Raw genomic sequence first — 144,179 nt, 5'->3', positions numbered from 1 at the left:
TCAGATCACCAGAATTAGAAATGAAAAGGAAGAAGTAACAACTAACACTGCAGAAATACAAAGAATCATGAGAGACTACTACAAGCAACTATATGCCAATAATATGGACAACCTGGAAGAAATGGACAAATTCTTAGAAAAGTACAAACTTCAAAGACTGACCAGAAAGAAATAGAAAATATGAACAAACCAATCACAAGCACTGAAATTGAAACTGTGATTAAAAATCTTCCGGCAAACAAAAGTCCAGGACCAGATGGCTTCACAGGTGAATTCTGTCAAACATTTAGAGAAGAGCTAACACCTATCCTTCTCAAGCTCTTCCAAAATATAGCAGAGGGAGGAACACTCCCAAACACATTCTACGGGGCCACCATCACGCTGATACCAAAAGCAGACAAAGATGTCACAAAAAAAGAAAACTGCAGACCAATATCACTGATGAACATAGATGCAAAAATCCTCAACAAAATACTAACAAACAGAGTCCAACAGCATATGAAAAGGATCATACATCATGATCAAGTGGGGTTTATCCCAGGAATGCAAGGATTCTTCAATATATGCAAATCAATCAATGTGATAACCCATATTAACAAACTGAAGGAGAAAATCCATATGATAAACTCAATAGATGCAGAAAAAGCTTTGAAAAAATTCAACACCCATTTAGGATAAAAATGCTCCAGAAAGTGGGCATAGAGGGAACATACCTCATCATCATAAAGGCCATATATGACAAACCCACAGCCAACCTCATTCTCAGTGGTGAAAAACTGAAAGCATTTCCACTAAGATCAGGAACAAGACAAGGTTGCCCACTTTCACCACTATTATTCAACAGAGTTTTGGAAGTTTTAGCCACAGCAGTCAGAGAAGAAAAAGAAATAAAAGGAATCCAGATCAGAAAGAAGAAGTAAAACTGTCACTGTTTGCAGATGACATGATACTATACATAGGGAATCCTAAAGATGCCACCAGAAAACTACTAGAGCTAATCGATGAATTTGGTAGAGTAGCAGGATACAAAATTAATGCACAGAAATCTCTTGCATTCTTATACATTAACGATGAAAAATCAGAAAGAGAAATTAAGGAAACACTCCTATTTACCATTGCAACAAAGAGAATAAAATAGCTAGGAATAACCCTTCATAAGGAGAAAAAAAGACCTGTATGCAGAAAACTATATGACACTGATGAAAGACATTAAAGACTATACAAACAGATGGAGAGATATACCATATTCTTGGAATGGAAGAATCAACATTATGAAAATGAGTATACTACCCAAAGCAGTCTACAGATTCAATGCAATCCCTATCAAATTACCAATGGCATTTTTCACAGAACTAGAACAAAAAATTTTACAATTTGTATGGAAACAAAAGAGACCTGGAATAGCGAAAGCAATATTGAGAAAGAATAATGGAGCTCAAGGAATAAGGCTCACTGATTTCAGACTATATTACAAGGCCACAGTAATAAAGGTAGTATGCTATTGGCATAAAAACAGAAATATAGATTAATGGAACAGGATAGAAAGGCCAGAGATAAACCCATGCACATATGGTCACCTTATCTTTGACAAAGGAGGCAAGAATATACAATGGAGAAAAGACAGCCTCTTCCAGAAGTAGTGTTGGGAAAACTGGACAGCTACCTGTAAAAGAATGAAATCAGAACACTTCCTAACACAATACACAAAAATAAACTCAAAATGGATTAAAGACCTAAATGTAAGGCCAGGCACTATAAAACTCTTAGAGGAAATCATATCAGAACAATATATGACATAAATAACAGCAAGATCCTTTTTGATCCACCTCCTAGAGAAATGGAAACAAAAACAAAAATAAACAAATGGGACCTAATGAAACTTAAAAGCTTTTCCACTGCAAAGGAAACCATAAACAAGATGACAAGACAACCCTCAGAATGGGAGACAGTATTTGCAAATGAAGCACGTGACAAAGCATTAATCTCCAAAATACACAATTAGCTCATGCAGCTCAATATCAAAAAAAACAAACAACCCAATCCAAAACTGGGCAGAAGACCTACATAGACATTTCTCCAAAGAAGACATACAGATTGCCAACAAACACATGAAAGGATGCTCCACATCACTAATCGTTAGAGAAATGCAAATCAAAGCCACAACGAGTTATCACCTCACACCAGTCAGAATGCCCATCATCAAAAAATCTACAAACAATAAATGCTGGAGAGGGTGTGGAGAAAAGGGACTCTCCTGCACTGTTGGTGGGAATGTAATTTGATACAGCCACTATGGAGAACGGTATAGAGGTTCTTTAAAAAACTGAAAATAGAACTACCATATGACCCAGCAATCCCACTACTGGGCATATACACTGAGAAAACCGTAATTCAAAAAGAGACATGTACCACAGTGTTCTTTGCAGCACTATTTACAATAGCCAGGACATGGAAGCAACCTAAGTGTACATCAACAGATGAAGGGATAAAGAAGATATGGCACATATATACAGTGGAATATTATTCGGCCATAAAAAGAAACGAAATTGAGTTATTTGTAGTGAGGTGGATGGATCTAGAATCTGTCATACAGAGTAAAGTAAGTCAGAAAGAGAAAGACAAATACCATTTGCTAACATATATGTATGGAATCTAAAAAAAAAAAGGCTTGACAAACCTAGGGGCAAGACAGGAATAAAGATGCAGATGTAGAGAATGGACTTGAGGACACGGGGATGGGGAAGGGTAAGCTGGGACAAAGTGAGAGAGTATCATTGACATATATACACTACTAAAAGTAAAATAGATAGCTAGTGGGCAGCAGCTGCATCGCACAGGGAGATAAGTTCAGTGCTTTGTGACCACCTAGAGGGGTGGGATAGGGATGGTGGGAGGGAAACGAAGAGGGCAGGGTTATGGGGATATATGTATACATATAACTGATTCACTTTGTTATATGGCAGATACTAACACACCACTGTAAAGCAATTACACTCCAATAAAGATGTTAAAAAAAAAAAAGTAGTATACAGGATAAGGTTTTATTTTTGTCACTACTCTTGCAATAATAATGGACTTTTGAAACAAAGAATAAAATGCATACCTTATGAAGTCCCATATAAATGTGTATATATATATATATTTTTTTAACACCTTAAAAAACTAAAAATAGAACTACCGTATGACCCAGCAATCCCACTACTGGGCATATACCCTGAGAAAACCATAATTCAAAAAGAGTCATGTACCACAATGTTCACTGCAGCACTATTTACAATAGACAAGACATGGAAGCACCTCTCTATATATTTTTAACACCTCTATACTGTTCTCCATAGTGGCTGTATCAATTTACATTCCCAGCAACAGTGCAAGACGGTTCCCTTTTCTCCACACCGTCTCCAGCATTTATTGTTTGTAGATTTTTTGATGATAGCCATTCTGACCGGTGTGAGGTGATACCTCACTGTAATTTTCATTTGCATTTCTCTAATGATTTGTGATGTTGAATATCCTTTCATGTTTTGTTGGCAATCTGTATATCTTTTTGGAGAAATGTCTACTTAGGTCTTCTGCCCATTTTTGGATTTTTTTTGGTTTGTTTTTTTGATATTGAGCTGCATGAACTAATTGTGTATTTTGGAGATTAATCCTTTGTCAGCTGCTTTGTTTGCAAATATTTTCTCCCATTCTGAGGGTTGTCTTTTTGTCTTGCTTATGGTTTCCTTTGCTGTGCAAAAGCTTTTAAGTTTTGTTAGGGCCCATTTGTTTATTTTTGTTTTTATTTCCATTTCTCTAGGAGGTGTGTCAAAAAGGATCTTGCTGTGATTTATGTCATAGAGTGTTCTGCCTATGTTTTTCTCAAGAGTTTTATAGTTCCTGGCCTTACATTTAGGTCTTTAATCCATTTTGAGGTTATTTTTGTGTATGGTGTTAGGGAGTGTTCTAATTTCATTCTTTTACATGTAGCTGTCCAGTTTTCCCAACACCACTTATTGAAGAAGCTGTCTTTTCTCCATTGTATATTCTTGCCTCCTTTATCAAAGATAAGGTGACCATATGTGCATAGGTTTATCTCTGGGCTTTCTATCCAGTTCCAAATATATATATATTTTTAGTTTCTGTTCTTTGGGTTCTTTAAATTTTGTTTAATATAAATAATATTACTAATTTTATCACTCTTCTTTCTTATATTGCATTCTCAATATTAGGAGCTTTGTTTCATAGTTTAGAATCATTCCTGGATATTATTAGATCAAAAATTGAGTGTCTGCTCTGTAGACTGGGCTATCCTAAGAAGAATGCTGCATTCAATTATTGATTTTATTATTGTTTATTGAGCACAAACTGCTAATTGACAGTATGCAGGTTCTTTTCACATATAGTATTAATGTTTTTTACAGTAATTATACAAGGCTCCAATACCATTATTATTATTATTATTAGTTTACAGATAAAATGATATTGTGTATAGAGAATTTAAGTGACTAGCCCAATATCATTTAGGAACTAGACATATCTTCCAATTATGTCAGACTCTATCCAATACATAGCTTGTGCCTACATGGACCATAGGATGTAGCAAGACAGAAAAATGCAGATGTAACTGTTACAATAATTTAAGAGATAGTGATCAATACCATAAAAGCAAAACACGAAAAATACAAAGAGATATAGGCAATGATAGAGATTACCTCTACTTATAGGGATCGTGAAAGAGCTAATATTTGGGAAGGATCCCAAAAGGAGTTTGGAAGGTAAAAATAAAGAAATAGAGGTGAGGCAGGAGATAGACGGGCTCCAGGCTAGGCATTTACAACTGGCCTCCTGTTCACACATCCTGGGGTGAGAAGAAGATGAGCTCCAGGCCGGACATTCATTACCAGCCCCTGTTTACATTTCCTGAAGCAAGAGACAAACGGGCTCCAGGACTACATATTTATGACCGGACTTCTGTCTATATTTCAAGATCTGTACCTCGATAAAAAATCCATCAACCGGAATAGGGTAAATAAGTGGACATTGGGCATTTTTATGGCAGAGACAGAGGCAAGGGAGACACTACGCATGCGCGAAAGCCTTCATGGGGTCAAAATGGCAGGGAATGCCAGACCATAGTAAGCCCTGCTATCTTCCTCCCAGAGGCCTTTGCAGTGGGATCCATCTTAACAGAGGGGTGCGTGCGCACCCAGGGGAGGGTCCAGAGGCAAATTAACCATGGGGTCAAAACAATATGATTGGCCAAAAAGAAGACAAAGACCCGGAAAACTGCCCCCTCATAAAGGATTTAAACTTCCAAAATGTTCAACTCTCTCTCTGAGTTCGCCTGTGCTTCTTTCTGCATGTACTTTGCTTTTCCAATAAACCTTTTACTTTTCAATTTACATTCTGCCTCCTCGCCTGAATTCATTCCTAACAAGACAGGCAAGAACTAGGGACCCAGGCCCTAGCTACTGGCCCCTGTTGTCCAGTGGTTAGGACTCTCCGTCTGGGAACTAAGATCTTGCTTCCAGCTCCTGCTTGCTGCTGCTTCTTGCAAGCAGCCGCTTACAGCTGCCTGTGTCCGCAATCAGAGGGAAATCCATTTTAACTAGGAGAACCTCAATGATAAATCTATGGAAGATAGAATTAAGGTGTATTTGGGAAATTCTGAATGTTCATTTTTCTTTTATCTTTTTAAGCACGTGACCTTGCCTCTGGCTTTCCCGGGGTTTCAGATACATGGAGCGATAGTGAGACTGGTTACCATGAAATAAAAAGTGGAGAACTGAGGCAAGTTTTAACTTTGAATGTGCAACAAAAGGATTTTGCAGCAAAGGCAGTGTTTTTTGAAAACAAAAGGAATTCCCAAATTCATTTATCATCCATTGAATACCTCAAGAACTAAAAAGGGCTTACATCATCAAGTTTTTTCCATAAGGTAGTGAAGATGCTTTCTTCCAGAGTAGCCAAACTATAAGACTTACTTCTATTGGGGAAGGAACATTTGCTATGGAGGAAGAAAAATAAAATCTTTCTTGCTGACTCAGTGGGTATCTGGTAGAAGAAAGAGAAAGGGGAAGGCAGAGATGTTTTAGTAAGTACAATTGCACTGAATGGGGTTGGGTGGGGCTTTTGCCAATGGTTCTCAGTGAGATCTCGAGAAAGAGCGCTGCTTGCAGACCATCCCGTACTAACCTGCTGCATAGCCAGCTTTGGTGCCCTGGGTTCTCGAATGACATAGACCAAACAAGATATGTTTCCAGAGGGAATATCATAGCAGGGACAAAGTGACTCTCTTGTAAGTTTTGCGCACCAGGAAGCCACATCCATGTGAGTCACCGTGAGACCTCAGAGGGGTTGAAAGTACTAGGAGGGTCTGAGATGAGGCTTAATTAGCCAGAGTGTACCACTGAGCTCTACCAGTTCAAAGTCAGATTATGAGCTATATCAGTTTTGGATGCCATCAGGTGGTTGCAAACTGTGACCCTAGAGACCAGGGAAGCCTAAGGATCCTAAATCAATCCTCTAACACGAGGTTGCTTAAGCCACATCTCTCCTTCCATATACCCAGAAGCCACCATGAAAAGGACCTGAGAAGGGGGATGGAAGACTGAGGCATCTGAGAGATGCCTAGTACATTTTCCTAAGAGTCTGAGTTTAATCCAAAGGAAAACTTTAACAATTACTCCTCTTCCACATGACAGTAAATTCAGGTTTAAAAGAAAGACTACATTATTGGTAGACAAAAAAAAAAAAGTTGTGTTTTCTTTATGAATCTGAGTTGTATGAGTTCAATTTGTAATCCTGCTACACTAAAATGTGAAAGAGATATTCTCATTTTTAGATAAGGAAAAAAGATTTGGAGTGCCTTTAATTTGACCAAGGTAACAAAACAGGAAGAGGATGAGGCAGGACTTTAGTTGAATATTCTGACTCCATAAGTCATGCTTTTATCACAATTCCATGCAATATTAGAGAATATCAAATAATTTTGTTTGGATGGACTACAAGAAGCATAGCTAGGAATTGAAAGTGTAATGTCCTGTCTTGGCCAAACTATGAGGTAGCTTTCTTAGGAATTATGAGAACCAAGAAGGAGGTTTGAAGCCCAAACCTAACTTAGGTCTGGGTAAAAACCTTAGGAAAAGAGTGCCGGGTTTGTACACCTATTATACAATATTATATACCTATTATATCATGGTGTACGTTCCATAATGAAAACAATATTAAACTGTAAAATAAGTAATATTCAACTTATTACTAATATTTCTCATGATGACTACTAGAGTAGTCAACCTTTGATGACTTGAATCATCGAATCTTTTAAAATATTTTTTTCCGATGTCCATTTGTTTCTGGTGCTATAAGCATTTGTCGTAATATTACATATTCCAAAGGCTGTTAAGATACAGGATGTCAGTTCCTGTAGTAGGAATGGAGTACAGATGCAGCTAGGGTAAGATATCAGAATAGTTTATCTAAACTTATCATTAATGTTTCATTTTTTAAAAAGTATTTTCTTAAGAATTTCAGTAGATCAGTCCTAAAAATGTTACAATTTTACTGGTTTTATTCATAACATAAATAAATTAAAACTACAAGGTTATTTTCCTGTGTTTCAAATTTATATCTGAGACATTTTGATTAATTTTCATAAATAGTGTATTCATTTTAGATATGGAAAAGGGGAAATAGACCTATCACATTTTAAAATAACATTATTTGTTGGTAAAAAGGGCTCAGTTTTGGATTTTTACCACAGTTCCTCCATCTTTATGTTCTTCACCCTCAGTTTACCCTCGGTTTACTCATGTAAACTTTTGAATTGGGATACTGAGAAACATATTTTCAGTATATCTTTTCAAGTTCAATGAAGGCACCAATTGATAAGGTATGACAATTTTAATAGCTATTGCATATAAAAAGAAATGCAGAGTTGCAAGATCTTAGGACATGAGTTTTATTTTATTTGCATACAAATAGAAGTTTTGCATTTGAAAGAACATATAGAAAAGGGGAATCCCTAAAGCTGGAAAAGCGCAGAAAAAGGAAAAGAGAATATCCCAGAAGATTTCGGCCTTGCTGAAGAAATAAAGGGTACAGTATGCCATTGGTGATGGCTAACATTTTAATAAGTTTATTTAAAGACAATCTATTGGGCCTTTATTTTTTGTCTTACCATATCTATAATTTCATAGTAGGAAACAAGGAAGGAAAAATATTCATAGTAAATACTTGACATTTACTAGAACTACATCAACAAAATTTTAATTACTATTATTGTGAACTTATTATTCATGTAGCATAAATTATTTGAGACCTAGAACAAAGCCCGGAAAATAGAAAAGTTATAATGAATATTTATTTAATTACTGACTATTTTATAAGAGCTACTGCATTTGAAATGATGGGTAGAGATTGGCAATGTAGCGTAGGTTGAGTCAGACTCAATCTCTAAGTGACTTGATATTCAAATTCATGTCTCAGTAAATTTACAAATTACCACGTTAGAATCCCTAAGGGGCTCTGAAGTATACTTGGAACTATGAAGATTAGGCTGTTCATAAATCCATCACTATGATACTTTAAAAAGATGTGTGGGTAAAGCGGAATAGTTTTTTTGATTTTTGTTCTGTTTTGTTTTTAAGGCTATGTGTCTTGGAATCTCAGAGATCTGAATTTGAATGCCAGCTTACTACTCTCTTGTGTGACTTAGATATATTACTTAACGTGTTTAAATATCCAATTTATCATCTCTAAAGAAGAAATAATAATATATCCTTCAAAAATGGTTATGATAATTAAATGAAATAATAATATATAGTCAGAACTCAATAGATGTCAATTCTGCTCTATCATTTGCTAATTAAATCTGCTATATCATAAAGCTGTGAATGTTTGCATTTCTATACATGTATACATCCAAGTAAATCACCACTCAGATCAAAGTAAGTGTTTCCAACACCCAGTATGTTCCCTCATGCTTCCTCTCAGTTGGTATACACTCAAGGATAACTGCTATTTTAATCTCTAACGTCATAGATTTGCTTTGCCTACCTTGAACTTCATGTTAATTAAACATAGTATATATGCTTGCTTCTGGCGTCTTTGGTTCAATCTTATGGGTGTGAGATGTATCCATATTTTTGTCTGCAGCAATAGTTCTTTTTTTTTTTTTTTGCCATTGCTGTTGACAATTTTCATTCGTTCATTCTACAGTTGTTGGGTATTTGGATTGTTTCCAGCTTTTGATTTTTGTAAATAACACTGCTATGAACATTCTTAATAGTCTTATACAGGTCTTTTCCTTGTCAAAGCACCCATTTCTTCTTGAGATATATTTAAATTTGCAGCTATAGGTTGTATGTTTGTGTGTGTGATTATAACAGATACTGTCAAACTGTTTTCCAAAGTGTATGTAGCAACTTACAACCCATAAGAAATGTATGAGTGCTCCACTTGTTCCATAACCTCATTGACACTTGATATTGGTCAGTATTGGTATTGTGAATAAAATAAAAAGTATGTATCTATGTATAATTTTAACCATTCCTGTGGGGATGTAATGTCTCATTGTTATTTCAATTTACATTTCTGTGAGGACTAATGATGCTGAATATTTTTTCATATGCTTATTTTTCATTTTCATTTCATTTTTGGTGATGTTCCCTTTCAAGTTTCGTTCACTTAAAAAATTAGATTGTAGGATTCTGAGTTCGAGTCCTTTGCTGTACCTAAATATCGGGAATATCTTTTCTCTGTAGCTTGCCATTTCATTCTCTTATTGTATTTTTGATGACAGAATGTTTTAATTCAACATTTTTTCTTTTATAGTTAGTGGTTTTGTGTCCTGTTTAAGAAATTATGCCTATCTAAGGTTAAAAAGATATTCCCTTATGTTTTCTTCTAGAAGTTTTTGTTTTATTTTTCACACTTAGGATTATGATCTATCTCAAATTATTTTTGTATATGGTGTGAGGTAAGGGTCAATTTTATTTTTTTCCTTTATGGATATCTAATGGACAAGCACAATTTATTGAAAAGACTGACCTTTCAGTCTGAATTACAGTGGTACTTTGTTTTAAATCAGGTGACCATATATGTGTGAGTCTATTTCTGGATTTTATAATCTCTTCCATTAGTTTCTTTGTGAACACATTTTTATTATACTTTTGTTCATATTTGATATCAATTGCAGTGTTTGATTTTGCATTCTTCAATAAAGTAAGACAAACATTCATAATTTTGGAACCATTGGATGGTAAAATTATTCTTTCTCTGAAATAAATGAGTTGTTTGCTGTCAAACCCTACTTAATTTTCTATAAACAATCACAAATTCAGAATCAAAAGGGACTTTTCTGCATTGGTTTCAAGTATTGATTTATCAATATTCTTCTTTATAGGGTTTGAATTTCAAGTTCAGTCCATAATGTGTTATTTGTTTATCTATTCATACATTCACTGTTTGAGGACATGCTACCTTGTTCTCAGCACTAATGCCAGCATCACTCATATATCAATTCTGATACTGGCACATGACATGTATCTGCACATGCTATTAAACCATATAGGTAAAGGTAGGAATGGATTAGATTGAGGAATGGGGAATGGATTTTGGGGATAGGATCTATGGTTCACAATAGAAACTAAAATTTGCATTTTGAGTCATTCCTGGCCATAGAAATGCTAAACAAATAATAGCTATGGATTTTTGATTCTTGGGAATTTTTTTTCTAAGAAAGATCCCTTGATACAGAGTGACTGACTTTAATTCTCCCATGTTATTCCACTTAAATTCAATTATTAACTACCTATTATTTAGAGAGAAGAATTTTCCTTTAGAGCATGTCTGAATCTGATGTATTCCCACAGAAAAAAATAGTAAAGCTACTCAAAATACTATTAAAAATGTATTGCAAGTAAGAGCTCTGTTTTCTTTTCCCATTTTTTAAAAAAGAAAATACAAGTTATTTGATGATGGATTCAGTTGGCTTTGAGTAGTCTTTTATCACAGGTTTCAAAGGGAGATTTCTTTGAAGCACATCTTTGCTGAGACATAAAAAACACAAGTTGGCTAAAGCTGACAAGTTTGCTATAGTGACAGTCTGGAATATAGGAAGAAATAGGAGGCTTTCTCAATTGCAATGAACAGCTACAAAAACCTGCCTCCTACTTTTTACTGTAGGGTGTGTTGAACATTACACATATTTCTCCTGAGATAGGATTAAAATCGATCATTTTCTTATTAAATTCAAAGAGTGTGTTTCAACAGTATTCCGTTTAGCCTCCAAAGAGCAAAACTGGGAGGTTAAATGTGAATCATAAAACTCTGTTTATCAATAAAAAGATTGGGTAGGTGGAAAAGGCAATGGACAATAAGAGTTGATATGTGGTGGTCATTGATTCTCTTTAATATTCTGAAGCTTTCTTTTTCACTTTTTTCTGTCCAAAAAAAGAAATAAAACCAGGCAGGATTTCAGTTAGTTTTTTGAATAAGTTGTGTAGGTTCTTAAAGAACAAAATTGAACAGAATGGTTCAGGCTTCATAAAATAGATCATCATTGTTCTAAAGCAGCATAGTCATAAAAAACAATAACAGCAAAAATATATCAGTTGGCCAAGTAACTGATACCTTTTATCATGGTTTAAAAAGTCTAATAGGCTTTTAAGGATACAAATGAGAAGATTCCTTGTTATTTATTTCAATATACTACATTTTATTGCTTTTGTAATTATGTTACTTTCACCAATTCATCCTACTTTAGCATATTGCAGATAGATTTTTAATGCAATTAGTTTGGTATAAATATAGCAACTTTCCAAATATTTAGTATCTTGGTTATAGAACATAATACTGAGAATATCACTACCCTTAAAGCATCTGTTCTCAGGGAATATATCTTCTCCTTCAGAACCTTTTAGCTTTGCTATCAACACTGCTGGTCAAACAAACATATTTCACAGTAGTGTCTGGTGGAAACTTAATTTAAAAAAAAAAAGATAATTTCTATTCCTGGACAAGTACGTTTTAATCTGTATTAGGAAATCACAAAAGACATTTATCAACCATAAATTTAGTCAGGGTGCTAGTAGAAAACAGAAGGCACACTCAAAATGTTAACTGATACGAGTTAAAACAAGGGGCTAATTATGAGGAGGTCAGCAGAATTAAGAGAAGCAAAAAGGGATGGTGAAGCATTCAGGGGCCCACAACAATGGAAAGCCATGACTGCTCCAAATCCTGCTGGGGTAAGGATAGAGAGTGACACCCATCAGAACCCAGTGATAGCTGAGGCTGTGGGAAATGGACTGCCCAATAGTAGTGGACACACATAGGGGAGCACAGCCACTGTCAAAATCATGGGTTGGGAGGGAGGGAGCTTAGGTGTGGCAGAAATCAGTACCTGATAACTTTTTCCTCTTACTTCTTTTCTCCTGGTAGTGCCTCCTATTGGTTGAAACCAAGATGCCAGAGGGCAAGAGATACCAAGTAATGTAGTTCTGGGACAAAGATCAGGGCAAAGAATGGATCCAGAAGGGTAAAAATAAATGCAAATATCTAGCGTAGTCAATCCCCTTTTTCCAATTAGCATTCATTCCCATTCTTCATCTAGATATACAGATCTGAAGTACAAGGGAAAAGAATCCTCAAACATAGAGGAAACATAAAATTTTATTACTTACGTTATCACCTTGGGGAGATGTCATTGTAGCTAGAATTTCATCAGAAATTTTAATTGTAATGTTATTGAGTATTAGTGCCCTTCATAGAAAATATCAATATCAGGGATGGATAGAAAGGAGAAAAAAGATTAATATAAAACATAGCCGATCATAGTGTCCACTTCTATAGCTGATTATAATGCTTAGGTTACAAGGCTTGTTGAAATTACAGCTTCATTCTTTGGTTACCAATTTCATGTTCCCTTAATTCCCTGCCAACATCAGTTGGTGAGGTTTTTTTTTTTTTTTTCTTGATGGGGTGACCCAAATCTTCACTCCTATAGAACCCAAGTCTCTAGTGGCCCTGACTAGATTATGTTGTCCCAATTTCCCATTGGCAATTAATAAAAGAATGGCTGTGCTAACAGGTGCCACTGTGAGTTGCCTGGTTTTCAAAATTCTCTTTGTCCCACTGGTTGGAAGCAATCAAATTTCTCCTTGGAAATTGAATTAATTATTCAAACCAGTACTCTGACCTCATTCTTTGCGTTGGTTCTTCAAAACGAGAAGCCCAAGATAGCCTGAAGTCAGTCTCAGTTGCTATTTCAATGGAATCATGACTGTGTTCCCCCCTAGTGTTTGGAAGCATCAGCTTTCCAGTCACACTGAGGTCACTTCTAGTGCACTACTAGGTGTAATAGTAAGAAGGGCTATTTCCCACATCTACTCCTTGTTCCTTAGACTCATGCATTCTGTCTACAGAGGAGATGGCTCTATTTATTGTCCACTGGCTTAAAGCATATTCTGCGTCCTGTAAACAGCACTACAGACTCACAGGGGGTCTTTACTTACCAAGTGCCATTCTTGCACGTTTGTTGGCTAATCCACCACTTTATCAACCAACTGCTCTCTGGGGAATGTGATTAGACCAGAGAACACATTGAGAGGGGCACTTTGCTATATTTCTTTCACTGTAAAATGTGTCCCATCAGCAAAAGTGATTTTTTTTGATACTAAGGTGAGGGATGAGGCATTTTGATAGTCCCTGCATAGCAATACTGGTAGAGTTTTGCAGAAAATCTGTCTTTGGAATATGACTATATTCCTATGAGAACGGACTTTGTGAAAAAAAGGCTCCAGAGTAATCAACTTTTACCTGGTGAATAGATAGCTCCCCAGGAAATTGGGAGCCTAGCATTTACTTCTGCTGTTGACATGTTGGATACTCAGCAACAGATGTGACCAGATTAATCTTAGTGAAGGGAAGTCTATGTTGTCCATGTTACTGAGCCTGTGCACAGCCTCCATCCCTGCCACTATGGCCACTTTGTAAATGGGCCCATTAAACAAGAAATTTAGCGGCCAAGGATAGAAGCTGACTTATATACACACAACAGGTAACTTTTTTCACTTGATTGGTGACGTCTTCACTTCACTGGAGAGACCTTATGTGGCCCATGAATATTTTCACACTCTGTGCTCATTCTGAAATGTTTATCCACAGTCCTCTATTTTAGATTCCTTTGTCACCTATTTTCCAATCTTGTTTTTTTCCAAAACATGCCCAACAACTAACCTTTTGTCTACTGACTATGAACTAATGTAGATTTTACATCAGGTCATCCATCTCACCTTCCCGTTTTCCGTAGTAAGTGGGCAAGCAGACACACTGACCAAAAATCCCCACCCCGATTTTCAAAGTTTTACTTCTTTCTAACTGGTGTCTTTAAAGTTAGCAGAGAGATCTGAAGTATTTGTACATTTAACTGCCACTGAATCTCTGTAGCACTTACGATCAAGCTTTGTATCTGATCCACAGTCATGTTTGCACTCCAGCTACGTGAGAGAAGCTTCATAGCAGCTTTCTGTACTTTGAAAAGGAATTCCAGCCTTTGAGTTAATTTGTGTGTGTGTTTGTGTGTCCTTTAGAAGCAACAAATATGTCTTAAATTTTTACAGCAACAATGTCAATATAGCAACTAAATGCTGCAGAAAATTGATCTCCCAAAGCCTCTTTGCACTGAACTCCATCTCATGCCACTTGTGACAATCTGAGTAACCATGGTGCCACTGCAACCATGAAGTACCAGTGTCCTTTTGCCCCCTAGCAAAGAGATAATCTGTCTGCTCATGAAATATGTGATACATGAATCCTGAAATTCAAATTTTAGAGTTTATTTCCTGGGGGTATTCCTGGAAAAATTCTTGTATCAGCCATGGTTCTGGCAAAAAATTGTTGACATACTCAAGGACGTCATTAAGAGAGTATAAAGATGATATTATTTACAAAGTGAGGGTAGGGTTAAGGGTAACAATAAAAAAGGATAAAACCTCTAGGAATTAGCAACAATTAGTATGGAACAGTTACCAAGGACTAGCTATTACCAAGCCTAGCTTTAAGGGGAAAAATGGGGAGTAATGTTTTTGGAACTCATTGAGGGGAGACACTTGGCTGACTGATGACCAGCTGGAGAGGATTCTAGGCATTGTTAACACTGCAGGCCAATAGTAAGAAGCTAATAGGCTCTCTCCTGATCCCTGCTCTCATTCCGTCCCTCACATTGGTTGAAAGCACCCGGAAGCCAGAGGGAAAGGGATCCTGACTGGTGCAGTCTGTAAAGTTCAGCAACCGAGGCACAGAGAAGGGTGGGGCATTCATTCATCTGGAAGATTAAGTGGGGAAAATCCAGGACAAAGCACAGATGAATTATGTTTCTGACTAATAAATAGATTCTTTTGGATTGGCATATTTTTGTTTTACTCTTTTATCACAAATCTATAATTTTGTTGATTAGAAAAAATATCTACAGCTTCCTTTGTGGTTGAGACATAGAAAACACTGACACTGGAATATAGGCACCATGAGGATGGAGGATTCCCTGCTCCAATCCTGCATTAGTTTGCTAGGGCTACTGTAGCAAAGTACCACAAACTGGGTGGCTTAAATAACAGAAACGTATCACAGTTCTGGAGACCACAAGTCCAAGATCAAGGTGTTAACAGGGTTGGTTCCTTCTGAGGGCTGTGAGGAAGAATCTGTTCCATGCCCTTCCTCTTCCATGGTGGTTAGCTGGAGCTCTTACGTGGTGGTTAGCTGGAACTCTTCCATGGTGGTTAGCTGGTGTTTCTTGGCTTGCAGAAGTGTCACCCCAGTCTCTGCCTTTATTTTCACAAAGTCTTCTCCATTTGTGTGTGTGTCCATGTGTTTTTGTTTCTGTGTCCAAATTTCTCCTCTTTATAAGGATACCAGTTATATTAGATTAGGGGCCTACCCTACTCTAGAATGACTTCGTCATAATTAATTACATCTATAATAACTATTTCCAAATAAAGTCACATTCCGAGGTACTGGGGGTTAGGACTTCAACATATGAATATTTGGGGGGACACAATTCAACCCATAATCCTAATACCTAATACAATGGATGGCCCAGAGTAGATACCCAATAAATATATTTGAATAAATGTATGAGTAGAAGAAGAACAGATGAGAACCCATTTATCTATTTTTAAAATTTTGGGGGTGTTAAATCTTATGCCCTATCCATTAATCTACATCTGATTCTCCTGAAAACTATTAATTTAAGAAAGTTGAGCTTGTATCAGGATTTTCTATTTGCCCCTAATCATTAATTAGTGACATAAGAACTGTGTACTGTATTAGGTAATAAATCCTTCTACTCAAGTTTTACCTCTGGTAGTGTCCATTTAGCCAGTTTCAGAGACAGAAATCTCTCACACCCATAAATGTCATTCTGACCTCTGAATTATCAGTTTACCCCCTGCATCATGAGATTTGATTAAAAAATTATTGCTTGAGCTAGTTACCTGCAAGTACTTTTGAAGCTCATAAAATAATCCAATCACTTTTAAATCTAATTTCAATATTTATCCCAGTGATAACCTGTGCATAAGAACAATTAAGATAATTTTTGCCAACCCCCTCTGAGTCATTTATCCAAGTTAATTTCATTTGCTCTCCTGCTGCCTGTCCTGCTACCTCCTACATTTAAATCCATCTTTACTTTCTAAAATTCACAGGCAGCTTTTTCTTTTCCAGCATCTAAAATTCACAGGGAGCTTTTCCTTTTCCAATAAACACTCTCCAAGATTTTTGAACATGGAAACAAAAGATTCTGATATTTTTAGTTTCCCCATCGAATTTTCTCCTCTGCCAAATCCTAAATAGCGATAATGTGTTTATAAAGCTTTTCTGCAGGAGCCCATCCATAGTGCCTTACAATGCTGTGCTGTGTAACAGACCCCTGGAGTTGGAACCCAATTCTTGAATTAAGAATTGAGTTAGGAATTTAGGTATTAAATAAGATAAGGTTACATATCACTATGTTAAGCAAGAATCAGTTTTTTTTTTACAGTTACTTAGCTATTATTTGGTCCTTTCATCTTCACTACAACTCTATTATGAACTTCATTTCACACATGAGGCAATTTTTAGAGATTAATTCACCTGCTCAAAGACATGGTGGCAGAGACTTTGCCTGCTTGGTAGTGGTAGTAGAGTTACATTTAGAACCACAGCTGTTTGCCTTCAGAGCCCACCATCACTTACATCATCACCTACTATTTAAGAGCCAATTCAACAAAGTAGCAGGCTGGACCATTCTCTAACCACATCTGCTTTTTTTTTTTTTTTTTTTTTTTTTGCCTTGAACTCTCTTTGCCCAGATAACTAGATAACTCTTTCTCATCTTTTGGGTTTCTGCATTGACATCAACTGTGCAGTGATACCTTCCCTGCTCACACTTGTCATTTCTAATTGGTGGAATTTATTTCACTCAGAGTTTCTTATTTAATGTCTATCTTCCCCATGAGTTGGTTAGGGAAGGGATGTCTCTGACTTGCTTACCACCATGTCTATAGCACAAAGTACAGTTCTTGACTGTGCTCCATACATGTTCCTAGATACACAGATGAATAACAACACACATGTCACTACGTTTTTCTTACATAGGGCCTAAAATGCAAAGAACCGTCTTGCAAGTATTATGCTCAATAAGTGCCAAGAAAAATTCAGACAGAACAGTTAGGATTTGTAAAGGAATTACCTCTTTCTTCTCAAATATTCTGAAAATTTATACAGGAGGTAATAGCACAATGCCTGTTTTAGAGGCCTTTAGATTCCCCGAAATGCTACAAAAACATGTACACATTTATAACACAATACCCTTTTCTACAAAGCTATAAAAATTGATGCATTTGATTAAAATAAGAATTAGTGCCCCAAAAAACACTAGCTTGGAGTAATATTTTCAATTTTAATTGGAATTCTTACTATTCACAGCACATGTTCTCATAAACACTGAACCTATGCTTTGCATCTCCCATTTTAGAGACCATAGTTTACTTATTACCTATGCTTTGCATCTCCCATTTTAGAGACCATAGTTTACTTATTAGATTAGATCTATTTAAAATTCACCTTAATAAGATTTTAATGCAAGCATGAATCACAAATAAGAAATTAAATGGTTTTTATTTAAGCGTATCAAATTATTTGTTCATAGTAAGGTGATTAAACATAAAATAATATTTAAACACTTGATGCCTATTACTATGGAAAACCCATAGGTATTAGCTCTTCAAATTTATGTCTGATAACTTCTAGTCAAGTGGTTCTGAACATCAGAAACATTTAGGGGAGCATTATAAGGTAACACAAATGGTTGTATCTAATTCCTGGGTATTCTTAGTATGTTTGGGTTAGAGCCATGAAATCTGTACTTTTGAGGAATTTTCCAGTGATTTAAATTTTCACATGGGTTTGGGGATAACCAAACTCTTCAGTAACAAGATAGCATATTTGATTTTGCTTCATATATAAACCACTCCTTAATGATGCATTAGTAACTTGGGGAGTTGAATTATTTCATATAGCAGTCACTCGAACTTTCATCATTTTTTTCCAACCAAAATATAGGGGCCAGGAATTTTCATTTGTCCTTTATTTAAATAAAATGGGATATAAGGATAGGCAGTAATCTTGGTGCTGAAATTAATATAATGGCACTTGGGTGCAATTATTTTATGCATTGAATTTTGCACTAGACACTATATTTCAAAGTGTAGTAGGAGGCCACATAAAACTCAATTCTTCTCATATTTATCTCTCTTCAACATGCGCTTTTCTTTTAAAAGCAGAATAAAGATTCATAACCAGAAAATTGTAACTAAAAATGTATATGAGGAGTATGTAATTTTCAAATCTTAATTTTGCTTTCTTAACCTAAATCCCAAATTACTTTCAAAAGCTTCCATTATGCCTGTATTATATAATGCTTCATTTAAGAAGCCAAGTTTTGGAAGAAAGTGTAGGAGAACTTTACTTAGACCCGTTATGCAAGAATACCAGGACTGTCTTAGCCAAGCTTCACAGAACTGATGCACAAAGAGATGGAGGTGGGAAGGGAAAGAGCTTTTATTTCTTATGAATGCCTTTTCCCCTTTGAAATGCTATGTTTAACTGTGAAACCATTTTCTAGGTCCCAACAGTATTAGTGTGAGCTAGAATCTCAAAAAATGTTTTTCTATGGCAATCTTCAAAGTGTCTGATAGAAGTGTTAACAATGACAGATGAGGCAGCTTAGAGTGGTGTTTACCATGATAGAGTGGCATTGCCATCATAGTCAATCTGGATGAAGCTACATGCAGGTCACATATTATAGTTGGCTTGAGGACAGATGATTCTTCTTTGTTGAACAAGAATCACAGAATCTGATGGCTCATCTTTGTGTGTCAAATTGGGTTAATTTCTAAAAATGTTCATGTCTCAATTTTCTTTCCTAAAAATCTCAAGTCAGTAGGTTAGTTTGGAAGTTGGAGAAGACGCATTTTCAGATTTGTTACTTAAAGTTTTTCAAGTTTTATACTGTACAGTCCTAGGAAATAATTCATGATGGTCTTGGAAACCAGGAAAGAAGGTAAAATAGAGATTTTCCTCTTCCCTAATATTTTCCAATTCTCATTTTAATTGGAAAAAGTTTACTTCTTAGTTCATAAATATTGTTCCAGCAGTTTGATTTGTCACATAATTATAGCACAAAGCACATACATTATAGACGCTTGAATCATTATTTCAAATAGTACTTTGCCATTTGTGGATTTAACATTTGAGGTTTCAGCAATTATCCCATAACCATCAATATTTGTGTCCTGCAAAATTTATTATTTGGAAAAAGCACAAACTTGAACTCTGTGTGCTGATATGCCGGAGCCTGTCACTGATACAGGCACTTAACCAACTGGGTCTCAGGTCATCTTTGGGCTTCAACTCATTGTCACCCGTGAAATAAGTGGCTTCAGGTCCCAAGCACTTTATAGTTCATGAAAAAGTAGCTAAAAAACACATTTTGTACAAGTTGAAAAGGTAGTGAAGTTGAAATGGATATATGGAAAAATATAATTTTGCTTGGAAGTACAGTTTGAACAAAAGCTCGGAGGCTGTAGTTACATTTCCACATTTGTGAAGGTATCAAGATTTATCATCTCTCGAATGTCAAACGTCTCAGGTAGGAGTCTACTTTGATATGATGAAATTTACTATTTCTTTTCATGAAAGCTGTCAATGAACTTTGTCATACTTTCAATTCAAATTTAAAGGTGGGGAATAATTTAACTTGCATTATCCTCAATTTTTCTACATGTGCCATTATTAGAATGGTAAATTTTAATAATATGCTTCATAGGATTGAATTCCTCAGGCAATCCTCTCTTCAACTCTCAATGATTACAAACTTAGGCATAAAGAGGTTTTATTTGAAGCTATGGCTATTAAACATGCACAGACACACAGACACACAGGTTATAACATTTTAAAGAATTTATGAGGTTTGTGTGGATAACTTTGAAGGAGGAGAAACTATGTATTGAAATATGCATCTATGTTCTAGCTGGAAGGAATGGAAGATAAGAATTTGTGTCTATGCCAAAATCACAAAAAGTAAAAAATAAGTTGATATGAAAAGGAACAATCCATAGGAGTAACTTACATGGTTCAGAGAAGAAAACTGAGTTTTGAATCTGCATTCTAGATAAAGTGTTACCGAGTCTAAGCTCGTACTGCTCACCACATGACAGGCCAATAAATCGAGAGATGAGTTGTTGGGGTAAGGAATAGTGACTTTATTTGGAAAGCCAGCAGACTGAGGAGATGGTGGACTAGTGTCGCAAAGAACCATCTTACTCAAGTTAGAATTCAGACTTTTTGTACTAAAAAAGGGAGGAGGTGTGGTTGGTTGTTGCAAACTTCTTAGTGTTGCAATCCTTTGTTCTTGCAGCTGTCTACATAGATCAGGTAGGTTACAGTGTTCCTAGAAACCTCCAACAAGATACATGTTATTCTCTGTTCTGCAACTTTTTATCTCTATATTAATGGAAAAGCATTATACCTTTAAAGGTCAGAGCCTTGAGAATAGGCTATCCCATATATTTCAGGCTATTGGCAACATCTTTTTAAAAAATTATTTTATTTATTTTATTTTTATTTTTGGCTGCATTGGGTCTTAGTTGCTGCGCGCGGGCTTCCTCTAGTTGCAGCGAGCAGGGGCTACTCTTAGTTGTGGTGTGCAGGCTTCTCATTGCAGTGGCTTCTCTTGTTGCAGAGCTCGGGCTCTAGGTGCACGGGCTTTAGTAGCTGTGGCACACGGGCTCAGTAGTTGTGGCTCACGGGCTGTAGAGCACAGGCTCAGTAGTTGTGGCGCATGGGCTTAGTTGCTCTGTGGCATATGGGATCTTCCTGGACCAGGGCTCGAACCTGTGTCCCCTGCATTGGCAGGCGGATTCTTAACCACTGCACCACTAGGGAGGTCCCCTAGGCAACATTCTTAACTTGAAGCAAAAGCAGTAGAATACAAAGGTTAATGTAAATGAAAAAGATCCAATATGGAGTCAGATTTGTTCTTCCCTATTACAGAAGTAGAACAATTACATTTATAAGAATGAGTGACAAGCAAGTATCAGTCTTAATGAAGGGATCTGACTGGGAAGCATGTGCATTTGGAAGTAATCTTGAAATAAAAAGTACATATATGAGTTAGAAATGATTAATTCAGGTGAAAATCTCAATGGGGTTAAGATTAGCTTCTCAAACTTTTGAAAATGTTTTCTCCTTCCCCTAGCATTCTGTTCTACTTAAGATCCCTGTTTGGCATATCTTTAAAGTTAATTAATATAAAGTTTTATTATCCTTAACATAATCAGGCTTTCAAAACACCAAAATGAGCATTTTGGTAAGTTAATAGCAAATAGAAAGAAAGGGAATTGAGAAAAGAATGTTAGAATATTCAAATTCATTTGAAAAGAGTGGCAAAGATCAGTAATAATAATAATAATAATAATAATAATAATAATAATTATAGTAATAATACAGAAAATCAGTCAGAGAATAAGATTAGGGAAGAACAAAATGACAGAAATTTAGTAGAAGTTCATGATTGTCTGAAATAGATTTTTGTGCAACTTACAGAAGATATTATTAAATAGTTAAGGAAATTTGCCATGCATAATTTCAATTACTGAGCTGAGAAGCTAAAAGAATGGGGAATGAACAGAGAATAGATGAAAGGATTCAAAGTAGACTGAAGAGATGGTAAAACAATGTAAAGTGATTAGCAAATAAAGTTGTTAAGTATTGAAAAAGAGAACATTGGAAAGTGGCAAGTGGCTTCATATTATAAAATATGATTGAACAAAAGTTACACTTCTCCTAGGAGCATATAATCAGGATATTTATAGATTCAAAGCAAATTCAAACAATGCCAAGAGATACAGAAAAGCCTGCAGAAATGTGAATGGGAGATGCAGGTAGGTGACATGAGTTTGTGCAATGAAGGCTAATAAATAGCAATGATGAAACAAGGAGAGAAGTAATTGAGCACATTTCAGACATGAAATACATAGGATGATCCTGAATCTGAAACAATTCTGACCAGTGAGGCAACTTGAAAAGGACAAATTCGAGTGAATATCTCATCCTTTCAGACTTCAATGTGTGGAGTCAATTATCTAGTTATTCTACAGGACTCAGTAAACTGTTAAATGTTGTGCAAGTTAATTTGGACTTTTTGTTTTGTCTGTGGCCTGAATGCTTAGTTCAGATGAGGTTTAGGTGGGAATGAAAAAACGGACAGCAAGAGCCTCTGAGTTACTCACTTCCCACGATTTTCTTCATCTATGATCAGCCTCCTGGTTTTTCTAGGGTTCTGTGTCAGTTCTTAGATATAAATGGTATCTTTCTCATCTTTATTTGTGCAGGGTGGGGGGTGGATTAGAGACAAACAGAGAAAAATAAATTGGACACATCCAAACTCTAACAAACACATCATTTTTAAGGCTTTGATCAAATAACCTACTTAGTTCTTGAAACATTCATTGGATAGTTGGCCTACATGAATCAAATTCTTCCTTTTCTACCCTCTAGCATAGCTAAGCTATGACAAGGTTATAATCCTTGAAAATATAGCATTAAGTGATATGAAAATGTAAGATGCTATGCAATTATAGTCCTGGCATAACGACTAATTTAAATAAATTTCCTTATGTGTGAGCACATACAAGTTTAACTTGGGTGTAATTACACTGGGGCTGTCAAAATGCCTACCCAGCAGAATTTCATACTTTCTATGGAACAGTGACAGCAGATTTTATTGGAGTCTTCTTTTCCTGCTCCACCACTGAGAGTTTTAGAGGTGGGGAGAAGATAACATGTTAGTTTGGTTCCTAGGTTGCTGGAACATGGGGAGATGCATCTGAACCTGATGACAGAAAATGTGCATCATCTGCAGTTTCTGGACATTCAACTGAATCCATGAATGAATAAGACTTTGGGAAAGGGTGAATGAGTTCTATGTGTGAGAATAAGAGTAATATTTATAAAAGAATATTTATTTGATATTTATATGAGAATAAGAGGATAGAGAGTAATAGCAAGTTTGTGTTATCAAAACAAACTCCTCCTGGATACACAGCTAGACTAAGTTCTTCAGTCTTCCTTGCAGTTAGCTGTGACCGTATGACTAAATTCTGGTTCATAGAATGGGGCCCAAGTGATGTAAGCTATTTCCTGGAATAGAAATCTCCCGTGGAAATCCCATAGAAATCTCCTGCATAAATCTTCATGCCTTTCTTTCCCAATCTGCTGGTTTCATTATTAGAATTGTTGGAGAATTCTAAGGGATACATAAGAGAAGGGCCTGAGTCAATTGACTGACCACATGGAATATTCTCTAACTATAAACCTTTACAGGAGTTAGATGTGAAAAAAACAAACAAACAAAAAAACCACTATCATTTTAAGCCACAGAGAATTTGGAGGTATTTCTATTATAGCAACTAGAGTTACACTAAGAAATACATAGTCATTATAGGAAGTGGGGAGGGACAGCAGCTTTTAACTGAACCAGTGAACCTACAGAAAAGGGAAATTTAAGACTTTAGATTGTCAACTCATGGCACAGTTAGAGAACCAGAAAGTCTTCATGAATACCCTAAAATAATTTCTTATCTTTTATAACCATAGGGTCAATGGCGCCTATAATCTGACTCAAACTTATCCTGTGGTAAGCAGAATTACAACACAATTAAATTCACCTGGCTAAGGACATGGACACAACCTAAGTGTCCATCGATAGATGAATGGATAAAGAAGATGTGGCACATATATGCAATGGAATATTACTTAGCCATAAAAAGAAACGAAATTGAGTTATTTATAGTGAGGTGGATGGACCTAGAGTCTGTCATACAGAGTGAAGTAAGTCAGAAAGAGAAAAACAAACACCATATGCTAACACATATATATGGAATCTAAAAAAAAAAAAAAAAAAGGTCATGAAGAATGTAGGGGCAAGACGGGAATAAAGACGCAGACCTACTAGAGAATGGGCTTGAGGACACGGGGAGGGGGAAGGGTAAGCTGGGACAAAGTGAGAGAGTGGTAGTGTATATATGGATATATATATACACTACCAAATGTTAAATAGATAGCTAGTGGGAAGCAGTCGCATAGCACAGGGAGATCAGTTCTGTGCTTTGTGACCAGCTAGAAGGGTGGGATAGGGAGGGTGGAGGGAGGGAGACGCAAGAGGGAAGAGATATGGGGATATATGTATATGTATAACTGATTCACTTTGTTATAAAGCAGAAACTAATACACCATTGTAAAGCAATTATACTCCAATAAAAATGTTAAGAAAAAAATATAAAAAAAATAAATTACCAAAACCCCCCCCACCCCCCCACCCCCACACACAAATTCACCTGGCTAGCCAAGTCTCATATGTTAGGGAATTGGTTGAAAAAGGGTGGGGCCCTTAAGTATTAAAATAGGAATGTATGTATATATTCAGATATCCTTGACTGCTCAAATTTCATTGAACCTCTCTTGTCACCAGAAATAGCCTGTAATAATTTTACCTTAGGCAAGCAACTTTCAAGAGGAAGTTAATACTCCTTAAGACACTCCACCAAGCCTCTTGATTCCAAATCTATAACAAAGAGTCTGATCACACCTAGTGAGGGACTAGCAGAATGAATGATCTGGGGGAAGATAATTCTCAAACCTAAATAAGTACAAAATTTTGTTCATTTATATCAGTGAATTCCAAGAGTATATGTAGAGGAAGGATAGTACAGATATTTGACCAAAGAGGAAAGAGCATAACATTGGATTGGGCTGAGCTTACTTACATGGGTTCACTTTTCATAGACTTAAAAAAAAATTATTTGGCAGTTTTGAGCATCATAGGACTTTGTTTAAAGGTTTTAAGTGAAGGAACTAGTAATGAATCATATTGTTTTCTTGGTTGGTTGAATGAAACCTGTAAGGAAAGATAACCTACATTATCAGAACTTTCTTGGTCAGTATCCCACTCAGATAGCCAACCCAATACTTGGGGATGGGAAGAATGGAAATACTTCTAATGGGCTGAATATCTGTATGTTCAGTTTATGTTGAAGGAACAATGACCAGAGGTGTGGATTTATATCTATTTTTGGGCAAGGGCTAATTTGGCTGACTGGCCAGGGACCTAAAAAGTCATGATTAGAGAATTTTTGCCAAAACAAGTATGGATGGACCTCTCAGAGTGTAAAGATATTGTATTGCTGCTGCATACAAATGCCCTCCAGAGGATATCCACTCAGTAGAGGCTCTCAGTGTTCAGGTAGACAAGATGACCCATTCTGGAAATGTCAAGCAGCCTCTTTCCTCAGCCATCCTTGTGCTTGTTCAATGGGTTCATTAACAAAATTTCCATGATGACAGGAAGTGGGGTTAGCTATAGGTAAATAAAATGCACATCAACTCACCAAGTCTGCTATAACCACTAATAAATGACCAGTTTTCCAATGGTGGAAGCTAATGCTGAGCTCCTGATATGACACCATTTCCTGAGGAGACCAGCCAGTCCCAGATGGCAAATCGATTATATTTGACCTCTTCTATTTTGAAAGAGGCAAAGATTTGTCCTCTTTGGAATAATACTTAGTCTGAAAATGGATTTGCCTTATCCACATGCTAGTTTCTACTAGCACCACCACATGTAGACTCTCCAAATGCTATGTTTACTGCTGTGTTTGACTAAGTAACATTTTTATAGCAAAAGTAGTGATAAATGGGCTTAACACAGAGGATTTACAAGTTTTATCATGTACCAATTCAGCCATTGTAATGGAAGAAAGGTTTAATGGAAGAATAACCTATTAAAGACACCAGTAACAGTCTTAGCTGGGTGATAACAAATTGCAGTGTTGGGGTACAGTCGAAAAGAAGCACCATATGCTCAGAACCAGTGACTGGTGTGGTGTGGGAGTAGGGGCACCTCCCGTCATTAACAGCCCACTCACAGACTTTTTTGTGTTCAGTTCCCAAGACTTTGGGCTCTGCTGCCTTAAATAGGAAGAGGAATGATTTCACTAAAAGACATAACCATGGTCCCATTGAAAGAGAAGTTGTGATTGCCATGTGGACACTTCTGTCTTCTCATGTCATTGATTGAACAGTCAAACAAAGGAGTTAAACTAATGTCTAGGATGATTAAATCTGATTATAAAGATAAAATATGCTTATTGGGGTTAGGAGTGCTAGATAAAAATATAGCGTATCCAATTAAGTTTGAATTTCAGGCAAACAGTAAAGGCAATATTAGGGACATACTTACATTCAATAATTATTTGCTATTTATCTGAAGTTCAAATTTGACTGGGTTTCCTACGTTGTTATTTTCTAAATCTGACAACTCTAATTGGGTGTAAGGTGGTATATTTCTGGAAACCAAGGGATTCGCAGGTACTGTTGATCTTACTTTTCTTTCCCTTTCTAACCATTTTAGTTCACATCCTCATCACCATACAAACTATTGCTATAGCCATGACAGGCCTGCTTACTTTGGTGTTTCCTCTAGAGTCAATCCTGTATACCAAGAACAGAAAAGTCAACCTAAAACTGCTAACATACTATATCATGCTCCTGCTCAAAAAGTATCAAGGAGTCTTCTTTGCTACAGAGACAAAAGTTCAAACCCCGGAGCATCAAACTCAAAGCCTTTCATGCTTCATGCTCTTTTCCCACAACATCCTTAAGTGAACTCCTTAATCCAGCTAGACATGTTTTCTTCACTGATGCATGTTTTCTCACATAAACTTATCTAAGTCTGAGATTTAAAGTTTCCCATCTTCTGTTCAAGTTTCTCTTACAATTCCAACAATAAAAGGTAACACCCCCTGAAATAATACAATGAGAAATCATAGATTTGTACTTATAACTCTGCATGTATTTCCCCAAATTGACAGTAATCTCTTTCTTTGGGTTCATATTGAACTTCTAAAATATTTTAAATTACACAAGTTATAAGAATTAACATTACTATGTATTAGAGCTGGTTCTAAACTCCATATATATGTGTGTGTGTGTGTGTGTGTGTGTGTGTGTGTGTGTGTATATATGCTATAACCACTAATAAATAACCAATTTACAGCATTTGGAAAGTCTACACGTGGTGGTGCTGGTAGAAACTTGCATGTGGATAAGGCAAATCCATTTTCAGACTAAGTGTTATTCCAAAGAGGACAAATCATTGCCTCTTTCAAAATAGAAGGGGTCAAATATAACATATATATATATATATATATATATATATATATATATATATAATCTCCACACACACATACATATATATCCACATATATATACATAACATTTTAACTCAATCATCAGATATATCCAAAATAATGTATAAGTAATTTCAATTGTTATATTCATCTTACAAATAAAAAAGCAGAGGAACAAAGAAGTTAAGTAACTTGCCCAAGTTCACATGTGTAAATGGCAGAGTTGGAATTTAAAAGCAGGCAGTCTGGCTCCAGAGTCTGTACATCTAACTACTCTTGTACTGTGTCTGTGAGGAATGCATTTTCCTGATTTAAAAAATTGAAACAGTAAAACATGATTAAATTCTCTTTTGATTTACCAATTTTCATAGTTACTCACCCAGAGATTATTATTATAATCAATTTGGTTTGTATTTTTTCATATGTTTTTTGTGTATTTCTATGTCTATGCATATGTACCCATAGAGCGCATATACTATTGTTTGAATATGTTTTAATGTATGTAACATATAGTCTATATAAAAATAATAACAGTATAGGGAACATCAGTGTACATGCCTCTTTGGGAATATATTCTGTAGGGCAGGTACAGAACAAGTGAATTTTTACTTTTAAAGTGCTTATATCTAGTCACATTCCCAATAGTAGTGCTTGATAGTATCTATTTCATTTCACCCTTATTAATACAATTAAGTATATAATTGTATAATTATAAAACTTTTTGTTTTAATTTGACGAACGAAATTTTCAAACTCATTGCTTCTGTTTTCCCAAATGCTGGTAAAGCTGGACCTGTTTCCATATGTAATTGACCATATTTGTATTTTATCTGTGAATTGCCCATTTCTATTTCTTACTTATTTCCACTAGATTGTTCATCTTATATGCATTGATTTTATGACTTTCATATATATCAGTATACCAACTCTGTGTATTATATACACTGTCAATATTTTCACCCTGTCTTCTGCTTAAATTTTAACTTTGTTTACCATGTCTTCTTTTCGTTATTTATAGTATCTTTTGTTTTACAAGTTTTTTTCTATATTTAAATTTTTATTACCCTACCCCTTGCAACCTATTCAATACCTACCACCTGGACTGATCTTTTAAAAATAGAAATAAGATCATTTCACTTTCCTTCTTGAAACGCATGGGTGACTTCCCATTGCAGACAGCTTACTCTGTCTGTATTGCCCTACGTGCTCTCCCTTGGGCAATCTCACACTATGCTGCTCTTATAATCTCTCTTCTTCAGTCACATGAGAGCATGTTTGCTGGTCTTTAAATAATGCTTTCTTTCCAAACTCAGGAGATTTGTACTTGCCGTTCTCTCTGCATGGAATGCTCTGTCCCACATCGCCATTTGACTGGTGTTATGGATTGAATAGTGTCTTCCAAAAAAGATATATTGAAATCCTAGCCCCCAGTTATTGTGTGTGGTAGATGGAAATCAGCATTCAGATCAATAGATTAGCTAATACTGACACCAATACTGACATCAGTGAGAAGGCCCCAGAGGCAGAGTCAACCAGTACAATTACTTCGTAACCAAGAGTTACAGATTACCAGAACTTTTTAAGGCAGATGACTGAGATAGAGGATTTCCTTTCAGGATGACGGGGCAAAAAAACCATTTACTAAAGAGGAAAAATGTTTTTGAAAGGTTGAGTTTTGTTTTTTTCTTAACAGAGCATTTGGCAATTTGGCTACAGAATTTATAGAAAAGAATTGCTGAAGCAGAAATAGAAAAAAAATTATTTAATTGTAAGAAATTAATATATTTTGGCTTTATTTTTCATACATTTATGGTGCAAAAGAGTTATTTCTACCATTTCAGGAATATTAATGTTGCATTAATTTTTAAAACATAATTTGAGGCAGAAATCAGAAGTTGTACCTGGTTGCATTCTTATTTGCTAAGGCAATACATCAGGTAGGATTCAGTCACAGGGTCAGAACCACTATGAGTGAAATGACAAAAAGGATTTATTGCATCATTAAGATTTCTACGAACTGGTGAAGAGTCTCTGGAAGGCTGTTGTCTCTGTTCTTGGAGGTGGGCCTTAGGTTACTGTTAGGTCAGCAGGGCTGAGTGTGAAGTGGGGAGAACCCACATCTGGCTCCCACTGCTTCTAGCCTTAAGTGACCTTCAGAAGAAGCTGAAGCTCTTTACCAGAGAGGACTGCTCACCTTACTGAAGTAGGACCAGAGAAGGTGGAGGAGGAGGTCCAGCAGGAGTGGAGGGAGAGCCAGATAAAACCAAATCCAGGTTTAGTAAGCAGACACTTTATTTGGAAGTGACCAAATTGGCCTTAAATTTCCCCTGAGCTTGACCGAACTTTAGGCAGGTTTCTTCCTAACTGTAGATCTCTGACCTCCTCTTTCTTAGATCATTTTACCTTAGGAAACTTGGAATTGTAAACTCTTTCTCTGCTCCTTAGAAACATCCCAACCTCTTGTCAGTTTCACCACCCTGGAAGTGACTTTCTTAAAAACCTGGGGACCATCTGACATGCAAACATTGAAGCAGATAGCACCTCTATCTCCCAGATTTTTTGGGAAGGTAGGAGCCTGACTTTCATGGGCACCAATTAGCAGACAGATGGCTTAGTCACAGAGAAAAATATTTGCAAGCTCAGGAATAACTCAATATGCTGTCCACATCCCATTGATCAATCTCCCCCACAGCAGCCTCCAGTACTTTTCCACTAGCTCAGCCTGGCCCCTAAACACTCTCCCACATTGTGTTTCAGTAGACTTGAGTTCAGTCTGCTCTCCTATTGCAATATTCTTGAATGAATTCTTCTGTGCCTGTTTAACTTTGTCTGGTGCGAGGTGTGGGAGCTACAGTGACCCCTGGCACCTTACACTGACCTTCAGAGGACAGTGCCTGTTGCTTCCTTTCCACATTCTAAGTCTCATGCAAATTTCACTTGTGGCCAACCACACAGGGAAAAGAATTCTGGAAAATACTGTTTCAGCTTGGGTATATTGATATAGTACAAAATGAACCCAGTGAATAATTGAAAAAAAAATTGAAGCAGTAGGATTCTGAACGACTCAAGCCATGAGGATAAATATATCCTGGTATGTAAGTCTCAGCTATATCTGGATTAGAAAGAGTCACAGTAGATAGTGTAGATGTGGATAAACATTGCCATTTATTTCAGCCGCATCTTTCGCCTAGTTAGTGCAATGTCCTTGATGTGTATGTAGTACTTATACCTAATCTCATTAACACTTACCACATTTTATTGTAATTACTTTTTGGTGTGTGGGTCCTCCAAACTAGATTGGGACTCCCAAGGTCAGAAAATGTTTACAGTTTTTTGACACTAGCACTTACGTTTGTGCTCTACCCATAGAAGGAGCTCATTGTAGGTTTGCTGAAAGAATGGTTGAATGAGGTAGTGACTTCTTCTGAAAGAGCAACACTGAATTCAGGACTCTAACAAAAATATCATGACAAAGGAAATAAGTTATGTAAAAAACAAATACTACCTTACTTTTTGGCAGGACTCAGCATTCAGACAAAAAGATAAACTTATACTGGCACTTTGAGTACATCAGTGAGAAGATCCCAGAGGCAGAGTCGACTAGCACAATCATTTTGTAACCCAGGGTTACAGATTATCAGAACGCTTAAGGCAGATCACTGAAGTAAAGGATTTCTTTTCAGGATGAAATTATTTTCAACATTTATTCTTTTGGTGCCTTTTATTTCATTTGTTTAAAAAATGCTATGCACAGAGAAAAGCGGTTCATACATATACACACCTCCCTTTTCCGGGCACTACAATAATGCTGGACATCTATAATATTACACAACATTAGAAACACTGCCTTTTTCTTTTTCTTATCCTGAGCCTAACACTGCCTCTGGGTTATTCAAAATGTTATCCAATAGGCTTCCAGGTTCCTGAGGGAACCCAGGCTAACTTCATCCTCCCTTTCACCTTATCCTAACAACTTTATCCCACTTATCTGATTTGTTAATGCCACTTTTTCCTGTTTCCACCCCCAGCATCCTCCCCTCCCATGTTCCCTCAGTCACGTACCTCTAAATCTTCTCCGAAGCATCCTGGTTTCTTACCATTTCTTGTAAGAGTACAGGCTGTTCCTCACTCTTAAATGCACTGATAATAACCAGAAAGACCAGAAAGCCTCCAGTCCTATGTAAGGTGTTTTCATCCCTAGTCCCTAACATTGTCCTGCCCCAAATCTTTCCTTTTCACCCCCCCCCCATTTCTGTCATTGTTTCCACTTAATTCAATATCATTGTCTCCATGTCAGTGTAATATTTCTGATAATAAATTGCATTACTATTTAATTTACTTGCCAAACAGCAGTAGTAATCACTGTGCTATAGACATTTGCAAAAGTGATTTTCCAGGATGAATCATGTAAAGCTAGTACAAACTGTATGCGGATGCTCTTATTATCCCCACTTTACAGATGAGAAAACTGAATCCCAGAAAGTTTAGGTTATTTACTTGTTATAGCTAATAAGTGGCAAAGCCAGTATTGAGACCTGAGAAGTCTGGCTCCAGAGACCAAACTCTTAACCTCTGCACTATGCTGTCCCCCAAGACAGCAGAATGAAAAAGAGAAAATAGAAAGAAAAGAATCTTCTATAAGAAATGATAAAAAGTGAAAGACAGGTTAAGAAAAAGAACTGCAGAGATGAACAATGACACAGAATGACAGTAATCAGAGAAGAAAATGAGGAAGATAGGAATGGAGAATGATAGACAGAAATCCATACACTCAGAGAGGCAGAAACAGAGAAAAAAATTGTCAAAAAGACAGCAGCACGGAGGCCAAGACGTTCAGGTTTTAAAAAAAAGTATATTAAATATCCTGACTATTTGTGAGGTGTGTTATTTTTTTTCTGAACTGCAAATCCTCAGGAGTAAAAGTTGAAGTATTTTAAATACATTAAAATGGACATATATACACTACCAAATGTAAAATAGCTAGCTAGTGGGAAGCAGCCTCACAGCACAGGGAGATCAGCTCAGTGCTTTGTGTCCAACTAGAGGGGTGGGATAGGGAGGGTGGGAAGGAGATGCAAGAGGGAGGAGATATGGGGATATATGTATATGTATAGCTGATTCACTTTGTCATACAGCAGAAACTAACACACCATTGTAAAACAATTATACTCCAATAAAGATGTTAAAAAACAACAACACCTAACTAAAACAACTGTTAGGTGAAAACAACTAAACACAGATAAAGGAGTTTATATTTAAACAAATAGGATCTATGAATAAGAGTGATGAGGAATAATTTAAAACAAAATGTGGAGAAAAAATGTTAAAATGAGTAGCTTAGCAACAGTAGATCAGTGACACATTTAAGAAATAATGACAATATTGGTTGTTTGTTGGGAGACCCTAGTTTTTTTTTTTTTTTTTAAGTTACTTGGTGTTGTATATGCTAACTAAACTTGGAAAGAGACATGATTTAGAACTGGGTGAGCTGTAGTCTTTAAATTGTCTGCACAAAAGTCCTTATAGTGACACCCTCAGTGTGCTAATTTAAACCAGAAAAATGCACAGACTTCTTTCAGGTCACAGTGGCTGTTAGAAGCTTGGGAATCAGTAGACCTGTAAAAAACCTTTAAGGAGAAAATGTTCTGGTTCCTTTTTCACAGCAGGGGAACTCCTGTTTAAACTGTGTTGGAGGATGGTCTGAGACCGTCTCCATTTTTTCCACGTGCTTTGTTCCTGAAGCATGGATGTGACTACAGCAAAGTATCAACATCACGAAGCTGGCAGTGTGTGCTACAAACAGTTGTCAGGTGTTACTGGTTTTGTTCTGCAGATGGCACAGAAGGAATGGGCAGAGATGACTGCCTATTTCCCAAGAGTCTCAGACTAGTTGTACACCTGCATAACTGAAGACTTTGTTCTGCACAGTTACTTAAGTTCCCTCATTCATTCATTTGAACATGCACCAACGATCTTCTTCACACATTTTTGAAGTATAATTGAAGTACAGCAAACTACACACAGTTGATTCTAATTTGCACATCTCGTATTTGTGAATTCGCCTACGTGCTTAAATTTATTTATAACCCCAAAATCAATACTCACGATGCTTTTTCAGTCCTTCAGACGTGTGCAGAACAGCAAAACATTAAAAATTTGCCTTGCCTTCACGTTTCAATTCTCAGATTGTAAACAAGTGCTTTTTTTTTGGCGATGCATACAGTAGCATTTTGTTCACATTTTTTGTGCTTTTTGTCGGTGATTTTGCTGTTTAAAATCGTCTCCCAAGCCTAGTGCTGAAGCGCTATCTGGTGATCCTAAGTGTAAGAAGGCTGTGATGTGCCTAATGAAGAAAAGATGTTGTTTAGATAAACTTCCTTCAGGCGCTGAGTTCAGTGTTAATGAATCAACAATATGGTACCTCCAGAAAAGGAAGAGGAAACTTGCCCATCTGTATGTGAGGCTGCTTTGGAAAGTGCTAAAGTAACATTTATAGGTGAAGCTGTGGAAAATATGGAAAAGTGGCTAAATTTGTGGATTCATGAGATGATGACTGATTTAAAAAAAAAAAAACATAGAGGACAGAATTATGCTGAGGCAGAAAGCCAAAGAAATGTACATTTATATTACCTAAGGTCAGGAAAATGTTAAATCCTTCTTGACTAGTGTTGGCTGGCTTGCATGTTTCAAAAGGTGATATCATGTGTTAAAATGATTAAAGAAAACAATTTAGGTGATACAAACAAACTTTAACACTTCATGAAGCAGCAGTTTCCTCTCTGAAGAGTTCAGAGAACTGCAAAGTAAGGGGAAAGGGCTGCAAGCTTTTATAGAAAGGCAAGTGTTATAGACCAACGGGCTCACTGGGACTACGTGCATAGGAGCCAGCACTATGGCGCTGGCTTTTGAGAAAAGACCTTTTTCTTGAGAGGTTGGCTAGCAAGGAGACAGGAATCATGGTTCATATCTCGCTCCCTGATCTGGGGTTTGGTCAAGCTTTTAGGAGTTAGGGGAGGAGCCCTGATGTGCGGACAGGCTGGCGGGGCAGGTTTCCATTGGAGGGTTTTGGCACTTGGCCATCTAGGGGTGGTAAAGGGGCATCAGCACCTGACCTTCCTGGACGCTGGACCCTTCGCTTTGCGAAGGGGTTACGGTGTTTAGGCTCCAGTCACGTCCTGGTCCGATGGCTCGGGGCTGGGAGAAACTTTGGTTTCCGGTGTTAGAGGTCAAAATTTTCTCCTCCGCGCATGCTTGGGCTGCATGACTTGCGGTTTTGTTCTGTTGTCTTGTTAGAAACAGGATGGAACCAGATTTGGAGTGGTTCTGCGGTTACACAAGCGGGAAAGAAGGAAGTACCCGGCTTCAGTTAATTGATTGGGGTTTCATATCCGACCTTATTTGCATAGACCAAGGAACAGGAAAGTAAGTATAAAGCCTAAAGTTGGCTTGGAGTTTGGGGAGTGGTTACGCTGAGTTTCTAGCCTAGCCGAGGAGCTTTAAGAGCGAAATGAAAATTACGTAAGTTTCGGTTTGCTGATGTGGTACCGCGGGAAGGAGCGGCTCCATCTTGGGGCTAGAAATTTAACACAAGTGAAAAATGTTAAATTTGTGTGTGAGGTAGGTTTTGTAGATCAGGAGACTGCAGAAGAATTTTTAAAATACCTTCTAAGTTTTACACAAGAAGGTTATGTGAGAGAACAGGTTTTCAGTGCTGTTTTACAAGGATTTTGGCAAATGAACGTGTATTACGCAAATGACATATTGGTTGATGAAAATGTTGTTGACCGGAGAGGCTTACAGGAACCTAACTCTATTTCCCCAGGAGCAATAGTTGTATTCTCTAATTCAGTATTTACAGCAACTGTATAGAACATAACTACCATGTATAACAAGGACTGACTGTATATTTAAAGTATACAAATTGATCCATTTATATACATACACATATCATAGCTACAAGATGATGAGCGTTTTCATCACAATCTAAAGTTTACTTGTGTCCCTTTGCAATCCATTCTGTCCTCCACCACGTGCTCCAGAAAATCACTGAATTGTTTTTTGAATCTTTAAATTAGTTTTAGACTTTTATATAAATGTAATACACTCTTTAAAAAAGTTTGACTCATTTTACTCAGCATAATGGTTTTGAGATTTTTCCGTGTTATTTTTCCATTGCTGAGTAGTGTTCCATAGAATGCATATACCATTCCTCTGTTCATGGACATGCATACTGATTTCAGTTTTTTAGCTGTTACAGCTAAAGCTGCTATAAACACTTCGTGCAAGTGTTGTGTGGACATATGTGTTTGTATCTTTTGGTTAAATAGCTAGGACTGTAATGTCTGGGTCAGGTGGAAGAGTAGATTTGAATTTTTTTTTTTTTTAAGTTTATTTATTTATTTATTTATTTATGGCTGTGTTGGGTCTTCGTTTCTGTGCGAGGGCTTTCTCTAGTTGTGGCAGGCGGGGGCCACTCTTCATCGCGGTGCGCAGGCCTCTCACTGTCGCGGCCTCTCTTGTTGCGGAGCACAGGCTCCAGACACGCAGGCTCAGTAATTGTGGCTCACGGGCCCAGTTGATCCGCGGCATGTGGGATCCTCCCAGACCAGGGCTCGAACCCGTGTCCCCTGCACTGCCAGGCAGATTCTCAACCACTGCGCCACCAGGGAAGCCCAGATTTAATTTTTAAGAATTAATTTTAACCACTAGTATCTCACTGTGGTTTTAATTTGCGTTTCCCTGATAACCAATAATGTTGAACATCTTTTCATGTACTTTTGCTCATATATACACTTTTCTAAAGTGACTTCACATGTTTGTTTTTCTAAATGCATTGTTTGTCTTTTTATTATTAAAGTTTAAGAGCTCTTTGTATATTCCAGTTACAATTCCTTTGTCTGATTACATGTGTTGTGACTGTTTTCTCTCAGTTTGTGTCTCGTCTTTTTGTTTTCCAAAAGTTTTAAATTTTGATAGAATCTAATTTATCTATTTTTTTATGTTTTGAATTTTTAAGTTCTCTCTAAGAAATCTTCACCTACTCCAAGATGGCAAAGATTTTTTTTCCTACAACTTTTTCTAGAATTTTATAGTTTAAGTTTTACATTTAGGTCCATAATCCATTTTGAGTTACATTTCATGATTGGTATGAGGCAAGGATCAATGTTCACCTTTTTCCATATAGATATCTGGTTGATCCAACATTATTTGTTGAAAAGACTTTCCTTTCCCCACTGAATTGCCCTCTTTGTAAAAAAAAACATCAGTTGGCTGTATATGTATGTGTCTGTTTCTAGACAATATCTCTTCTCTTCTATTCATTTATTTGGTTATCTTGTTTTCAATACCATACTGTCTTGATTATTATAACTTTGAAGAAAGTCTTGATTTCAGTTAAGTCCTGAAATGTTGTTATTTATTTACTCTTTTATTTTTGGCCATTCTAGATCCTTTGTATTTTTCTATAAGTTTTAGAATCTCCTTGTTGATTTCTACAAAAATAGAAAGTACGCTGGATTTTTTTTTTAAACATCTTTATTGGAGTATAATTGCTTTACAATGGTGTGTTAGTTTCTGCTTTATAACAAAGTGAATCAGCTATACAGATACATACATCCCCATATCTCCTCCCTCTTGCATCTCCCTCCTACCCTCCCTATCCCACCCCTCTAGGTGGTCACAAAGCACTGAGCTGATCTCCCTGTGCTATGCGACTGCTTCCCACTAGCTATCTATTTTACATTTGGTAGCATATATAAGTCCATGCCAGTCTCTCACTTCATCCCAGCTTACCCTTCCCCCTCCCAAATACCGTATGCTAACACATATATATAGAATCTAAAAAAAAAAAAAAAAAAAAATGCTTTTGAAGAACCTAGGGGCAAGACAGGAATAAAAACGTTGGATTTTTTTATTGGAAATATGTTGAATGTATAGAGCAAATGTCTATTTGTTTGCTAGGGCTACCATAACAAGGTACCACAGACCAGGTGGCTTAAATAAATTGATTTATTTTCTCACAATTCTGGAGGCTAGATTTTGAGATCAGGGTGTCTGCAGGGTTTGCTTCTTCTGAGGCCACTCTTCTTGGCTTGTAGATGGCCATCTTCTCTCTGTGTCTTCACATGGTCCTTCTCTATACGTGACTATGTCCAAATTTCCTCTTCCTTTAAGGATACCAGTCATGTTGGATTCAGACCTGCCTTAATGACCTTATTTTGTCCTAACAACCTTTTTAAAGACCCTATGTCCAAATACAGTCACATTCTGAGGTTTTGGGCGTTGGGACTTAAATATATGAATTTTAGGAGGACACAATTCTCTCTATAACAAAATGTATCATATTTTCTGGCTGTTTAAAAATTTTTTTCAGTTATCTTTTAGTTTAGCAGTTTGGTTATAAAGTGTCTATGTGTAGTTTTTTTGCATTTAATTCTGTTTAGTGTTCACTTAGCTTTATTTATATCTTTCATCACATTTGAGAAATTTTTGGTTTTGATTTCTTCAAATATTTTTTTCTGCCCAATCTCTTTCTCCTCTCCTAATACTTCAATTTTCCTCGGTTAGGCTTTTTGATATTTTTCTCACAGGTCTTTGAGGCTCTGTTAATTTTTATTTCCAGTATTTTTTCCCTGTCCTTAAGATTGAATAATTTCTATTGACTGCCTTCAAGTTCACTGATTTCTTTCTTATCCATTCTATTCAGCTCATCCAGTAAGGTTGGTTTTGGTGTTTGCTTTTTGTGTGTTTTGTTGTTTGTAGTTGTTGTTTTACTTTAGATACTGCATTTTTAACTTACATTACCAGTTGGGTTTTTGTTATAAGATCTATTTATCTGCTGAGAATTCTTTTCATTGAATTCAGTGCCTTTTATTTATTTTGAGAGCATAGTAACAATCACTGCTTTAAAATCTGTGTCAGGCATTGTTCTATCTGAGTGATCTCAGGGCTGGCATTTGCTGATAATCTTTTCCCTTGAGAATTTTCCACATTTTCCTGATTTTTTTATACATTGAGTAATTTTGAATGGTGTCCTAAACACTGTGAATATTAAGTTCTATAGACTCTGGGTCTTGTTATAATCCTCTAGAGAATGTTGATGTGTTTGTTTTAGGAGCAGTCAATACAGTTAGGTTCAGACCTTAAGTTCTCTTTGTTTCTGTGGGTGGTGGTTCAAATCTCAGTCCAGTTCTCAAAGCCTTTGCTACACTGGTTTGGTTCTGTCCCACACAGGCATAGCTCAAGGGTGAATCTGAGGCTTGTGACACTTCAGGCTCACAATTAGTGGATTCTCTTCTCCAGTTCTCTTTTCTTCATGATTCCCCCTCCCCTCCAACCTACAGAGGCTACTCTGCTGGTTTTGGAAAGATGGGGTTTCTATAGAGTTTTAGTTACTTGCTTAGGTTACTTTTCAAACTTTTAGCTTTCCTTCATAATCTGCCCATTTTCCTTTACTTTTCTGGATTCTTCAGGTAATTATTTTGCCTTTCATCTATAGCTTTCAGTTGTAATCAGTGTGAAGGATGAGTTATAGTGTGCTTAAGCCACCCTGCCATAACAGGAACTCCAGCTCAACAGCTTTGAGAAAATATTAAAGCACTAAGCCTTCTAGCATTCTAGATCACCCTTTATTTAATATCCAAGTAAGATAATTAGAGATTCCATCAGTCCTATGTATTGTAGAATATTTTCATAACATTTCTGTAGATTTCTAGGTGTCTTACATCCTCCTAGAGTCTGCACTGTGGCCTACTTTACCCAGTCATCAGATACCAGCTGTTATTCTTGATGCATGTGTCTATTGTCTGCACACTGGCTATGTTCCCTTCTTTTTGGCTCGAAACTACCACTCCCTCTTCGCATCCCTCTACTTTGCCCAGATTTCTCACTTCTCTGTTCTGTTTACCAGTACTCAACACCTCATACTATTTTTACATTCTTAGTATTCTTATACATAGCAATATGTCTCTACCTGTGCTTCTGAAACACACATCCAGATACTCATTAGTATGTTCTACTCTGCAAGGAGCCATCCATTTTTGGTCTCTACCTCTGACAAAGAACCAGGGAATGAGTTTTAAAATTATGTATTTTTTCTTTCACCTATTTGAGATCAACCCTAAAGCAAGGGTCTTAAAACAACCAGAGAAAATTCTATGAAGTGATACTGTGTGGTGATTTCCCATTGTTCTATATTATAGGCACTAGGGCAGGCACTGGGTCTAGGTTTGGGGAGGGGGAAAAGAAAGGATGCATATGACCAAACTCATATTTGTTTTCTTCCTCTTCCTTCCTCAATCAAATTGTTTTCCCAGTGAGATAGTTGCACATTATCAATTGTGATATGACATGTTAAATCTTATAATAGAACTATAGAAAAAGTGCTATGAGTTGAAAATTTGTGACACTTTGAGGGACTTGGGAAACTTTCACAAAGGAGCATGTTGATGGATGTAAAGCCTTCTGGAGAATTTTGAGGATGTAAAACAGTTTACCAGATGGATAGGGAAGAAAAATAAGTATAATACAAGGCAAGTAGTCTGGAGGTGACTGGAGTGTAAGGAGTGGAATGAGATGAAGATGGGAAGAGAGGGTAAGTTCAAATTGCTCATAGCTTTGAATGCATGCTATGGAATTTCCACTTTATTATGTAGGCAAAAGTGTTCATATTTGAGTTACCCTTTCAAGTCTATTGCTCGTAGGAATCTCTAAACAACATCACATAAAACAAAGACCATGCTCTCTAACTATTCTGATTTTCAGTATTGCATGTATAGTTATATCAGAAATGTCTTTAGCACAGAGTGTCAGACTTAAATGATTAGGTGGAAATCTGGCACTATTTCTTCACTAATTAGTCTAGGAAACTGGCAACATGAAATTGATCGCAATGAATCTGAAAGATGATATATAAAACTGGAAGGATAAATGATGATATATTTTGGGCTTTAGAATCTTAGTAAGAAAAAAACTTTAACCAAAAATGAAGATCTTAGAGATCATCCAGGATAATGCCCCCAATTTTCTGTTGTGACAGCTAATGTCTAACAGGAAGTTGTACCTTCTGACCACCTTCATCTGTCTTCTTCTTGTTCTCCAACAAATGTAATTTTGATCTGGCATTTACGTGCTCAAGTTCAATACCAAGTCTTTCTCTCTTGAGACATTGTGGTGATTTTCTTTGAAATTTCAAAGACTGCAGCCTGCTTTGTATCAAGCAATACCTCTTTTCTGTTGGGAGCTATATGACACCCCCTCAGCTTTCCCCTCCAATAGTATACCTCCAGTGCCTCTTAGCTGAGGAGTCTCTTTGACAGAGTCTCTTTGAAATGGTGACCCTAAAGGCAGCGTCCACTTACATGATCACATCTGGACCATGGAAAACCCTCCTCCACTCTATCTAATCAGTGGAAATACAACTCGTTTCCACTGTGGTCATCTCTTGACAGTTTTAGCTATATTAATCAGGGTTCTGCAGAGAAACAGAACCAACAGGATGTCTATATATTTCTTATAATAAATGTATTATATAGATAGGTATATAAAGAGATAAAGATTTAGATATGTAGATATAAACCTATATATATCTGTAGATATATAGGTTTATTATAAGGAATTGTCTCATATCTTTATGGAGGCTGAGAAGTCCCGAGATCTGTAGTCAGCAAGCTGCAGACCCAGGAGAGCTGATGGTGAAAGTTCCAGTCTGAAAGCCAGCAGCCTCAAGACCCATGAAGAGCCAAAGTTTCAGTTTGAGTCTGAAGGCAGGAAAAAAAAAATAAAACAATGTCCTTGTTCAAGACATCAGGCAGGGGGAGGTCTCTCTTACTCACAGGAAGCTCAGCCATTTTTTTGGTTTTGTTTTGTTTTGTTGTGTTTTGTTCAGCCTTCAAGTGATTGGATGAAGGCCACCCATATTAGAGAGGGCAATCTGCTTTACTCATTCTACCTGTTCAAATGGTAATTTTATTTCAAAACACCCTCACAAATACACTTAGAATAATGTTTGACCAAATATCTGGGTAGCCTGTGGCTCAGTCAAGGTGACACATAAAATTAACCTTCACATTAGCTATCTCTCTTTTACATTACATTTCTCAGGCATAGGGCAAAAACTGGTCTTCTGCGTTTCATGAAACTTCGTGAAATATATGTAAGCTGTATAAATAGTTCTTTTAAAGCCCTTTTCACTTGACATGGAGTGAGGGTGAAGTATCTATCTTTCCTCCTGCATGAGGTGGATAGGGAAAATGCCACAGAACCCCAGTCATTTTCTCTGATAAAAGCTTCTCTTTTGGCTCATCAGGCTCAATTGTTTTATATCATTGAAGTTCTGTTGAGCTTCAGGTGGCAAGCTTTTGATTATTTCTTTTCATGGGCTGAATTGTATCCTCCCCAAATTCATATGTTGAAGTTCTAAACCCTGCCCCCCCAGTACCTTAGACTGTGACTGTATTTGGATATAGGGTCTTTAAAGATGTAAAATGAGGTCATTAGGGTGGACCCTAACCCAACAAGACTGATGTCCTTGTAAGAAGAAGAAATTTGGACACAGACATGTACAGAGGGAAGACAGTGTGAAGATAAGGTAGAAGATGGCAATCTGCAAGTTGAGGAGAATGGCCTCAGAAGAAACCAATCCTGCTGAAACCTTGATCTTGGAAACTAGCCTCCAGAATTGTGAGAGAATAAGTTTCTATTTATTGTTTAAGCCACCCAGTCAGTGGTACTTTGTTATGGTGGCCCAAGCAAACTAGTATATCTCCTCTTCAAGTCTTGCTTAGATGATCTAGCAAATCTAGTTTGAACTACTGTCTCCTATTATTTCGTACTTGGCCTTTGCAGTCTTTAGCAGAATCCAAGCAAGGAAGAATCTCATTTTAAGATTATTACTGTATGTTTCATATCCTTCTGAGTTTGCTATGTCCATATCCCATTTTTTTAAATCTCTGAACTTGTTTCAACTAACCTAGTCTTGTAAAATTTCAGATTTATGATCATATGTTCTAAGAAGCCCAAACCATTTGGAGAACAACATCACTTTGAATGTTGCTTTCTATTCAGAAAACATTAAATTTTGATAGAATGTCAATGGAGGAAAGATTTTTTAAATGGCCTCTTAAAGTACAAATGTGATCCTGTTTCACTCTCCAAAAGGGAATAAAATGAATGAGTCAATGCTTCTGATGATTGCCATTCGAAATGGAACTCATATTTTCTTCCATGTCCTAAGTGGAACTTGCTTGGATAAATAAATTTAATGATGATAAGGCAGACATAGCACAATCCAGAAGACATTTCTGTTACTGCTTACATCTAAAGGGTAATGTATCAGGACATCAGATGTCTCTGTAAGTATATAAGTCTGGGAGTTAAAGGCCTAAGCAAAACAAATAATACAAGAGAGAATACTGAATGAAATATTTTTGTGGTGTAACATTAAATCAACACTCTATCAGAACTTTGTTAGCACATAATTCATTTATCCTCAGTTGTAAAACATAACAATGCTTCTAAAAATATACAGCTGTGTGACACCTCTCATTTGGTCTCATAATGCCATACATTGAGGTATGGTCAGTAAGTAGTTATAACAAAGAAATTTAAGTTTATCTCTACAATAAAGTAAATAAATTCATTGATAATACATACTTTGGTTGACACCTTATATAGTTCTTAATTAAATTGGAAACAAACAGTATCTAAGATTAACATTTGCAGCCAGAATAATTCTTCATCAGTATTCCTAAATTGTGTACCTTTTCATATTCTTGCTTTATTCAGAAAGCTTAATGAAATCCAGTGTGTAGAACATGTTCAGAGGGTCTGCAATTTGTCAGATACGCTCATATTTTTCTCCTCACAGTGCACAGGCTTCTGTAAACATGTAGTCTTCACAGATTCTTTTTGTCAAGAGCTTATTGGAAACAGAAATCTGTTCTGTCTACTAAATGTGAGGAACTGAGATTCAAGTTCTGGCACAGCTAAGCTGTCAACAAAATGTAATGATTGGGCTAATGTCCAATTTTCTAATATTGACCTGGTTCTTTGGAATCCTAATAAAGTAGCAATGACAACTATAGCAAAAGGCATGCTTTGGACACCTTTATGTTTTGTGGGCACCCATATCAGTTTTCTGTGGCAACATGTAATATTTACTTTATTACCTGTGATATGTTAGCACCAGGTTCCTGACAACTAACAGGCTCTGAAACCTGAGGCATTGCATTGCCTTGGAAATCAGGCACTCAGGCTCTAGGCTTCAGAGCTCACATTTCCCACTTTTATGAAAAGTTTAAATGCTGTGGGACCTGTGAAAATATTTCAAATGATATTCGTAAGAAAACCTTTCTGATTCAAGTTGGAAGCAGCTGAATTTTCTCCTAGAAGCTTGGGGTTAGGAAAGGATAGCAAGTGGTTTCTAGTTAACTCTTGTCTCTCTCGGGAAGACTGACTTTAAAGAAAACATTGACATTTCAAACTATATCTTCATGGTTTCTTTTAAACTTTACATCCCCTCTGTTTAAAAGGTAATTCTTCAGTTTTTTTGTAAACTGGATGTCAGCTGAATCCACTCAGTTGGTTGAGGTTTAAGCAAAAACCAGGAATGCCCATGCTGCGTACAATGCAGACTGTCTCTAAATTTCTGTGGGTTTCCAGGGGATTACAGCCTTGTGGTTCCTTCTGACTTTGAGTTCCTACTTGTACTGACCTCTTATTATCACTTCTGTTCCCTTGTTTACATCACACTGAACTATCCCCATACCTAATCTGTTTTCCTTAATTTCCCACAAACCACCCGATAAATCATTCCTACATGCAGTAGGCTTTACTGCGATTATAGGGCAATGGAAGGAATTTTATGTTGCATCTCTGCAAATTATCTTATCCTAAAAAATCCTTTGTCCATTTGCTACTGGGAATTTTTCACTGGCTGTGTTTTACCGGTAGATCATTTACAGTACCCCTTCACCATGGTGCTTTCCCCACTGTTCCCCCTTTTGCCCCCTTCTAGCTTTTGGTGTTTACCTTTTGCAAAATTGCTCAAAACCAGGTTTCTTCCCTTCAGCCTAGTTTACCTCACCCTATTTAGCTCAATTCCCCTAACTTTTCTTTGGGACTCTGTTTTCATATCCAAAGACCTATTAATGTTTCTGGTAAAAGGAAGTGTCACCACTCTCTGTCTTGCCCTTTAGCAGACCCAAATGTTGGATGGTCTTTTCTTCCTCATTCCACTATAGTCATGTTAAGTTAGCAGAAACTAAGACAATATTTTTGGACATTATTTAAGATGTATATTTAGACAATATTTCAGAAGTATATTTTAGAAATATAGACAACATATATCCCCAAAGATGGGCACGGCTGTGTTCAGTCAGCTTTGGTTTAAAATTATCAAAATCATGGTACATTTGAAACTTAATTTGAATTTTCTCTTCCGGTAAAGAATAAATATTTGCTACCATGTTTTTTAGACTGGATTTCACCAATGTGGGCATTTAATTTTTAGGCAAGACTTCTGGAAAAGGGAAGATTAGAAATAGTTCTAAATCTTTTCTAACTGATTATGTATTAGATATACTAGTCTTTTAAGTTTGAGTAAGAGCATAGTTAAATACTATTGAATTATTTTCCAATTGCTGGCCCAAAGAATTGCCAGTGCAAGAATAGTTCCAGTGAATATTTCAAAACAAGCTAAAACATGTGCTTCTAGTCATCTTTTGAGATGTTCTGAGAACTCTTTTTAACTATGATTATTTCCAAGCCAAAGGTAGAAATGCACTGCTACATATGAAGGTATTGCACGGATTCAGGCCTCCAGGTTCTCAATAAATTTTCAATGGCTCTGAAAGGGAAGGCATGAAGCTTCTCCACTTTGCTTCATGGTTGGTTATCTCAGTTGGTGATTTTTTTTCTTGTTTATTCATTTATTATTTGTTTCCCTTCTTTTTCCTAAAAATATTATATTGCAAGATGACATAAATTAGACAGGAGAAAGAAGAGGCAAAGAACAAAGAAATAAAGGGCAAGGAACAAAGAAAATAGAGGCAGGGAACAAAAGAGCACATACAATGAAATAGGGATAAGGCTTGAACAAAATGACAAAATATCATACTACAAAGTCTTAAAGGTATGTATACCAAGAAGTTGGTAAGAAATGGTAATTCGAGATAGTTCATTTGGCTTTGTTCACGTAGGGGTAGGGCCATAGTTTACAGATTTAATCCCAACTAGGTGCTCACAAATTCGTTCTGATTGTTATGTCAGGGTTACCCTTGTGTTAGTTTAGAGAGACTCTTTTGATAATGGCATATGCAGAAGCTTAGAGGGAAGAATGCAAAGAAAAACTCCAAATATGTTATCTTTCTGGAATGTCTTCATGGTGTTCACATTTATTGGAAAGAGTACTAGTGATGCTTTCTTTAGGAAAGCACAAGACATCACATGATAAAACTGTGAGTGGTAAAAAGTCTTTGCAAACTCTTAAATTCAGTAACTTCCAGGTAGGAATATACTTTGAGTCATATAAAAAGAAAGTTACTTTGCTTTTTTGAGTGAGTCTGTCGATATCTTTGAAGTGATTTTGTGATTTTTTTTCTGTGAGTCCCACTAACATTGGCTTTCTAGAGCTTTGGAGCCAAAGAGAAGTTGTTGCTCAAATTAAGGGGGTAAAAGATTTGAAAGAAAAAAGGAATTAAATGTTTTTGACATGTGCACTTGGCTGATTGCTATAGTAGTCAAAATTAAAAATACGTTAAATTAACTATTGATAATATAAAATGGAAAAACAGGATATGTATGTGATTGTGTGTGTATGTGTGAGTCTGTATTTGATGAATTAAATGCTAACTGTTTATATACTATGGGATGGATATGTATATGATAAATTACCATTTTATCAGATCATTTTATGATCATTTATCAATCATTTTATTATTATTAAAATGATTATTTTCATAGGGAACCACTCCAGAAGAATTTAGTATAACTTAAAATTTAACACACATATTTTCAAATATAATTGGGCTCTGATTTTTAGATAAAAGTGTATCAGATACAAAGTATGACCAAGTCTTTTCTCTTTGTGTTTAAAATACTGCTTCTTAAAGGGACTATAACAATTAAGAGTGTGTGGGGATTCAGGACACGTGTGTTTGCGTGAATTGGTGTAGAAAATAGCTTTATTTTTTTAAAGGACAAGACTAAGAATGGCCTAAATCTTTAATATTTCCTTATCTACTAGCTTTAGTAAATTATTGAAATCCAATTTTGATTTCTCTTTTTAAGAAATTTTGCATCTATTGGCCAAAGCTTGGCTCCTCTAATTGCTAATATTATAAACTTGGCCAATTTATATGACCTCTATGTCTGTTTTAACTCAACTGTAAAATAAAGATGAAAATAGTACCTACCTGGTGAGGTTACAGTGGAGATTAATGAGAATGCCTGAAAGAGTACCAAGTACCAGCTGCATAAATGTTAGTTACTATTATTACTTTGTTACTTAAATGAAAGATGAATTCAAAAAAATAAAAAAAAGATGAATTCATATGATGTTTTAGATACTTTCTTGGGAAACATGCTATGAGAATATGTGTGCTTGGTGTAATCCAGCTCCAGAGGAAACACCTTTGGTGCCTGCTGATGTACCTTGTAAGACTGAAGCGTAATTAGTTTATTTTTTGGACCAAGAGTTTTCTAAGACTGTTGACTATTTACCTGTTCTAAATTTGCACTCTTCCTATGAATGTAACCAAACCTGCACCAAGGGGAATGATTTTCCTTTATATATCACAGACTAATGAGAATCTATTGACCCTGTTTATCAATATCATTCTTAAAATCTTTCCTCTGCCCTGCTGTCCTTCACCTTGGATACAGATGGTACATTTCATGTAATACATTATTCTGTTTCTTATTTTATGGCCTACATGGGGATTTGGTTTATATATTTTTTGTGTATGTGAAAGTCACTGGAATTTCAATTAAACATTTAAAACAAACAATTACAATTCTAAAAGTTACATACATTGGTGTGCTTTAGACTCTACTGTAGGGATTGTATCAAAGGCAGAGAAAGAAGAATTTCATTGAGATTCTGTTTCATGTAATAACAAAGCACTGTCTTAGTGGTAGGAAGAGCAGCAAAGGAAAGAAATATATTGTATTCAATTTCAACTTTTATAGGCTTCAGTTTTTATCAGCTAATGTGGAAAATTTACAACGAAGTTGCTTTGAATCCTTATTTGTTTGTTAATTTATTTACTTTTACATAGGCAACGAGAAGGCTATATTTAGTATATACTATTAAAAATATTGACTCAGTTTCGCAATCAATGGAAATCTTAAACTCTTCATAAATTATTTAATAGGATAAAATTTAGAGCCAATAAATAAATAAATAGATAGATAAATAACCTTTTAATACCACATTGCAATTACAAAGATAATATTTTTTGCCATTCACAAAGTACCATGATTAGAATTTCTTTAAACTAAATGCATCCATTTGCACATATATGAGAAATACAATTACTCTGTTTATCCTCATAGGGATGAGATGTACTGGACAGATTTTGCTTTTTAATTACAAAGGAAAAGATTATTTCTAAGCAGTTTCTAGATATTAGCCTTGGACAATTTTTTATTCAGTTCTTTCTCTAGAAGGACAAATAACTTCACAAGTAGGCCCTTTAGAAATATGTTTTATAATCAATTATAAAAACACTGAATGTTTCCTTGAGACAGCCTTTTAAAAGGTACTATCATAAATCACATGACCTTAATTTGCATATCCATTTAAAATTCCAAGAAACTACAGTGATACTGAGAAGCACATTGATAAGGCAGTGTTAAAAGTAACAATGAGGAAAGTTTAATGAATGACAGAGGGAAATCAACATATAGCATATACAATGTTTCAGATATACAAGGGGAAAAAACAGAATATGCAAATACTATCCAGTAATATTAGATAGTAGTGACTAGTTTTGTGATTTCCACAGGTGACCTAATGAAGCTTTCTGTTTCTGGTTTAAGAAAACCATTTTCTCTCTCTCACACACACACACCTCAAAGTATTTTTCCATTGTTTCTGTTGTTCAGTGCAGCAGTGTCTCTGTTCTTCGTCTGTCTAACTCCTTTATCTCCCTTTGACCTGTTGTTGACCTCAGCTCTAAATTGCATAAAGTCCCTTTTAGGAGTAAAATTCTTAGATTCTGTGATTCTATTTCCATTCTGCACACATCAGCTGTATTTATCTATTACCAGCACATGGACGTAGAGGCAATTTTAGATTCCTTTTCTATTTCTTTTCCTAGTCTACTAATTTTTCAGGAACATATAGCATGATAGAAAAATCATAGGATTTACATGGTGAAAAACAGAATAGATGGCTTATATTCACTCATTCATTCCCAAATGATTGCTTACTACATGCCAAGCACTGCACTGGATACTAGAGACTCAAACAAGACATGCTTTCAATTCACCCCACCAGAAAGCTCTCAGTGAAGTAGGAGAAGACAGACATATAAACAAGTATAAATGAAATGATGTAAGTGGCTTCATCTTGAAAGATAGTGGACTTTTGTCATGTGCTGAGAAAGTCATTCCAGGCACAGGAAGATCTGTGACCAGTAAACATAGATGTGAAGCCACTGAGTGTACTTGGGGAACTACAATAATTTGGTTCAGCTGGAATGTAGAGAGGGCCTCCCATGTGGAGGAGTTTGTACTTTATCATCTAAAATATTGGTCTCCTATGTGTGGGAATGCATGTGGTTGCTTAATATATTCCATCAGAGTATGTAAGAATATATTAGAACTTCTATGTAACATTATATCGTCCTTTAATTTTTATTTTAAAGTATACTTTGTCATATATATGTTTCTAACTTATAAGTAAACAAATATACCATGTTGGGAGTATGCTTAAAAGTTGTTTAAGGATGGAATGGATGTGCCACTGAAATGTTTGGAGGTGACTACTCTAGGAATTAGAGCCTTTGAAGAGTTTTTTTTTTTTTTTTTTTTTTGCCTTTGAAGAGTTTTAAACCCAAGTGATCTGTTTGGCATTGTAGAAAGGGCCAATCAAATTGTTAGGAATTACTGGAATTTTACATTTAAAAATGCAGCACAATATGTAATATAGCACGTGGTCATTGAAGAGTAGTTGTCGTTGTTACCATCGTCATCCATAGTAATGATAGGTATAAAGAGAGTGTAGTTTAGAGGAGCTAATACTGGCTTTGGCATCCGGCATGCTTGAATTCTGGCTCTGTCAACCATGTGAATTTTTGGCGAGATACTTAAGCTTTTGGAGGCACAATTTCTTCATCGGCAACATGAGGATAACAATTTCCACCTCACCAGTTTGTAGTGAAGATTTCAAATAATGCACATGAAGGACCTGGTACAGGCCATGGTCAACACTCCATAAATACTTACATAAAGAAACAAAGATACTGCAATCACAACGTAATTACTGTCTTCTTATTCACAAGACTTTGCTGCTTGTTTCTTTTTTTTCTTATTTGGATTTTTAAACATTCCCATCATCTTTCAAGTCCTTGACTTTTACAGATGACAGTGATAAGGGCAATTTGCTTATGTTTCTTCTAAAACAAATAAATGTTTATTTTTACTAATGGCCTTATATTCTATTTATAAAAATATAAAATAATATCTTCACATGGAATATTTTGCATAATGGAAAGAGATTTCAGCGAGTGTGATTACTCTTTTGACCATGTTCACACTTTTGAACATGTTGTGCAGAAAATGGCTTTCTTTGGCTTTTACTCAGACTGACTCTGTAAATAAGAATCAGTTTGCCCTGAGTTCAGTAGCATGGGCTAGGCCCTTGGTGACTGATATCTATGTAGAATTGTGTCTTACTAGTCTTATGAAAACAAGGGTAAGTTAGAATGTTTCCCTGTTCAGCAGATAATTTCAAAGAGTGTAAAACACAGCTGTGTTTGGACCTCTCTTCCTTTTGTCTTTTATATAAATATTTTGAATTGATTTTGGCTCAACTGCATACATGGGCCATGATATGGAAAGCAGAATTTTTAAATTGTGAACTAGGCATGACTTTATTGAAGAATTTATTATTCTACCTAGGTGCTATCAAAAATTATTGATAAAAATCAATAAAACCTGTTAAAAAAATAACTAAAATAATTATATGTGGCTGACATCACTTGGACTTTTGATTATAGCATAGCCCATAATTTCATAAAGAACTTTAACTTGTTTAATTACACAAAGATACACTTTGAAAATAATTTATTATTGGCAAGGTCACCAGTGTGTGGGGGGGAAAAACCCCATATGTTTCAGTTTAGCCTTAAATAGAAAATGTAGCAGAAGCAAAAGTAGGCCTCAGTCACAAGAAGGGCCTTGCTAGCAGGGGAATCTGTTAACACAGGAGTTTCAGAAGCCAAACCTTGGAGAAATTTTCATCTTAAGTAGATAAATATTTTTACATAGGTGTGATTACAAAATGTAAGTCAAATCTTTATTCTACTTCTTAGCATAAAGTTGAGTCTCTCTAAATCTCTATGCTGGGGCTTCCCTGGTGGCGCAGTGGTTAAGAATCTGCCTGCCAGCGCAGGGGACACGGGTTCGAGCCCTGGTCCGGGAAGATCCTACATGCCGCAGAGCAACTAAGCCCATGTTAAATCCTTTATGTTGAACATTTTGTGTGATGGTTTCAAAAAATGTTGCGTTGTAAAGTTGAAATCAGTTTTTTTTGGTTTTTTCAATTTTTGTTTTCTGATATAGACAACTACATTTGTTAAAATGTTTGTTGTAACAAACGGTTCTCTCCAAATTGTAAACTACAGTTATGATAAGAGATTGAATTTAACCATTAAACTGGTGATAATTCACTATACATAACTAGCAATTCTAATTAATCCAACATATATAGAAGAACTAGGTAGGTTTTCTTAAATTTAGGAAGATTACTAAAAGGCATATTTTCTTCTTTTAAAGTGCCCTAAAAAGCCAAATAAAATGACTAATACATTAACTTTAAAACACAATGCAGAATCTTAGTTTCTGATGAATAGGGGGAACTACTTGGTTCAGTGCTAATTGTGGGATTAATACTGCAATATTTAAAATTTGAGAGTATTTTGAAATTTCTTATGCAAAATTAAAAAATACTTCTGTGTATTTTAGGATAAAGAAAGGAGCATTATAGGGATATTATTTAGAAATCTTGCTAAATTCTTTACTACTTCTAATAATTTACTTCTAATTTTATATCTGTGTAGACATTTATATCTTCCTTTACATATTGAAAGTCATAGTTGTACCTTTTCATTCTGTATACATTTTATTTGTCTTTCTTTTTTCACTGTACTGGCTAATACCTTTAGAACATTGTTGAATAGAATTTGTCATGGTGGGTATCGTTGTGTCTTTTTCTGATTTTAAAAAGAATGTTTCTAGCATTTCATTATTAAGTATGATGATAACGATTTAGATTTTTATTAAGATTTTCAGTAGTTGCCTTTCTCCTGTTCTTAGTTTTCTAATCATTTGGTTTTATCACAAATAAGTATTGAATTTTTATTTAAACATATTTCCTCTTTTTAGTGAGATCAAAGTATGGTTTTTCTCCTTTAGCCTGGAAATTGGGTGAATTTCCTTTAATAGATTTTAAAAATATTAAGGTAATATTTCATTCTTGGATAAAACCAAGGTAGACATGACATATAATTTTTTTAAGTTTGCATGATACAGTTTGTTATTGCTTTTTCTAAGGATTTTTAATGTTATCACCTTGTGATTTTTCTTATACTGTTTTTGTTGGTTTTGCTGTACATGTTGTACAAGTATTTTATAAATGAGTTAGGGTGTATTTTCTCCCTTTCCATAATTTAGAAGACTTTGTGTTGGATAGAAGTAATCTTTCTTTCAAAGTATAAAATAGCCAGGGTCTGGTGGTATCCCGGTGATTTTAACAGCTTCAATTTCTTTAATCATTATGCCCTGATTCAAATACTCCAAGTGCTACTAAGCCACTGAGACATTTGGAGGTAGTAGTATCTTGGCATTTATGCAATATGGGACTACAGGAACATTCTGTTTTAAAATCTTTGCAGTGGTCGTAGTCATTGACTCATTTATTTATGCTTTCTGCCCTTTTTCTTAATCAGTGACACTAGAGGTTTGCTTATTTTATTATTAATTTCAAAGAATCAATTTGTAGTTATTTTTATCTTACATGTTATACTGTGTTTTGCTATTTAATGAATTATACCGTTTTATTTGTTGTCAGTATTTTCTTTTAATTTGTTCTGTTCTCCTTACAACTAAACTTGGATGACAGGCTCCTAATTTTCTGGCTTTCTTCTCTTCTACAATAAGAACACTTTAACATTTTTTACAGATACCTTCTGTAACCTATGAAATATTTAGAAGTGTAATTTTAAATTTCCCATATTTATTCACCAATTGATTTAGTTAGATAGTATGTTAATGATTGTTTGAAAAATTTTCAGATATGCCTTATGGTCTAATACACCAAATTTTTGATCTAAAGTTCAATTTTTTAAATGTTCCGTGTGTGCTTGAGAAGAAGGGCTATAATCTGTGAGGTGCAATGTTAAATATTTGTTTATTAGATCAAGATGTTTAATTATGTTGTCCCAATTTTCTGCATTCACACTAATTTGTTTTTCCTGCTTGGCCTATCATTTATGGAGAAAATTGCATTTAGGTCTCCCAATGATGGTGAATTTATGAATTTTCATTTGTTTGTGTGTTTAACTTATACCTTTAAAGAATATTTTGTTAGTTGCATATGTTTAGAAATTTTAAAATCACATTGTAAAAGGGAACTTAATCATTATTTAAAAATCTTACATAGCTTTAATAATGTTTTATATTTTGTTGGCTAATATTAAACTAATATCGGTATAAACAGTCCAGCTACCTTTTGGTTGTTCTTTGCTTAGTTTGCCTTTTCTAGCCTTTTACTTTCAACCTCTTTAGTTTCTTATGTTTCACTTGTCTCTTGAAAGGCATATCTAGCTATAAATATGTAACACATGAATATTCTATCTGGAAATTATATCTGGAAATCTTTATGTATTAATTGGTGAATTTTGCCCATTTATGTTTTATATATATATGGATTTATTTTTACCATATTATTTCATGCTATGTATGTCATTTGTCTGTGTTTCTTTTCTTCCCTCTTTCTCTTTTTAGAATAGATTATTTTTTTAATATTCTTATATGTTTCCCTCAACTAGATTAGAATTTTTGTACACTCTTTTCATAATTTTTATTACTACTCTTGAGATATTACCATGAATACTGAATTTCAAAGTCTAAAGTTAATCAATATTTTCTTCTCACCACAAAATGGAACAAGAACCCTAGTATTATTTTTAACTGTTACAAACTCTCATTAAGCTTTACAAGTTATGATTTTTCTAGTGTATTATCTCTGTTGTTTATTTTAGCCTCACACTTCAGGTTTGTTTGTAATCTTTGAATCCAACTAATTGTCCATTCTACTAATTTTTTATTTTCTGAGTCACAGAATTTATTAAATCTTTTCTTTTATCATGTACTGTACTAAGCATTAGGGACATGAGATGAAAAGGGTGGGATCCATGCCATCAATAAGTTTTACATTCGACTAAAAAGAGTGTGATAGAATCTTCATCAAGGGACTTCACTAAGAGTGATGTGAGCACAGAGGATAATGTGACCAAATAACTGGAATTATGTATTACGTTTGATTACTGGTATTTTAATAAACAGTGCTTTTTAGATTTTTTCCATTTTATGTATGTTTTTACTCACAGTTCCTTCTTAATGTGAAATTTTTTCTATGTGGATAACTGCATTGCAAATAGACACAGTTTTATTTCCCCCACCCCCATTCTGTATGTCTTTTAAAAGTTTTATTGTCTTGTACTGGCTAAGGCCTCCAGTCTTTAGTTCAGTAGGAGTAGTGGGAGTGGCTTTATTCCCGAACTTAAGGAGGAAGCATTCATTCTCTTACCATGTATGATGTTAAGGTAAGATCTCTTTGTAGATGCCCTTTAACAGTTAAGAAAATTCTTTTCTAATCCGGATTTGCTGAGAATTATTATCCTGCTTGTAAATTGAATTTGGTCAACTTTTTCTTCCATATTTTTTTATGTGATCGTATGATTTTCTTCTTTAGTCTGTTATATGGAAAAATATACTGACTTATTTTTTAATATCGGTTGGTTTATGGCTCAGATTATGGTTTATCTTGGTGAATGCTCCATGTGCAATTGAAAAGATTGTCTACTCTACTGTTGTTATGTGAATTATTCTACAACTGTCAATAAACATCAATTAGGAAAGTTAGGTTGATAATGCTGGCCTGGCCTTCTATATTCATATTGATTTTCTGTTTGTTTTATCTCTTAGTGAGAAAGAGTGTTAAAATTCTCCAATTATAATTGTAAACTTGTCCATTTCTATTTTTAGTTCTATCAGCTTTTGTTTTATGTGTTTTGAATATCTGTTGTTATATACATATACATTTAGGATTATTATGGCTTTTTGGTGCAATAACACTTTCACCATTATGGAATGTCTCCCTTTATTTCCAGTAACATTCATTTCTTGAAGTTTACTTTCTCTGATGTTAATATAGCCACTCAGGCTTTCTTTTAATTAGCATTTTCATGATATATCTCTTTTCATCCTTTTAATATATTTATTGCTTTATATTTGAAGTGAGATTCTTATAGATGACATATACTTGAGTTTTGCTTTTTATCTAATCTATCTCTGTCTTTAATTGGCATGTTCAGATGATTTACATTTAATATAAATATTAATATAGTTGGATTAAAGTCTACATTCTAATTGCTTTCTATTCTGTTTGTGGTTTGGTCCTCTCACCTTAAAAAATTTTTTTTTTTCCTGATTGATGTTGAATTACTTAAATATTTCTTATGATTCCATTTTAAGCCTACTATTGCTTTTTTTACAATTGGTACCTCTTGTATTTATTTATTTTTTGCATCCTTATTGGAGTATAATTGCCTTACAACGTTGTGTTAGTTTCTGCAGTACAACAAAGTACATCAGCTATATGTATACATATATCCCCATATCTCTTCCCTGTTGCATCTCCCTCCCTCACACCCTCCCTATCCCACCCCTCTAGGTGGTCATAAAACACTGAGCTGATCTCCCTGTGCTATGCGGCAGCTTCCCACTAGCTATCTGTTTTACATTTGGTAGTGTATATATGTCAATGCCACTCTTTCACTTTGTCCCAGCTTACCCTTCCCCCTCCCCGTGTCCTCAAGTCCATTATCTACGTCTGTGTCTTTATTCCTGCCCCTGGGTTCATGAGAACCATTGTTTTTTTAGATTCCATATATATGTGTTAGCATACGGTATTTGTTTTTCTCTTTCTGACTTACTTCACTCTGTATGACAGACTCTGGGTCTATCCACCTCACTACAGATAACTCAATTTCATTCCTGTTTATGGCTGAGTAATATTCCATTGTACACATGTGCCAAATCTTCTTTATACATTCATCTGTTGATGGACTTAGGTTTCTTCCATGTCCTGACTATTGTAAATAGTGCTGCAATGAACACTGGGGTGCATGTGTCTTTTTGAATTATGGATTTCTCTGGGTATATGCCTAGGAGTGGGATTGCTGGGTCATATGGTAGTTTTATTTTTAGATTTTTAAGAACCTCCATACTGTTCTCCATAGTAGCTGTATCAATTTACATTCCCACCAGCAGTACAAGAGGGTTCCCTTTTCTCCACACCCTCTCCAGCATTTATTATTTCTAGATTTTTGATGATGGCCATTCTGACCAGTGTGATATGATAACTCATTGTGGTTTTGATTTGCATTTCTCTAATGATTAGAGATGTTGAGCATCTTTTTATGTGTTTGTTGGCAATCTGTATGTCTTCTTTGAAGAAATGTCTACTTAGGTCTTCCACCCATTTTTGGATAGGGTTGTTTGCTTTTTTGATATTCAGCTGCATGAGCTGTTTGTATAGTTTGGAGATTAATCCTTTGTCAGTTGCTTCGTTTGCAAATATTTTCTCCCATTCTGAGGGTTGTCTTTTCGTCTTGTTTATCGTTTCCTTTGCTATGCAAAAGCTTTTAAGTTTCATTAGGTCCCATTTGTTTATTTTTGTTTTTATTTCCATTACTGTAGGAGGTGGGTCAAAAAGGAACTTGCTGTGATTTATGCGATAGAGTGTTCTGACTATGTTTTCCTCTGAGTTTTATAGTGTCTGGCTTTACATTTAGGTCTTTAATCCATTTTGAGTTTATTTTTGTGTATGGTGTTAGGGAGTGTTCTAATTTCATTCTTTTACATGTAGCTGTCCAGTTTTCCCAGCAGCATTTATTGAAGAGGCTGTCTTTTCTCCATTGTATATTCTTGCCTCCTTTGTCAAAGATAAGGTGATCATATGTGCATGGGTTTATCTCTGGGCTTTCTATCCTGTTTCTTTGATCTATATTTCTGTTTTTGTGCCAGTACCATACTGTCTTGATAACTGTAGCTTTGTAATATAGTCTGAAGTCAGGGAGCCTGATTCCACTAGCTCCTTTTTCTTTCTCAGGATTGCTTTGGCTATTCGGGGTCTTTTGTGTTTCCATAAAAATTGTGAAATTTTTTGTTTTAGTTCTGTGAAAAATGCTGTGGATAATTTATACGGATTGCATTGCATCTGTATATTGCTTTCAGTAGTATAGTCATATTCATAATGTTGATTCTTCCAGTCCAAGAACATGGTATATTCCTCCATCTGTTTGTATTGCCTTTGATTTCTTTTCATCAGTTTCTTATAATTTTCTGCCTACAGGTCACTTGCCTCCTTAGGTAGGTTTATCCCTATGTATTTTATTCTTTTTGCTGCAGTGGTAAATGGGAACATTTCATTAATTTCTCTGATTTTTCTTTCTTAGTGTATAGGAATGCAAGAGATTTCTGTGCATTAATTTTGTATCCTGCTACTTTACCAAATTCATTGATTAGCTCTAGTAGTTTTCTGGTGGCATCTTTAGGATTCTCTATGTATAGTATCATGTCATCTGCACACAGTGACAGTTTTAACTCCTGTTTTCTAATTTGTATTCCTTTTATTTCTTTTTCTTCTCTGATTGTCGTGGCTAAAACTTCCAAAACTCTGTTGAATAATAGCTGTGAGAGTGGGCAACCTTGTCTTGTTTCTGATCTTAGAGGAAATGCTTTCAGTTTTTCACCATTGAGAATGATGTTGCCTGTGGGTTTGTCGTATATGGCCTTTATTATGTTGAGGTAGGTTCCCTCTATGCCCACTTTCTGGAGAGTTTTTATCATAAATGGATGTTGAATTTTGTTGAAAGCTTTTTCTGCATCTAGTGAGGTTATCATGTGGTTTTTATCCTTCAGTTTGTTAATAACAGTGTTTCACATTGATTGATTTGAGTATATTGAAGAATCCTGGCATTCCTGGGATAAACCCCACTTGATCATGGTGTATGATCCTTTTAATGTGCTGTTGGATTCTGTTTGCTAGTATTTTGTTGAGGATTTTTGCATCTATGTTCATCAGTGATTCTGGCCTATAATTTTCTTTTTTTGTGACATCTTTCTCTGGTTTTGGTATCAGGGTGATGGTGGCCTCATAGAACGAGTTTGAGTGTGTTCCTCCCTCTGCTGTATTTTGGAAGAGTTTGAGAAGGATAGGTGTTAGCTCTTCTCTAGATGTTTGATAGAATTCGCCTGTGAAACCATCTGGTCCTTGGCTTTTGTTTGTTGGAAGATTTTTAATCACAGTTTCAATTTCAGTGCTTGTGATTCGTCTATTCATATTTTCTATTTCTCCCTGTTCAGTCTTGGAAGTTTGTTCTTTTCTAAGCATTTGTGCATTTCTTCCAGGTTGTCCATTTTATTGGCATATATTTGCTTGTAGTAGTTTCTCATGATTCTTTGTATTTCTGTGGTGTCAGTTGTTATTTCTCCTTTTTCATTTCTAATTATGTTGATGTGAGTCTTCTCCCTTTTTTTCCTGATGAGTCTGGCTACTGGTTTATCAATTTTGTTTATCTTCTCAAAGAACCAGCGTTTAGTTGTATTGATCTTGCTATTGTTTCCTTCATTACTTTTTCATTTATTTCTCATCTCATCTTTATGGTTTATTTCCTTCTGGTAACTTTGGGGTTGTTTTGTTCATCTTTCTCTAATTGCTTTAGGTGTAAGGTTAGGTTGTTTATGTGAGATTTTTCTTGTTTCTTGAGGTAGGATTGTACTGCTATAAACTTCCTTCTTAGAACTGCTTTGGCTGCATCCCGTAGCTTTTGTGTCATGTTGTTTTCATTGTCATTTGTTTCTAGATTTTTAAAAATTTCCTCCTTGATTTCTTCAGTGTTTCTTGTTTATTTAGCTGTGTATTGTTTAGCCTCCATGTTTTTGTAATTTATACAGTTTTTTTTTCCTGTAATTGATATCTAGTCTCATAGCACTGTGGTCGGAAAAGATACTTGATATGATTTCAAGTTTTTTAAATTTACCGAGGCTTGATTTGTGACCCAAGATGTGATCTGTCCTGGAGAATGTTCCGTGTGCACTTGAGAAGAAAGTGTAGTCTGCTGCTTTTGGGTGGAATGCCCTATAAATATCAGTTAAGTCAATCTGGTCTAATGTGTCATTTAAAGCTTGTATTTCCTTATCTATTTTATGTTTGGATGATCTGTCCATTTTTGTAAGTGGGGTGTTAAAGTTCCCTACTGTTACTGTGTTACTGTCAGTTTCCCCTGTTATGGCTGTTAGCTTTTGCCTCATGTATTGAGTTGCTTCTATGTTAGGTGCATAAATATTTACAATTAGTGTATCTTCTTCTTGGATTGATCCCTTGGTCATTAAGTAGTGTCTTTCCTTGTGTCTTATAATAGTCTTTATTTTAAAGTCTATTTTGTCTGATATGAATATTGCTACTCCAGCTTTCTTTTGATTTGCATTTGCATGGAATATCTTTTTCCATCCTCTCACTTTCAGTCTGTATGTGTCCGTAGGTCTGAAGTGGCTCTCTTGTAGACAGCATATATATGGGTCTTGTTTTTGTATCCATTCAGCCAGTCTGTGTCTTTTGGTTGGGGCATTTAATCCATTTACATTTAAGGTAATTATTGATATGTATGTTCCTATTACCATTTTCTTAATTGTTTTGAGTTTGTTTCTATAGGTCTTTTCCTTCTTTTGTGTTTCCTGCCCAGAGAAGTTCCTTTAGCATTTGTTGGAAAGCTGGTTTGGTGGTGCTGAATTCTCTTAACCTTTGCTTATCTGTAAAGCTTTTTATTTCTCTGTCAAATTTGAATGAGATCCTTGCTGGGTAAAGTAATCTTGGTTGTAGGTTGTTCCCTTTCATCACTTTAAATATATCCTGCCACTCCCTTCTGGCCTGCAGAGTTTCTGTTGAAAGATCAGCTGTTAACCTTATTTGGATTCCCTTGTATGTTATTTTTTGCTTTTCCCTTGCTGCTTTTAATATTTTTCCTTTGTGTTTAAATTTTTTTAATTTGATTAGTATGTGTCTCAGCTTGTTTCTCCTTGGGTTTATCCTGTATGGGACTCTCTGTGCTTCCTGGACTTGGTTGACTATTTCCTTTCCCATGCTGGGGAATTTTTCAACTCTAATCTCTTCAAATATTTTCTCAAGGACCTCTTTTAAAAAGTTGTGTTTTGTGGACTTCCCTGGCGCTCCAGTGGTTAAGACTCTGTGCTTCCACTGCAAGGGGCATGGGTTCGATCCCTGGTCAGGGAACTAAGATCCCTCATGCTATGTGACATGGCCAAAAAACAAAAGCAAAAAGACAACCACCCCCCCAAAAAAGTTGTATGTATTTTGTTTTATTGGTTGCTCTAAGGTTTACGATAGAAATCTTTAATTAATTGTAATCTATCTTCAAATGATATCATACTGCTTCACACCTAATCTAAGCACCTTACAACCATATACGCTCTATTCCTTCCTCGCACTTTTTGTGCTATTTTTGTCATACATTTTAGTTGTATATATACTTAAAATCCTCAGTATATTCTTAGCATTTTTACGTATACAGTCCACTACACTTGAGAGTGATTAAAAATAAGAAATATGTGTTTTTTATTTATCTTCATTTTAACTATTAACGTCACAGGTTCTCTAAAACTGTCTTGGGGCCTCCAGGAACTCCAGGATCACACTTTGACTGATGTAAATCTATTAGGATTTATATAAGCTACGTTATCTTTTCCTTATAATTTTCAATTTTTATTGATCTGAAGTTTAAGACGTCTTTCTAACTTAGTACTCTACTTTTGGCAGCAGATGCAAAAGATGTTTTATTAAAAAGCATCATAGTTTGCCTTTGGAATACTAAATCAAAATGTACTAATTAAGGAGATAGACACCTACATATTCCTGAGAAATATGTTTAAGAACTAGTGATTTTATTACTCTTTAGCACTGTGAGCCATTTGTCATAAACACATAGTATTATTGTATATTCTTTTATCTTTTAAGTCATAAGACATATCACCATAGGATGTGGTCCAGTTCTTGGACCTTTTAATTTTTCTTTGGGTAACTCAGTTTATCCTTTGAATTAGTTGAACCATTTCACTGCATTATGAGGTGTCATATAGCAATTGGATCCACTCACATGAAGTAGTGACATCCTGTCAACCATGTAAAGGCTCAAGATTATCAGCTTGTTTATCTACTTCTCAACTGCTCCCAAAGCTGATACTTCCAAATGGAAATAATGAACATGTGAAACATATCTTCTCCTATGCAGATATGGGGCACAGCTCTTACCAGTTACACTTCCTACATAGAGTAATGGCAGTATACTTTGAAATATTTGAAATATATAAAACTGTTAGGACATAATTTTATCTAAAGATTTTCAAAATATATATTTTGATTCTCTGCTTTTTGCTTCTAAAACATGCCATCTTCTGTTACCTGTATTCTTTTTGGTGTTCTTTATTGTCAGTTCTTCATCATTTGGGAAAAAGTTATAGAATATCTCTGTGCCTCATCTTTATTTGATGGAAACATTTTCCTTTTTGCTTTCAGGAAATTGCCACTTTTAATATGATTATGTAAAATTAAATGGCTTACAGTTTTCAGGTTTCCAGAAATGTTGACATGAATTGGATTTTTACACAAAAATATAGTAGTATGTAATTGTAAAAATCACATGTTAGGATATCATAATTACCATCTACTGAATCAACCTCATTATTTGTGAATGTGAAAGTTCTAGCACTGGGTAATAGATGTGAACTTAAAAGTAAGGCATTAGTCTAGGAGTCATTACTTTTTAACCTCTAAAAAAAATCTATTCTAAAGAGCTTAAATATATATTTGACGTAATTTTCATGTTTATGAAATAGATGGCTGCATAAATGCTAACTATGTGTTTGCAAAGTATTACAAAATACGATATCGCAGTAATAAAAATAGCGAGTTTAACAGATTTACAAATTAAAATCAAAGCAATATTTTTTTGAAAACTGCAAGGATCTTTACTTGCTTTTCAGAGACATCATTGAGCTTCAAGTAATCCTATCAAATCTGATTAAAGATGTAAGAGATGTCATTTAATGCTATGAGGATATGATTTCTTATGTTGTTACAAATACTTTTTGAAGTATTCTATAGTAGATCTTAACTAACTAAAGATGAATATTTTTATGGGTACTCATTTTCTAATGTTATTTTCAAGGAAATTGGAAAACATATCTCATTTAATTTTAAACAGTTTGATTTAGTTTATCATGCAACTGAAATCAAATTTTAAATCTTGGGCCAAATGACAGTCTCTTGCAAGTAGATTTTTTTGTTCTATTGGTTATTTGTTGTTGTGTAACAAATTACTCCAAATTTAAAGGCTTAAAACAACAAATAATTAATATTTCATAGTTTCTGTGCATTAGATATCTGGGTACAGCTTAGCTGGGTGCTTCTGGTTCAGGGGCCCATAAGGCTACAATCCAGGTGTTGACTGGGGCTGTGCTCTCATCAGAAGGATTGGCTGAGGGAGAATCTATTTTTAAGCTCGTTTAAGAATCTATTTTTAAGCTGTGCTTATTGGCAGGATTTAGTTCCTCATATGGGATTGTTTGGCTGTGGACCTCTAATCCTTTCTTGCTGTTGGCTCAAGGGTTTCTGAAGGCCCTTGACACATGGGTCTCCCCATAGATGAGCTTATAATATGACAACTAACTTCCATCTAAGCAAATAAGCAAGAAAGCAAGAGAGGCATGCAAAATGGAAGCCACCATCATTTTTTAACTTCTCCTTGGAAGTGACATCCTATCACTTTGCTACATCTTATTCATTAGAAGAGAATTACTAAGTCTAGCTTATTTAGTAGGAAGGGATTACATAAGTCTGTGAATACAAGGAGATGGGGATCATTAGAGGCCATGTTAGAAGCTTTCTACCATGCTTGTTTAAAACTCTTTTTCATTTCTTACACACAGAAAGAAGAAATTTAAAATGAACGCACATTTGGTAAACGTCACTAAATAATGTTGAAGTAGATGCAGTAAAGGGACAATATTTTGTTTCTTTTAGAAAGTATATTTGTTTTATTTGTTCAATACAGATACCAAAATTTTTCTGTCTAAATCTTTTACCTATTTTTATTTTACCCTTTTATTTTTGGTGGCATGAGTTCGTAGAGGGCAAAATTTGTATTTCTAATGCTCTTACCATTTCCTACAAATGCAGTGATTGATCTGCTTAAATTCAATTTATTTATAGGTCAGAAAGCCCTAGGGAAGTGTTCTACTTCAACAAGAATACACCTTCAAGATTATGACTTGGAGCTTCTCAATGAACTATTGACCATCCCTTAGCTTTCTAACATGCAGAAGGTTGTATTATCTAATCTATATTTCAGGGTCAAGAGAGAAACATCTCTAGGTGTGCTTAGTCTAAGTTCTCTGCGATAGAGGCTAGAAAATCATTAATATGCCTACATTTGCTCTCTTAATAATTCTTGATCTTCCAGATGGACATTTTTAATTTGCACAAAAGGCAAGACTATAAAGAAAGAGACCAACTGATTTTATTAAAATGGTGATGTTTAAATTCCCTTTAGCTTGCCATTAGTTCTCCTATGCTCTGATTTCTCTTCAACAATCCATTAAAATTTTATCTTGCAGAGTGATAATAATAGTCTTTGTCCTGTCATTAATGTTAGCTGTCATTAATGTGACCCAGTCACTATGGCAAGAAATCCCAGAGCCAAGGCAATGAACTATAAAATATAAGACTATCCAAACTAGAGCTTCATTAGATTTAGTGCTTGTCTCATGGCACAGCTTCATAATTTAAATACAGAGGTTCCCAAACATTGCATTCTATGACTTGATACCACTAAATGCTCATCAGTGTGCCTTAATCTGTCTAAAATATTTGTAATGAGCCTAGATTTACATCCCTAAGAATTAGCACTTAGGACGACCAATGACTTCTTTCATTATTCATCATTTCTTGCTTCCCATTAGCACAATTAACTGCTGTTCCACCCCAAATGATGAGAATAGTTTCAAACTATTCAACAATGTGGACTGAGCCAAAGAGTTGTTAATTTTGTCTGACAGATATTCAAAGGATTGTGAGTCTTCCTGTTGGGTGATAATTTAAAATGTAGATATAAGTGGCCATAATTGCAAAAATTATTCTTTTGCTTATCAGAACAGATTGTAGTAGGATAATATTGATAGCTAAACTGCCCCTATATCTTAGTATGAAACTGAGGTAAGCTCCACATATTTTATTAATTCTGCTTATTTTATTTTTATTAATAAAATCATATCTGCCTTATTTTTTCTTTTACATCTTCCAAGATTGTATTTGAAAGTAGTTTTCTCTTTTTAATGAGATTTATATGATCAGACTTCCTTTGATGTTGTTCAGATGCTTTCAGAAGTAACAGTTAGGGATTGCTATTCCCTAGAATGCAATTAAGAAACATGTATTTTTGATAGTCTCCTTCCTTCTCTCGTCTTTTGTCATTTAACTTATTTTCTAGAATTTATAACTTACAATGAGTCCATCAGCCTGAACTTTACTTCTCTTTCAACTCCTGACATTTAAAATTCTTCTTATTGGTGAAAAAAAATGGTGGAATCAATGGATTGGAGAGTCTAATAAGGCTAACTCTGTGTGTGTGTGTGTGTGTGTGTGTGTGTGTGTGTGTGTGTGTGTGTGTGTTTAGTCAGATTAATACAGTGAATAAACAGGTAGAAAATGATTGGAGAATGAGATGTTGAGTTCTTGGAACAGAGGTTTCAGAAATGGTGCAGTTGGTGGTGGTGGCAAGGGCTAGTTTACCAAAGGAAGTAAGTACCTGAGATGATGGCAAGGATATCCAGAAATTGAGAAGTCAGGGATGTACTATATTAATGTTAAAAAAAAAAGAAAGCTAGTATGAATATGAGTAAAAGAGGGAAAAATCATGGAGTAAGGGCCAAAGGCATCGATAAATTGAGAAGTTACTAAATAATAGGAGATGCAAGCAATAAGCAGAGGGGAGATTGGTATAATCTGGTGGTTTATAATGACTATATGTATAGTACAGAACATATTTTTCCTACCACTCCTCTAATCAGGACAGAAATTATTAACTCTGTTATTTCCTGTGTTGCTCTCACAGGCATTTCTTATTGTGTTATGCTGTCATGTTTTCCTTTATGATTATTTTAGGCACATTTAAGTATGTGCTAACACCAGAAATTCACAGAATAAAAAGGGGAGAAAAAAAAATTATAACAAAGGGTTCCACTGGGCTTTGTTGCTTTAGGAGCAAATCAAATACTTTTGATAAATTGTGATTTTCATAACTAATTAGTCTTTGGATTCCCAAATCTTTGCATCTTCCATTACCTGTCTAGCTCCAAACTTGATTGGAGTTCATGATTCCAATTCAACTCCTCTGTGGATATTAACCATGTAAGATTAATTACCTTAAAACCCCCAATGAAATAAATTCAATGACATTTACTGTACCATTCAGCCATTTACCCCTTTTCATCAATCTTACAATGCTTCTTGAATTGCAATTAAAACCTGTAATAAATAAAGATGCTGAGAGGTTCAAGCAGCATTTCTTAATGATTTAACATTTAGATTGTTGTCAGTGCCCAAAAGCAATTTGGGAAGTAAATTCTGCACAATGAAAGAAGCTAAACAGAGATCTTCATATTTTTGTTGTCTCTAATTTTTTTATAATGGGTCTGAACTATAGTGATATTTACAAAGATTAGCAATCTTTATAAACAAAACTGCTCTTAATTTCAACTAGGATTTTTCAACAGAAGAGTTTACTAATGAGGGAAGAAAAATTGGAATGGTCTTTGATGTTGTTTCTGTATTTAGAGTTGTTAATGATCTGTTACTGATGCTATTTAGCACCTTATTATTCTCTTAAAACAGTTTAACACCAGTGGAAAACTTGGAGAAAAAAAAATCCAAGTGGACTAATTGAACATAATAATGCTGTATGATTTCTGTGTGATTTCCCTCTTGTCCTGTTCCCGTATATCTTATTATTTTTTTTTTTATAAAAAATGGGAATTGCCAAGAACCTTTGTCTTTACTTGAATGGTATAAGTTTAAGTCCCATTCGCACAAGCAACAATTTGTCAAAAGCCCTAATGCTAACACGCCATCTGAAAATACTTTCCCCATGGAGCCTTGATTTTTAGAATTATGTTTGATTTCAAATTCTACTCTTCTCTTGAAAGTAAAGGCAATGTTGACAATAATACACTTATCTCCAGATTAGAGCACAAAGATGGGCCTCATAAGAAACTCATTTTGTAGTACTCATCCACCCGTACTTTTCATTTGAAATAGTTGGCATTATGAATGGAAAATTTTGACTTGATGTGAACCTCAAAAATGACATAAAAGGTTAAAAATAAGAGTCAGCCTAGGAAGGACCGTAAGTTGTCTGATGGTCTATTTCTTTTAATCGCTGCTTAATGGGTACACGGAAGCAATAGTCAATATTGTTAAAAAACTGCATTATTTCATGAGTTAGTCTCTGTAGCAGTAAAAGCAAAGCTTATTTTACCTTAGATAAGCAAAACTGTGTAAGAGCCTAAAGCTTCAAAGAAGTCACATAATAGTCTTCCAACTTATTGCTACCTTTTCCAATTCTTTGGAATAGTTGTATTGTTATCAAGTAATGAGAAGTGTATGATTTATATCTTGCCAAGGTAGAATTGATGAGCAGAAAAAGAAAGCTAAATGAATATATATGATTTTATAGATTTCTATAGAGAGATTGGGTAAATCTGGGGCCATGGGTTCTTATTTTATTTATTTATTTTTCTTTCAATTTTATTGAGATATAATTGACCTACAGCACTAAATTTAAGGTGTACAGCATAATGACTTGGCTTACATATGTTATTGAATAATTATCACAATAAGTTTAGTGAATATCCATCATCTCATATAGATACAAAATTCAAGAAATAGAGGAAAAATATTTTTGCTTGTAATAAGAACTCTTAGGATTTACTCTTTTGACAACTTTCATATGTAACATATAGCAGAATTAATTATTTTTATCATGTACATTACATCTTATTACTTATCTATCTTATACATGGAAGTTTGTACCTTTTGACTGATTGCATCCAGTTTCCTCTCTCCCCAACCCTGACCTCTGGTAACCACAAATATGATCTCTTTTTCTATGTTTGTTTATTTGTTTTTGGAATATAATTGACATACAGTGCTATGTTAGTTCCTGTAACACAACGAAGTGATTCAGTATTTCTATACATTTCAAAATGATCACCACGAGAAGTCTAGTTACAGTATGTCACCATCAAAGATATTACATAATTATTGACTATATTCCCTACATTATACATTTCATACTGGCCATTCATTTATTCTGCAACTGGAAGTTTATATCTCTTAATCTCCCTCATCTATTTCTTTCTTGCCTCCCACTCCTCTCCACTCAGACAACTACCTGTTTACTCTCTGTATCTATAACTTTGTTTCTGTTTTGTTATGTTCATTTACTTTGTATTTTAGATTTCATATATAAGTGAAATCACACAGTGTTTGTCTTTCTTTGTCTGACTTATTTTACTTAGCATAATACCCTCTAGGTCAATGCATGTTGTTGCAAATGGCAAAATTTCACTCTTATTTATGGCTGAGTAAGAGTTGTTATATATACATGTACCACACCTTCTTTATCCATTCATCTATCGATGGGCACTTAGGTTGCTTCCATATCTTAACTTTTTAAAATAATACTTTGGTGAACATAGGGGTGTATATTCTTTTGTAATTGGTGTTTTTGTTTTCTTCATGTAAATACTGAGGAGTAGAATTGCTGAATTGTATGGTAGTTCTATTTTTAACTTTTGGAGAAATCTCTGTACTGGTGTCCTTAGTACACACCAAATACTTAGTACACACCAAATTTTGGCTGCACCAAAATACATTTCCACCAATAGTGCATGAGGGTTCCCTTTTCTCCATATCTTCTCCAGCATTTGTTATTTTCTATCTTTTTGATAATAACTACTCTGACAGGTATAAGGTGAAATGTTTTTGTGGTTTTGATTTGCATTTCCCTGATGATTAGTGATGCTGGGCATCTTTTCGTGTGCTTGTTGGCCACCTGAGTCTTCTCTGGGAAAACGTCTATTCGGATCCTCTGCCCATTTTTAATTGCTGTTGTTGTTGTTTTTTTTATGTTGAGTTGTATATGAGTTCTTTGTATATTTTGGATATTAATCCCTTATCAAATCTATCACTTGTAAATATCTTCTCCCATTCAGTACATGGCCTTTTTTGTTTTGTTGATGATTTCCTTGCTGTATCAAACTTTTTAGTTTGATATAGTCCCATTTGCTGATTTTTGCTTTTGTTTCCTTTGCCTGAGGAGACATACACAAAAAATATTACTAAGACTGGTGTCAAAGAGCATACTGCTGTGTTTTCTTTTAAGACCTATGGTTTCTGGTCTTACGTTTAAGTCTTAATCCATTTTGAACTTATTTTTGTGCATGGTGTGTGAGAGAAGTCCAGGTTGATTCTTTTGCATGTAGGTGTTCAGTTTTTTCCCAAATACCATTTATTGAAGAGTCTGTCTTTTCCCCACTGTATATTCTTGCCTCTTTTGTCATAGATTAATTGCCTATAAAAGTATGAGTTAATTTCTGTGCTCTTTATTCTGTTCCATTTACTTATGTGTCTGTTTTTGTGTCAGTACCATATTGTTTTGATTACTTTGGCTTTGTAGTATAGTTTGAAAGCAGTGTGTGTGATACCTCCAGCTTCGTTCTTTCTCAGTGTTTTTTTTTGGCTATATGGGGTCACTGTGTTTCCATACAAATTTTAGAATTATTTTTCTAGTTCTGTGGAAAATGCCATGGTATTTTGATAGGGATTGCATTGAATCTGTAGATTGCCTCAGGTTGGTCATTTTAACAGTATTCTTCCAATCCATGGGCATGGTTTATTTTTTCATTTATTTGTGTTGCCTTCAATTTTTTTCATCAATGTCTTACAGTTTTCTGAGTACAGGTTTTTTACCTTCTTGATTAGATTTATTCCTAGATATTTTATTCCTTTTGATACAATGGTAAATGGGATTGTTTTCTTAATTTCTCTTTCTGATAGTGTGTTGTTAGTGTATAGAAATGCAATAGATTTCTGTATATTAATTTTGTGTCTTGTAACTTTACTGGATTTACTGAAGAATTCTAGCAGTGTTTTGGTAATGTCTTTAGGATTGTCTATGCATAGTATTGGTATAATGTCATCTGCAAACGGTGACAGTTTTACTTCTTTTCCAATTTGGATTATTTTTATTTATTTTTCTTGTATGATTGCTCTGGCCTGGACTTCCAGTACTATGCTGAGTACATGTGGCAAGAGTGGGCATCCTTGTCTTAATCCTGATCTTAGAGGAAATGCTTTCAGCTTTTCACCATTGAGTATGATGTTAGCTGTGGGTTTGTCATATATGGCCTTTGTTATGTTGAAGTATGTTTCCTCTATGCCCACTTTCTGGAGCGTTTTTATCATAAATGGATGCTGAATTTTGTCAAAAACATTTTCTGTTTCTATAGAGATTATCATATGATTTTTATTCAATTTGTAAATGAAGTGTAACACATCAGTTCATATGTGGATATTGAACCATCCTTGCATCCCTGAGATAAATCCCACTTGATCATGGTGTACAATCCTTTCAATGTATTGTTAAATTCCGTTTGCTAATATTTTGTTGAGGATGTTTTGTATCTATGTTCATCAGTAATATTGGCCTGTAATTTTTTGTGTGTGTGATATCTTTTATTGGTTTTTGGTATCAGGGTGATGGTGGCCTTGTAAAATGAGTTTGGAATGGTTTCTTCCTCTGCAGTTTTTTGGAATAGCTAGTGGATAATTGTTAACTCTTCTCTAAATGTATGGTAAAATTCATATGTGTGAAGCCATCTGGTCCTTCACTTTTTTTTTAGGAGTTTTTTAAATTACCAATTCAATTTCATTACTGATAATTGGTCTGTTCATATTTTCTATTTTTTTCTGAAGTCTTGGGAGGTTTTACATTTCTAGGAATTGTTAATTTCTTGTAAGAATTGTTTTATTTCTTCTAGACTGTCTATTTTATTAGCCTATAATTAGTAGTCTGTTATGATCCTTTGTGTTTCTGTGATGTTGGTTGTAAAGTCTCCTTTTTCATTTCTGATTTTATTGACTTGGGCCCTCTCTTTTTTTTCTCAATGAGGCTTGCTAAATATTTATATATTTTGTTTATATTTTCAAGGAAGCACCTCTTAGATTCCTTGATCCCTTTTATTGCTTTATTAGTCTCTTTATTTCCGCTCTGTTCTTTATAATTTCTTTCCTTCTACTAACTTTGAGTTTTGTTTGTTCTTCTTTTTCTAGTTCCTTTAGGGGTAAAGGTAGGTTGTTTACTTGAGGTTTTTCTTGTTTCCTGAGTTGGCTTGTATTGGTATAACCTTACCTCCTAGAACTACTTTACAGCATCCCATAGATTTTGGATCATTGTGTTTTCATTTTCATTTGTCTCCAGTTATTTTTTATTTCTCCTTTGGTTTCTTCAGTGATCCATTGTTTAGGAGCATATTGTTTAGCTCCACATGTTTATGATTTTTGCAGTTTTTTTCTTGTAGTTGATTTTTAGTTACAGCATTGTGGTCAGAACAGATGCTTGATATGATTCAATTTTCTTAAATTTACTGAGGCTTGTTTTGTGGCCTAGCATGTGCCCTATCCTGGAGAATGTTCCATGTATATTCTGCTGCTTTTGGATGGAATGTTCTGTATATATCTATTAAATCTGTCCATTCTACTTTGCCTTTTAAGGTCAGTATTTCCTTATTGATTTTCTGTCTGGATAATCTGTTCATTTATGCAAGTGGGGTGTTGAAGTCCTTTACTATTATTGTGTTACTGTCAATTTCTCCCTTTAGGTCTGTTAATATTTGCTTCATGTTTTTGGGTTCTCCTATGTTGGGTGCATTTATATTTACAATTGTTATATCTTCTTCTCGGATTGATGCCTTGATCATTATGTAATGTCCTTCTTTGTTTCTTGTTGCAATCTTTGTTTTAAAGTCTATTCTGATATAAATATTACTACCCTGGTTTTCTTTTGATTTTCATTTTAATGGACACTTTCAGTCTGTGTGTGTCTTTAGATATGAAGTGAGTCTCCTGTAGGCAGCATATATGCAGGTCTTGCTTTTGAATCCATTCAGCCACTCTATGTCTTTTGATTGGAGCATTTAGGTCATTTGCATTTCAAGTAATTACTGACATGTATGTTGCTATTTTGTTTATTGCTTTGGGGTTGTTTTTGTAGTTCTTTTTTGTTTCTTCTTCTTTTGCTCTTTTCCCTTGTGGTTTGATGACTGTCTTTAGTGTTATCTTTAGATTCTTTTCTACTTTTGTGTGTGTGTATCCATTATAGAGTTTTAGTTTACCATGTGGTTAACATGAAGTTTACATATAGCAATATGTATGTGTGTGTGTGTATATATATATGATTATTTTAAGTTGCTGATTTCTTAAGCTCAAACACATTTTAACAACCCTGCATTTTTACCCCACCCCCCATGTTTACAGGTTTTGATATCATATTTAACCTCTTTTTGTTTTGTGTTTCCCTTAACTACATATTGTTGCTAGAGATGATTTTACCACTTTTGTCTTCTAAGCTTTATACTAGCTTTATATGTGATTGATTCATTACTTTTACTGTGTACTTGCCTTTACCAGTTAGATTTTTCTTTTTGTAATTTTCATATTTCTAGTCATGACCTTTTTGTTTTCTCTTAGAGAAGTCTTTTTAACATATCTTGTAAAGCTGGATGGTGGTGCTGAACTTTTCTAACTTTTGCTTGTCTGTAAAACTTTTGATCTCTCCATTAAATCTGAATGAAAGCCTTACCAGATAGAGTATTCTTGGTTGTAGGTTTTTCCCTTTTATCTCTTTAAATTATCATGCCTCTCCCATTGGTCTGCAGGGTTTCTGCTGAAGAATTCATTTGATAACCTCACTGGAGTTTCCTTGTATGTGACTTGTTGCTTTTACTATTGTCTCTTTATCTTTAATTTTTGCAGTTTTAATTACAGTGTCTCTTTTTGTGGTTGCTCTTTGGGTTGATCCTGTTCGGGACTCTCTACGCTTCTTCTACTTGTATGTCTGTTTCCTTTCCCAGGTTAGGGAAGTTGTTAGGTATTGCATTTTCAAAAATGTTCTCTGCCCCTTTCTCTTCTCCTTCTGGGACCCCTATAATGATGCAAGTGTTAGTACTCCTGATGTTGTCCCAGAGGTTTCTTAACCTATCCTCATTTTTTTTTCTTTTTACTTTCATAGATTCTTATTTTAGCGATGTTAAATACATTTTTTATGTTCTTAATTTTTGACTGAAGGTCTATAAATTGGCAGTTAAACCCATGAGTTAGGATAAATTGTTCTGTCTCCCACATTCATTCTCTCTTATCTAGGTAAAATTTTTAAAATAAAATTGAGTAAAATATAATTATCAATTTAGCATGATAATTCATCAAGTTCTGCTATTAGAGGGGTTCAACATTAGCCCAAGAAGACTTTGTTTTATTAAGGGCCTTTCACTCCAAAGAGAGTGAAAATCTAAGAAATGTAAGAATTCATGTCACCATTGATAAATGGATGAAATCATCAACCTTGACCTCAGGGAAAGAATCCAGGATGGGTGGGAACAGGATAGTTGGATCAAAAACAAAAACAAAATAACTGTCTGTTGTACCTGGGGAATGGCGAAGACAAAAAAACTGGGGGGAAAGGAGAAAAGAGACACCCATCTGAAGCCAACTTTGAAAGACAGTTTGATGAAACAAGTTAAGAAATGTTTTGCACCATCTTCTATACTCTTTGTGAGTTAATGCTAGGGACTGAGTTGTGTTCCTCCCCAAAATTCATTTGTTGAAGCCCTAACCCAGAAAGTGATGGTGTTTGGTGATGGGGTCTTTGGGGGACAGTTAGGTTTAGATGAGGTCAGGAGGGTCGGAAACTCACGATGGTATTAGTGTACTTATAAGGAGAGACACCCGAGAGCTTGCTGTCTCTCTTGCTGTGAGGACACAGCAAAAAGGTGGCTATCTATCTGTAAGCCAGGGAGGAGCTTCACCAGAACCTAATTATGCTGGCATCTTGATTTTGGATTTCTAACCTCTAGAATCATGAGAAAATAAATTTCTGTTGTTTAAGTAACCCCATCTGTAGTATTTTATTATGGCAGCCTGAGCTGACCAAGACAGTCTATGACATATTAATTGTAAGATTTTTTTTTCTGGTAATGTATTAACAGTAATTGTAAGGGCATAAATAAAATAACTTACAGAGGCCAACTGGTAACTTTGATACTTCCGTATTTGAAAGTCATTAGGCTCTGTGACTTCAGTAGTCATTCCTTTGGTTTAGACTTGAAGGCAACTTTAGCTTGCATTTGCTAGGGAAAAAATGGATTCAGAAAAAAAGAATCCATGGAACTACTTCCATTCATTTAATGGCACATATTTATTGAGTGCCTGCAATTTACCAGGCACTATCATGGGTAATGAAGATCTAGGGAGCACAAACAACCCAAAACCCTGCCCTTGTAGAGATAACGTTATAGAAAGGGGATGCACACGATAAACTGAACAACACACTCTATATGGTATAATAGATGTTGATATCTTCTGTTAAGAAAGAAAGAGCAGGAATTGGGATAGCTGAGGATGGGGTTCAGTTTTCATGAGGGCGATCAGAGAGGCTATCAATGAAAAGGTGCCATTTTGGCAAAGACCTGAAAGAGCTTGAGGACAAGCCATATACAAATGGGAGAAGATCCCAGACATAGGGAATGGCAAGGACAAAGGTTCATAAATGGCAGTGTGTCTGTATGTTTGAAAATAAGCAAGGAACCCAGTGTGGCTGGAGTGGAGTGAAGAGGAGAGAATTAGAGAAGTGTTTGTAGGTATGTGTGTGGTGTGAGAGAGCAAGTGGTTAGAAAATTGGCTGTGTTAATGTTTTTGTGTTGACTTTTCAAAGGAATGCTAATGAATCAAACTCAAATATAATAACACATAGTCACAATCACCAGAAGACTTAATTCCTAGAAAACTTTGCAAGTGAAACAGGGATTATAACATTTTTGTGCTGACGGTTTTTTAAGATGGTTGTTTGGTTAACCTGAAGCTCAGCTTCTACATGCTGTGTTTTAAATAGACAAGGATGCTGCTAATTGAGCAAAACCTTTAAGCTGCAATCTTTTTGACGAGGCAAGGTAAGCCAGAGTTTACATTTGAGGCCAAATCTATTCTCTTTGAGGCTGAGGATGGCATTCTCAATCTGTGCAATTTTCCGGATGTGGTTGATATAAAATGAAGCAAGAATGCACTTTACACAGCATAGTCAATACTCTGAATAAAATCAGTGTTTTACAGTCACCATTAGATATTTATTTTTAGCTCTTGGGTATCGATTCTGGACTTTTAATATGTATTCAGGGTGTTTTGTTGCTAAAAATGGTCACTTCTAATTAAGATAATATAATTGTTTTAAAATCCAGGTTAGCATTTTAAACAAATATTTGGGCTATTTATAGTTATAATATTTTGAGAATTGAAACACCATTTAAGGAAAAAAAGAAACTGGGAGGATATCTAAGCTGTAAGACCTGAGATGGATGGGTGTACAGTAGAAACACTTTTGAGAGTTCTATGTACATGGTTGTTTTAACATTTCTTCTTAAAAAAGTTTTAAAGTTATGCTTTTTGCTCTATGCTTTATGAAGATTTCCTGAAGTATTATGGTGAATATCTTACCCAAATTTTATTCTAGGTGATTTTGATTATTATGGAATGTGTTCAGCAGAAAATTGGAAAAAGAAGTGAGATCACACAGTAACCTGTCCATGGTAATATTTTCCTTTGATTTTGGAGGAAGGCAGTGGAGACATACACAGCACCAGGATGAGAAGGATGATGGCTAACCCACTCTGTGAACTGTGTCTCAGATTCTGCTTTTAGTATTATTATGTATCATTAAGCCTTCATTGTTTCACGTTGAGGCAATTTTAGTAACATTCTATCTGAACTCCTTGCCTTTCATTTTCTTCCATTCTTTCAGTCCATCCTTCACATCACCACAGAATTCTAATTATAGAATTTATCTTCTAAACTCTGCAAAGACTTGTTAATGTTCCTAAAATAAATTCTGGACTCTGGCACTAAAACCCAGACCCTCGTGATCTGGTACAACCTCTCTCTGCAAACTTGCCTGGAAAGATTGGATATCAAAAGGCAATACTTCCCTTCAAAATGTCGTTCTGATGGGCTTACATGTTGTGCACACAATGTGATTATCCTTTTTTTTTTTTTTTTTCTTTTAAGCTGGCAGCTCCCATGGTAAGAACAGCCCAAGGGAAAATATTCTGTAAATGTTTATGTAAAATTTTAGACCCGGATAGAGGAGTAGCAAACTCTATTTCAGGAACTTGGGCCCTTGATTCATTTTATAGACCCAAAGCAAACTTATTCACAGCTCTTCATCCTCAAGGATAAAAAGGGAAATGTGACAGCTCTCTCTGTTTTCTTCAAAAAGTTATTTTGTGGATTAGTGAGGCAAAATTCTTAGAGTGTTTCCAACGTTTAATATGGGTCATATAAATGTAGATTATAATGAGGGTAGGCAGAAAAATTAGTTGGTTTACAGCATGGTGAGAAAGTTAATGAATTCAGCAGAAGCAACCCATTATGCAGAGACATCTAGGAGGAGTCAAGAGAAACTGTTTACTCCTATTTGCAAAATGACCTTGAAAATTCATTACCTGACCTCACTGTATGCATCGATAAATTCTGCTGTATTTGGAAAAGCCTGAGGGAAATGAGGCATTACCAGAGTACTGGCAGTGTTTACAAGGTCTGCAACAGTAGGACAAATGTTTTCATTGTGTGGAGGGTCTGTGTTGTATGACAGTATAATTAGGTTTGGTCTGATTTCATTTTCAATTAAAGTGATCAGCTTAATTCACTTTTCTTCCAGTTACTAACAAGGTAAATTTGATAATATTTCAGGCTTATTAACAGTGTATCCTTGTTCCTTGTAACTCTTTAGAATATAGTTTTATTTCTCTGGGTTACTAAATGTTCTTGGGTTACTAAATGTTCTCTGGGTTACTAAATAGTTCTTGCCTTATTGTAGATAAGCATCCAAGCTCAAGTTGGCCAACCGTTACTGAGGGCCTACTGTGTGTCAGGACAAGAGAGAAAGCAAGAGGAAATACATGAAAGAACTTGCTGGGTTTGGAGTAGGAAGTACAGAATGTGCAAAATCATAATGTGCTTGAGAGAAGCAGAAGTTGAGGCTATGTAGGTTGGTTAGCAACAGATTGTAGAGGGCCACTGATGTTACATTCTGGAGTTTCCGCTTTATCTTTAGATGATGGAAAAACAAACAAGTATAAAAAACAATCAGAAGTATGGTTTTGAAAAGTCCCTTTATTGATAATATATAAGAGATACCATGCCTATCCCCAAATCCCTTAATACTAAGACATGAATGGTTAAACAACATGTCTGTAGTCCATTCACTCACTTTGGCGAGTGGGCTTGGGAGGCAGACAGGACACTTCTGAGGTGAAGAGGGGGAGAAGGCAAGAGATTGGGTCTGATCTCCTTATATACAAACTAATAATAGACTGCCAAACAAACCAAATAGTCTTTGCTGGCAGGAGTGTCACCTATCTATGGAATGCTTTTAATGAGATATACCTAGTTTCTAGGATTGCTTAGGGTAAACATCTATGGAATCTATGGATTATTGGAGCATGGCTCCTTGAAAATGTCACATAAGGTATGAAATTATTTTATTATAAAATGGACATGTTTTACAACCCAAATGTCACCTTCTAGGTAAGTGAGGTGACATAAGTTATTTGGAAATCTCATCTGTTAAACTGGGCTACACCATGCTTGTGTGCTTGGCGTGCTGGAAGAAAGGGCCTGGGTAGCTGTGGTAGAGGCCCCAGAACTCATATTGCTTGTATTCTTGGAACTATTAGTAAAAGTTGTTGCTGGGTAAGATCTTGATGCCTATGAGTCTGATTTTATAATATGGTCTTTTGTGTTACCTCAGGTAATACAGAATACTCATGAATATTCAAAAAAAAAAGATTTTTCAAGAGTATTGGAATTGTAGAATCAGAGAAAGACTTTAACTGACTAAACCAGTCTGTCCTCAGTACTCTCTAGCCTTATATCCCTTAGTTCTTTTCTTTTTATATCTGTATGAGGACAGCAGCATATCTAGGTAGGGGTGTGGATAATAACAAGTACATTTTGAGATGTGTGGCCATCTTAGAAACTTTGTTGTACTTGGCAGTGGGAGAGGATGAGACAGAGATGGTGGGATACCTATCAACATTTTAAAGTGGAGGGAAACTCTGTCTTTCAGGTGTTATATCTGGCCAAAGAAAAATTATATCTGATTCAGGTCTATTTAGAGAACTTGATTGTTGAGACTGGAGGTCTCCCATACTAGACCAGCAGAGCCACATTATATAAATATCTATAGGAAACAAACTGAGCCCCTCCAGGTCTGGAGTTGAGAGGTAAATCTGCTATCTTGTAAGTCAAATTTCAGACTATATACTCTACACACATTGTCAGAGAAAAGACCAAGTCTGAATAGATTTCTCCTTGTTTAGGGATGAGGAAAGAAAAAGAAAGAAAAAGAAAAAAGATCTAGAGGTAATAGGGAAGAAAATTCCATAATATAAAGGAAAACAAGCACTTTAAGGAAATGAAACTTTTATCTCTAAAAATTGTTTACTAGAGGAATATATATTACTTGTTATTAATAAAACTCAACAAGACTTGGCCTATATAAAACTAGAAAAGGAAGTGATAAGTGCATAATAGATAAGGGTCATATGTATATATGGCATGCATAGAAATGGAATATATAATTTATATATAGTGGAATCTTATAGAAATAAAAAAATGTTTCAAGGAAAGACAAAGTTTAATAATTGAATTGATACATTAAAGACATTGAAAGAACATAATTGGTATTGCAGGAAATCAAATTATTGCTCTAAACACAAGTTTGAAGAAGCCGCATAGATGTATAAAAATGAAAGATGAAAATGAAGAAAGATAGTGAAGAGTAAGACATATATGGTAACATATTGAATTAATAGATGTTCCCTCAGAAGAAACCAGAACAAATTATATAATAACCAAAGAAGAATCAGCAGAAATAAAAATCACACTAACCTTATTCATCTAATATTTAATACTAACAGGTGAGGATATACAGAATTATACAAAGAAGGCTGCATCTCACCCAAATTTGGAAGCATATGTCAAAATACTAGAAAGATATCCTCATATATACCCTTTCTGAAAAATATTATTCACAGGTCTGTATTAATTGAACAAGAGTATAATAAAAATTAACAATTAAAATCTTTTTTATGTAATGGGGAAAGCAGTACTGATTTTTCCCTTAACTTTGATAATTTAAAACTATCTAGATCTCCTATTTAATAGTCAACTAGTTTCATACCAATAAAATTTAGTACTCAATAGGAAAATAAAATTAAATATGATTCACATGATGAGAGAGAAATAAAGGAAATAATAAACAACAAAAAAATGACAAAAATATAATAAAGATGTATAATAAACAAATAATACCAAGCATATGTTAGGTCAATGAAACTGTTTATCACTGAATTAAAAGTTAGATATTATCAGATTGAGTTAAAAGACAAAGTTAAAATGCATTCTACTTGTATTAATACCTTTAAAGTAAGGCTATATAGCATCATAAATAGTCATAAATCTGTATGAATCGAGAACCTATACAGGAAGCAAAAGATACAAAAATAAGATATATATTAACATGTATAAATAACAAAGTTGCATAAAGAAAAAATCTCTTAACTTTACTAAGAGATTACCATTTGTAATCTGATAAGCAGATAAGCATATCTGATGAGCATATTTATAAATGTTCACATATAGGTAGTTTTTACCATAGAAAGAATAATTATTTTAAGTTCCATTAGAAAAAATGCAAAGTATGATCATAAACTAGGCTGCATATAAATTTGAAAAAAGGCAGACATCACTCAGGGAAGTTCTTAGATTATGATGAAGCAAAAATATAAATATATAAAAGTACTCTACACTTTGGAGATGAAAGGTTTAAACTACTTAAACTACCTTAAACTACTATTGTTGCATAGATTAGGTCAAATTATATTTACAGACAATATTTTTTGAGGAGAAATTACATTATATATAAAAATAAACTTGTTATAATAAAATCTATACCTGGAGATAAATACATTGCTTTAAATGTGTTATACATTAAAGGATAAAGAAAGAAAATAAATGGACCAAACATTTAACCTCAGAAATTAGAAAACGATTCAGTGTGTGTGTGTGTGTACGCATGTGTATGCATGCAGGGAAGGAAACAATAGATAGAAAACAAAAGAAGGAAAAAATATAGAGTTTAGTGTTACCTAGTTAATCAACCAACCAACCAACCAATCAACAAATACAGAAAACAAATTCAGAATCAATAATGAAATCTGCGATATTTAAGAATAATTGAGAAAATTGTTCAAAAAGTGAATCTGTCAGCACAATCTTTGTTAAAATGGGAGTGGGTGGGTTTTGTTTTGAGTATTGAATTCAGTTGTTCACAGCATTGTTGCAGAGAGAGTTGAATATGAGACACTTTCATAGACTAGCTTCATCTTTTGAAGAGGCAAATAGATTAAAATCTAATTGTTATTGTTTGGGGCTTGCCCAGTTCAAAATAATAATTTGCTCTAATGTTATTAATTAAATTATAATTCTACTTCAGTCAACATTTGCCTAATGTTACTCATTAATGTTTTTACCATACCATATTACTATAGTTGTAAAATAAAAATTTAGCACTTTGGTATCTTTCCTCTTGTTACAGATTATGAGTTGTTTTTCTTTATAAAATGAAGCATCCATTCACCTCTGCCCTTACTAAGTAGTATCTCATCTTGCCTATGTCTTTCTTCTATCAACAGTAAACTTCTTTTCTTGCATCTTCAATCTTTCCCCTGCCTTCTCTATGGAACATCAGATTTCCTCTGTTCTTTAAAAACATTTTTAAAATCCTGTCACCCAGTCTCTTCTCTTTCAAATTACTTATATACTCATTGCCTCCAATTTCTTATTCCCTATTACCTTTGAACTCTTTGTGATTTGAATAAGATAGATGAATAGATGGATGGAAGATGATAGATAGAGATAGATAGATAGATGTCAAGAGCAGCCAGGGATGTAGGAGAATATGATGTGATGATAGTCAAGAGATGAACATGTTGATTCTCTTGAGAAAATGAGTTCCCAGTAATTTTCATAAAATTAATTTCACTTGAAATTTTTCATTTGTTTATATGACTCTTTGATGACTGTTTGTTTCAACCACTAAACTCATGTCTTTTTTGTATACCTAGTAAAACATATAATGCAATGAATGTTACATAGTAGAAGCTCAATATGGGTTTATTGGATGAAAAATGCATTTGTTGAATGAATCATTGGTCAACTTAGTCAAATGCAGTTTAGATGTGAAATAAGAAGATGGAAAATAATTCAATGAATTTTGTAGTGTGGAGGTATCTTGTGATTCTAACCAGTGGTGAGTGTGAAATTATGCAGTTTCCATATTGAATAGGAGATGAGAGTGAGGATACTGCATATGTAATCAACTCATTTGAGCAGTTTGACTGTGAATTTGAAGGAAATAAATGGAGGCTACAAATGGGGTCAAATTAGAAGAGTGTATAAACTGAAATTTATGAGATAAAAGAACAAAATTCCTAATCTTTCTCCCAAACCTGTATCAAACGCTAATAATGTTTTGCCTAGAATACTGCAAAAGCTATTTGTTAGTGATCTCTCCATAATGTATTATTCGCACAGGATATGGACTCACATTTCTTTTTTGTTTTTTCCAACTCAGCATAATTTTAATTGTACTTACAGATATAGGTTAGCACATTAATATTTAACAATCATTTTCACCCTCCAAGAAGACATCATCACTGATTAAAATCTTTTGAAAAACTATTGAATCTTTCAAATTTTCTTGGAATTATAATAACTATAAATTTGTGCTTATAATTCACCAAGCAAACTTCCCTAGAGTTTTTTCCATCATAAATTTCTGAAAATGTGAAAATTATTTGAAAGTTATTACATTTTTAAAAAAATATCTTTATTGGAGTATAATTGCCTTACAATGGTGTGTTAGTTTCTGCTGTATAACAAACTGAATCAGCTATACGTATACATATATCCCCATATCTCCTCCCTCTTGTGTCTCCCTCCCACCCTCCTTATCCCACCCCTGTAGGTGGACACAAAGCACTGAGCTGATGTCCCTGTGCTATGCGGCTGCTTCCCACTAGCTATCTGTTTTACATTTGGTAGTGTATATATGTCCATGCCACTCTCTCACTTCGTCCCAGCTTACCCTTCCTCCTCCCCGTGTCCTCAAGTCCATTCTCTACGTCTGCGTCTTTATTCCTGTCCTACTCCTAAGTTCTTCAGAACCTTTTTTTTTTAGATTCCTTATATACGTGTTAGCATACAGTATTTGTTTTTCTCTTTCTGACTTACTTCACTCTGTATGACAGACTCTAGGTCCATCCACCTCACTACAAATAACTCAATTTCGTTTCTTTTTATGGCTGAGTAATATTCCATTGTGTATATGTACCACATCTTTATCCATTCATCTGTTGATGGACACTTAGGTTGCTCCCATGTCCTGGCTATTGTAAACAGAGCTGCAATGAACATTGTGGTACATGACTCTTTGAATTATAGTTTTCTCAGGGTATGTGCCCAGTAGTGGAATTGCTGGGTTGTATAGTAGTTCTATTTTTGGTTTTTTAAGAAACCTCCATACTGTTCTGCGTAGTGGCTGTATCAATTTACATTCCCACCAACAGTGCAAGAGGGTTCCCTGTTCTCCACACCCTCTCCAGCATTTATTGTTTGTAGATTTTTTGATGATGGCCATTCTGACTGGTGTGAGGTGATACTTCATTCTAGTTTTGATTTGCATTTCTGTAATGATTAGCAATGCTGAGAATCCTTTCATGTGTTTGTTGGCAATCTGTATATCTTCTTTGGAGAAATGTCTATTTAGGTCTTCTGCCCTTTTTTGGATTTGGTTCTTTGTTTTTTTGATATTGAACTGCATGAGCTGCTTGTATATTTTGGAGATTCTTCGTTTGTCCATTGATTCATTTGCAAATATTTTCTCTCATTCTGAGGGTTGTCTTTTTGTCTTGTTTATGGTTTCCTTTGCTGTGCAAAAGCTTTTAAGCTTCATTGCGTCCCATTTGTTTATTTTGGTTTTTATTTCCATTTCTCTAGGAGGTGGGTCAAAGAGGATCTTGCTGTGATTTATGTGATAGAATGTTCTGCCTATGTTTTCCTCTAAGAGTTTTATAGTGTCTGCCCCTACATTTAGGTCTTTAATCCATTTTGAGTTTATTTTTGTATAAGGTGTTAGGAAATGTTCTAATTTCATTCTTATACATGTAGCTGTCTAGTTTTCCCAGCACCACATATTGAAGAGGCTGTCTTTCTCCATTATATATTCTTGCCTCCTTTATCAAAGATAAGGTGACCATATGTGCATGGGTTTATCTCTGACCTATCTATCCTGTTCCATTGATCAGTATTTTTGTTTCTGTGCCAATACCATACTGTCTTGATTACTGTAGCTTTGTAGTATAGTCTAAAGTCAGAGCCTGATTCCTCCAGCTCCATTTTTCTTTCTCAAGTTTGCTTTGGCTATTCAGGGTCTTCTGCATTTCCACACAAATTGTGAAATTTTTTTTCCAGTTCTGTGAAAAATGCCATTGGTCGTTTGATAGGGATTGCATTGAATCTGTAGATTGCTTTGGGTAGTAGAGTCATTTTCACAATGTTGATTCTTCCAATCCAAGAACATGGTATATCTCTCCATCTATTTGTATCATCTTTAATTTCTTTCATCAGTGTCTTATAGTTTTCTGCATACAGGTCTTTTGTCTCCTTAAGTAGGTTCATTCCTAGGTATTTTATTCCTTTTGTTGCAATGGTAAATGGGAGTGTTTTCTTAATTTCTCTTTCAGATTTTTCATCATTAGTGTATAGGAATGCAACAGATTTCTGTGTATTAATTTTGTATCCTGCTACTTTACCAAATTCATTAATTAGCTCTAGTAGTTTTCTGGTGGCATCTTTAGGATTCTCTATGTATAGTGTGATGTCATCTGTAAACAGAGACAGTTTTACTTCTTCTTTTCCAATTTGGATTCTTTTTATTTCTTTTTCTTCTCTGATTGCTGTGGCTAAAACTTCCAAAACTATGTTGAATAATAGTGATGAGAGTGGGCAACCTTGTCTTATTCCTGATCTTAGTAGAAATGGTTTCAGTTTTTCACCATTGAGAATGATGTTGGCTGTGGGTTTGTCATCTATGGCCTTTATTATGTTGAGGTAAGTTCCGTCTATGCCTACTTTCTGGAGGTTTTTATCATCAGTGGGTGTTGAATTTTGTTGAAAGCTTTTCTGCATCTATTGAGATGATTATGTGGTTTTATCCTTCAATTTGTTAATATGGTGTATCACATTGATTGATTTGTGTATACTGAAGAATCCTTGCATTCCTAGGATAAACCCCATTTGCTCATGGTGTCTGATCCTTTTACTGTGCTGTTGGATTCTGTTTGCTAGTATTTTGTTGAGGTTTTTGGTGTCTGTGTTCACCAGTGATATTGGCCTGTAGTTTTCTTTTTTGTGACATCTTTGTCTGGTTTTGGTATTAGGGTGATGGTGGCCTTGTAGAATGAGTTTGGGTGTGTTCCTCCTTCTGCTATATTTTGGAAGAGTTTGAGAAGGATAGGTGTTAGCTCTTCTCTAAATGTTTGATAGAATTCACTTGTGAAGTGATCTGGTCCTGGGCTTTTGTTTCTTGGAAGACTTTTAATCACAGTTTCAATTTCAGTGCTTGTGATTGGTCTGTTTATATTTTCTATTTCTTCCTGGTTCAGTCTTGGAAGGTTGTGCTATTCTAAGAATTTGTCCATTCCTTCCAGGTTGTCCATTTTGTTGGCATATAATTGCTTGTAGTAATCTCTCATTATACTTTGTATTTCTTCACTGTCAGTTGTTACTTCTTTTTCATTTCTAATTCTATTGATTTGAGTCTTCTCCCTTTTTTTCTTGATGAGTCTGGCTAATGTTTTATCAATTTTATTTATCTTCTCAAAGAACAAGCTTTTGGTTTTATTGATCTTTGCTGTACTTTCCTTAATTTCTTTTTCATTTATTTCTGATCTGATCTTTATGATTTTTTTCTTTCTGCAAACTTTGGGGGGTTTTTGTTTTTCTGTCTCTAATTGCTTTAGGTATGAGGTTAGGTTGCTTTTTTGAGATTTTTCTTGTTTCTTGAGGTAGGATTGTATTGCTATAAACTTCCCTCTCAGAACTGCTTTTGTTGCATCCCATAGGTTTTGGGTTGTTGTGTTTTCATTGTCATTTATTTCGAGGTATTTTTGATTTCCTCTTTGATTTATTCAGTGATCTCTTGATTATTTAATTGTGTATTGTTTAGCCTCCATGTGTTTGTATTTTTTCAGTTTTTTTCTTGTAATTTATATCTAGTCTTATAGCATTGTGGTCAGAAAAGTTACTTGATATGACTTTCGTTTTCTTAAATTTACCAAGGCTTGATTTGTGACCCAAGATATGATCTATCCTGGAGAATTCGCCATAAGCACTGGAGAAGAAAGTTTATTCTGTTGTTTTTGGGTGGAATGTCCTATAGATATCAATTAAGTCTATCTTGTCTAATGTGTCATTTAAAGCTTGTGTTTTCTTATTTATTTTCATTTTGGATGATCTGTCCATTGGTGAAATTGGGGTGTTAAAGTCCCCTACTATGATTGTGTTACTGTCAATTTCCCCTTTTATGGGTGTTAGCATTTTGCCTTATGTATTGAGGTTCTCCTATGTGGGTGCATAAATATTTACAATTGTTAAAACTTCTTCTTGGATTGATCCCTTGATCATTACATAGTTTCCTTCTTTGTGTCTTGTAACATTCTTTATTTTAAAGTCTATTTTATCTGATATGTGTATAGCTACTCCAGCTTTCTTTTGATTTCCATTTGCATGGAATACCTTTTTCCATCCCCTCACTTTCAGTCTGTATGTGTCCCTAGGTCTGAAGTGGGTCTCTTATAGACAGCATATATATGGGTCTTGTCTTTGTATCCTTTCAGCCAGTCTATGTCTTTTGGTTGGAGCATTTAATCCATTTACATTTAAGGTAATTATCGATATGTATGTTCCTATTACCCTTTTCTTAATTGTTTTGAGTTTGCTTCTATAGGTCTTTTCCTTTTCTTGTGTTTCCTGCCCAGAGAAGTTCCTTTAGCATTTGCTGTAATGTTGGTTTGGTGGTGCTGTATTCTCTTAGCTTTTGCTTGTCTGTAAAGGTTTTAATTTCTCCATGAAATCTGAATGAGATCCTTGCTGGGTAGAGTAATCTTGGTTGTAGGTTTTTCCCTTTCATCACTTTAAATATGTCCTGCCACTCCCTTCTGGCTTGCAGAGTTTCTGCTGAGAAATCAGCTGTTAACCTTATGCGGATTCCCTTTTATGTTATTTGTTGTTTTTCCCTTGCTGCTTTTAATATTTTTTCTTTGTATTTAGTTTTTGGTAGTTTGATTAATAAGTGTCTTGGCATGTTTCTCCTTGGTTTTATCCTGTATGGGACTCTCTGCTCTTCCTGGACTTGATTGAGTATTTCCTTTCCCATAATAGGGAAGTTTGAAACTATAAAACTCCTCAAATATTTTTTCAGACCCTTTCTTTTTGTCTTCTTCTTCTGGGACACCTATAATTCGAACGTAGGTGCATTTAATGTTGTCCCAGCAGTCTCTGAGACTGTCCTCAATTCTTTTCATTCTTTTTTCTTTATTCTGCTCTGCAGTAATTATTTCCACTATTTTATCTTCCAGGTCAGTTATTCATTGTTTTGCCTCAGTTATTCTGCTATTGATTCCTTCTAGAGAGTTTTAAATTTCATTTATTGAGTTGTTTATCATTGTTTGTTTGCCATTTAGTTCTTCTAGGTCCTTGTTAAACGTTTCTTGTATTTTCTCCATTCTATTTCCAAGATATTGGATCATCTTTATTATCATTACTCTGAATTCGTTTTCAGGTAGACTGCCTATTTCCTCTTCATTTGTTTGGTCTGGTGGCTTTTTACCTTGCTCCTTCATTTGCTGTGTATTTCTCTGTCTTCTCATTTTGCTTAACTTACTACTGTGTTCGGGGTCTCCTTTTCACAGGCTGCAGGTTTGTAGTTCCCATTGTTATTGGTGTCTGCCCCCAGTGGGTAACGTTGGTTCAGTGGGTTGTGTAGGCTTTCTGGTGGAGTGGACTGGTGCCTGTGTTCTGGTGGATGAGGCTGGATCTTGTCTTTCTGGTGGGCAGGACTGCGTCTGGTGGTGTGTTTTGGGGTGTCTGTGAACTTACTACGAATTTAAGCAGCCTCTCTGCTAATGGGTGGGGTTTTGTTCCTGTCTTGCTAGTTGTTTGGCTTGGGGTGTCCAGCACTGTAGTTTGCTGGTCGTTGAGTGGAGCTGGGTCTTAGCATTGAGATGGAGATCTCTGGGAGAGCTTTTGCCGTTTGATATTACATGGAACCAGGAGGTCTCTTGGAGACCAGTGTCTGGAAGTCAGCTCTCCCACCTAAGAGGCTCAGGCCTGACACCGGGCTGCAGCACCAAGACCCTGTCTGCCACACAGCTCAGAAGAAAAGGGAGGAAAAAAAAAGAAAGAAAAAAAAGTTATTAAAATAAAAAAGAATATTATTAAAAAATAAAAAAGTAATAAAAAAGTAAGAAAGAAAGAAAATAGAGAGCCAACCAAACTAATAAACAAACCCACCAATGATAACAAGCACTAAAATCTATCCAAAAAAAACGGACAGACAGAACCCTAGGATAAATTGTAAAAGCAAAGCTATACAGACAAAATCACACAAAACAGCTTACACATACACAGTCACAAAAAGAGAAAAAGGAAAAAAAAAAAAATATATATATATAAAAAGGAAGAGAGCAACGAAATCAATAAACAAATCTATCAGTGATAATAAGCTCTAAATACTGTACTAAGATAAACATAAAACTGGAATCAGAACGCAAACCCCAGGTCTACAGTTACTCCCAAAGTCCACCTCCTCAATTTGGGATGATTCATTGTCTATTCAGGTATTCCACAGGTGCAGGGTACATCAAGTTGACTGTGGAGGTTTAATCCGCTGCTCCTGAGGCTGCTGGGAGAGATTTCCCTTTCTCTTCTTTGTTCGCACAGCCCCGGGGGTTCAGCTTTGGGTTTGGCCCCACCTCTGCCTGTAGGTCGCCTGAGGGCGTCTGTTCTTTGGTCACATAGGACAGGGTTAAAGGAGCATCTGCTTCGGGGGCTCTGGCTCACTCAGGCCAGGGGGAGGGAGGGGTGCAGAATGTGGAATGTGGGGCAAGCGTGCGGTGGCAGAGGCCAGCGTGACCTTGCACCAGCCTGAGGCGTGCCGTGTGTTCCCCCCGGAAAGTTGTCCCTGGATCACGGGACCCTGGCAGTGGCGGGCTGCACAGGCTCCTGGGCGGGGAGGTGTGGATAGTGACCTGTGCTTGCACACAGGCTTCTTGGTGGCGGCAGCAGCAGCCTTAGCGTCTCCTGCTCGTCTCTGGGGTCCGCGCTGATAGCCGCAGGTCGCGCCCTTCTCTGGAGCTTGTTTAGGCGGTGCTCTGAATCCCCTCTCCTTGTGCACCCTGAAACAATGGTCTCTTGCCTCTTAGGCAGGTCCAGACTTTTTCCCGGACTCCCTCCCGGCTAGCTGTGGCGCACTAGCCCCCTTCAGGCTGTGTTCATTCAGCCAACCCCAGTCCTCTCCCTGGGATCTGACCTCCGAAGCTGGAACCTCAGCTCCCAGCCCCCACCTGTCCCGGCGGGTGAGCAGACAAGCCTCTCGGGCTGGTGAGTGCTGGTGGGCACCGATCCTCTGTGTAGGAATCTCTCCGCTTTGCCCTCAGCACCCCTGTTGCTGCGCTCTCCTCTGTGGCTCCGAAGCTTCCCTCCCCCACCCACACCCCGTCTCCACCAGTGAAGGGGCTTCCTAGTGTGTGGAAACTTTTCCTCCTTCACAGCTCTGTCCCAGAGGTGTGGATCCTGTTCCTATTCTTTTGTCTCTGTTTTTTCTTTTTTCTTTTTCCCTACCCAGGTATGTGGGGAGTTTCTTGCCTTTTGGGAAGTCTTCTGCCAGCGTTCAGTAGGTGTTCTGTAGGATTTGTTCCACATGTAGATATATTTTTGATGTACTTCTGGGGAGGAAGGTTATCTCCGTGTCTTACTCCTCTGCCATCTTGAAGGTCCTCTTGGACTCACATTTCTGATGGGGTGATTTTGCCACCTCCCTCTTTAAATCCCTCCAATAACTTCTCACTAACCTTAGGATATAAACAAATTTCCTAAACATGTCCCACAAAATTCAGCATCCTCTGTTGTCTTCTAACTTCTTGGCCTAATTTCTTGTGTTTTTCCTCTTATTTTCTTTGCTCTACTAACACTTGTCATTTTTAGGACCTTAGGATAATTTTTCCATTTTTCTTTCTAGAACTCACTTCTTTTTTCTCTTGGTCCAATTAATATGTACAGATCCTCTGTATGTCAGCTAAAATCCTACTTCCTCAGGGACTTCTCCCCTGATTTCTCTGAAGAACTTTTATTGCATTATTTGGTTATCTTATAGCAGTTAACACAGTTATAAGTTAATGTTTATTTGTGTGATTGTTTGATTAATGTCTTGGGCTTCCAGCATGCTGGAAGCTCTGTGAGTGGAGAGATTATGCTTCTCTGTGGCCACTATTGTATTTCCAGGACCTTCCATGGCGTGTAGCAGAGAATAAGGGCTCAGTAAAGATATTTTGACTCAATAAATGAACAGCATTCCTTTAAAAGCTGATGAAGGACAGATTCCAAAACTCTTGCATAAGAATTGGACTTTCTTAAAGAAAGATTGACTTTGTCAGTTGTAAGAGGAGGAAAGAAAAATGTGGAGTCAGATGCAAATTATTGTGTAGACTTGTGTTTGGAAGACAATTACGTTCTTGCCTAATGATTTCTCTTAGTATGAGGCAGTCATGTATCCAGAACTTGTGGGTTATAGGAAATTTATGGAGAGAAATTAAGGTATGAAATAATCATCTTGTAAAAGGGAAAGGCAAACTTCCTTGAAACCTGAAGGAAGACTGAAGAAATGAACATTCTTATTCCCAGTTCTTTTTCAATCTCTTGCCCCCATGCAGCTTTTTATCCATGGCATTTAAAATGGGTAATTAAATCTTAATATGGTTTCATCCCTTTCTTTCTTCTTTATTCTCAGTCTTCTTTCTTTAGATGTTGGACATTCAAGCAACTGCCATTGTTTTGCTATATAGCTCTAATATCCCTGATCCCATATCTAAACTTGGATTTCTAACTGCTTTGTAGAAGAAATGATCTTCATGTTTTTGTCAGAAAAGAATCTGTTAGAATAACAGTTCATTTTCATAAACAGGACTATAAGGAAAAAACAAAGTCAAAAGATCTTAAGGCTTTTTGACTACCAAGCAATGGAATTACAGACTAAATTTAAGTAGAGAACAGATAGTGAGCTAATTAGCATATTGTTGTTGCGTATATAGCAAATTCAGGTGTGTATATGTCATTTCCTGTTAAGAATGTTTCTAACATATTCAGTTTTCTATTAAAAATGTAGTAAGTAAATAAAATTTCCTATTAAAAAAACTTGTAAGAAAAACTGTATTAACAAAACCCCTATAGGAAATGAAAAAATAAAGCAGAAGTAACAAGAGTAGAATATTACAGGAGAGCTTTTTTTCTTTCAGCAAATAAAATAGCCCCAAATTCTATTTCATTATAAGATAGAGTAGCTGAGTGCTATTTATTCATTGTGTCTTTATGGTAACTGGTATGTAAGTAGTCTTCAAATAACTCCTTTTTTTTTTTTAACAAAACGTAGTAAATAGTTCAGTAGTTTATATTCTCAACAGGGCTTATAAAAATAATATTTTTTTCTTAGTTTCTTGATTATGAAAAATGTCAAGATTTCTCGTTAAATACTCTTTTGACTTTGGCTTACCGTTTCCAGAAACAACTTTAACTCTGAAAAAAACGTATTTTGGGACACACACACAATACGTGTGCATATTTTATTTTCACATGTTGACACCATCTTGAAACCATAAGAATTCCATTATTTTTTGTTTTTACACTCTTCTCCAACTCTGTTTCCAAATACATGTTGTGTATTTCTTTTCTGATATCCTACGAGATGAACCTCTTTATATTTCTTTGAAAAGTGTATCTTAAGGAGCATTTCCTCAGCATTATTGACACATATACACAAATTCTTTTTGTCAGTATTATTATGAAACCTTGCAAATTTCAATTTCCAAGATTCCTATTACGTTACAGCTGCAGAAGATAGTTTTCAATTTTTGACTTGTTCTGGTCTGTTAGTCTCCTTTCTTTACGCATTGTATACATCCTCATCTTTTACTGGCTAGGATAAAATTAAAAGCCATATTTTTTAATAGAATCATTGCTCTAATAACTACAATAGCTTATTGTAGTTAGGTCTAGAAAAATAGGTATATTCTTGCTGACTTCTTCTAATGTATAAAGCACATCTTTTATTTACCTAATAAACTTGGAAATCACATTCATTGGAAATATCATTGCCTCAAACTCTTAGTTTCAGGTTATGTCTCAAAGTTTGCATTAATTTCCTTTGGGAAGCAAGAAACCAAGAAATGGCATGGCTGGAGTATATTTTCTGTATCAAGTGTTGCAGAAGCACATTGGTAGCCATGGATAGGCAGATATCCTACAAATGAAACAAGCCCCCTTATGATTCATCATACCATCTTCCATTAAGTTGATGGATTACTAAGGACTTGAATGACTTTTGAGTGCTGAATAGGTACTTCAAAACACTTCTTAGTAACATAGAAAACTGTTATTAGCATCACATACTAATCCAAAGATAGTAGTTACTGATGGGTACCTCTGAATTTTGCCACTGCTAATGTGTTTTGAAGGATCAGTTTGTAATATAGGTTAATACATCCCAGAAATTGTAAATTTTGAGTGTCCACCTCTCACACTTGTTATTCTGGGTGAAAGACCTAGATTTCCCAATTATGTTCAGTCTTAGTCCTAGTCCTCTTTGGTCTATAATGGAAAATCTTAATCTTACAGCATACAACAAAACGACATAAAACAGATTACAGGAGAAAAACTGAAATTCCATGGCAATATTGCTGTGATTATATTTATGTCCTCAGTAACTTTTATTAGGTCTCATCTATGAAGGAGTGTTACAAAATAATAAGATCACTCATTCTTTATGCATTGATCAGTATGCATTTCTTGGTGTGACTTGGGTATGGTAATATTTATATGATGATAAAAAAAAAATGGTATCTTTCTCTGGCAGAGAAGAGGTTACCAGTAATCACTTTATTCTTGACCCTGCTCATGATGGGGATGGCTAAGCCCTTACTTCTTCCTAGGAATAATTACTTCTCTGCACTTTGGAATGCACTGTTGCAAACAATGCAGCCAGAAACATGCACAGTGAAAAGCAGACTCTTTCAGTCAAAGAGAAGTGGGTTAGGAAAAGTCTTTTCATGTACCATCTATTGAAGAACCCACTTGAAAAAGTCTTGGTGGTTTGGAAGCAACTTATAACATTTGAGGTATATTGGGCCAGTATTTGGAGACTGACCGTTGAATGCAAGTAGATTCACAAATGCAAACTTCATGAGGAGTCCAAGGGAATGCTATAGGTAAGCTGATCTGTTTCTTATGTCAAGCATAAGAAATGGATAAAAGATTAAAAATAAAAAACTTCAACAGTATCCATCCGCTATCATTAGTGAACTTCTGACGTCATTCAACACGAATACCTGGTTTGGGATCTATTTCCCTTTGCAGTTTGTCTTCTATTACTCCAATCCATGTCCCTGATGCTTTAACCTAACTGTGCAGTGCAAAAATGTGCCCTATATTTTATATCTCTGATTATTCTGCTGTCATTTTCCTCCTGGGAAACTTTCCCACATCTCTGCATGTCGGAGATGCACCTCCTCCACAGTTGGTTCCAAGAAGTCCCAACCTTAAAAATGTCAGTTTCCTTTAGGTGAAACTTTGCAAATAGTCGTTAAAAAAATCTTAAAATTATATGGACGGGACTTCCCTGGTGGCCCAGTGGCTAGGATTCCGCGCTCCCAGTGCAGGGGGCCCGGGTTCGATCCCTGGTCAGGGAACTGGATCCCACATGCATGCCACAACTAACAGCCCACATGCCGCAACTAAAGATGCCATGTGCCACAACTAAGACCCAACCTGGCGCAGCCAAATGTTTAAAGAAAAAAAAATAAATTATATGGACAGTATGTTTCCTATTTATGTTGCACCATCTGATTTGACAGGAGTTTTAATGAAAATGATACAAGTGGAGAAGAATTAGCTTTTAGAATGAGGGAGATAATTATTCTGTTTAAACAAACATATGCACAATCACATCACAACTTCTGTGTTGTTGAATGCTTGGTTTGAAGATTAATTTTGTTGTCAGGTCATTAAGCTTTCTTTGTAATTTAAGACAAATTAGATACTGGCTTTTGGATCTGATGTGTCTGTTGAAGCTGTTACATATAAATAACCTCCAAAGTCCCCCCTCCACTTTTTTTGGACAAGTTGAGTTTTCTTTATTCTTTCTTTCTTTATTATGTTTTAATTGGCAATTTCTTATGGCAAGGTAAGTTCAGAGAGGTTTTGTAGCGGTTCCTCATGTGCAACAGAATGGACCAACTGTGGAAGTAGAAATAGGTCCATCCTTTTAGGATAGAACAGGTACTATGAGACCTCAATGGGCAAAGACCTGACGAGTAACATTGCCAATATTGGAATAATGATTGCTGTAATTTATTAAATCTGTTTCAAAATGTGTTATGAATATATACAAAAGTCAGTTTTGCATATATAATTAATCCTATTAAAGTGAATGAGTGAAAATATTGTTGGATAAAATCTCAATTTATCCAAAATGTTTACCTTAAAAATGAGACTGGGAATTGTCATTGGACAAAAGAGAATTGCTGATGTTGGGCAAAGATCATGTTATATTTGGCAAGACTCTGGTTTCATGGAAAACAACTGAACCATCAATCAAAAATGATATCAGTACGTAGGATACAGTGCACATTTAGACACACGTGGTAATATGAATTGGGATGCGGATAATACATAGCAAAGAAGAAAAGATAAATAGCCCAAATGCATATGCACAGCTCCTCTAGGTTTTCTATAATATAAAAATTGTTCTCTGTATTTTCCTAGATCCAGAATAAATGTATAGGAACAATTTTGGCTCTGTTAATAGTAGGTTAAATGAAGGATATACATTTCTTACCAAATATGAAAGCAAGAAATAGGCTGTTGTTGGTATTAGATCTCAGTTCACTTGGCTTTCTTTTCATGGTCACAAGATGGCTTACCACCTCCAAGCATCACATTCTCACATTATCAAAGGCAGAAAGCAGGAGGACAGGTGATTTGAGTGAACTCTCCTTATGTATCTGTTATTTTAATAAAGGAACAAGAGCTCTCCTACACCACAGTATATTTACTTTCTATTTAATGGGCTAGAACAATGGGTTGGGTCATTCCTTGCTGTGAATAAGAGGCTGGAAAAATTAGTATCTGTAAAAAGAGGACAGGATGATTACGACTGCCATAAATCAATTATGATTACCCCTTGGCGCTAGTCACTGTGCAATCTCAAAAAAATTACTAAGTAAGAAGCAGCAGAAAATGGCTATTGGGCAAAATTCTATGACAAAAATATAACCTGAAAAACTAGTTGTCGTGTACAGTTGCCAAATCCTTAAGAAGTTTTGTCTTGAATCAATTAATAAACAAAAATATGTGTTCCCAGCCAGAACTATAGAATGACTGAATACAATTTGGAAGACAGTATAATATACAGAGAGCCAAAGATTTCCAAATAATTTTCTTAATTTTTATTATTTTCTTTTTAAAAATGTTAATTTAATTTCTCTAAACAAAAACAAAACAAAACAAAAAACGTACAAAAGCAGTTCACCCATTTCTACCATCCCTACCCCTTCTTCTTGTGACCACCAATCTGTTCTCTGTATCTGTGAACTTGGCTTTTGTTTTGTTATGTTTTATTTTTAGATTTCACGTATAAGAGAGGTTATATAGTATTTGTCTTTCTCTGTCTGACTTATTTCACTGAGCATAATGTCCTTGAGATGTATCCATGTTGTTGCAAATGGTAAGATTTCCTTCTTTTTTTCTGCCTAAATAATATTACATTTTATATATATACAGCATTTTCTTTATCCATTAACCCATCCATGGACATTAGTTGTTTCCTTACCTTGGTTATTGCAAATAATGCTGCAGTGAACATGGGGGTACGTATATCTTTTCAAGTTAGTATTTTCATTTTCTTTGGATAAATACCCAGAAGTGGAATTGCTAGATACTATGGTTGTGATGTTTTTAATTTTTTGAGGAAATGCCATACTATTTTCCAGAGTGGCTGTACCAATTAACATTTCCACCAACAGTGCACATGGTTTCCCTTTTCTCCACATCTATGCCAACATTTTTTTTTTTAATGATAGCCGTTCTTAGAGGTGTGAGGTGATATCTCATTCTGGTTTTTTTTTTTTTTAAAGCATTATTCATTTTAATTAATTAATTAATTTATTTTTGGCTGTGTTGGGTCCTCGTTTCTACGCGAGGGCTTTCTCCAGTTGTGGCAAGTGGGGGCCACTCTTCATCGCGGTGCGCAGGCCTCTCACCATCGTGGCCTCTCCCGTTGGGGAGCACAGGCTCCAGACGCGCAGGCTCAGTAGTTGTGGCTCATGGGCCTAGCTGCTCTGCGGCATGTGGGATCCTCCCAGACCAGGGCCCGAACCCGTGTCCCCTGCATTAGCAGGCAGATTCTCAATCACTGCACCACCAGGGAAGCCCCTCATTCTGGTTTTGATTTGCATTTCCCTGATGATGAATGATGTTGCACATCTAACCTTTTGACCAAATGTATTATATATCTTTTTTAGAAAAATGTCTGTTCAGATCCTCTGCCCCATTTTTTAACCAGATTTTTGTTTTTTGTTTTTTTTGCTATTGAGTTGTACGAGTTCTTCATATATTTTGGATATTAGCCCCTTTTCAGATATATGATTTACAAATATTTTCTCGCATTCAGTAGGTTGCCTTTTCATTTTATTGACAGTTTCCTTTGCTGTGCAGAAGCTTTTTAGTATGATGTAGTTCCACTTTTTATTTTTGCTTTTGTTGCTTTTGCTTATACTGTCAGATTAAAAAAATATATTGCGAAGACAATGTCAAGGAGCTTACTGCCTATATTTTCTTCTTAGAGTTTTATGGTTTCAGATCTTACATTCAAATTCTTAATATAGTTTCAATTAATTTTTGTGTATGGTATAAGAGAGTGGCCCAGTTTCATTCTTTTGCCTGCAGTTGTCCAGTTTTCCCACCACCGTTTATTGAAGAAACTGTCCTTTCTCCATTGTATGTTCTTGGCTCCTTTGTTGTAAATTAATTGACCATATATACATTGGTTTATTTCTAGGCTTTCTATTCTGTTTCATTGATCTGTGTTCCTGTGTCTATGCCAATACCATACTGTTTTAATTAATATAGTTCTATAATGTAGTTTGAAATCAAGGAATGTGAGGCCTCCAGCTTTGTTCTTCTTTCTCAAGATTACATTGACTATTCAGGGTCTTTTGTAGTTCCATACAATTTTTAGGATTGTTTGTTCTATTTCTGTGAAAAATGCCATTGGGATTTTGATAAAGATTGTATTGAATCTGTAGATTGCTTTGGGTAGAATGGACATTTTAACAATGTTGATTCTTCCAGTCCATGAGCATGGACTACTTTTCTATATTTGTGTATTCTTCAATTTTTTTTTTCATTAACGTCTTGTAGTTTTCAACATACAGATCTTTCACCTCCTTGGTTAAATTTATTCCTAAGTATTTGATTCTTTTGACACAGGTGTAAATGGGATAGTTTTCTTAATTTCTTTTTCTGATAATTCATTATTAGTATAAAGAAGCACTGCAGATTTGGGGGCATTGATTTTGTATCCTGCAACTTTACTGAATGTGCTTATTCTAACAGTTATTTTTTAGATGGAGTCTTTATGGTTTTCTATATATAATATTATGTCATCTGCAGACAGTGACAGTTTTACTTCTTCCTTTTCAGTTTGGATGCCTTTTATTTCTTTTTCTTGCCTAATTGCTCTAGCTAGGGCTTCCAATACAACATTGAATAAAAGTGGCAAGAATGGACACCCTTGTCTTTTTCCTGGTCCTAGAGGATGAGCTTTCAGTGTATCACTGTTGAGTATGATATTAGGTATGGGCTTGTTATATATGGCCTTTATATATGAATGTGGAGGTACATTCCATCTATACCTACTTTGTTGAGAGTTATTATAAATGGATGTTGAATTTTGTCAAAAGCTTTTTCTGCATCTATTGAGATGATCATATGATTTCTATACTTCATATTTTTAATATGGTATATCACATTGATTGATCTGCAGATGTTGAACCACCTTTCATTCCTGGAATAAATCCCACTTGATCTTGGTGTATACTTTTAATGTATTGGTGAATTCTGTTTGCTAATATTTTGTTGAGGTCTTTTTGCATCTATGTTCGTTGGGGATATTGACGTGTAATTTTCTTTCTTTGTGGCATTCTTGTCTGGTTTTGGTATCAGGGTAATGCTTGCCTCATAAAATGTGTTTGGAAAAGTTCCCCCATCTTCTGTTTTTTGGAAGAGTTTGAGAAGAATAGGTGATAACTCTTACTTAAATGTTTGGTAGAATTTACATGTTAAACTGTCTGGTCCTGGATTTTTGTTTCTTTGGAGATGTTTGATTACTGCTCAATCTCCTTGCTAATAATTGATCTGTTCAGATTTTCTATTTTGTCATAATTTGGTCTTGGTAAGTTGTATGTTTCTAGTATTTATCAGTTTCTTCTAGATTGTCCAATTCGTTGGTATATAATTGTCCATAGAAGTCTCTTAAATTTTGTCATGTTAAATTTCCATTTTTGTTAGTCTCAAGATATTTTTTGATTTATATTTTTATTTCTTCTTTGACCCCATTGGTTGTTTAGTAGCATGTTGTTTAATCTCCACATATTTGTGAATTTTTCAGTTTTCTTCATGTCATTAACTTCTCACTTTATACTGTTGTAGTCAGAAAAGATGCCTGATATAATTTCAATTCTCTTAAATTTATTGAGGGTTATTTTTTTGCCCTAACATATGATCCACCTTGTCAAATATTTCATGTGAATTTGAGAATGTGTATTTAGTTTCTTTTGTGTGGAATATTCTGTAAATATCTGTTAAGCACATCTGGTCTAACATATCAGTTAAGGCCAATGTTTCCTTCCTGATATTCTGTCTGGGTGATCTTTCCATTGATGTAAGTTGGGTATTAAATTCCCCTACTATTATTGTACTGCTGTCTATTTCTTTCTTTAGGTCTGTTAATATTTGCTTTGTATAAATAATATGTGCTCCTGTGTTTGGTGCATACATATTTACAGATGTTATATCCTTTAGTTGGATTGACCCCTTTATCATTATATAACTTTTTTTTTTGTCTCTTATTATATGGTCTTTGTCTTAAAGTCTATTTTGTCTGATATAAGTATAGTTACTCCAACTTTTATTGGTTTCCATTTGCATGGAATATCTTTTTCCATCTCTTCACTTTCAGTCTGTCCTTCCCTACATCTAAAGTGTGTCTCTTGTATAGCTAGACATTGTCTTTTTATCCATTCAGCCACTCTGTGCCTTTTGAATAAAGAATTTACTCTATTTACATTTAAAGTAATAATTGCTGATTGGTATGTGCTTATTGCCATTTTGTTCATTGTTTTCTGACTCTTTTGTTCTTCCTTTGTTCTTTTCTTTTTCTCTTGCTTTCTTCCCTTGTGATTTGATGACTTTTTGTAGTGTTATGCTTAGATTCCTTTCTCATTATCTTTTGTGTGTCTGTGATAGGTTTTTGTTTTGTGGTTACTGTGAAGGTCACATATACCAGCCTATATAAATATACCGGTCTATTTTACATTGATAGCAAGTTAAGTTTGAATACATTCTAAAACTCTGTATTTTTATTCCCCCCTGAAAACTTTATGTTTTTGATATCACATTTTGTATCCTTTTATCTTGTGTATTCCTTAGCTAATTATTGTGATCATAGTTATTTTTATGATTTTTGTCTTTTAACTGTCATACTAGTTTTATAAGTAATTAATTACCTACTTACTACATATTTACTTTTCCAGTGAGATTTATTGTTTTATATGTGTTCTTGTAACCAATTAGCACCCTTTCTTTTCAGCATAAAGAAGCCCTTTAACATTTCCAGTAATGCTGGTTTAGTGGTGATGAACTTCTTTAGCTTTTGCTAGTCTGGAAAACTCTTTATCGTTCCTTCAATTTTGAAAGTTAAATTTGCTGGTTAGAGTATTCTTTGTTGGAAGTTTTTTCTTTTAGGACTTTGAAAATATCATGCCACTCCCCTGGCCTGCAAAGTTCATGCAGAAAAATCTGCTGATAATCTTATTGCAGTTCTCTTGTACATAACAAGTTGTTTTTCTCTTGTTGCTTTTAATATTCTTCTAATTTTTAGGGGAAAAAACATGTTTCTTATTTTGTTGGTATTCAAGTTTGTAAAGATTAAAAACTGAGGTACATTTGTCATAATTTTGCTGGACATCAAGAACTTTTATAGGGTGACATTATTTTCATGATACAGGTTTGGGGGCTTGGCAAGCACGTAAGCTGGGTTTAATCAGTCAATATGGAGATGATTAGATATACTTTTTAAATTTACTGGAGATATATTTATAATCTAGGATGCCAAATTATTTCTCTACAATGAGACATTTCCCTTTTTGGTAAAAACACAATGTGCATTTTCTGATAAGAATATTCAGTCTTGATATAAATGTACATGGGTATCTAAATTTAGTAATTATAACAATGTTTGGTACAAATGGAATTATGGAGGCAAATAGTCTTGAGTGATATTATTTAAAGTCCAGGGAAGAGTCTGTAATATCTTTCTGCCACAGCAGAGTGTGTCTCATTAGTAACTGGATTATTTGTGTCTGCCAGAGATCTATTTTAAAGTGCTTGAATGTTGATGAACATGGATTATCAAAGCTTGTTTTAGGACTTGCTTTTTCCATATTTCATTTCTAAATATGACCCTTTGCTGATGTTTCAGTCTTTCCTTAGCTATGTTAATAATACTGAATAGACTAGATAAATAGCTTGATACCATGAGCGTAGAAGATATTCCTTCTCTTTCATTTTATGTTGTACCAATTAGTATGAATTTTCCAGGGTAACCTTATCTTTTTTTATCTTTATATCCTTGCAGATCAACTTACTTTTTAAATATATTTTATATACACCCACCCCCCCATACATACATATGTACATATATACACTTGTGGTTGAAGAATGAGATGTTTGGTAACAATTTAAAGAAAAGATTAAAAATGTAGGAGAGATGGGAAAATAAGATCTCTTGGGCTACAACTGAAAAAAATCAGGGAAAATAATGACCAATCAGCTAATACTTGGCCAGAGAAACAAGGTGAGGTAGATAATGAGAGTGATCAATTAAAGTGAATGAAGGTTGTGAATAAGAACTAGAGGTAACTTTAGGTTGGGAAGAGAAAACAGAAACAATATTTTGCACAGCATGAATTAAGTCTTTTTGACAATGCAGCACTGAGACAGTTAAATAAGCTTTGGGTGCATTTTTCTTTCTGTTGGCAGAAAAGAGGTTGAGACATAGGGATAGAAGGCAGCAGAGTCTGGAAATCGTGTTTGGCTAAAATTTATCATTGAGTAACAATCATATCTGTTATATAAATCCTTGTTTTTGGTGATATATTCAGTGAAGTACCACCCTAGACACACCAGAAATATCCCAGAATTAGTCCCACTGGGGTTGTGAATTGGAAAAATTAGAGTCCTAACATAGAATCTTATACAAACCATACTTCATTGTAAGACGCTCAGAGGATACAGGTTTCAGCAAAGGATACAGGGATATATCTGGATGGAGTTGTTTGGTTAGTGCTGGAATTTTTCCCAGTTCCATTAAGGAAAAGATACTCAGGTGGTGGCAACGATTGCCAGCTTCTCCACAGTGAGATCTGCCATGCTAGGAGTTTCTGAATGAAGGTTTTCTCAGCTTCTGGTACCCACATCCATATCACTGAAAGCTCCAGCATTATCTTGTGTAGTTGCAAAAGCAGCCATGGTAAGCCATGCCACCCAGATCAATTTCTAGGTTTAATATCTTACTTTGCTACCAACCTCATGTTTCTCTATTTCGCCTTGAATTGTATAATATTGACCAGCTCCTGCTCTATACATTGAAGCAACATAAAAATGACCAGTCTTAGGCAAAACTTCCATTACTTCTTTCTCGTGCAAAATGTTGATGGAGGGGGTGCCAGGGACACCAAACGCAGCAGGTCTTCACCCCATTTTACCTAATGTCATCTTTTGCCATCTCAAGCACCTAAGTTAGTCAGCATGTCCAGAGCCATAGTGAATCTGAAACATGGGTATCAATACAAAGAGCATTAGAAGGAACTGAAATATCAGACAGATGTGGTAAAAACCATGCTTTAATTTTTATTACTTTTCACTTATCTTTAAGGAAATCAATGTGGGAAACAGATTAAGAACCGGGAAACCAGATAGGCTTCATCCTGTATCTCTGCTTTCTTCAGCTGGTTGCAGCACTTGGGTTGAAATGACTAGCTCCCCTCTGGATTTTTATTTTTTATGTTTTAATTTAATGATTCAGATTACTTTTCTTCCTAAATATATAAGACAAAGTATAATTTCTACTATTTTTTGTTAAATTGGCTTCACTGTATTCATATAAAGATCAAATATAAATGATGATGGAAAACAGGCTACTTATTGATTCTTCTCACATTTTATCGTGCACATTCCTCCCACCCAGTGTGGTTAATTCTGCTATGATTTTTAGCTTAAAGCTAAGAATACAAAGGTCCAGAGAAAGCACGTGACTGCCTATGGTCACTACTTTATAAGTAACACGGATGTGACTAGAATCAGGTACCCTGATTTTAAAGACTGCTTACTTTCTACAATACTACCACATTATTATATCCACTTTCGTAACTTCAGTGTCTCATTCTAATATGTTAATTCATTTACTGTAGAGCTCTTTCACAAAGATGTTACAGAAATATCATGGAAGGTTGATTACCAAAACTTTCTACCTCTGTTGGGTCCCCAGGACATATAGATTCTCTTACTGTGCTACCAGAGGGATAGAGCCAGCTCCAGTGTATGTGCAGTTGTGTTGCTGTCTGTCACTCATGCAAGGGCCTTGCGGTACTTGGCCAACTATACGTCAGCATGGCTGTGCTTTCAAATCTTGAAATTTGTTTGTTCCATTCTGAAAACGTGAATGTTCAATTTAAGAAAAATGTAGAGGCATCAATTCAGAAAACAGGTCCTGTGAAAAAAGCAAACATTTCTTACCAGAGGTGGCTTATAATTTAGTTCTCCACATAAAGAAATGTTTCAGTATTATACATGATAAAAAAAAAATCGAGGTAGAAGCAATATACACTTAGCAAGGAGGGTGAGGAAACATGAGGCATGAAGCATCTGTTAGTCTTATCAAATCAAGTGACGGATACAACATCTAAAACAAGAAAGGTTTTGTGAGATGAGTGTGAAAACCTTGAAAATAAAAAGAGCCTAGAAATTGAAACAAGTTCCGTATCTGCAGGTAATAGCACAGAGGGCTTGTGAGACCTCCATCTATTTTATTGCATATTTTTGCTACACCATTATTAAGATGAATTATCAGTTATGCATAAGTAACTGATATTTCCTCTTACAATTTTGTTTTAAAAATAACTATTCTAAAATCTTATCCAGCTCTTATGCCATCATTAATTCTCAGGATAAAGCTTAATAAAATATTCTGAGCCAGATTCATAGGCAATATCAACATGCATGATTCAGATTTGCTTCTTACGTATTATTTTTGTTGGAGGCTCTTCTTTTGGATGGAACGAAGAAATACTTATTGAAATGCAGATTCCTTGGCCCCATAACAGACTTGTTGCATCAGCAGGTCTGGAATGGGGTCTGAAATCTGGATTCTTAAGAATCTTGCCAAGTGAGTCTTGTAGTCATGCAGGTGTGGGAACATCTGCACTATGTAGACCACTTTTGATAGTAACTGGATTATGAAAAAAATACGGTAGTGTTTAGCAGCAGGGATGTTTATTTTAATGGCTTTGTGTTTTGTTGGAAATATGACTGGGGGGTAGGAATGTGTAAGAAGAACTGTGGTAGTGAGAAAAGACCAGCCATTGCTCTTGAGCAAACGAAAGAAACTTTTGAAGTTTGGGTGACATAGGGATGTTTAGCTTCCGGATGCGATGTTTAGTTTTTACAGCTTTTATGGTTATAAAAGCATTTTTTAATTTAAATATTGCAGGAAAAATAACTTTTTTTTTTCCTGGTCTGAAGTTCCCTTGCCCTTAATTTTTTTCACTAGTTTTATTAGAAAATAAATATAATAAAACTGTTATATTAATATTTTGATTTTGTTTTGAGTTCTCTTAGGAACTCTTAACGTTATAGCAGAGAAGGCTGCATGCTACTTTAATACTCACACACCTATGAGATACCCATTATTATTCTCATTTCATAGATAAATGAACAGAGCCTCAAAGAGGTTAATTAACTTGACCAAAATCACACAGCAAATAAGTGGTAACGCCAACACTGATTTCAGGCTGCCGGGCTCCAAGTCCAAGGAACTTTCTGTAACATCATGCTACTCACTTCAAAGAGTGTACTTGTTGTTCTTCTTTAAAATGGACATTCTTGTCTTCTGTGCCCCATAAGCAATGTAAAAATCCACAAATTGTATTCTTTAAAATCAGTTTGGTCAGATGGTTTGATGGTAGTACTCTTTTAAATAGAAATTCTAAGAACAAGTTCACAAAGGACCACTGTAGTGTGTGTGTGTGTGTGTGTGTTCTGTGCTGCAAAGTGAATGAGGGGTGGTTATGCTATGAGCAGTTTTGTCTAAATAGGCAGATAATTTTCCATTCTGTCACTATGTACTCTTTCCCTCATGATGTTTTCATATCCTTTATTGCAACTTTCCAAATGGAAATTGCATGATGTCAGGCTAGTTGTACAAGCATGCCTTTTCCATTTTAAAAGCATATGTAGAACTCTGCAAGAAATCAACCACAGACTACTAAAATCTTGTCAGATTTGAGCCTTCTGCACTATTCCAGTTAAAGTGGATCTTTCTCTCCACCATGGGAATTACACTGTATGACTGATTACCAAGCACATCATGTAAACGGCTCTTAGAAACTGCAAACAGCCATTATGGAGAATGCAACTTATTAACAAAGGTCATATTAGAATTTCACCCTGGTAACTAATCGCATCAAAGGTACAGTACATCAATAGGCACATAGACTAGGAAGCAGTGTTTTCCAATTAAGTGAATCAGTTTCACCTTCTGAACTATAAAAAAACTGCAGCAACAGCTCCTGATTAGGCTTAAGGAGTCTGACTTCCATGGCAAACAAATGCCTCAGAACTTAAGCATACTTAGAAAGTTAATCCTGTAAGGAGTCAATGAACAGATTTAAAGTTTCAGCATTAATGCCTTGGACCTGAGTTTCCTCAAATTTCTGCAGTGCAGGCAGAATGGGAATGTATCCCTCTGAATAGATAAACAAGCCCTGAATTAGTTTTCAGCCTCCCTCAGGATAACTAATTTAACAGAAGTAAACCCATTTTCAAAACAGAATAAAAATATTTACTTCCCTAAGTATTTTACTTAGCAAATAAAATATTTGCTTTCCCAAGTAATAGCTTGGTTGGGCTCCTGCCCCTACATGAATAAGTGCAATTAACTATACTCAGTGGAAATTTTAACAAGTATGTTAAAAAACAGATTTTGACCCTTGTTTATTTTTATTTGATGTCTGTCGTTAGAACTAATTCAAAACCCATTCATTCAGTTTAGATCTGAATTTAAAATGTAATCCAGTTCTTTAATTTAAAAGCATTGTACTTAGTAGTTATATAGGGCCGACAATGCTGACCCATCTTCAAGGGAGGGTACACTTGAGCTGTTTTTCTAATGTTAGTACTGGATTTCTATAACCTTTGTAGGTCTCAGTTTTCTCATCTCTTAAATGAAAGCCTTGGACTAAATAAGATTTAAGCCTCTTGTAGCTAAAATTTCTATGTATCTATGTACATACATAGCTAACAAAATTTCAGACATTATTTAACCAGCCCAGATAGAAATGATTAGTTTTCAGTATCTACAGTATTCACTGTAATTTTTGTTATAATGTATGGGAGAGAGATGATAAATACATAAGCATGTAAATTTCTGCAAATTCAAGGAAATAATGGTTAGTATATTTTCCTATTAGGAAGATAAGAGATTTATTAATTAGAAATACAAGCCCACTTTACATAAAAATCATTTTAGAATTTTTATATAAAACATTCAATTTCTGAAAACAGCTTTGAATAGCTACTTGTGCTCTTTAAATTTGCATAAAAAGTCCTAGCCTAGGGCTCTGACTGATGATAGGAAATAATAGGAACTGGGTTTTTTCATACCATTTCCTCTTTTACAGAAACACTGGAAACAACAAACTGAACTTAGAAATCTCCCATATCAAATCCCATTATTTAAATTTATAATCTCTTTACCTACTGGGTTTAACAATTCCAGCAATTCCAAGGCAGGGATAGAGGAGGGGAGAAACATTTCCTTTTTTTTTTTTTTTGTAACTTTTTATTTTATAATGGAGTATAGCTGATTAACAATGTTGTGATAGTTTCAGGTGCACGGCAAAGCAGAAACATTTCCTTGAACTAAGATTCAAGAGTATTTATTTCAAGTGTTGAGAAAGGGTAATGTGAGGTTGATTGATCATACAGTAGGTGGTGTTGGGGACAGACAAAATTGACCTGCATCCCATGAAGTTGCAGATTGAATGTTTTATTTGACATAGAATGGTCCCCGACTTGGTAATAGTTTGACTTACGACTTTACAGTGATGTGAAAGTGATACACATTCAGTAGAAACTGTACTTAGAATTTTGAATTTTGAATGTGTATCTTTTCTGTGGGCTAGAGATACTCAGTATGATACTCTTTCACGATCACGAGGGTAAACAAACAGTATGCTTACACCCATTCTGTACCCACACAACCATTCTGTTTTACCCTTTCAGTACTGTGTTCAATAAAGTAGATGAGGTATTCAACACTTCATTATAGAATAGGCTTTGTGTTAGGTGATTTTGTCCAACTGTAGGCTAATGTAAGTGTTCTGAGCATGTTTAAGGTATGCTATGCTCAGCTATGATGTTCAGTAGTTTAGGTGTATTAAATGCATTTTTGACTTACGATATTTTCAACTTACGATGGGTTTATTGGGACATAACCCCATCCTGAGCTGAGGAAGATCTGTAGTGCAATGGTTGGAAAATGAACTCATCATCTAAATATTCTAGGGTAAAATCTTGGCTTTTGATAAGGTTTTTCCTTAAAGTTTTGTACACATGAATGCAGAATTACTTACCATGACATGCACTGATGTGTGAAGTGAAATTATAAGGTGGGAAATGTTTCTTCATTTTGCCCTCTGTCTGTGTACCTTTTTTGTGTCCTTAAGCACTCTTGTCCTCTAGATACCACTTTTTTTCCATCTCAAAGAAAGACATCTGACAGGTAGATTTACACGAAGCTCTCATGACTTAATATATCATTCCTTCCAGAAGATTTAATATACTTAATTTAATATTTAATGTATTTAAAAGAGGGTTAGAGGATTAACTCAAGTGACTGAGTCTCTACTAATAATATGCTACCTGGATCCAGGAGATATTTCTAATCAAAAGGATCTTCTGGATGCTCTTCTTATTCTATAACACAGGCAGGTAGCTATTATTCTTTCTTTTCGCAAAGCTGTGAGAAGATGCTGAGATAGTGTAAGCTCATCAGGGTTAGCATTTTTGTTCACTTCAATTACTATTTTTCCCTAGCACTTAGACAAGTGCCTGACACAGAGTAGGCACTTAACACATATATATTAATTTATGAGTCCTTACCATCTCTTACTATCAAAATTCAGGTATGTCAACTCAGGGCCAGTAAGGACTGCAGCCATCTGTCTGTGAAGCTTAGTATATTGGGAAGCCCAGATATAAGTGGAAACTGGATGAAGAACGATAATGGGCCAGTGTGGTGGAGACTGCCATGGACGTACCAAAATAATTTTCTCTTCTTCCTGAGCAGATAGCTAGACTACATTTCCCAGCCTCCCTTGCATTTAGATGTGGTGGCCATGTGACTAAGTTTTAGCCACCTGAATGTGGGCTGAAGTGATTTGAAATACTGCCAGTCCTAGTTCTTCAAAACCTCCTTTATGATTCTTTATACTTCCTCTTCCCCCATTTGCCATCTGGAAAAGGATCCTACAGAACATTTCACTTTCCTAGGGGAAACTGGAAGGAGACTGGATGCTGAAATGATAATGTGGAAATCACCCTGACTGAACAGGAACATCTGTGTTGGATTTCGTGTGTGTGAAAGATAAACTTTTTTACTAAGCCATTATGACTTTTAATTTAGGGGAGAATGGAGGACCATTCAGAAAAGGAGTGGTGAAGCAAGATAGGGCAACAGGTAGGAGCAAGGCCAGAGGTATAGAAATGTGGTTGAAACATTAGTCTGGGGAGTATGAGAAGTAGGCAAGTATGAGGGGGTATGAGAAGTAGGCAAGTGGATAATTTGGGGTCAGAGTCTGATGCTAGGGAATGAATGACAAGAAATGGAGTTACTGGCTGAAAGCTACTGATATTAGTTAGTGTTAATATTTGGGGCCAGAGTCTTCCTTTGAAGTTAATAGTTATTACATAAGCTCAGCCCCAGCTGTTCATGAGTGTTCATCATTCTACCACATAAAACTTAAGATCTCACAGTCTTATTGCCTAACAAGTCTTCTCTTACCACATGAAAGCTTCTCCAAAGACCTTGTTTAGAGGTAACACTGAAGTAATTTTCCTTTTATCCACTAAAGTTTTAATCAACAGTTACTTTGTCCTTGAACCTTTCATATTTAGTGAGAATTTATTTCCAATAAGCCATTATTGGAATGCCATTAATGTCTTAAAGTCTCCACCTGTTGTGCTTAATTTGTCTGGTTTATGTATTTATGGAGAAAAGCAGTGTAATAATTTTTGATTCTTCTGCCAACATACTTCAGTGACATTTTTTTGGCCATTTTTAAAAAGTTTCTTTACTTAGATTTTAATCTCCATAAGTGCATGTCAAGCTCAACCATCTCCTTAGGGAGGCTTTCCCTAATACTCCACCCCTCAGACTTAGTTGTTGACCCCACTTATGTGTTTAAAAAACAACAACAACAAAAAACACCCAGCTTTGTCTTCCCTAATCATAGGAATTCTACCCTGATACAACTGTACCTAAGCTTATATGTCTCCCCATACTAAACTGTGAGCTCAAGGAAGTATTATGTCTTATGCCTACACTTCCCACAAAGTAGATGCCCCAAAAAGTATTACTGAAGAAATAATCAATGAACTAACTAAATATTGCTATTGTATTATATTATTTTAGTGCTTAAAGCTAGTGCTGTATAAAATTTCAAGAATATAATAAATGCCATTTTTGTGATAATGATAAATGGAAAAAAAAAGCCTTAAAATTTTTTATCAAGGTATAATATATATAAAGCATATAGAGTGTGCTAATCTTAATTGTACAACTCAACTAATTTTTCATATATATTCATGCATTAGCCTCTACCTGTTTCCCACACCCCAGGAGTTTCCTTTCTGCATCTTCCCAGACAACACCAATCCTTTCCTCTTCCTGAGATAAACACTATTCTTACTTCTATCAATTATTTTCATACTTAAAAAAAACTATACTACAGTCAATACCAAATATTGTTGTTGGTGAAATAAATTACTGTGAAGTAACAATAATGTGAAGACCTGACCTACAATACAGACTACTGCCCAATTCCCAAATAATCCCTTGGGCCATTTGATATGAGATAAAAATTTAAAATTAAAAAACTCAATGCGAAACAGGATAATTTCAAAGAAATAACACACCCAAACTACCGAAAAACAAGGATAAAGATAACAAAGATAAAGGTTCATTCTTTATACGTGCATACACCACTTATTATCTATTGCTATGGTAATCCCAAAAGGTTGTCAATGACTGAAAGCTAAAGGAACATAAAAATGTGCTTATAGGAAAAAAATGTAAAGTGTTAGTAAGATATATTTTATGAGAATGGGACAGTGGTGACACAAATCTTTGAAAACCAAGATTTGATCCTTATACCCTAAGTGCTATGTTTCTCAACAGAAAGATGAAAGAAAGGGAAAATAGAATATCATGAAATACCAAGTCCACTTGGTGTTTAATTCTGTTTTTTTTTTTTTAATGTTGGAACCTTCAGCAATATTAGGTTAAAAGTTCATTGCTCTTTACAATGTGGAATGGACTTCAGTTCGTCACAGTGCTAGACAAATGCTTTGAAGAAGAGAAAGTCATAGGTTTGTCCCATGTAACTAGTTATTTTGGGATGTAGTGAGGGAGTGTCTGTCTGCACTTTAAGATGCAAAAGGAACATGAACTGTGAGAGGCTTTCCCATCAGGGCAAAGGCAGGTATACAGACTGCTCCTTTGTGTTTTAGTAGGTAATTTCATCTTTGTCATAGGTTTTTTTTTTTTTTTTCTTTAGGGTATTAGAATTCTATAAAGTTGAATTTTCAGGTACTGAATGGCAAGTTCCCAGAAATAGGAGAGGAAATTGTTCTAGCTAACTCTGCCTCTGAGGCAAATGTTTACTGAAGAACAGCCACTAATTAATCTTGGAACAATAAAGCCCTTTTCCTGTCCTGTCTCCCGTTAATAATGCATGACTGAAAGTTATGTTCTAACTGTAAATCAGGACAAACAAAACATACCACAAACTTATTTTCCTCTCAAGTCCAATAGCTTGATATGTGTGTTGTTTTAATATTCCCACTTGGGGCTGTACATCTAATGTTATCTTTGAAAATGTGCTAACAAGCCTGAAAGTATTGGGGCTTTTTATCACATTTTTATTACAATGGAGGATTTTGAAAAATGAAATCTGATGCTTCTTATTCAGAATGTAATGTGAAAGCAAATTAGGAAATAAGAACATGGCAGTAGAATTTATGCCACATGGTAGAATTGTCTTAATTCATTATCTTGCATGAAGTACATTTTTTCTTTCATTTATGACATAGCTATTTTTATGTTGCTAACATATTTTTAATAAGAATGCTGTTCAGTGTTCTTTTTTTATTTTCCTCCAGAAGATCTTTTATAGTTAAACAGATCTCTAGGAAGGGGCTTGGATGACCCAATAGTAATGTGTTAAGGCCACTGTCATTGCCTTTAAAAATGTAACAGACTATTAGGAATAATACTGAGGTGAAGTTTTAAAATTCTAGAGAAGATATTTTGGAACTCTGGGGAGAATTGTTGAGTTGGAAATTAACTCATCATTCAGATACATAGTAGTCTGGTTCAAACGAAATGGACTTCTTTACAAATATCAATAATGCTGACAATTATGAGTTATAAATTCATAAATTTACCATAACAAGAAATGTGAGGCCACATTGAATACTCTAGGACAGTCCAGTTTAACTACTAAATGCCTTTGTAAAGTGGATAATTTACTGAATTCCATTGAGACCTATTTCTACATAGTAAAATGCAAAGATCGAATTAGACCTGTGTTATAAAAAATATAATTCAAGGACCCATTAGGTTTCATAGACCGCTATCTGGGAACTTGGTGGGGAGAAAACTTGTGTGGTATTAGGATCTAAACTGAATACCCAATTGCCATAATTGGAATTAATATAGCTTGTTGTGTGGATCTCATGCCTCCAAAGATTTTTAGGAAAAAAAAAGAAAAAGACTTACGATAGATCTATTGGTTTTCTCCTTACCTTAGGAAACAGACATTCATCATAAAGCTACAGATAGTGCACCTTAGTTAAAGTGAGGATGAATCAGATTGTTTATCCTAAGCCTAGTTGTCATCAGAGATGATGTCAGAAAAGAAAGAACTATGGGCAGTATCTGTGATAGTTTCCCTTGGTGAGGGGTCTTCTCTGTATCCTAATAGGGGAAACTTATAGCGGTAACAGAGGCCTACACTGTGGCTCCTGTGTGTATGGATATTTCAGGAGCTTCTAGTCAGTCATCTGGGCAGGACTGGAAATATCTGGAGCAATAATCTGGGCAGAAAAGCAGCAATAGAAGCAGGCATTCAATCTGCCAAAAGTAAAAAGAGATGCAAACTCTAGTTGTGCTGCTTTAAACAGGCACTTCCAGTAACAATGGGGATGGTAACATCGCTGGCAATCAACTGTTTGTTATTTTACAAGAACTTTCCCAAAGATGGAAGTAAAGTGTTTTATTTTTGCACAATTCATATATCAATATATCATTCTCCTTTGACTTATGAAAGAGGAATGAGTTTGATAACTGAAAGAGCTCATTTATCTAACAAAATTTAAAATTAGCTGTTTCTACATGACAGTCTTATTTTTTATTTCTTTGAAATTGAAAGGAAAAAGATTCTCCATTGTAAGTGAATTAGTTAAGTTGATATATAATATTCTCCTTTACATCATCTTGCCATATGTTTATAGGACAAAGATCATATTGCTGAGTTCACAATATAAATTACAAGTATCTTTGTTATTACATGAACCACTATGTAATAACTAATTATCACTTGTTGTGGTAGTTAATTTTATGTGTCAGTCTGGGTCATGAGATGCCAGATATATGGTTAAACATTATTTCTGGGTATGTTTGTGCAGGTGTTTCCAGAAGAGGTTAGCATTTGGATCAGTGGACTGAGTAAAGGGAAATGACCTTCCCAATGTAGATGGGCTTCATCCAGTGGGTTGAGGGCCTGAATAGAACAAAAAGGTGGAGGAAAGGAGGTCTTTCTTGTTCTAGCTCTCTTTTTCTTTCTTTTATTCTCTACCTGACTACTGAGCTGGGGCACTGATCTTCTCCTGCCCTTGGCATCCTTGTTCTCAGGCCTTCACACTTGGACTGAAATCTACACCGCTGACTCTCCAGCTCTCAGGCTTTGTAACTACACCATTGGCCTTCCTGGGTCTCCAGCTTGGAGACTGAAGATCATGGGACTTCTCAGCCTCCATCATTGTATGAGCCAATACCTTATATTATAGTAAGTTTCTTTATATATATTCTTTGCTTCTGTTTCTTTGGAGAACCCTGACTAATACACTTAAATCACAAAACAGACATTGCATAGATATAAATTATCATAACTATAAGTGCTTATAAATTATCAGGTAATTGGCCAGTTGTTTTTGAGCAAATGTTCTATTGTTGGAAATTTTGTCAGTGCAAAAATTATCTACTGTTAAAATTTTATGGGTAGGGGCTTCCCTGGTGGCGCAGTGGTTGAGAATCTGCCTGCCAATGCAGGGGACACGGGTTCGAGCCCTGGTCTGGGAAGATCCCACATGCCGCGGAGCAACTAGGCCCGTGAGCCACAACTACTGAGCCTGCGCGTCTGGAGCCTGTGCCCCGCAACAAGAGAGGCCGCGACAGTGAAAGGCCCGCGCACCGTGATGAAGAGTGGCCCCCGCTCGCCACAACTAGAGAAAGCCCTCGCACAGAAACGAAGACCCAACACAGCCAAATAGATAAATAAATAAATAAATAAATAAAGTTATCTCCTTACCATGAACCTCCCAGTAAAGATTAAAAAAAAAAAAAAAAAATTCATGGGTTTATTATGTTCATATTTTTTCAAATTGTTACGCATTTTAAAATAATTTCTAAGTTATATGGTATTTTTCTCATATGTCAGGATAAAAATATAGGTTTTAGAAAACAAAATGGAAAGCCATCAGAGAAGTAAACAAAAGAAAATATTTTGTATTATTTAGATACATTTTTGGAGAAAATAGATGTAATGCTATAAAAAGGAGATTTCAGAGCTATCAGTCTCAGTGTAATGTACCACTAATGTGTCACTGATGAAGAAGGATGCGAATTTAGCTTCTAGCTTCATGTCAACCAGAAATGGTAAATTTCAAGAAAAACTAGGATAAAATGTACATGAAGATTCATTAAACCAAATATATTTTCTGGAGATCTGGATACTTGATGTAACACGAATATTAAACAATGGAAAATTTAAAAATTACCAAATGACAGAACAGACTTTAGAAGCATTAATGAGTTCTTCCAAATTGCTAAAAATATACTAGATACTTGTTACTTTATTACAAACCAAAGGATTTTATGTATGTTTTTCTATTTTGCAAATTAGGTGGGGATGTAAAATGTTCAACTGAAGAATGAGAAGGGGCAAAACATAGACAACATTCATGACAACATCTTGACAAAGATGAAAAGAGTGAAAATAGTGTTGTGTTCAAATTTGAAATCCGATAAACTATTGAAGCTTTCTAAACAGAGTAGAAGTGAACATAAGAATACTGGCAAGGTTTTGTTGAGCAAATTATATACAAAATTTAGTTTTTGCCAAGGCAATGACTAGTGTTCAGAGGATAATCCAAAAAGCTCTATGATATTTATATCATGGGATTTTCTTCTACTGTAGAAAAATGTATCAAAATGAACATTTTAAGTTTTCTTTTAAATCCAGCAAAAGACAGTCATAGAACAATCGTACATAGTCTTGGAAGAGTACTTAAAGTAAAAAAGAACAACCAAAATCTAGATATAAAAACATAATTTGAGGTGTAAGAGATACAATAATACTGCACATATGCTTGGAAAAGAGAATGGGTAGAAGATACTCAAAATAGTTAAAGATATTTTACACGTCTGTGCATTATTGTCTAAATTTGTGGTAAATAGTAAGGTATTGGGTGGGCCAAAAGTTTCGTTCGGTTTTTTCCGTAAGATGGCTCTAGTAGCACTTAGTTATCTTTAACTTCATTCAGTTTTTAGATTATATATGAAAGCTGTCATATCAGCGTGCATCTTGAAAAAGACATCAAAATTGGTGAATTTTTGTGTAGCCATTTTAATACTGAAGATGGAAGAAAAAAAGCAACATTTTTGGCATATTATGCTTTATTATTTCAAGAAAGGTAAAAACGCAACTGAAACGCAAAAAAAGATTTGTGCAGTGTATGGAGAAGGTGCTGTGACTGATCGAAGATGTCAAAAGTGTTTGCAAAGTTTCGTGCTGGAGATTTCTCGTTGGATGATGCTCCACGGTCGGGAAGACAAGTTGAAGTTGATAGCGATCAAATCGAGACATTAATTGAGAACAATCAACGTTATACCATGCGGGAGATAGCCGACATACTCAAAATATCTAAATCAAGCGTTGAAAATTATTTGCCCCATCTTGGTTATGTTAATTGCTTTGATGTTTGGGTTCCACATGAGTTAAGCGAAATAAACCTTCTTGACTGTATTTCTGCATGTGATTCTCTGCTTAAACATAATGAAAATGTTCCGTTTTTAAAACAAATTGTGATGCATGATGAAAAGTGGATACTGTACAATAATGTTGAACAGAAGAGACCGTAGGGCAAGGGAAATGAACCACCACCAACCACACCAAACGCTGGTCTTCATCCAAAGAAGGTGATGCTGTGTATATGGTAGGATTGGAAGGGAGTCCTCTATTATGAGCTCCTTCTGGAAAACCAAACGATTAATGCCAACAGGTACTGCTCCCAGTTAGACCAACTGAAAGCCAGCACTCTATGAAAAGCATCCAGAATTAGTCAACAGAAAATGCATAATCTTCCATCAGGACAACACAAGACCACATGTTTCTTTGATGACCAGGCAAAAACTGTTACAGCTTGGCTGGGAGGTTCTGATTCATCTGCCATATTCACCAGACCATTGCACCTTCGGATTTCCATTTATTTAGGTCTTTACAAAATTTTCTTAATGGAAAAAATTTCAATTCCCTGGAAGACTATAAAAGGCACCTGGAACAGTTCTTTGCTCAAAAAGATAAAAAGTGTTGGGAAGATGGAATTATGAAGGTGCCTGAAAAATGGCAGAAGGTAGTGGAACAAAAGGGTGACTACGTTATTCAATAAAGTTCATGGTGAAAATGAAAAATGTGTCTTTTATTTTTATTTAAAAACCTAAGGCGCTTCTTGGCCAACCCAATAAAAATCTATATTGATTCCTATACATTTAAAATGCTTTTCAGTGTGAACTAATATTGAAGTATACTAAAAATATATTTACCTGCATAAGTTTGCCACCATTGTCAAAACAGCAATGAGAAAGTTGAATTGATGCCTTTGTGCCATAGAATACTTGTTAGTGGATACTCTTCTAATGCTCTTTTAGAAATTGTTGATGTATTTATAAAGATCTAAATCCTGTAATGAAAAACAAAGATATATTTTGAAAATATACTTTAAAAATTTGTTTGGTCTGCACTGATGATATTTTAAGCAAACTTAATGTTATAGGCAAAATGATGCATGAACAAAAATCAGTGTATAACAGTCCCTGAAATCATTGAAAAGATTATGAAATTCTTTGAAGAAAACAAATGGTTGACATTTATGAAAAATATTATTGATGCCACATAAATTACACACTACCATTACTGACACCAATTTATCCAATTCAAGAAAAAGGATAAAGAAGACTCATTTTGAGTGTGAACCTCATAATCAGCACATCTGTGATTCAAATATAATCTGAAAATCAATTTTTCCATGTCAAATGCAGTTTCTTCCTTATGAAAGGCTTACTATGTTGAAAGAATTAGATTTTATATGTTTAAAGTAGCATATATATTTACCAATAAAATTGACTGATGAACATAGGAAGAAATGTGCTATTGATGATACCTCTATGCTTGAAGAACTAAAATGCTTAAATTTTATAAAACCTAGTACAGCTTTCATTATCATCTTGTGATATATTTGGACACAAACTTGCTGGACATCTTTTAAAATACCTTCATAGCCCTTGTTCTATATTACCTTTGCCAGCAAAGGAAGAAGTTCCTCATAAAATATATTAAAAATGACTTAAGATCCACCCTGTCACATTAATCAAATTTATTTTTTGATAGAAAACAAATATTGGAGCAAGTATGCATGGAAGTTGTAATAAACACTTTCATTTCCATAAAAGCAAGGCGTGTAACTCACAACAAATTATTATATCCTAGTGACCTTAACTTTTAAATAACTGTAATTAAAACTTCAAATTTGTTACATTATTTTCAAATTTTGATTGATAATAGTTGTACAGAATGACTTTGTTTTTTGTCACTGTTATTATTAAAAATGAAAAAAATACTTTCACTTCTTTCTTTGAGTTGAGGATGGTATGATTCTTTTCTAATTTGCCTAAAGACTGTCTGCTCCAAATACTCCCTTTTACATTTCAAGAGCCGTGTCTGGGGTTCTCAAATCATAGAATTTTATTTTTAAGTCATAGTTAGGATTTAAGATACGATGGAAGGAAAGTTTCCACCAGACAAAGAGGTGAAGGAGAAAGTGCTGTGCTTTTGTAAATGGGGCCAGAGGAAGGGTGACTATGATGAGAATTTTGCCTAAGACCACCATGGAAATAAGGAGAAAGCAGAGTTTCTTTGAAGAAGCAGGAATATCTGCATAGATAGGATATTAGATTTTTTAAATTTACTGTGTATTTCCCAAACAGCAACAGCAAAAAAACAACAACAAGCGTCCAAAAACCACTGTTTTAAAACTGAGATAGACTAAGATAGTTTTGGTGCCGAGTTGAAGGTCTCATCACACTGCTTCTCCTCTTCCCACTGTTGAGTGGGAATGGGGAATCTGTAGTAGAGATTAGATCTGTTTCTGGTAAAAACACAAACAACATATTTCAGCCATCTAAATTGTATAGTGTAACTTTAAACTCATGCTACATTAACATTTAACGTTTATTATGCATTAAAAACGCTCTAAGTCTTTTATATCTGTTCAGTTATTGTTCATAAAAACTTACGAAGTAAGTTTAAAGAGATTAAGCAAATGCCCAAATCATAGAAAATTACTTGCTCCACCAAAAGTGTGTGCTCTTTGCACTTTATATTACCTCTTGATAACAAAAGTTGTTTTTATAATTATTTCTGGAGAAAGAAAAGCAGATGGCAGTGGGGGGGGGGGTGGTGAAAGAGAAGTAAGCCCAGGCAGAGGGAGGATGGGAAGGAAGGAAAGAGTGAAGAGAGGGAGGGAGGAAGGGTAGAAGGGACTGAGAGAGGAAGGTGAGAGGGAAGGAAGGAATTGAGCCCACTCCTTGGGTTTAGAGGTATAAATATACATGAGAAAGATGTGAAGAGATTATAACTGCTCAAATCGTTGTCCTCTCACTCAAAGCAAATACCTGGAAAGGAAGAAAAAGGAGAAAACACCTCCAAAGGATGAAGAAATTGTAGGGGAATGATTGGATTCTAAAAGTAAGTGTTTACATTTCTTTTATTCTAGGATTAGATTCTGTTCTATGAAAGAACTTGTAGAAGGAATATTAGAGAGTAGCTTTTAAGAATTTTAAAGACTAGGAATTCCCTGGCAGTCGAGTGGTTAGGACTCAGTGCTTTCACTGCCAGGGCCCAGGTTTGATCCCTGCTGGGTGAACTAAGATCTCACGAGAGGCATGGCCCGGCCAAAAAAAAAAAAAAAAAAAAATTATGAAGACTAAGATAAATGCCAGAAAAGGATATTGGAAATTGTAATTTGAATTTTTACCATGGTAATATGGGTCTAGAGAAAATAACATTATGAGATGGATATATAAAGGATTGATGGTATCTAAGCAGTCATGATGAATAGCTTGATATTAAACTGGAGGGAGAATTTTAATGCAGAAACAATGAGTTTGCCTCTCAACACTGGCAATGGCCTACATTTTATAGCAATGACCTATACGGAGAGAGATGTGCCATGTTTGAATTTGCAAATTACACAAAATTGAGAGGGACGGTAAAATATTGCATGATAAAGAAAACTAGAGGCAAATTAATGTCAATATGTTGCTGTGATAAATATAAAAAGATATAAACCATTCTGCAGTTTATTTAAAGAAAACACAGAACTTTACAAGTATGAAATTGGCTTAGACCAGTGAGCTTTCAGATGACCTGAAGCTCAGTATGAATTGTTATTGTCATGTGGCTGTTGGTAAATCTACTTTGAGCCTGGACTTCATTAAAAAGAGGCACGTTATCTCAAAAAAGGAAGTACCATGGCTAGTTCCGTACACCATTCTTTCAAAGAGACACAGGAAAGCAAGCAAAGGGTAGATTTGGAGAAAGTGACCAGTCCAGAGGCAGAGAGCATTGCAGGCCTTTAAGGAGCCAGGCTTCTTTCAAACTGCCTTCTGTATTTAAAAGCCTGTGTGGTGAAAAGTCAGCACACTTACTCAGTAGGATCTCTGGTTCTGTGGAAATAGTGTTAATGAATAGAAATTGCAAAGTAACTCATTTTTTACTTAATTTAAGGCAGTATTTCTCACATCACAATTGCCTGAATGAGCTGCTTCAGGAGGTAGTAGGTTTCCTTTCACTGGAGGTCTTCAAATAGAAGTCTGATGACCAGTTGGGGGAATGTATTTAATATTGTTCATTGCTTTGTCACCTGTTCCCAAAACAATGTGTGCCACACATTAGCCACCAACAAATACTTATTGAATGAATGATTGAATAGAAGGAAGTTACTTGTAACTAACATTTATGGAACCCTCATGATTGGTCAGTGACAGCTAATTTTCCAAAACTTTATAGGAGGGGACAGTTACTTTTTTCATTTGGCAGATCAGAGAAGTGAAAGCTAGCAAAGGGAAAAACACTTGCTCAAGTCACCCAGAAGTGAGTGGAAGAGGCAGGATTTTGATTGTGCTGTATCAGTGTCCTGAGCCTGTTTCAAGTTTCAGAATGTGGTTGACCTAGATAATTTATAAGATTCCTTCATCAAACACTCCCTGATATATGCTGTTATTAATTAAACAAGGAGGCCAGGAGATGAGGTGGTTCTAATACCTTAGCAGCCTTTATAACAAAACCAAAACCTAAGCCTGTAAACACCTCAAGGTTGAGAAATCAAAACCTAAGTGCAATCAATCACAAACAGCCAATTAAACTTTTCCAAATAAGGCAAAAGCTTAAGCTATAGCCAATCAAATAATTTTCTTGTTTTGCTTCTTCCTTTTCTCCGTAAAAATGTCTCTCCTATTTCCTATCAGTGGAGAGCTCTAACCACTTCCAGTTTGCTACTGCCTGATTGGAATTGATTTTTGCTCAAAAAAACTCTTAAAAATTTTAATATACCTTAGTTTCTCTTTTAAAAATGCTGGTAGGAAGGACTTGAATTTACCAACTCTTAACTGCATTAGAACCAATTTATTGACAGAATTTGTTACCATTAAAATAGGTGGGTAGGGATTTGGTCTCTGAGACAATTACATATATGTTATGGACATTATACTTAACTAGCAGGAAGAAGCACAGGAAGGCAGCCAGGCAGATTAATAACAGTGTATATATAGGTTTGAGTAGCTGGAGGCCAGGATGGCTCTGGAGCTCTGTTGTATCTTGGATGCCTAGAAGAAGTGTATGGCGATAGTGGAAGGTGGAGCTAATAACAGATTGCACTACTTTGCAGTCTTGCTGGGTTTAAGCTGTTAGTTACATTTTGAGGATTAATGCAGAGTGTGAACTCTTTGAGGCCAGGTTTAACACCTTACTAATATTTACATCCTTTGAGCCTTACACTGTGACTTTCAAAAGTATTGCACGAAGGATATAGTCAGGATAGGATAAATGTGTGGTGATTGCCATTGTCCTTAGGGCAGCTGGAATGGTACTGGCTTTACTTTGTAACTCTTACTAGTAACAAGCCCTTGCTTGTTACGGTAACCCTAAAATTTACTAGTAGCTTATCTTTAAGATTTACCTCAAATTTTATTCTGGAAAGTATTACATGACCTACTTGTTTAACTACTTTGGTTTGTTTGCTGTTTTTAAAATTATTTATCATTCTGTGTATCCATTTTATAACACCACTATGACAGATTGTAATGACCTCTTTAATTATCTGCATGCTCCCACTTCCCTTGCTCCCAACTCCGAACTCCTTGATGGTGTGGTAAACATGCTACTCATCTAGGGTTACCCTCAATGTCTAGCAAAATGCTTAACAAATAATTAATGCTGCCAAAGCAAAAATTGCACCAAGATAGGCAAGGAAGACTTTATTTGAAGCTACTGCAATAGAGGAGAGAGGCCAAAACTCAGTCTAACTAAGGTCAACCCTACTGAACCAAAGGGTGGGAGAGTTTTTAAGAGCTGGGTGGAAAGATAAACTTTTTCCTGTCTTCATGACAGAGGGTCGTTTTACAGCGTGGAATAAGTTAGGCTTTTGCCTTCCCACAGAAACTGAGAAATAGGGTTCTGTCTTGCTTGATGATTACATTTCAAAGGGATGGCTTGTAGGTCCTTGAGAAAGACATTCTTGGGTTGTAAAATTAGAAAGAGTCTTTTAAACAAATTACAACTCAAAGGGTTAGAGAAGTAATTTATATTTGCAAGTTTTCTAAAGTAAATTCTCTAAGTAAAGGGAGTTCAAGGGCATAGAGTCAAGAAGAAGCTTGTCTAAAGTCTAGTTAAGCTGAGGGGAACATTAAGGCCATTTTGGTCAGTGCTCACTCAGTAAGTTGTTGAATGAACGAACAAATGAATAAATAAAGTTCATTCCTTAGGATCCTAATATTAAATGTGTCATCTTTTTGAAAAAGTAATATTAAAAGTAATTAAAGCAAATTAAAATAATATTTAAAAGCCTTCTTTTATCTCTTGTTGTTCATTTGATACTTCATTTTGTAAGTTCCACACCCCCCAAAATATGTTACATGTTGAATATGCATAAGGTTTTAAAAAATTTTAAAAACTCCCCCATTTTTTAACTAGAAGCATCTTTATAAATCATTTCTTGCAGTGGAGCACACAATGATATATTAAATAACTTAAAAAAAATTTTTTTTTCAGAAACTGTTGTATTTTCAACATTTTTCTTCATTCTCAAATCAAAAACATAACATCAGACTCTGAAATATTATGTACAAACTTTCTCTGTGGTAGCTACAGCTATAAAATAGAAATAATAATGCTTTCTCTTCCTACCTTGATGGGTTGTTTATGAGGAGCAAATGAGAATGTGAAAGCACTTTAGAACTATAAAAATAACTGTAGAAATGCAAGGATAAAATGAATAATGAACATATAAAGTCGATTATGGAGATATTTTTATTTTCTTTAATAATAATTTCTAAAGATATGATATGAAGACTCAGGCTATCTCCTAGGACATGGAAAATAATATTTGGTAACCATTACCTTAAAATTATTGGTAAGTCTGAGTTAGTGATATGTTTATTGAATTTTTAACAATCAATACAGTTAATGTTTCAAATATACTGAGTAATGGTCTCTCAAAACACTATAATTTCTAGAAGAATAATTATCAGGGAGATAGTGTCAAATGCTTGTTAAGATTACAGACTTTATTATTTGGATCCTGGTTGTCTATTTTCAAATCCCAGGTCTGCTACGTTTCAGGTCTATAATCTTGAAAAAGTTATATGAACTCTCTAAGCCTCTGGTTTGTCATTTGTGAAGTAGGAAAAATATCTACCTCCTTTGGTTGCTGTGAGGATCAAATGGGATGGAATATGTAAGGCACTGACTGAGCACAGTGACTGACTCATAGGGAGGTCTCAAAACTTGTATAAAATACACACACACACACACACACACACACATACACACTTATACATAATTAGACCTAAAACACATATATGTAATCCTAACCTGTACAGATTAACTTTTGGTTATATGTCATTGGAACTTCCAGTGGTCTTGAAACAGTTCATTTTTAAAAATTTAAATGCCAATATTTATAAATCTTTATCACACAATCATTTGACGTATGTTTTCTGTTTCTGCAGAAATTTTGATGGTGCAGAAATTTTAGCAAGCCTCATATAGTATATCATTAATTTTAAATTACTCTTGAAATAAAGACATTTACCAGACCATATTTGGAAAATGTATCAGAGGTACTGTAGTACAGAAGCAATAATACTGGTTGGAGTTTTTGAGATATAGGCTTTTCATTTACCATCTGCCTTTGAGGAAGTCACTCATTTTCTAGAATCCCAGTTTATGGATCTGTAACCACTTAGATAATTAAAACCACCTGAAAGGATTATTGTAAAGATCAAAGAGTTAATACATTTAAAAACACTTTATAAAATTTAAGAACTTGTTTAAGCCATCCCTCAGAAAAATGATGAACCCTCCTCAAACTTTGGTTTGGATGTCAAGACTTATGTTACTACATACACACCAAGAGGGTATAAAAAGGTTTATGACTCACTTAAATGAGGTTTTCTGGGCAGAGCAAGACAGACTCCCAAGATGGTTAAAAAATGGCTTGAGAAAGCAGGGAAAGGAGACTAGTAAGGGGTTTTATGGTGGTTAGGCAATGGAGCCAAGGTGAGGGTCCCATGGTGCCAAATGTGGGAGTGCCTGGGATTATTTCTTATCAGCTTGTCCAGATGGGGGGCAGAAGGGGTGGGCCTTAAAAAGCTGTCAGCAACCAAACATCAAAAGTAGAGCCAAACTATTTGTTTAGCCAGTGCAAAATTATGAACTTTATTATTAAACTGTCAGTGCTGGTACTGTGGTGCTGTTTGCTGCTCCACAGCCACTTCCTTTCTTCCTCTTTGTTGAGAACTGATCTGCCACAATAAAGGCTGAAAATGAAACCTGGCCAATGGGACCTGAGAGGAAGTCTGCTGGAGGGCTATTAGGTATGATTTTACTCTCTAATAAGAAGAGTTGCATATGAGTCAAAATGCTTCATTTCAAAATATCATCAGGATATTTTGTGATTCAAATTCACAATTGAATACATTAATAAAATTTAGATTTATTCAAGAACATTTCAGCATGAATCCAGAAAATCCAATGTGTTCCAAAAAGTCTAACCTGAGCAACTTAAGAGAAAGATAAGTAAATGAAGGCAAATATGATGTTTCTTTGTGGTACCAACTCATTTTAATAACAGTAGCTACCTCCTGGTAATCAAACGATCTAATTGTTGGTAGTAAAGTACTTTGATTGATAAAAGCACAATGAATTTCTGGTCACTTAATAAATATACTTTGTAGACTAGATACAAAATTTCAAAGTATGGAGTCTGTGTGTGAAGCATTCTTGGCTGTGATCAGTTTAGATAGATTGATTTAAAGTATGACTCCTTTCTTTGAGAATCAGTACTTTAAAAGGGGACTGTAGTAGACAGAATAAAACGGCTTCCTAAAGATGCCAAACCAAAAGTCCGGAACCTGTGACCATGTTACATTACACTACATTACTTTGCAGTCAGTGAGGGAAAGAGAGTTTTAGGTGCAAAGTCCTGCATTCTTCAAACACTATCACAGACTTGGCGGTCTAATTTCATTCTCATAATCTTAACCCTGAAGTCATGGACAAACATAACTGTATTTAACTGACTTTATGGGTTTCGTCCGCCTGCCAGTCTTAGTGAGGTGGCATCATGGAGATATAACTTTTGAATATCTATCTGACAGTTTTCCAACCAAAATTATTTATGTAAATAAAACAGCCTGCATTCTCATGGAATTATTTAAATGTATTGAGGAGAAAAGTATTATTTTCTTCCTCAATTGAAGCCCAGGAAAGTAAAGAATTTGTAGATCCTTCTTTGTTCTTAAATCCTAACATCAGCTTTTATATATTTTTAAATGTTAATTATTGGAAATAGACAAGCTGTGAATAAAAAGCTTCAAATGTTTTTTTTTATTTAAAAATTTCCAAATATCTTTTCTACTTCAGAACCTCTGTTTTAAATTCCATCTTCTCCATTTTCCCTTTTTCTGTGTGACATTTGAGGGAGAAATTTTGAAAGCTAAAATGCTGTTTTGCTTCTTGGTAGTTGTAGCTTCTACTGGGTATCCTTTGACAATACAATTATGTAATGATAATAAAAATAATAATGCATCATCATATACCTTAAGGTTATGTTTCTGATTTCTCCATCCAGTCATCTTGTTAAAGGGCCCTCAATTCAGAAACTATAAGGAAACATAAGTCAAGAAATCTATTTTTTTCCCTTCTGTTTCTTAATTCTCCATTTCTTAAATTACATGGCAACATTTCTGTGTTAAATGTTTGGAAAATTGTATACTTGTTTTTGCATGAATAAATAGGAAATGAGGCTGGCTCAGTTTTTCCTGAGGAATGGTCCCTGTCTTAGAGTCCCTTTCTAAGTATATAGTGATCATTTTATAGTTATACAGGCAGCCATGCATAGCTGAAACATGATCATATTAGAGTTGTTTCTTAGATATACAGTTTTGACTGGTAAATTGCAATTCTGAAACCATATCTGTAAGTTACAGTATCTGTCTTAGAATAGCATAAAACCTGACATCTTATTTCATCATCTGGGTTACTTGTCCCTTGCCTTATAACCCTTATCATTAACAATGAGGTGAAGAAATAAGCAACTGATTTTCCCTACAAAAACCATAAATCTCATGTGTTTAGTTATCCCAGATGTATTCTGAGAGAATTTATGCCAAAATGATAAACTTGGAAAGTCCATGTTATGTCAAAAAATATTCATAAAGGAAAACTTTCCAGTATTTTACTATTAAGTGATAAATCTGCATTCCTTGTGAACTTTACTGTAACTGTTAATTGCCATGACTCCTATGTATGAATCAAAGTGTCAGCACTGTATTGGTATCTTTACATTCAGAAGATGTTATATACTTCTAGAAGTCATATTTCCTAGTCCTCACCTAGGAAGTATGAGTCAAAATATATTTTGACTCCATTGCATACCATAAGAAACCATTTTTGATATATCTGGATAATATACACCATTGTGGGTGGTGGGATGTGACTCCAGGTGGCTCATTTAATAATAATATTCATAGCATATCTAAATTGTGCAGTTGGCTTGAGATAAGCATGTTGATACATAACATCTATTTTAAGAGACCAGTAAAATATGGGTAAACAGAGACCTTCTGTAACTATTGAAGAACATTATTATATTCCCAGGAGTAAAAACTGACTCACAGACACAGAATATGTAATGTGGAAAAGAGTGTTACAGTTCTAATCCAATAAATCAATCCAGTTAAGTTCCACTGTAGCACTTATTCATCTCTGTCTTATGGCAGAGTTAGTCATTTTATGTGTCTCTCTCTTCTACTAGACTACCACTAATTGAAGGGTATGTCGTATGTATTTAAAAGCAAAGAACAGGTATTCAGTATATGATTGTGGGATTCAGTTGCTTAATGTAGTAGAGAAGAGAGAAAAGTTGGTGAAAGGTGAAAAAAATAGACTAAATTCAATTTGTGGTACTTGCCATTGATGCTTTATGTGCAAAAGACCATTGAAAGAAATTGGAGGTTATTACACATAATACCAAGCACCTCACTTATTATTAAGTCTCCTCTCTGGCAACGTCAACTACATAGAATCCAGATGCCTTGGACATATGCTTTTCTGTCAAGCATCTCTTTAGGGAAATGGCCCCACTTTATTCTTGGTCTATGTGTTTAATGTAAGGTTGATCTCACCTGCTAGGTCTAGGTATGAGAATATCCTGTACAAAGTCTGTGTAATCACAACACCTCAGAGACAGGTTCAGGAGTTCATGACTCAAGCAAAGTTGGTAAGAGACCTACTCAGAGGATTTTGTTAGAACTGTTAGAAAATAACATCCCTTTATTTCCTAGAATTATTACCTCTCCAAAAATTTAAGCCTAGAGCTGCCAGGGATCATCCTCACCATCTCATAGAAAGAATTTAGCCCATAAATAAGCCAACATGGGAAAAGTAGAGTAAAGCGATAGAAAGAGATGCTCAGATGACTTGTTTAAATCATCCATTGAGTTCAGCAGCCCCTCTAGCCAGTTGTACCCAGAACTTTAGATTTATGATATTTGGAAACATAAGAAACCTAACCAATATTATAAATAGGAAATGGGCTTGTACTTTCCAAGTAGCAGACCCTAAAATGTGGAATGTGCTGAATAGAGCTAGATTGAATGGCAATGGAGATTTCCCTCCCAAGGCTGCAATGTTGGCATATTTTTATATACATAATCGAAGTAGTCATCAAACTGCTACCTATTTTAGATAAAATGTCTTTCAAGGTCTATATTTTAGGTCCCTAAAAATTGTCAGACTGTGAATAGCTTCTTGTAAATGTGACTTGGTGAAATAGACATCACTCACAGATGTTAGTCATCGAGCTAGAGGCAATAATTAGATAAAACCTTGGGTTAGTTCCCTTTGTAGATAGAGTGTTTTGTACTTTTAATTGAAGTTGGAATAGTAGAGTTATGTTGAAACTAGAATTTTGAAATTCTGTGGGAAGAGAAGTGTGCATTCACAAAGTTTGGAATGTAGTGGACACAGTGACCACAATAACTATGTGAAGCCACGATTCCACCATTTTTAAACCATGGGGCTCAAGGGAACCTGACTCACCCTGTGAGTTCAGGAAAAAGCATGAGGCACAGTCCTGACTATCAGAGTAAGATGGAGGTTAGTTCAAGGATAGGGATACAACCAAACCAGGCCAATCAGTGCCCACCTCAAAACATTTGCAGCATAAGAGCACTCTTCTTTTTTTCTTTTAAATTTTATTTTATTTATTTTTTACACAGCAGGTTCTTATTAGTTATCTGTTTTATATATATTAGTGTATACATATCAATCCCAATTTCCCAATTCATCCCACCACCTCCACCACCTCCCCCCATCCCCCCTTGCTGTCGATATGTTTGTTCTCTACATCTGTGTCTCTATCTCTGCCTTGCAAACCGGTACATCTGTACCATATTTCTAGATTCCACATATATGCTTTAATATATGATATTTGTTTTTCTCTTTCCGACTTACTTCACTCTGTATGACAGTCTCTAGGTCCATCCACACCTCTACAGATGACCCAATTTTGTTCCTTTTTATGGCTGAATAATATTCCATTGTATATATGTACCACTTCTTCTTTATCCATTTGTCTGTCGATGGGCATTTAGGTTGCTTCCATGACCTGGCTATTGTACATAGTGATGCAGTGAACATTGGGGTGCATGTGTCTTTTTGAATTACGGTTTTCTCTGGGTATATGCTCAGTAGTGGGATTGCTGGGTCATATGGTAATTCTATTTTTAGTTTTTTAAGGAATCTCCATACTGTTCTCCATAGTGGCTGTATGAATTTACATTCCCACCAGAAGTGCAAAAGGGTTCCCTTTTCTCCACACCCTCCCCAGCATTTGTTGTTTCTAGATTTTCTGATGATGCCCATTCTAACTGGTGTGAGGTGATACCACATTGTAGTTTTGATTTGCATTTCTCTAATAATTAGTGGTGTTGAGCAGCTTTTCACGTGCCTCTTGGCTATCTTACGTCTTCTTTGGACAGATGTCTATTTAGGTCTTCTGTGCATTTTTTGATTGGGTTGTTGGTTTTTTTAATATTGAGCTGCATGAGCTGTTTATATATATTTTGGAGATTAATCCTTTGTCCATTGATTCATTTGTAAACATTTTCTCCCATTCTGAGGGTTGTCTTTTCATCTTGTTTATAATTTGCTGTGCAAAAGCTTTTAAGTTTCATTAGGTCCCATTTCTTTATTATTTTTTTTATTTCCATTAATCTAGGAGGTGGGTCAAAAAAGATCTTGCTGTGATTTATGTCAAAGAGTGTTCTGCCTATGTTTTCCTCTAAGAGTTTTATAGTGACCGGCCTTAGATTTAGGTCTTTAATCCATTTTAAGTTTATTTTTGTGTATGGTGTTACGGAGTGTTCTAATTTCATTCTTTTACATGTAGCTGTCAGGTTTTCCCAGCACCTCTTACTGAAGAGACTGTCTTTTCTCTATTGTATATCCTTGCCTCCTTTGTCATAGATTAGTTGATCATAGGTGTGTGGGTTTATCTCTGGGCTTTCTATCCTGTTCCATTGATCTATATTTCTGTTTTTGTGCCAGTACCATATTGTCTTGATTACTGTAGCTTTGTAGTATAGTCTGAAGTCAGGGAGTCTGATTCCTCCAGCTCCGTTTTTTTCCCTTAAGATTGCTTTTGCTATTTGGGGTCTTTCGTGTCTCCATACAAATTTTAAGATTTTTTGTTCTAGTTCTGTAAAAAATGCCATTGGTAATTTGACAGAGATTGCACTGAATCTGTAGATTGCATTGGGTAGTATAGTCATTTTCAAAATATTGATTCTTCCAATCCAAGAATAAGGTATATCTATCCATCTGTTTGTGTCATCTTTGATTTCTTTCATCAGTGTCTTATAGTTTTCTGAGTACAGGTCTTTTACCTCCTTAGGTAGGTTTATTCCTAGGTATTTTATTCTTTTTGTTGCAGTGGTGAATGGGATTGTTTCCTTAATATCTCTTTCTGATCTTTTGTTGTTCGTGTATAGGAATGCAAGAGATTTCTGTGCATTAATTTTGTATCCTGCTACTTTACCAAATTTATTGATCAGCTCTAGTAGTTTTCTGGTGGCATCTTTAGGATTCTCTGTGTATAGTATCATGTCATCTGCAAACAGTGACAGTTTTACTTATTCTTTTCCAATTTGGATTCCTTTTATTTCTTTTTCTTCTCTGATTGCTGTGGCTAGGACTTCCAAAACTATGTTGAATAATAGTGGTGAGAGTGGACATCCTTGTCTTGTTCCTGATCTTAGAGGAAATGCTTGCAGTTTTTCCACCATTGAGAATGATGTTTGCTGTGGGTTTGTCGTATATGGCTTTTATTATGTTGAGGTAGGTTCACTCTATGCCCACTTTCTAGAGAGTTTTTAATCATAAACGGGTGTTGAATTTTGTCAAAAGCTTTTTCTGTATCTATTGAGATGATCATATGGTTTTTCTTCTTCAGTTTGTTAATATGGTGTATCACATTGATTGATTTGCGTATATTGAAGAATCCTTGCATCCCTGGGATAAATCCCACTTGATCATGGTATATGAGCCTTTTAATGTGTTGTTGGATTCTGTTTGCTAGTATTTTCTTGAGGATTTTTGCATCTATATTCATCAGTGATATTGGTCTGTAATTTTCTTTCTTTGTAGTCTCTTTTTCTGGTTTTGGTATCAGGGTGATGGTGGCCTCATAGAATGAGATAGGAGTGTTCCTTCCTCTTCAATTTTTTGGAAGAGTTTGAGGTGGATGGGTGTTAGCTCTTCTCTAAATGTTTATTAGAATTCACCTGTGAAGCCATCTGGTCCTGGACTTTTGTTTGTTGGAAGATTTTTAGTCACAGTTTCAATTTCATTACTTGTGATTGGTCTGTTCATATTTTGTATTTCTTGGTTCAGTCTTGGAAGGTTATACCTTTCTAAGAATGTGTCCATTTCTTCCAGGTTGTCCATTATATTGACATAGAGTTGCTTGTAGTAGTCTCTTAGGATGCTTTGTATTTCTGCAGTGTCAGTTGTAACTTCTCCTTTTTCATTTCTGATTTTATTGACTTGAGTCCTCTCCCTCTTTTTCTTGATGAGTCTGGCTAAAGGTTTATCAATCTTGTTTATCTTCTCAAAGAAACAGCTCTTAGTTTTATTGACCTTTGCTATTGTTTTGTTTCTATTTCATTTATTTCTGATCTGATCTTTATGATTTCTTTCCTTCTACTAACTTTAGGTTTTGTTTGTTCTTTCTCTTATTCCTTTAGGTGTAAGGTTAGATTGTTTATTTGAGATTTTTCTTGATTCTTGAGGTAGGATTGTATTGCTTTAAACTTCCCTCTTAGAACTGCTTTTGCTGCATCCCATAGGTTTTGGATCATTGTGTTTTCATTGCCATTTGTCTTTAGGTATTTTTTGATTTCCTCTTTGTTTTCTTCAGTGATTGCTTGGTTATTTAGTAAAGTATTGTTTAGCCTCCATGCGTTTGTGTTTTGTACGTTTTTTTCCCTGTAATTGATTTCTAATCTCGTAGCATGTGGTTGGAAAAGATGCTTGAAATGATTTCAATTTTCTTAAATTTACTGAGGCTTGATTTGTGACCCAAGATGTGATCTATCCTGGAGAATGTTCCATGTGCAATTGAGAAGAAAGTGTAATCTGCTATTTTTGGGTGGATGTCCTATAAATATCAGTTAAATCTATCTGGTCTATTGTGTCATTTAAAGCTTGTGTTTCTTTAATAATTTTCTGTCTGGATGATCTGTCCATTGGTGTAAGTGATGTGTTAAAGTCCCCTACTGTTATTGTGTTACTGTTGATTTCCTCTTTTATAGCTGTTAACATTTGCCTTATGTATTGAGGGTCTCCTATGTTGGGTGCATATATATTTATAATTGTTATATCTTCTTGTTGGTTTGATCCCTTGATTATTATGTAATGTCTGTCCTTGTAACCTTCTTTATTTGAAAGTCTATTTTATCTGATATGAATATTGCTACTCCAGCTTTCTTTTGATTTCCGTTTGCATGGAATATCTTTTTCCATCCCATCACTTTCAGTCTGTATGTGTCCCCAAGTCTGAAGTGGTTCTCTTGTAGACAGCATACATATGGGACTTGTTTTTGTATCCATTCAGCAAGCCTGTGTCTTTTGGTTGGAGCATTTATTCCATTCACATTTAAGGTAATTATCGATATGTATGTTCCTATGACCATTTTCTTAATTTTTTGGGTTTGTTTTTGTAGGTCCTTTTCTTCTCTTGTGTTTCCCACTCAGAGAAATTCCTTTAGCATTTGTTGTAAAGCTGGTTTGGTAGTGCTGAATTCTCTTAGTTTTTGCTTGTCTGTAAAGCTTTTGATTTCTCCATGAAATCTGAATGAGATCCTTGCTGGGTAGAGTAATCTTGGTTGTAGGTTCTTCCCTTTCATCACTTTAAATATATCGTGCCACTCCCTTCTGGCTTGTAGAGTTTCTGCTGAGAAATCAGCGTTTAACCTTATGGGAGTTCCCTTGTATGTTATTTGTCATTTTTCCCTTGTTGCTTTTAATAATTTTTCTTTGTCTTTAACTTTGTCAGTTTGATTACTATGTGTCTCGGTGTGTTTCTCCTTGGGTTTATCCTGCCTGGAGCTGTCTGCACTTCCGGGATTTGGGTGGCTATTTCCTTTTCCATGTTAGGGAAATTTTCAACTATAATCTCTTCAAATATTTTCTCGGGTCTTTTCCCTCTCTCCTCTCCTTCTGGGACCCCCATAATGCAAATGTTGTTGAGTTTAATGTTGTCCTAGAGGTCTCTTAGGCTGTCTTTATTTCTTTTCATTCTTTTTTCTTTATTCTGTTCCACAGCAGTGAATTCCACCATTCTGTCTTCCAGGTCACTTATCCGTTCTTCTGCCTCAGTTATTCTGCTATTGATTCCTTCTAGTGTATTTTTCATTTCAGTTATTGTATTGTTCATCTCTGTTTATCTGTTCTTTAATTCTTCTAGGTCTTTGTTAAACATTTCTTGCATCTTCTTGATCTTTGCCTCCATTCTTTTTCTGAGGTCCTGGATCATCTTCACTATCATTAGTCTGAATTCTTTTCCTGGAAGGTTGCTTATCTCCAGTTCATTTAGTTGTTTTTCTGGGATTTTATCTTGTTCCTTCATCTGGGACATATTCCTCTGCCTTTTCATTTTGTCTGTCTTTCTGTGAATGTGGTTTTTGTTCCACAGGCTGCAGAATTGTAGTTCTTCTTGCTTCTGCTGTCTGCCCTCTAGTGGATGAGGCTATCTAAAAGGCTTGCACAAGCTTCCTGATGGGAGGGACTGGCAGTGGGTAGTGCTAGGTGTTGGTTGTTGCTCTGGTGGGCAGAGCTCAGTAAAACTTTAATCCTCTTGTCTGCTGATGGGTGGGGCTAGGTTCCCTCCCTGTTGGTTGTTTGGCCTGAGTCAACCCAGCACTGGAGCCTACCTGGCTCTTTGGTGGGGCCAATTGCATACTCTGGGAGGGCTCACGCCAAGGAGTACTTCCCAGAACTTTTGCCAGTGTTCTTGTCCTTGAGGTGAGCCATAGTTACCCCCCACCTCTGCAGGAGACCCTCCAACACTAGCAGGTATGTCTGGTTCAGTCTCCCATGGGGTCACTGCTCCTTCTCCTGGGTCCTGATGCACACACTACTTTGTGTGTGCCCTCAGAGAGTGGAGTCTCTGCTTATCCCAGTCCTGTCGAAGTTGTGCGATCAAATCCTGCCAGCCTTCAAAGTCTGATTCTCTGGGAATTCCTCCTCCTGTTGCCAGACCCCCAAGTAGGGAAGCTTGGTGTGGAGCTCAGAACCTTCACTCCAAAGGATGGACCTCTGTGGTATAAGTGTTTGTGAGTCACTTACCCAGCGGCCGTGGGATTTGATTTTATTTTGATTGTGCCCCTCCTACTGTCTCATTGCAGCTTTTCCCCTGTCCTTGGATGTGGGACATCTTTTTTGGTGAGTTCCAGTGCCCTCCCATCGATGATTGTTCAGAAGTTAGAAGAGCACTCTTTTTTAACCTGCTGTTAGCTAAGCTGCTGGTGACTACTTTTACAAATGTGGAGAAAGCCTATTTTAAAGTGAAAACAAAACAAGAAATCAGAGGTGAAAAATGGAGAAAAAATGATGGTGAAAGAGAGAGAGGAAAGAAGAAAATACAGGAAGGAAGGGAGGAAAGGATGAAGGAAGGGAGGGAGGGAGGACAGAGAGGAAACCTGGCAGTGTTCTTGGATCCAGTCTTTATTGAGGCTAGACGTATTTCTGATATTGTCTACAATGTGAGTCAATAAATTGTCCTTGGTCTAGTCAAATTTGAGTCAAAAATAAAATCGAGTTGTATTTCTGTTTTTTGCAACCAATAGAGTAGTTACAAAGATCACATTTTAAGAGACAGATTTCCAAGTAGATAAAAGAAATATCAAAAGGTTCAACTTCAGAAGCTCATGTGTTCCTCTCATGTGAAAAAAACCTTAGATCTTAATCCACAGCCAATACGATAGTATAATTTTGCAAGCAATTCCAACAAATTTGATTTTTTGAGTTTTCAGCTTTAAGTAGATAAAATACAGCTGATTTGTTATAGGGAAAATGCTATGGACAGGCATATTAATGACAGTAAGTTATAACTGACTGCATGATATAAAAGAAAGGATATAAAATCTGTGAAAATTTTACACAAATAGTAGAAAAATCTGTAGTTATATAAGGACAACTAAAATATGAATAAAGTCCTTACAATGAGTGCCATTTATTGAGACATAATCAGTTAATTTTATTGTTACCTCATTTAGTTCTCATAACCATTCTGTGAGTTAGGTGTGATTATGTTCCCTATTCTCCAAATTGGAAGCTGACTCTCACAGAGGTGGCCTTAATCATCATATATTGCTGGTGAATTAGTTAGGGTAATACAGGTGAAGCTCTAGTAACAAATACATCTCAACATTTCTGTGGCTTAACCCTGTAAGTCCTTGCAGGACATTTGGTCCTATCCAAAACATCCGTAAGACATTTGGTTTATGCTGAAACTTCCTTGATATTTCATCGTATCCAAAACCATTTGGCATGGATCAAATATGCTCATGTATGTTTTGGATAGGACCACATTTTTAGGACCTTTTGGCATGAACCAAATGTCTTATGTACATTTTGGACAGGACCAAATGATTACTAACCCTGTAAGTGTATTTCTTGCGTAAGAGTTTTGAGCACATAATAAGGTCTGCAGAGTAGCTCTCCTCTCTGCTATCCTCGGTACTTGACTTTGAACATCCCAGTCACAGAAAATAGAGAGACCATGGAGGAGCCTGTGAGGGAAGAATTTATGCACCAGATCTTGAAGTGGCACATACCATTTCCATGATATTCCATGCACAGAACTTACTGCAAGGGAGGCTGCTTTATGTTGCCTAGCTGTGGGCTCAAAAAAGAACGGACCATTTTTAATGGATAGCTAGAGGTATTGCCTTCCTTGTTTACTTTAAAAATTTTAGTTAATATAGTGTTAATAAAATTACAGAGAAAGGTGTACTGGAAGAAGAAGAAAACAACCATAAAAAATTTAAAAATAAATCCCTTTCAAGACACTAGAAACTAGAACAAGTTCCTGGATGGATAATTGTCAAAAGTAAAGATAGGGTAAAACTGAAAATTCCCAAAGGAAAAATTATTATTAAGTTGCTTCTGTTTTCACATTTCAGAAGATCAGTAAAGTTTTAGAAGGAGCACGGGATTTGAGATCAGAGAGAACTGGGTTTAAATTCTAGCTTGAACATTAACTAACCATTTGATATTGGATAGCTGTCTGTCATCTCTGAGCTTCTGTTTCTTTGGTGGAAAATGGGTACAATACATACCAAATAAAATTCTTGTAAAGACTAAGTTGATATAAATAAAGGATCACTATGTGTTAATTGCTACTCTTAACATCGTGTGTAAAAAAAAATTGAGTAGCTAGTTCATTTTAATTGTATTTCACTGTTTAAAATGCTCAGCTGTGGATTTTTATATTTCCCCTGTAGTACAGAATTTACCTTGAGCTGGGATTTGGGGGAGGGAGGGATGTGGTGAACAAATAGTTTTAGATGGAAAAAGCAAAAGACTGTAGGGGCAGAGAATGAGGTGGTTCAGGGGTGTGTTTTGTCCTCTAAAGCCACATAAAATTCATGTGACTACTCTAAATTTCTGTGGTGGACTAAATTGTTTGTCGTGTTTTTAGATTCACTGAATTAAGTGGCTTCAAAGCTTGGTTTTCTCACTTTCTTGGAATCCAATCTCATATAGTGTTTATGGGAATATTTATTTGTCCATCAGGATTTCAGCAAGAGTAAATACTGTGAGAATAAAAGCTAATTAGAATAAAACAAACCGTCACTAACTCCCCAACAATAATAAAAATTAAGCTTAACTGTGGACCTCAGCTGTCCTTGAAGATTTAATTTGCTTTTTCTAATTCTTTGTAGTTACCTTATTTTTGGTATCTGCATTACTAATTGTGAAATACTGAAGTAATGCTTTGAGGTATAAATCTTTATAGTTTCATTATCTCTAGCATAGAGCATAATGCCTTATGTGAAGCAGATTTTGCATGTGCTTATGTATGTATGTATGTGTATTCAATGTTTAATGTACTCAGCCTATATCTCAGAAAATGTGAGACTGAAGAAATGCAAACACAGTATGTGGTTAATTGGTTGCTTTTAAAAATAATGTTATCATTTACTTTCATTGTTATATTTTAGCACATTAAACTCCCTTGACCAGGAAGTGTTCTTTCTTACTTTCTAGTTGGTAACCAGGCATTCATCCATTCATTCATTTATTTATTCGTAATTAATTCATTTATTCATTTGTTTAGCATAGAACCCTTTTCTCCTCACCATTTTCTCTTCAATGACTCTTATTTATCTTTCAAGTCTCAGAGTATAGGTTTCTCCTTCTGGAAAACCCTTCCTTATCCCAAATTCAGGAGAAATATTCTTTTTTTTTTTTAACATCTTTATTGGAGTATAATTGCTTTACAGTGTTGTGTTAGTTTCTGCTGTATAACAAAGTGAATCAGCTATATATATACATGTATCCCCATATCCTCTCCATCTTGCGCCTTCCTCCCACCCTCCCTATCCTACCCCTCTAGGTTGTCAAAAAGCACGGAGCTGATCTCCCTGTGCTATGCTGCTGCTTCCCACTAGCTATCTATTTTACATTTGGTAGTGTATATATGTCAATGCTACTCTTTCACTTTGTCCCAGCTTACCCTTCCCCCTCCCCGTGTCCTCAAGTCCATTATCTACGTCTGTGTCTTTATTCCTGCCCCTGGGTTCATGAGAACCATTGTTTTTTTAGATTCCATATATATGTGTTAGCATACGGTATTTGTTTTTCTCTTTCTGACTTACTTCACTCTGTATGACAGACTCTGGGTCCATCCACCTCACTACATATAACTCAATTTCGTTTCTTTTTATGGCTGAGTAGTATTCCATTTTATATATGTGCCACATCTTCTTTATCCATTCATCTGTTGATGGACACTTAGGTTGCTTCCATGTCCTGGCTATTGTAAATAGAGCTGCAATGAACATTTTGGTACATGACTCTTTTTGAATTGTGGTTTTCTCAGGGTATATGCCCAGTAGTGGGATTGCTGGGTCGTATGGTAATTCTATTTTTAGTATTTTGAGGAACCTCCATACTGTTCTCCATAGTGGCTGTATCAATTTACATTCCCACCAACAGTGCAAGAGAGTTCCCTTTTCTCCACACCCTCTCTAGCATTTATTGTTTGTAGATTTTTTGACGATGGCCATTCTGACTGGTGTGAGGTGATACCTCATTGTGGTTTTGATTTGCATTTCTCTGATGATTAGTGATGTTGAGTATCTTTTCATGTTTGTTGGCAATCTGTATGTTTTCTTTGGAGAAATGTTTATTTAGGTCTTCTGCCCATTTTTGTATTGGGTTGTTTGTTTTTTTGATATTGAGCTGCATGAGCTGCTTGTATATTTTGGAGATTAATCCTTTGTCTGTTGATTCATTTGCAAATATTTTCTCCCATTCTGAGGGCTGTGTTTTCGTCTTGTTTATGGTTTCCTTTGCTGTGCAAAAGCTTTTAAGTTTCATTAGGTCCCATTTGTTTATTTTTGTTTTTATTTCCATTTCTCTAGGAGCTGGGTCAAAAAGGATCTTGCTGTGATTTATGTCATAGAATGTTCTGCCTATGTTTTCCTCTAAGAGTTTTATAGTGTCTGGCCTTACCTTTAGGTCTCTAATCCATTTTGAGTTTATCTTTGTGTATGGTGTTAGGGAGTGTTCTAATTTCATTCTTTTACATGTAGCTGTCCAGTTTTCTGAGGAGCACTTATTGAAGAGTCTGTCTTTTCTCATATTCTTCTTTTTTAATTTGATAGAGCTGAGTAATTCCTCTGTTAAACCATATTGCATTTGCATATTTGTCTCTTCTCATATTAAATTCAGTAAAGAAATCAACAACCAAATTATTAAAAAGAGATCCATTCTTTGCTCACTATTTCTCAAAGAAGGCCAACTCTAATTTTTAACCAAAGCAATAGTTCTTAAAATTGTTTTCCATAGTAGATGCCTTTGAAGCGTCTCTCCAAGCCCTATTTTTCCTTCCTCACCAAAAATACTTCACCAAATTGAGGCCAGAGTACTCTTGGCTCTTTCACCCCTCCTGTCACCTACCTGGGCCTATGGTTTTCTTTTCTTCCTTCTTCAGTATGATATCTTCCCATGCAGTGCTCTTCTCAGAGCACTGTGCAGATTCATACTGATCCTAGAAATAAATGTATGCTGCCAACAGAAATGAGAAAAGTACAGAAACTGAAAGGAAACACTTAGAATCCTTTATAGCATATTGATAAGTTCTTTTGTGTGATGAATCTAGTAACCAAACATGGGCTTGCATTTTGTCTTTTTTAATTTCATTTTTATATTACTTTATTTTTATTGTATTTAAAAATTATATTGGTGTGTGATGAATTGGGGAAAAAGCTAGTCCTTCAGCACAGTTTGAGAAACATTGTTCTAGTTTCTTTTGGGGTTGATATCCAATGTATTTAACTACCTTTACAGCACATATACCATCTAATTGGAGTGGAAGCCAAAACAAACCGTGTTTTTTGCCTTCTGAACAAGTGTTTGAATATCATCCCCACCTCTCCTAGAAGTCTCTCTTTCCTGATTTCCCCAATCCTATAAAACAGCTCAGGAACAAAGCAAGCCTTTACATGGTGAGGCAGCAGGAGAGGCCAAGAAGCCAAAGACAAAGTCCTCTTTTGAAGCCTGGTGAAAGTCTAGGGAGGGTGGCAGGCAAGAGAAATAGAAAGGGTCAGAGGCTAGGGTTTGTCAAGTACATATAATTTAGCATCTTTTCTTCTATACCTATTACAAAATATAAAATTATTTTAGAGGAAAAGGACCGAAGACCTGATATACATTTATATATAAGATTAATCTCTTTTGTTACGGATTTGAAATTTCAGTTTTTTAAGAGATAATAGCAGATATCCAAAGGGAAGGATGTTAAAAAAGATAATGCAGGAAGATAAGAAGAGATATTGAGTTTAAAAATGACTTTAGTAGATACTTTGTATTTTGTGCTTCATTATAAAGATTTTGAATAAGACCATAGAAGTCAAGATGATTAACCAGAAGGAAACTTCTGTTTAAGTTAGGTTACTTTTCATGTGTCTATTATTATCCAGTTTATTTGATTGTGTCTGATTTTATAACAAAAATTCCACAAACGCTCTAGCTACTGCTGTACTTTTAATCCACACATGCTATATATTCTACTTTAAAACAATTCCTTTAATGGTCTGTTGAGCTGTTTAAATTCTTAGATGGCAGTGTTTCTAAAAATAAAATGTTTATGAGATAAATTGTCTTGAGAGATATGTATTTGTAAGGCCATTTGCATCCCATTTTAAAATGGCTTCAAGTTGGCTTTCTACCCGCTCCTTTGTTTTCTAAAGGCATTTCCTTGGGACCCACATACTTTGCTTTCTCAAAGCTTTTATTATACAGGAAATACTTTGCATTATTTAGGAAGGCATTTGAAAATAACATGGTTAACCACCTTCCTTCTAGCGTCAGTAATCTCTTCCTTTTGCTCACATCATCGTTAGATTTCAAATGTTGATCCATGTTATAAGTTGATCATTTTATGAGGTAAGTAGGCTGTATAACCCATTCTCCACTCATATACGCTGGCTACATCTTTCTCTTCCATTCATATTTACTGCTTAAAATATCATCACATTCAGACAGCTCTCAAATCACCTTCAGTTGTAAGCATTTTCCTTGTTGACAATCTCAATTGTCAAGAGCCTAATGAATACCTTTACTTGCATATACCTGGGTTCCTTAAACACAGTACAGTTGAAATGAAATGAATTTTCTCTACCCACTCTCATTCTCATCCCTGATGGAATAATTTACTCTTTTTTATTGTCATTATTTTTATTAGTGGTGACACCAATCTTCCAGTTGCCTAGGATACAGTATCTTATCCTTCTCCCTCTCCCCTTTATGTGATTAGTCACTAAATCATGATTTTACCTCAAAAATGTCTTTTGTATCTTATCTCTTCTTTTCTCTTCTTACTTCTCTTCCTTTGGCCTGCACTTTACTTCTTACTTTAAATTTCTTGCCATCAATTTCACTCCCCACTCTACCACTAATATTTTCTTTCTGAATCACAGGTTGGTTCATAATGACCTTTCCTCATCTCAAAAATCTTCCAGTTTTCTACTACTTGCAGAATAAATCTAAACTCTTTAGCATGGAATTCAAGGCCTTTCAAGATATGTGGTTTAATATAAATAAGAACCTCACTGAATTCAGTATCTTCCTCATTTCTAGGACTTGCCCTTTCACATGTCTCTATCTTTTGGAATATTTTTCTTTCTAATTCTTTTGTTCACATATCATTGTTCTCCTAAACTTTCAAAGTTTACCTGAAATGCCTCCTTATTTCCTGTACATAGGAGGCTCATTCCTGTGAAATCCTAGGGTAATTGGTTTGTATCACTGCTTTGCTTTGGCTTTATTACAAATATAGTGTAGTTTTATCACAGATTCATTTAACTTAATCACCTATATATGTGCTCAGAATTCCAATAGTACTGTTGAATCTACCTCTACCTGCCATCCTTTTCAAAGAAAGCATGAGTTGAAAGTCGTAGATTTTGAGTTCTCCATATTGGTCTCAGTTCCCACGGGCTTTTGGTAGCAGTATCTTGCTGAGTTATGGCCTGATGTGGTCCTTGTTTGGAAGAATGTAGCATATTTTGTGTATTTTAACAATGTCCCAAAATACTAGTCAAATGGTAAAGAAATAATTCTTACTAGGTCATTCCTTCTCAGCCTGTGCTGGACTAATTTAGAGATGTATGTTCATTTCCAGTGTGGTATTTTCCTAAGGAGATTTTTGATTTTTGAATATGAAGCAAATCTGCAAACTTTTAGGTTTTAAACTTTTAGTTTTAGAGTTTTGAATTTCCTGTGGGCATCTGTATGTCATTTGTTTCCTTTTTAGTACATACCGCAATGCTCTACTCATAGTGTTTGGGGCATGCTCTTTAAGCTAGATTTATTTTGGCTGTGTCTAAACAACATGGGCCTCAGAGAGAGCAAATAGTCTCAAGCAATATTAGGATTCCTCTATTCTGCTGTTTTTGTTGTATGGTAGGAATTCTATATATCCTCTCCTTTAACACTACATGATCAATTGAAACATTCTACAGGAAGCCCTTACTACCGCTTTTGTGAATTACTAGAATTGGTAAGAATCTTAACTAATTGTTTCAGTAAGTAAAAGTGCTGGGCTGATCTGATTGGATTTGCTTGAAATTTAAGGAGAAGAAAGTCCACCTCAGCCCTCCAAAGAATCAGAAAACAGTGTCAAGTGGCTCACAAATGTGGTGAATTTGTGTCATGTGGATTCAGGCTCACAAATTATAGTTAACTGTGACTTCCAGGCATTCTCAGTGCTTTTAGTTTGATCAAGAAAACAGTGGTTTAATGTACTTACATGAATATATATACATATATATATATAACTTTATATATGACATAACCATATAACATTATTACATTTTAGAAATAATAAACTCTCCTTTTCTGTGATGTTGTGACATTTTAATGCCTTTGCAGGAAAAAATGACATAGAGTCTTCTGCAAGTTATAGCATTTCATTTTTACACTTTAGAGATTTCATCTTTTGACGGAATCCTTTTTATAACCTGACTAATGTAAGGGTATGTTGTCTCTCATTCCACCTTTGATCATCCTCTCAGCAGAGCAAGGCTAATGTCATCATCATTAAGCTCTGGAAGAATTTCCTGCTGGTTTTTTAGATAATCACAATATTTTTCATTTTATGAAAAGCATGAAAGGAGTTTCTACTTCTCTCTCTTATTTCTTATATTGAGTGTTTGGGATGGAGGCAAAAAAGAGTAATAAAATAAGGATCCTGAATAAGGCAATCTTAACTATCCTTCTAAGTTAAACTTTCTCCCAGAAGTATTATCCCATGTGATTTCTGGATGGGCCTCTGCCTGAAAATGAGGCTTTGGATTTAGGAACCAGGTTAGATGTTTATCTAAATTGTCATATTTCAACTAGATCTTTAAACCTCATCGTGGATAGCCAAGTACAGTAGCTACCAGAAATCTAGCCTGAAACTGAAAGCTTATTGTTTTTAGTGTTTGGCTTGCTATCCTGCCTAATATTTTCTACCACCGTTCACATTCCAATTAAGCTATTGAGAATAGATTACAGTTTTATTATGTTAATGCCATATTTTGGGTTGTTTTTATAGAGCTTTTTCATAATTGGAATATGATAAATACTATATGAAATTATTTCATTTATGCAAAGCATATCTGCTGTGCTTATATCAATGTCAAGGAATATTATTGGTATCTGGACTGCTCTAGAATGATGGTGGAATCTGAATAATTAATTGTCTGCTGAAAGGTCAGCTTGGTTGTCTCCACAAACGCTTCGGAAGGCACATTATGTTTCAGTCATAAAGTACTTAACCATAGCTTTGATTGTTTATTTCTTACCGCCATTATATGAGGTCAGAAAGAATTATCTTTGTTGCTGTGACTCTATGAATAGAGGAATTGAAGGATATGGAAATAGATGGATACTGTGCTTAAGCCAGTTACCAAAAGTTATAACCAAGGTCACAGATACAATAGAAATCTGAAATTACGTGTCTAAGCCCCTGTGTGTTGTTTCATTGTTCAATCAAAGGAGGCAGATTACTTCTTAGATGTGGTATGTTTGCAATTTTTAGCTTGGAACAAAACAATATCTTATATTTATATAGCACCTTTAAACTTCATCTCATCCAATCATTCAGCAAACACTTCTTTAGTGTCTACTAGGTGAACTGCACTGTGAAGGAGTGTGTACATGACAATGTCATATTTTCTGTCTTTAAGGAGCTTCATATACATAATTCATCTTAATATAAGACATAAAGGAGGGGAAAGACACAGTAACCATTGAAAGGAAGCATTGAATCAAAGATCAAAGGGCAGAAGTTGATTTTAAATCTTTTAAATCTTTTAAATCTTTCTTTGCTTTCCTAAGTTCAGATGTAGGCCTGAGGCCAGGGTGTGTGGCCACCTGGACAGCAAGTGATTTGGCATGCCTTTGAATTAATAATCTTTAAATAGTTGTTTAATGTTTATTTGAGTAGATAAGAAAAGTTAATTTCCTATTTACTAAACTTACAAATCTTTTTTAGTTTCAAAATGAGCAATTTATAAGTTGCTAGGATGAATGAATCTTGGTTCAGAGTCTCAGATGTGAGATTTAATGTTTTAAATTTTTAAGTCATCCATTTAATTTTTGCTTTTGAACCCTTGGTTAGTGCTATACTGATGAAGAACTTTGGGCCTTCCATGAGTTCCTGCCATCCTAGGGTCAGTCATAGTGACAAGAGAGGGATAGAGTATATTAAGTTCTCAAGTACTGCTACAAACTGAGTGCTAATAAAAGAAATGGAAAAAAAGTAGGAGCAAAGTGTGCACAGATTAATATCTCAGAATATTATTTCAGGCACGTTCTCTTTCAGTAAATTGTTGTATAGTCATCAAGTTTTTTCATCTAGGTTCTTTTTCTCAGAGCTGTCCAAGAAGATCAGACAGGACTTCTTATCCCAGGAAAGTAACTAGCAGGTTTTGCAAGTCTAGTAGAGTTGAGTAGGTTCCTCAGCAGGTGATGCAGCCCCGTTTCCCCATGAGATCCTCTTTCCTCCCAGCCTTGGGCCTCTGCTCTTACCCCTCTTCAGAGAGCCAGGCACAGGCAAGCAGAATTCCCCTTGCAGGACTGGAAGATAAACAACTATCTGTGGTTTAAAGCCATCCATGTGGGAATTTTAGGTGTTAAGCTGCCGAAGGCATTATCACTTACTTAAAACCCTACTGTCATCTCTTTCTTTTAATATTCCACCAACTCTCTGGACTTCTTAGTCTGAGCTGTCACCTCAGGCCGCATCAACTCTGTCTAAATTTGCCCACAAAGAGTTCTGGAAAAGGAGGAGAGCTCTCAATCAAGTGACCAAGTCCTTATACCTCCACATTTCCGTCATGAGTGGGCATTTCTGACTCTTTTACTTCCTGGCCCATGTCACTATTATCTGGCATGATGGAGAAACTGGAGTGGAATGTCACTAGATCATTATGGAATTAGAGAGGCTCCATTCCTGTTCCATCTCTGGATTCCTGAGACCACTCCTAAAAGCCTTAGCTTCCGTGTCATTCGATGTGCCCCCTGACCCCTCTGTACAACCCGTTATGCAGTGTTCTTCTACTCCATGGGCAAATCAAAGAGGAGTCCTTCCATTTTACTAGTTGCTAGTTGCTGCCCTAGTATGTTCATCCTCTAAGGCTCTCTACAAAGAGGGCTGCCTGGCCTTAGAGGGTGAAACCAAAACTTACAGAAAAGAAGGGAAACAAAAACTTGCTAACAAGGGAAATAAAAAAATACTGTAGGTTTTGGTTTCTCTTCCATGTTCTTTGGTAATTTCCTTAAATACACAATTTCTTTGGAAGACATATCAAAGGGCTTAATTTAGATAATAAAGTAAATCTTTAAATTTGTGCTTTGCACCCTCTGGTTTTTTAATTTCAACTGACTGCAATTTCTGACTCAAGGTTCCAGGGCTGGCTGATGGTTTGACCTATAGTTGTACCCCTGAATTTGAACATCTGAACCAAAAAAAAACCAAAATAAAAAACAAACAACACACACTGTACAGAGATAGGAGTCATTGACAAGTGATCCTAATTCAGAAGGAGCATGATCAATGTGCATTTTGCCACTTTGTTAATTATGTTATAAATATTTCCTATTTAACTTGTATCATATTTTCGATTCTGTCCAGTGATCATTTTAGCAACTTTTGCTGTTGGTATCTCAGGCATCTGCCTGATTGGTCCATCCTCTAATCTAACAGTTTGGTCCACCCTCATGTCTTGCTTGGACCCCTGTAATAGCCATCTAATTAGTTTCCTGTCTCTGGTCTTGCCTTATTCCAGTCATTCAGCCACAGGGTATCCAGAGGTGTGTATCTAAAATGCAGATCTAAGCATGTTACCCCCTTGCTAGAACCTTTCAGAAACTTTCCAGAATCTATGATAGTGAACTACATAAGCTACATGTTTAGATTACCCTGGAATGTCTTTAAAAGCGCAGAATACTGGGCCCTGCTTCACACATACTGATTGAGAATTTCTAGTGGCACTGGGAAATCGCTGGTGGGGTTTGGAAATTTGCATTTGCATTT

This window comes from Eschrichtius robustus, chromosome 4 (assembly GCF_028021215.1).
Source record: "Eschrichtius robustus isolate mEscRob2 chromosome 4, mEscRob2.pri, whole genome shotgun sequence".
Lineage (NCBI taxonomy): Eukaryota > Metazoa > Chordata > Mammalia > Artiodactyla > Eschrichtiidae > Eschrichtius > Eschrichtius robustus.
Note: the sequence above shows the minus strand (reverse complement) of the source record.